This window comes from Lepisma saccharinum, chromosome 14 (genome assembly GCF_977018435.1).
Source record: "Lepisma saccharinum chromosome 14, izLepSacc3.1, whole genome shotgun sequence".
Classification (NCBI taxonomy): Eukaryota; Metazoa; Arthropoda; class Insecta; order Zygentoma; family Lepismatidae; genus Lepisma; species Lepisma saccharinum.
Genome location: NC_139242.1, coordinates 34,213,983 through 34,349,430, shown reverse-complemented (window position 1 = coordinate 34,349,430; position 135,448 = coordinate 34,213,983). Strand labels below are relative to the sequence as shown.

General features: G+C 39.8%; 1 protein-coding gene across 1 annotated transcript; it reads left to right on the top strand.

The window, feature by feature from the left end:
- The first annotated feature begins 31,858 nt into the window (after nt 1-31,858).
- On the top strand, nt 31,859-134,364 carry LOC145998471 (prostatic acid phosphatase-like). The gene is made up of 7 exons (XM_083134883.1): nt 31,859-32,095; nt 68,059-68,157; nt 86,471-86,713; nt 90,268-90,444; nt 94,220-94,343; nt 98,698-98,909; nt 133,848-134,364. Exons 1-7 carry the CDS (start codon nt 31,925-31,927, stop codon nt 134,028-134,030), a joined length of 1,209 nt encoding a protein of 402 aa, XP_082991009.1. The 5' UTR covers nt 31,859-31,924; the 3' UTR covers nt 134,031-134,364.
- The last annotated feature ends 1,084 nt before the right edge of the window (nt 134,365-135,448 follow it).

The window sequence follows — 135,448 nt, the reverse complement described above, 5'->3', positions numbered from 1 at the left end:
CCTCCATGAATACGTGTGAATTGTCACCTGACCAGTGTCGCGTGTTGTGGGGGTTTATGTAGCCTGACAGATGGAACAATGCTTCATCGGAAATGAACAAGTAACCATCCTGCAGCACCCCCGGAGCAATATTGGACAGAAACCACTCACAAAACTGCACGCGAGATGCCTTGTCCACATCCCGCACCTGATGCATCACGGTAACTTTGAATGCGTGCAAGTTTAAGTCCTGCTTCAGGATCCGCATAGCGGTTGACTGGGACACCTGCAACTGTTGTGCCAAACGCCGAGATGATTTTCGTGGACTGCGTATCATTAGCTGCGCTGCGTCGCCCTCCTATACCTCAGTGCGGACAGTCTTTGGACGCACTTTTGGCCTATTCAGCACGGATCCGGTTTCCCGCCATTTTGCAATCAGTTTTTGCATTACTCATTTGGTTGGGGGACTTCGCTGGAACCCCATTCACCGCGAACTCCGTCGTAAACAAATCTGCACACTGTTTCCAAGAACCGAGGCGTGCATACGTCTCGACAACAAAGATACGCTGCTGCACCCTTAACACCATGCTGACCCACCGAACCACACTCACAACTTTCCTCGCCGCTCAACTGCACTCAACTGACCTGCACGCCGCCTGCCTCAAGGTCACTACTCATGGACACTTTCTTTTCAATCCCCCTCTATGTCATGTAAAACCTCGCTAATCCAGACTAATGGTGGGGATAAGTTGGCCGGTTTAACGAAAGTCCGGATTAACTGAAATAACCTAAAAGAACAGTAGAAAGTGCATTAAAACTCCGTTTATAGCAACAAAACACGTTTAGTATGGTGTATTTAAAGGACATAGGCCTAAATACACTATACAGTACAGTAAAATGTAATGCAATACGACAATGCAGTACGTACGAGTTACGTTCTCCCACATAAGTTCTCCCATGGACGTTGGAGGTACGTATTCTTAGCCGTTACGGAGAAATATGACGAATGATATTGTTGACTTGTAGCCACATTTAAAACCTTGCATTCTGCCTTTTGCCTGTCCGGATAAAGCGAAGTCCGGCTCATCGGGGTCAGGATTAACGAGGTTTTACTGTATTTCAGTATAACAATATAACACAAAGTATTTCTTAAACAAGATATCAATCGGTGTAATTATTACGTTCTTTGTGCTATTAGCAAACAATAAAACATTCTTGATTTAAAAAGAACTAAGCATTATCGATTTTTACTATCGAAGAACTTGACAGAATTCTGGTTTGGTTAAGACAAACGTTAACAAGAAAAGAAAAGTATTGTACATATTTATTCTTCAGCTACTTGCTTAATTTTCATGACTATTACGAAGCTCAAAGTTAAAAAACAATATGGTGTTGTTTATGCCCTGCGACGCCATCTCATGTGGAACGCAAATTTGAGATCATGGTATGGTACCACTTTAGTCATGAACCATTACGTACTTGGTTAGGTACAAGCAACTGTTTTTTATGTCTGTGAAATACTTACATGTGGAAATATCTATACATGATGTGAAAGTTTCCTCTATGTATTTTCTTTCATAATATTTTTAAACTTAAATGTACATGTTTACATTACTTTCAGCACAAATATGCCTACTGCTCGTTGACAATGTATGCATGATGGGGGAAAATACACTTACAAATATTGTAAAAAAAGTCCTCCACTTCGTCTACTTTATTATCATTCTTATGTTCCCTGTTTTATAATGCACTATTTCTACCAAGTTGTAATGTCGAGTATATATTGGTATTAAATGGCCGTTGGTTCAAGTTGGTTTCAGCATGTTATTAATGTGGTGCAAATAGGTCTTTGTTGAAGTGCCTAGCCCCACAGAAAACTAACCAGCTAGCCAATTATGAGGTTTTACACAAACTCACATAAATATATATATATATATATATATATATATATGTGTGTGTGTGTGTGTGTGTGTGTGTGTGTGTGTGTGTGTGTGTGTGTGTGTGTGTGATTGTGTGTGTGTGTGTGTGTGTGTGTGTGTGAGAGAGAGAGAGAGAGAGAGAGAGAGTTTGTGGATGTGTGTGTGTGTGTATGGGACATTCCATTATCACGGGTTGGACACGCAGACTACTTTTATTTATATTAAAGTAAGCCGGACCGTGTGGCCGAGTGGTCGACCCCCATGGCGAAGTGGTACAGGGGTTCCGGGTTCGAGTCCCGGGTAAGGCATGGGTATTTGTGTTTGTCCAGATGATAAGAAACTGAGAAACTGTAACAATTGAAAAGTGTAAAAGTGAGAAAAAGTGTGAATGGTGAGGGATACCTCCGTGTAGGGGGTATTTCCTTTAAAAAAAAAAAAGTGGTTAGCAGAGCGCGCTACAACGCCAGGGGTTCTGTGTTCGAGTCCCGGGTAAGGCATGGGTATTTGTGTTCGTCCAGTTGATAAGAAACAAAGAAAATGTAAGAATTGAAAAGAGAGAAAAAGAGTGAATGGTGGGGGATGCCTCCGTGTAGGGAGTATTTCCTTTTAATAATAATAATAAAAAAAAGTGGTTAACTCATCGCGCTGCAACGCTAGGGGTCCCGGGTTCGAATCCCGCTCGGGCTTGGATGTTTGTGTTTGTCCGAATAATCAGAACCAATGTGAATACAGTGAAAAAATTGACATGTGTGAAAGATTGTAAAAATTTGTGAATGACGGGGGATACTACCGAATAGGGGTACCCCTCTATTTAAAAAAAAATTAAATTTAAAAAAGTGGTTAGCACATCGCGCTGCAACGCCAAGGGTCCCGGGTTCGAATCCCGCACAGACTTGGTTGTTTGTGGATGTTCATCATTTCATCACTCATCCCCATCTTCGCAAATTAGCCAAGAGGCACAAAACTCGAAGTAAAATAAACTAAATCAATCAATCAATCAATTTATATTAAAGTAACACGTTCTACTGATAGTTAAGCAACATTTTTCTTACAGTTTCTGTGCAAGGAAATATGAAACTTAACACTGTTGATTCAACATAATTACCCTCAGAATACTTTCCCAGGAACTTTTCTACAAGTGAACAATTTTGTGTCAAGGGTGGGAAAGGCGAAAACCTGCCTCTTTACTTAATAAGGAATTTATTTTAATTTCTGTAAGTTGTCCAAGAATGAAAATTAAATTACTTAAGACAAAGAGAGAAGGTTATTGACCTTCGAATATTCTAGTGGAGTTGAGGGGGGAAATGTAACAGTCAATGTAAAAATTAATTGTAAATCAAGAAGTTTAAATAAATGAACAATATGTAAAATAATCCCATAATGTTCACATGTGACTCTTAGGTAGTTTCCAGACCGAAGTAACACGCGACAGGAGACGCTTGCGTTTCCCTCGAACTGGTCCGTTTCTTAATAGGTGTGTTTCAGCTACGTCACAAATTGTTGCATTCTGGCTTCAAGCAGCCATGATTGAGGTCAGTTCTTACAAGCATAAAGGATTGAAACGGGCGGGCGGGAGAATACTAACACAGCACCAGAATGTCCGACTTTCCGACTGGTGGCATGCGTTTTCGTTAAGTAACGTTGATGGCTTGTGGAAGTTATTTCTCGTTTACAAAATATTTGCCCGTGACAAAGGTACAGAGCTGCCCTGTCGTCTCACGGTTCAATCAAGGTCTTATATTCAGTTGCCAGTGAATTGTCCATGTATGTGTTCAGATTGCCATCACGGTTCCCGTTTCAGTACGTAAGTTTAAGGCATATTCATTCAGAGTTTTTATTTTCACTTGAAGGTAGAGTCACATTACATTCAGAACTTCTCCAGCTGACTGAGCGTGTCTAGCCAGTGAGCATACCCACGGAGCATTAAGTCAAGAAGAGGGTTAGATATAGGTTCTGCATTTGTATGACAACAGCGGCTCGCTTGCTGATAGGATGCTCCTGTAGTTGTGACTCGCACCAAAACTGACAATGCTTAACGACCATGTATTTTATGAAAATAATCTTACCTTAAGAATCTCCCCTTAAAAATCAGGTTTTTAAATGTCCAGGAGCATATAAATTCTAATGGGTTGTATTTGGTTCCGCAACAGGGCCGGAACCTTTTTTTCTCGCACAATTTAAATTCGGTCCAAATTGCATATTATTTCATTCCAATACCAAACTTGAACCGGATTTCAATTGATCCGGAAAAAAATTCCTGGACCGTATTTAAATTGATCCGGACGCAAGGTTCCTGGACCCGATTTAAACTGATCCGAAAAAAAAAAAGGTTCCTGGACAGAATTAAAATATTTTACACATAAAAAGGTTCTTTATGATTGCTGATTTTCTCCCTTGGACCGGAATTAAATTTATTTAAAATTCCTGGGCCTTTAACAACCCTGTTACAAACTCTTATGGATTAGACCGAGGCTGTCCTAGATTTTCACTTTTTCATTACAATAATAGGTCAAATAATAAATATCATCCGATTCGGGAGTTTTGAAAAGTTTGAAAATAAGATTTTCTCAACATTAATTGTGCTTTGTCTACAGAAGATGGAACTAGCGAAGTTTGTGAGATATTAATTTTAACTTATCATGTGGGGTGTAAGGGGTGCTCCTTCCACGTAGTGCACGCAATAGTCAACCTCACTTCCACGTAGTATACCCTGGACTGCAGACTAACGAGGCTCTGGCGACTGGCCCCATGGCCAGTATAATTTTGTGTGTGATGTCCTGTGTTTTGTCCTTATTTGTGCTGAGTGCTCCTTTACAGCCTCAGCTTTTAACGAAAGTCAGAAGATTTTAATATTTTATGATTTTAGTTATGCAACGTTAGAGTTGTTATGTGTAACGATAAGGGGCTGGACCCCGTATAATGTGACGGGTGCAAAATAGCCTTAGTGCTGACGCACCCAAAATGTTAAATTCAAATTCAAATTAACTTATCATGTTTTTAACAAGTAATATGTACGCGCCTCCCCGATGGTGCAGTGGTAGCGTCGTCGCTTTGTAATCAAGGGGTCCCGGGTTCGATACCCGGTGGAGGCACATAGTGGTTTGGATCCCACTTTAAACGTTAGGTCCAATCCCGATTAGCCTTGCCGTCCATAAAGTGGACTTAAAACACTAAATCAATCAAAAACAAGTAATGTGAAGACAGTTTTGTGATGAAGAAAATTCAATCGTACGTTTTAAACTATTTTGTTCATAATAAAATTTTTAAACACTAAACTATTGAAATATCTAAAATTATTTAAGATAATTGTAAAATACTATTCAGATTATATTACCAATTCCGTTATTCAGATTAATTTAATTTCATCTCCGTCATGGATTTCACAACCTCTAGTTTTGAAGAATCTTGTACGGAACTATAAAAACTGTGGGACACAAAAATGCGAGCCTCAAAGTCAACCGTCTTCCTGCTCCCCTCTTCGCCCGGCCGCGTTGTCACATTTGTAGCTTCGTCTCAACACGAACGGGTGCACCGAACGTCCGTGGGGAAGTGGTTAGCACAGCGCGCTACGACGCCAGGGTTCCCGGGTTCGAATTCTGTCCTTTGCATGGGTGTTCTTCGTGACTGTCTCTTCATCATATCATCACTCATTCTCATCTTCGCGATTAGCCAAAAGTGGCAGACAAGCGATATAAAATAATCAAAATCAATCAAAAACGAACGGGTACACTTTTTTGATATCAGTGATTTACCGTGATTGACACTAATGGTATTGATGACAATGAAAATATCCCTCGTACAAGGTAGCAATGAGGGAAATGATTCGGCATACACGACCCCAATACACCAAGTAAGAGTATTATTGCACATGTATACAGCTTGCCCCAGCTGTCAGCTACCATCTCGACAAACTTCAAAGAGTCCAGAAAAGAGACCTCCATATTGTTTATGAAGCAGACAGATACACACGAACAGGCCAGATTCATGAAGACCTAGATCAGGAGATTTCAGTGGCGGCGATTGGTTTACAAAACTGGATGGGCAAGGTGCCGAGACTGTGGGAGGGGGGGGGGGGCAAGGGCAGTTTACTTTATCTTTTTACATAAGGTTTAGCATAGTCCGGGGGCAAAACCGGCATGAGCCTAATGGACTTAGGAAAACACAATGTCTAATAAATTTTAAAATAATAAAAATTTGCAGTTTAAATTCAACGCTTCCAAATGGACATTTTCTTCATGAAAACATCATGTGCTGCACTAATAGGCCTGCTCGACAAAAGGTACATTATCTCTAAATGCTAACGCCCCGAAAGTACGCAAAACACAACTAATTAACCACCCCAAGCAATAATAGTTCAATGCTAATAATTCACATTTTTCCATAATGTTTAATTTTCTTCTTTAATTTTCTGTGAAAGGCTCGCAGAGAAGTGCGGATTTCATTGAAAGCCTGAAGCTATTGAAGAGAGGGTGTACGCTCGTAATGTATATATTATTTTTCATATCATCCCTTTTGTTCAGTTCTTGTGCGCTCGTTTCTTTCCTCCTTTGTTTCGTGCTTGCGTTGTTCATTTTCAACCCTTCTACGTCAGCCCGGTAACTGAGTTTGCATCTATAATTTCGGAGATGAAAGTTTTCCTTATTCTCATATTGAAATTGTTTCCAAAGGCGAAATTCAAGGCCGACTCGGTACAGTGTATGGCTTAGAAAAGTAGGAACCAAGTTCATCAAAGCTGGGTGATTGCAAAACTTTTGTGTCACTTCCAATACTATTGTAGGCTGAAATTTAGAACCTTGCGTATATGATTTGCTCTATGCAAGAGCGCAAGGGTGCAGCCTATGCAAGATCAAAAAGCGAAGAAATTATTGAATTCCAAATTAAAATACCTTCTGGTTTCTTTCTTTCTTTTTCAGTCCCTGTATGTCGTTTTCTAGCTCTTGGATTTATTGTAATAAGGATTAATGATGATCGAACAAACACATGCGTTACCGAGGATTAGAACTTGGGATTATGACAAATCGTCATAAGTATCAACTTGTTTGTGGTTCATTCTTTACAATGGCTAAATACTACTTTCATGGGAATTATTGTGCATAAACAGTACTAACCGTGTTTTGCTTTGTGTGTTTCCTGCCAGGTTTGTTTATATTTGTAATGTCTTGCTGCATCAATTACAGAATCGAGACGATCATGATGTATCAATTACAAACCTGCTGGCAGCATACCAAAATAAGTAAAAGTGACAAAAATGTATAAAAATTAGTTTTGCGAGGAAGCAATCTTGCTGTACAAATTAGAACTTGGTAAGATGTATGAGAAATAATATGTCAAAAATGTTGCACAATGAAAGGTTTTCATTAAGAAAGCACATTCATTCGGGTGAAGGAGTATTTGTAAGTTGGTTAGATGCATGTTGTGCACCTTTCTTTTCATGATTGATTGATTGAGTTTAAGTCCACTTTATGCACAGAAAAGATAATCGGGACTCCTACACTCCTAATCGCTCACACGGACACGTGCACAAAAAATTTAGAACTTGAAACGATTAATTATTCTGACTAATTGACAAAGCTTATGAACAGATATTTTTGCTCATACACATTTTCTTTATTCATAAAATAAGGGTTATGGATTCATTGTATAAACATCTAAATTTCATATTCTGATGGATACCTTAAAATGCGTGTAATTTGCATTTCTCGTCATTATTATAAAACAGTTTTTGTATTAACGTTACAATCAGTTATGAAGATATGATTGTGTATTCTCTTGGGTGCAAGAATACTTAAAATTGACGTCTAAAGTTTTATACATGGAAAGAAGTTTATTTTCTTATTACTAAAAATTAAAAATTATCACCGGTTCAGTGGTTACGAAAAAATAAACATCTTGTACAGTCAGAAACTTTGTAATCTAGCATTCTAACTAGGTACGAGTCAACTAGTAAGTTCCTGTGTTCTTCCTACAGATGCTGCTTGCATCGTTCCAAGATTTCGAAACCTTGGAATATAAATGCATCTGACTGTACGCCCTAAAATAAATTGAGCTTACCAGATAGCCCCTCACTCCGCCTAATCAATATAGAATTCAGAATCTTAGGAATCATCTAACCAGTTCGGAAAATGAAAATAGCCTGGAGAAGAATTTATTGAATGAATTTGTAAAAGAATATTAAACATTGTGTGGTCTTTGTAACAAGTTTCTTGTGCGTGGTTTTTTTTTGTCTTGAAAGTCGCATATTCCTTTCAAAGTTGTTTTATGCAATAAAATATAATTATTTATGTGTGCATTTTGTTATGTTCACGCCTAGAGCTTGTGTTTGTATGAAGATGTGACTTATTTGTTCTTCACTTTACATGTTCAAGAAACGGTTGAAAACTCTGCATGATCGGTGGAAAATGTTTACAACAACTTCGTTGTTCAAAAAATAAACAAAATAATTACAATATACAATATTAATAACCTTTTCATAATTTCACACTTTCTCAGCATTGGTCATACATTTCAACTTTAATCGCAACACTAAGAATGTTAAGGCTACTTGATGAAATAAATGATTAAACAAACATATAGTAATACATCCATGTTACTGGCTTCGTAATACGTACTTTCGCCTTTCAAATAATCTTCGTTTGCTAACTATTTTTGAGAACGTCTCTGCTTGAACCTATCTTAATTTTGTTCGATTTCTGAAACCTTTGAAATTCTGAGCAGTGAACTTTATGAAGCCATAAATATGGAAATTTAAGCACGGACGTTTTGATTTTCGAATTAATCAAAATCCAAATTAACGTCGGGAAACAAGATTTAGGTAAAAATACGACATTGGCCTGCAAGTTCAGCTTTATGTTACTGACGACCAGCACGTGGAACAATACAATGAAAAAATACTATCTTGAACATACTCAATGCTAAAGTAGTTCGATGTACACGCTGCCTTGCCGTCATTTAAAGAATTGCACTAAATAAATTTTGTAATCTTTTAATGGGTGCCATTTACCAATATGGCGATCGTGACAACTATATTTTTCGGGGATTTTATTGTGTTTGTCGGAAGATATAGACTTACCAAATCACTCGCTTGTAAGAGTGTCTTTACCGAATATTCACAAAATGACTGCACTAACTATAAGTGTGCTTCAATTTGAAGATGTATACTAAAACAGGGGGAGGGGGGGGCGTCGGAGGTTTCTCACACAAGACAAAATATCCTTTCCACTAAAACAAGGCTAATATTCATCCTTGCTGGACAAATTTTATTTTAGACTTGGAAATTTAGCCTATTCCGAAGATGCGATGGAAACCTTGGGGGGCGGCTTTGCTGTGGGCGGTCAAATGCACATCACCTCCACAAATGGTTGAGATTGTGTATGTGCGGAGCTCTACTTCCACATACCGCCCCATGTCCCTTCATGTACAGAGGGTTCCTTTTCCATTTCTAAACTTTTATTCCAGAAGCACTAACTCATCTTTTTACATTCCCATCAGTACAAATATTGGCAAAATTACCGGTGTATTGTATTAGGCGCATCTAGAAAGTAAGTTTCCCTGGAGTCGTACACAAAAGAAACATTATTTCATTCAATGATTTATTGCCACAGATACAGCACTTGTCCAGTTACTTGTCAACATAATTCCCGCCGGAATTGAGGCACTTGTCATAGCGTGGGACCAACTTCTGTGTACCTGCGTCGTAGAAGTCCGCCGCCTGGGCGCCGAACTACTGTGTGACAGCCGTCTGTACCTCTTCGTCGCTGTGAAAATGTTGACCGGACAGGAACTTTTTCAGGTGTAAGAACAGGTAGTAATCACTGGGAGCGAGATCCGGCCTGTACGATGGATGATCGAACACCTCCCAACCGAACCTGTCCAGAAGGGCTACGGTGCGCCTAGCCATATGCGGCTTTGCATTGTCGTGCAGCAAGATCACCCCGGCACTGAGCATACCGCGTCGCTTATTCTGAATGGCTCGTCGCAGTATCCCCGGTGCTTCACAGTAACGGTTAGCGTTCACAGTCTCACCTCTGGGCAGAAACTCGATGAGCAGAATGCCTTGTCTGTCCCAGAACACCGTGCATGTCACTTTTCGCGCCGACACAGTCTGTTTGAACTTCGTCCTCCGTGGAGATCCACTGTGACGCCAATGCATGGACTGCTGCTTGCTTTTTGGGGTGCTGTATGCAACCCACGTTTCATCCCCTGTGATGATAATCCGGTTGAGAAAATCGTCATCATTATGGTAACGCTGCAGAAATGTCAGCGCCGTGCCCATGCGTTTTCCTTTGTGTTCGGACGTCAGTTGTTTCGGTACTCACCGGGTACACAATTTCCGGCACAAGAGGCGTTTGGTAACAATGTCGTGCAACAACGACCGAGAAATCTGCGGTAAATGACTGCTAAGTTCCGTGACCGTGACGCGACGATCCTCCAATATGCTCTGCTGCACCTGCTCCACAAGCTCGTCCATAACGGCCGATGGCCGCCCACTGCGCTCGTCGTCATGCACATTTTGCCGGCCTTCAGTACATGTCCTGCACCAACGACGCACCATCTGCTTGCTCATGACGTCTGACCCATACACCTGGCACAGCTGACGATGAATTTCGATCGGCTGTATGTTTTGTGCGTTCAAGAACTTGATCACCGAACGAACCTCGCACGCGGCGGGAGATGGAATAAGAGCCGCCATGTTTCATCGCTGCCGCGACACAACTCAGGGGGTGCTCGTTCGGCGGCGCAGATCGTATCCGCAGTTGTCCGTGGATGCATGACGTCATCGTCGAAACACTCGGCACGGAAAAGGTTGGTTCCTTATGCAAATATCGAGATATTTGACAAAGAATATCTTCTAAAATATGTAGCAGGGGAAAAGTTACAACTTTCACTGTTAAGATTCATCCTTTCTAATCAATTTATCACAAAGTTGATTCAAATATGTAAAATGGTTTTCAAGAAATCGTGTTACGAAGGAAACCCTGTTTCATTCTCTCCAGGCTTCCAATGTTAGGGAGTTTTAACTTAAGCGCGTTGGATTTCTTTTTGCTGTATGTTTTCAAATAAGATAATTTTGTTCTTGTCAACTGAAATCATGCGTAAATGCTATGGAAAGCTGTGAAAACTATTATCAGAAAACTAACGGAAGAAATCTAAAATATCACAGCTTGATTGATATAAAAAATGCGGGATTGCCCAATTTTGTGAAAAAGGCATTGTGCGAGATCTAAAAGCAGAACATTTTAATATTGTATGTAAATGTAAGGGTGTAATAAACGTGACTGCTTCCCGTAAAATATCACTGCACTCTCCACGTTTCTCTTCTGTCTTTTCTTTGGCGCCGTCAATAGCTTCAACACGTTGTTTTTTTTATATACATTTGTCACATATTTGTTTTAATTAGTATTCTGCTCGCTCCGCCACCTGAACGCAGCAGCTAGGGCTCAAAGTGCAGTGCAGTTACACGGAAAGAAGGCTCGGATATGGCAGGCTTCAGAAGTTAACTCACCCAAATTAAATTAAACAGGTATGTGCTCTCTCTAAATTTAAATCATAGTTCACAAATAATTTGATTAAAAGTTTTAAAAGTATCTGTTTTATTTAATAGCGTATTGATTGGTGCATTCTTCTCCAGCATAGCTATAGGCAGTGACCACACTACAGGGGGTGGAGGGGGCAGGAACGCCCCCTTATTCTCGTTCGACAATTTATCACTATCTTATCTGCCCCCAGTAAAACGACAAAAATAAATAAATGAATTAATGCTCTTTTAGCCAAAATATTCATTTTTGTGTCGTATGTAACGGAATAATAAACATGATTGCCCCGGGAAAATATGACTTACCCCTCCATCTTTTTTTCTATTGCGCCGTCGCTAGCGACAACATATTTTGATTTCTATTGTTCCCACATATTTATTTTAATTTTAGTATTGTGAATCATATTCCACTGTGTTACCTCACGTAGCCAAACCCTCCCCCCCCCCCCCACACACACACGTACGATTTCAGTTGTAAGTTTTAGACTAAGCTTGTCAAATGTCCACTTATATCTTTGTATTCTTGAGCCATTTAAAAAAAAACGTTTCGTCCCTTCTTCTGGACTATTTCCTAGCGATGTTTTTCCACTGGAAGCCCCTTTGCAGATCGAGATCCGGGGCTATAGCCTTCCCAAGCCACCCTCCCCTCCAAATACTCTCTTGGCCTCATGAAAGAAAAATATATGTATTTCTACGAAATATTAATTTGACTTGGCAGTTTCTTTTTTCGAACATGAATAAGTTTTAAATTTTAATAGCTTATAAATTTACACTAGCAATTTTGAGTAAAGGTTTTGCGTAACTCTAAAAGTACATTTAAAGACTGCAAGGTTAACTCTCGATATTTCAGATATATTAATAATTTTCATCACAACGTCTTGTAATAATTATTTGTTACTTCAATAATCTCCTCGCAAATTTTTCTCGCATATTAAAACATAGATGCCATTTTCTGTATATGTCCTTGTAATGCTGACCTCCGTGGCGAAGTGGTTAGCACAACGCTTTACGATGCCAAGGGCCCTCAGGTTCGAATCCGCGCCCGGGCATGGGTCTACTCTCCTTTCTTCAATTTCATCATATCATCACGCATCCTCATCTTTGCGATTAGCCATATGTGACAGATAAGCGAAGTAAAATAAACTAAGTCTATTAATCAATTATTTTTTTAAACTCTTTAATTCTTCTTTAGCATGCCACGTTTTTGTTAAAATTATATTACAATTTTTAAAATGACGAAATTCTAAAGGAGAACACGTAACTTTCTTTGTAGCCTATCGGTCAGAAAGTTTCAGGAATATGGATTTTCCATATACATTTTTTCACATGTACTTTGCCCCCTTTTAAAAGTAGCGCGTTTTCAATTATGTTACTAATCATTAAAAGGATGCCTCCATATCATCTTGGAGGATGACAATTATTATTTTCCCCCTCCTAGAAGTAATAATATACTTTCGCTCTCTGAATCTCCCATATAAATGCTAGGGGCCGAGCTCACTGCTTCTCCGGTGACGTCACGCGTTCGTGCAAGATCGGCAATCTTCGGATGGCTTTACCTAATCTCTATCTACCTTGACACAACTGAGGACTTTCGGGAGGCGTCCTCTAGGACATTCACTATCAAGGGTAAGTGCCTCTCACGCATGCGCAAAACCGGTTTCAATACGCATGGCCTGCCACCTGTGGGCGAGTGGGAAACTTACTTTCTGGATGCGCCTAATACTTACTGCAATTATCCCAGCGCTTCACGAGGTTCATGATGCCTGTCTCATAGAACTCGGGGTCCTGTTGTCGGAGCCCAACCCTTGCTTCGTGTTTGACATCATCATCCGATTGAAACCGGCGTCATTGCTGCGCCTACGAGCGCCTCTCTGCTCCTTTCAAGAAGCATCTCAGAGGAGGCCGGTTTCACTCGGATGATGTTGTCAAGAACGATTACCTCAACCGGGGGAATGGGGGGGGGGGGGGCTATGTTGAGAAGAAGTGTCCTTTCATAAGAGTCTGTTTGTACTCGTCTAATAAATAGAGGAGAGTCGTACAGTACCGGCCGTCCTACAGTATCGGCCAATTGCTAGTTCGGACATTTGACGCTCCATAGCAACAGTTCACGGGAGTAGGAGGGAAGGGTATGTATTCGTGTGCGCTATAGTTCAGGGTCACTCGCTTTCACGCAGTATTTTGAGAGCTGTGCCTGTGTTACTGTGAAGAATCAAGTGGCTGCGTGAGAGAAGTTAGCTCTAGGGCCCTGGTATTCATGTTCGAGGTAAGTGTTTGATTTTATTGTCAGATTCAGTTTATCGGTATTCAATAAATAAAGATACGAAAATCTGTAAATAGTTTAGCAAATTGATTATAAACAACGTGTAATCGGAACTTTAGTTACCACCTAATGATCGTACAGTACCGGCCAGCGAGGTGTCGTCCAGTATCGGCCACACAGAATTTTGTACGCGCCTACTGCAGTCCTATTTGTTTATGTTTTCAGAGTAATATGGCAGACGAAGAGGGCAACAAAAGAGGTAAATGGACTGATAAGGCCATGAAAGCGGCGGTAAATGAGGTAATGACAAACAAAATGACAGCAAGACAAGCAGCTAGTATATATTGTTTACCAAGAAGCACGTTAGGAGATAGATTGAGAGCAATTCAACGTGGTATGGATGTGGACCTGACACCTCAGATGGGCTGATTTAAGAAGACGTTTGATGACGAAATGGTAAAACAATTACTTTCGTATATGAAATACTTGGACAATAAGTTTATGCCCCTCAGTAAATAAGAAGACAAAGAAGACACACCAGGTGGCGCCAACAACATTCAAGAAGCTGCAAGACTCGTCGGAGGACACGACCGCAGGACCAGAATAATACAGATCCATGAAGATCCACCTGAACCTGGAGATGCTGCAAACCCAAACAGGTATAACCACGCACACCTTCTGGCGCAAATTAGCGAACCACCAGAATGTAGCTGTACGCAGCATAGGAACAACACCAATCCTGCGATGGAAACATCGAACACCCAGACCGCACGATCCCACGAATGAAGCTAGACTTCTATAACCCGAACCCATAACCCGAACCCAAAGCCAACACACAAGGAACCTAGTGTGCTAAACCTTTTACTTCTTCCATTCCCATGTTTATTGTTTATTCCCATGTTATTACTATGTATTCAGTCCTCCAAGGAGGAACCACACAATAGATAGGCTAAACAAAAAACAGCCTCCCGGAGAGGACAAAAATCCCCTCCAAACCCCATCCGCCCCAGCCAAATGAAGGGGCAAAACCATTTCCCACACCCTGTCGCAATTACAGGGAGTGCCACCAGAACAGAATTCATTCAAACACTCATATACTCACAAATATCTATTACACAAGAAATGGCAGGTCCCAAGGGACGAAACTTGAAACACCAAAACCCAATGAATGATTATGATGATGACTGTAGAAACTGCACAATGCATAATTTGTCTAGAATCCTTTAAGGAAGATTGGGTTCAGTGTACCGAATGTGAAGTTTAGCACATGTTGAATAAGTAGACCAAGAAAATATTTTGTATTTTTGTGACTATTGTAAAAATGTGATTTCAAATCCGCTTTAACGGACTTTATTTCCACATTTGCTAACTGCCACACCTTTGTACACATAGTTTACAGTTTCTTCATAAAACTGAAGCATTTATCAATAGTTACCACCACTCGTTTTTTGTATATATCTTGTAGTTCTGAAAACATTTCAGATAAATTAAACCGGTGTTCCTTAAAGTATGCATTAAGGTATCATATTACTATGTTCAATCCGACTATCTCCTACTCCTTTATCAGTTATAATCAATAAGCTTAAGGTGGCCGGTACTGTACGACTCTCCCATACCTACTGGAATTTGCAGGCTTTGTATTCTCTTTTTACGGTCATCCCTCGTATATATCTATGCATGCATATATGCATTTCAGTACACTAACTGCATGAAATGAAAAAATAATGAAAAACAATTGTGCTTGGGTTGAGTGGAGTTGGTGTTTAAAGTCCACTTTATGCACATTAAGTCTAATCGGGACTGGACCTACAGTTTAACGTGGGATCCAAACACTTGTGCCTCCGGCGGGTGTCGAACCCCGAGGCCCCTCGATTACAAGGCGACGACGCTAACACTGCGCCATCGGGGAGGCCCTAGTTGTGCTTGGTTTTGATCGATTGATTTGCTTTATTTTACTTCGCTTTTGCGCCACTTTTTGGCTAATTTGCGATGATGGGGATGAATGATGATGTGATGAAATTGGTGAATGGACAGTCACAAACATCAATGCCCAGGCCTGGATTCGAACCCGGGACACCTGGCGTCGTAGCGCGATGTGCTAACCACTCCGCCACGGAGGCCGAGCTGTGCTTGGTATTCACTCATTTTGTGGATTTAGTGAAAGTCTCCCCAAGGATATAATAATAAATGGGGAATAAAATGGTTTATTCTCTTTAGTTTACAATAGTTATTAGTGTGTAATAATAACAACAATAATTGTTATATCTATTCAAGTTCTTTGATTGAGTGATTGATTTGATGTTTTAAGTCCACTTTATGCACAGTAAGGCTAATCGGGACTGGACCTACAGTTTAAAGTGGGATCCTAACCACTATGTGGCTCCACCGGGTATCGAACCCGGGACCCCTTGATGACAAGGCGATGACGTTACCACTACGAAATCTGGGAGGCCCTAGATGAAGTTGATGAAGCGGCACTGACACAGAACGGGACTCGAACCCGGAAATTTGGATGACGAGATAGAAGCAAGGTTGTTATAGGTCCAGGAACACATAAATTCGAATCGGTTCTAATTGGGTTCCGATGCAGGACCGGAATCTTTTTCTCACACAATTTAAATTCGGTCCAAGTTGCGTAGTGTTTAATTGAAAAAAGGCTCCTTAACCGTATTTAAATTGATCCTGAGAAAAGGTTCCTGGACCGTATTTAAATTGATCTGGAAAGAAGGTTCCTGGACCGAATAGAAATACTTTATAAATAAGAAGGTTTCTTTACGGTCCAGAACCCATTTACGCTTGCTCGTTTTCTCTCCTGGACCGGAATTGAATTTATTTAAAATTCCTCGACCTTTAACAACCCTGATCGAAAGCCGGTCACTTAACGCTCGCGGCCAACAGTTTCACCATATCATTCTCATTTTATGAGTTTATTTACAATGTAAGAAAGACAACGTTAACAAGCATAATACAATGGAACTACACACATAATCGTAAGATTTCGGAATTGTCGTCACGTTCTCCAAAATAAGATTTTTTTTGTACATTAATGTCTAAGTCCACTTCATATTCAGATGGGGTAACCAGGCGTGGGCCTATGGTTTAATGTGGCATTTGAACTGCTGTGACCACGGAGAATCGAACCCTCGACCATGTAATTACGAGGCGATAACGTTACCAATGCGATAGCAGTGAGATCCTAATACGGATGGGTAGAAGATCGTCTCTTTTAACCTTTTCTAATTAATAAAAACTGGCATTGTCTGGGAAAAATTACCTTTTGCCCACTGGTCGTGTGTCATTCCTACAGCTATTGTCAATCCTGCGTAATTTATAGTTGATAGAAAACACCAAATTAATAAATGGTCTTATAAACACCCTGTTAATACAGCATAAAAAACGCAGGTGTAAGCGAGCGAATGAGCTGAGTAATTGGGTTAATATAACGATCAGGCGGAACGAACTGGAGAATTATAAAACCTCGATATAGAGCGAACGAGTTTGTGGCTCATCTAACGACATTATTTCGCCATCGAGTCGCAGAAGGGGACCTTAATTTCCTCTTGTGCGTCCGGGCGAAAATTGCATCTCCTGTTTTTTAATGCTTTCTAATGAAGATGAATAAATTGGCAAGGGACACATGACCGTGCCAATAACGATGATTGGTTTAGCCATATTTTTGTCATTCGGTCGAGCATCACGCGGGCAGAGAGAGAGAGAAAGAGAGGATATTTAGCAAAGTTCTTTTTTTCGATAGAAGTGACGTTAAAAACAGTTACTTCACGGCACTTAAATTGTTAACTTGAAAATTTGTAACGTAAGGGAAAAGCTAGATTTGGTAACTGTTTCCAACTATGTGTTTTCTCTGGATGCTACGGTGAAAGGATTATCGTCATTTCTAACTTCAGCGTTTCAACCCATGCAAATGCAGTCATGCAAATCATGCTTCCCCCACAGAGCCTTGGTAAAGGTACCATTTTGTGTATGCACACAAGCCATGAAGTAAGGCATATGGGGTATGTGGAGCAGGCACGTATCTAGGAATATGTTTCGTGGGGGGGAGTCCGAACCAAGTGTCTCAGGAATAATGATAATAATGTTTAAATTAAAATAATTATATTAAATCAAATTAATGCTAATTACAATACATAAATTAATATTATTACACGATTAGGTAAAAATACTATAAGAATAGAAATATAACAGCGCATATTCATTACGTAGCTTACCTGTAGTTAAGATCAGAATAATTTACATAAAAACAAGTGACCTGGCAATGAAATTAATGTCAAATTGATTAATAATTGAATATTTATCGAATTACAAGAAGGATGTTAAATATAGTAGAAGAAAAGTAAGTTTATGATTAAAATTTTATGCACATTATTTTGAGTAGTGGTGTACATAAATCTTCTTTGTAATGTCATTCAAAGCTGTATGATCCCAATATAATCCTTGCCTTCTAAAACGTTCAGAGGAAATTAATAACCATCGATTATGCAACAAATGCTAATATTTTCATTACTTAATTTTAGTACTTGGTAAGTCTTTGGGGGGTCCTTCGTGTCCTTCAAACCCCTTTAATCCCAATATAATCCTTGTCCTCCAATAAGTTCAGAGGCAATTAAACAACAAGTGCTAAACGAGTATATTTTGATTATTTCATTTAAGTACTTGATAAATTTTTCGTGGGGTCCGGACCCCCTGGACCCCCCCCTAAATACGTACTTGATGTGGAGATATAGAGATCCACATATTCTTGATCTCGGTCATAGTTGAGCCCTGTCAAGGTGCCCCCCCCCCCCCACACCACATGGTACAAACGATTGAAAATATGTCAAAATTCTCCTTCGTTTGTGCCGGATTGTACCACTTGTACTTTCGTTTGTACCATTACGGTTCTCGAGTAATCGCAAATTAAGATTTTGTTGGGGTCAACTTGACGCGGTCCCCCCACAGTTTTGTACCGTCACAAAAATAATGCCACTGGAATATTTGACGTTTGTGTGGTTTAGCACCAATTCTTATTTCGTTTGTACCGTAATGGTTTTCGAGAAAATCAAATTCTAAGTTGGAGAGCTGCCCCCCCCTTAAAGCTGGATGACAAAAAACATATGAAATAGATCGTGTTTCGTTTGTAACCCCCCCCCCCCCAAGTTGAGCTTCAATTTACCAAAAACACACCACACAAAGTTTGGGATCCGAGCGACATTTTCCTGTCGTGCCCCACGCGTTTTTATTTTTCCCATAAGGATAACATGCCTAGAATGTAGTTCTGTTCTGAATCTGTTCTACGACTCTCAAAGGATATAGGATGTCTCGTGAGTGTATATACATAACCTCAATTTTCATCATGCGAATGGGCATTCATACATGTCCATACATTCAATCAGTGCAAGTACACACGATGTACAGGGCAAGTGAAAAGTCACAGTTTTATTTATATTAATTATTTTATTTCAGAAACGGAATGGAAAATGAGAAAGTGTTTCCTTCCATTGTGACTGAAGATGGCAGTTTCCCCTTTTATTTCCAACATGATGGGGTTCCACCACCACACTACAGAGGAAATGTTCGTCAATGGCTCGATATGCAATTACCAGCGACTTGGATTTTAATCAAGTCATATCTTTCTCTCAGTTCACAGGGCAGTGCGTTTACAAAATATGCAATTCAACCTACATTTCATATTTCCTGTTCCTCTCCAGTTATTTGTCTTGCATTGTTCTTCCTGAAGGCGAGCTAATCAAGTTTACAAAGCGACAAAATAAAATGAGGCAATGTTATGCAGCATAGATGGCACGCGCACCTGTTTGTTCGCATGGGGCATTGTGATTGAAGGTTGGAACTGATTTACTGCTGTCAGCATTGAATTGAAACTAGCGCAGTTCTGACAGGCAGCTTTCAAAATGTCAAAAAATGTGAAGTGAAGTTGATACGCATATTGTTTTCATCCACTCGTCTGCCGCTTCAGTCCCAGTGCCATCAAGCCTATTCTGCCATCGAATATCTCCCCCCAACCTCAGCACCCACTACACAATCATAGGTTTTCTCAGAAGAATTGTGGGTTTTGGGGAATTTATTTTTTGCTGCCTGATATCTTGATGTCTGTTGGATCGCGTACCCACTTCAAGTAGTTCATGTACCCCTTGGAGTATGCGTACCACAGTTTTGAGAACAACCGGTGTAGAGTCTATGGATATCATGGGAAAGCGAATGATGATGAAAAAAATACTTGAAATGTTCACCACCAGGTGGAAATGTGGCGCTGGTGTAATGTGAACATCATATTGAAAAAAGGTATTGTGCGAACAATGACGACGCTCTCTTACGCTTCCAAACTGTCATGCACTTTGACGGCGAGCATATTGAACACTGTTGTATTGACGCAAACTAAAAATAAACTTTTCAATGTTCGACTTCTGGTGGCTGTTATTCCCGGTAAAGAGTGTAGTTCCCCAATTGTCCTCACCATGCTGAATCAACACGGAACGTTTGCAGTCTCCCATGGAATCGAACCCGGGACCGCTCGCACCAAAGGTAAGACCGATACCCATTTAGCCACGCGGGAGCCCGAACTGGGATAATGGCTATGCATAATTCTTCTGAAGCGTCAATACTTCCTGAGTTGGTTTCATTGCGAAAAGCACCGTTTATTCAGACATGCAATGCAGATACGAATAAGAATAAAATGGAAATTATACATATTTACTTTCATTGATAATGCCTGACCTTCATTTACGCAGAAAGGAAATAATTTCGGACAACACGTTGCTGTAAACACTTTATAATTATAACTAAATACAACCCACTCCCACTGGAAACTAATTATTTCTTGCTACAAGCTTTACATTGTAGGGTAATTATTATGCGGCGTGATTGTGTTTCTACATATTTGTTTCACCTACGTCACAAACTGTTGCGTTGTGGCTTCGAGCAGCCATGATTGAGGTCAGTTCTTATAAGCGTACGGAATTCAAGTGGGCGGACGGGAGATACTCATACTAACACAGCCATTCGTGATTTAAAACAAACATGCAGTTGGTGCAGATGTAACGAACGCTACGTGGTGGACATTTGCTTGCAAACGAAAAATAAAATTGGCTGCAAACATGGCGGCTGACGTCAAATGAAACCCACCTATACGCACAGCGTGTTTGCAAGTTGGAGACTTTTTGTGCTACAGGTTATAAGTCACGCAGGTAAATTACAGTAATTGTCAGCCTGGCCGTACCGGTGATCATTTCAAAATATCGACGAAGTTACCTGCCTCAAAGGCTTATTTTAACGGATGCTCTGTTCCCAGCGGCGTCATTTATCAGAGAATATCAGGAACCGTTCCATGCACAAAAATAAAGCACCTAGAGCTTCCAAATTGGCCTGCCTAACTTACTCGTGCAAGTATACAATAGCAGGACAACAATGAGAAGTAACTTCTGCACGAAGTAGTGTTGTGTTTCTGTAACAAGATACATCAAGGCATGAATCTTGACGAGGCCTTGACCGCTGTGCCGGATCCATAAATTTTGGACCCTCCTACAAAATACTACCGAAGACCCCTTCTATATAAAAGACACGTACTTGTGAAAGGACATGTCAAAGCTTTTGCTGTTATTCAGTTTCTTCAGTGTATGTGTGCGTTTGTGTGATTTGATTTCTGTGAACGTCGCTTTTCTACCACTCGTGACTTATCGCGACGGTGAGGATGATGACAGCATGAAAGTGAGGAAGGAATACTCACAGAACACCCATACCAAGGCCGGATTCGAACCCGGCACCCCCGTCCCAGCACACTGTGCTACTACGCCACAGAGGTCGGCGTACCTCTGGAGATCTAGGTAGAATGTTATTGTACAGTGGGATCCATGAGTATTACCGTGCAAATTGTCCATGACTATTTTCATTAATTTTTCTCTTATATCCTATGTATTTTAAGCGATGGATTTTTATGTATGCAGGTGCAGAAGTTGTCAATAGCTTGTTTTGAGTTATATTTTAATTCTTGAAGCTCTTATTGGGTCAAATATAGTACACGAACATGGTGATGGACAATTTGCACGGTAATACTCATGGATTCCACTGTACTTTTCATACAGAAGTTTTGGAAATTATTGTGCATATGAAACTTTTTGATAAATCACTTTTCAGAGCTGTCTAAAGAGAGGACAATTCAGCTGGACCATTATCTGTTTCATAATATTTCTGTAATTGGTCTGCTTTTGGTATCCGTTCGTAATTCCTTGGGTAGGGTATGCAGTGGTGTTTAGGTAAGAAAATCAGGTTTGAGGGTCCCCAAAGTAAGAAGTAATTTCGTTATATCCACGGGATTTTCGTCCCTTGCTCCGCCATGTTGTAGTAAGACCCGTCTCACCTCTTAACTCATATGTACGTACAGTAGAATCTGTACTCCTAGTTCCACACCACAGATCTAGGGAAGAGAAACTTGTAGTTAGAAAGAAAATATTAACAGAAAAGTACTCCTTAGCCAACTTAAAATGAACAACAAATCCTTTCACCTTACAATATTTCGGTAGTTTTTCTTATTTGCTCTGCGGTGCTGGACAAATTACTACGTTTATTGTTTTACATATACATACGTATTTGAGTTTAGCAAGCCCCCCTGAAGGATTGCTCATCCCTCCCCCCCCCCGCACCAGTGGCGGATCCAGAAGTTACAGTTGGGAGGGGTGATTTTCACTCACGTACCTCACCTCACCAAAAAACCATTCTAACCTACACGCAATGTTTTATGTAAACATTATATGGTACTGTGAACAGGGAGCAATAACTTCCATATCCTAGAGATTATTGCTTTGCAAATATAGGGAGGCAGGGTTCTGGAATAGATGGTTATTGTTGTATGTTATTACCTTATTATCATAATTCCTTCCACTGTTACAGTAAACTGAACGATCTGGAGAAAAGTCAATAACAAAGAAAACAAAATCTATTATCAAGGTTCTCGGGCTCGATCACCTTTGGAGAAATATTGCACAGTGGTTCGGATCCAAATTTAAACTGTAGGTCCATTTCCGATTAGCCTATCAATCGCATAAAGTGGAATTATATCAAACATTAAAAAATATTCTAAAGCCTGTTAAACAAAAGACAGAGGATTTGAGACTTCAAAAATATTAGGCGTAATAATATGCCCTAACACCTGACAGTTGGGAGGGGCGTTCGCCCCTATCGCCCCCCCCCCCTCGTGAATCCGCGCCAGCCCCGCACTGCGGGGTTTCGCGGTTTATAGATCCCGCACTGCCTTGACCTAAAGGGAGGGCTTGGGGGGCTACAGCCCCGAGGCCTCCAAAATACTACGGGTCTCAATCTGCGATGCTAACAGAGCTAATGACGTCAAAAGATTAGTCCTGTATATTGGAGACAAGTATTGGAATGAGCAAGTTGTTCCAAAAAGAGTTCCTGTGAATGTATTTATTTCAGAGTAAGAATAATAATAATTATCGCAAATTAAACATGGTTATGTCATGATCAGTTGCAATAAAATTTGTTTAATGGTAACACTATTAAGTCCTGTTTCCATGTTTAATAAAACACCCAATGTGCTGACCAAGGCGGAATTTATTGTAAAATCACACACGTAACTTTTCCACCGTCTAACAGAGTTTTCATCACACAAAAACTCACTTTGTTCTTAGTGTTAATATTTGTCTGATGAAGACCCTGTTAGAGGGTGGAAACGTTACGTGTGTGATTTCACAATAAATTCTGCCTAGGTCAGCATTTTTAATGTTATTAAATGTGTGCGTTTGTATGCAATAAAACATTCAATTGCATGTTAATTAGCAATAATGTCTAATTTCAACCAGTGCAAAGTACGACATTTACGAATTGAACCTAGCTGAATGGTAATATTGATTACATGAATGCCAAACTTGTTACAGTAAACCCTCGTTAACACGAATCCAAAGGGACCGAAAAATCAAGAGTTCGTGTTAAAAAAATTCGTGCTAACTGGGGATTTTCAGTTTTGTTTGCAGATGTATGAGTGTATGCTTCCTCTTGTCCATGACTCCCGTCTTACTGCTTGCAACTTGATGTTACTCGTACTGGCTATGTTTTAAAGAATATAAAAACACATTTGAACACATTGTTGATCTGAATCTGTTGGTTACAATACTGTATAAGTTGATTGTTGACAAGATGTTGAGCGATTTCTCAAAGGAACGACAGAGGAACAACAGAAAAAAATTATGAAAAACTTTGAAAGTTCGTGTTAAATGAGATCTGATGATGCAACGGACTAAGAAACAGTTCGTAATTCGTTGTAACCGAAATTCGCGTTAACCGATAAAACTTTCTATAAGATATAATACATCCCTGCCGGAAGCAACATTTTGTTCATGTTAACCGAGTGTTCGTCTTAAGCGAGTTTGTGTTAACGAGGGTTTACTGTAATTACTAAAATCCTTTAGTTGAAATGAAAAAATGTTGATTGTTATTTATATGTCCGTATACGTGCATACGTTGTCTGAAATTAATTTTGCAGTTCGAAGTGTAAAAGTCACGCCTTTAACATCTTATTTACTTTCTATCCGCTGTAGAGGATATTCAATTACCTCTTCACAAGAATTATGTGCACGATGGTATACAAGACGTGAAATAAATAAAATGTACTTCAATAGAATTTTAGGACTTCGTTCAATCCCGCTTGAATAAAATGAACCTACAGAAAGCGGTTGCCGTCGACCATGCATAAAAGGCCTCGAAAACTTATTTTCAGAATAAGATTCCCCAATTAATATCTAGTGGCCAGTGTGAGCAGAAATAACATGTGGCATTTATTTACAAAACTATCTAACAACACCTTCCTTTTACAGGTTAGCGTGGAGTGGCTTTGAAAAACGTTCATTGCTTTCAAAGCCTGAAAACAAATATATCCTCTTCCAGTGGCGTGCCAAAGAGGGGATTGGTGGGGGTCATAACCACCCCTTTGGCTCAGTAGTCCAAAAAAAGAAAAAAGAACGTCAAAGGCAGGAAACGATGGCAAAATGATGACTGTACTACTAAAAAAAAGTGTAGGTAAATCCTAGGCCTGGCACTACCTTCTCCACTTACTATGAGATGAGACTATGAGAAGACCCCCATATCTTCTTGCACCATTCTTAGGCAAGCAACAGCACCAAATGTAGCTGGCCAGCCAGCATCTGGCAGATATATTGTCGTAGTTCATCAGTTCGCCGCAAGATGGAAGAAAGGTCTTGCTAGCAATAACTGCCTTGAAGAGTGGATAACGAAAAGTTCAGATTGCAGAGGCATAATTATCTGCATTACATTTTCTATCACGAAAACTTCGCGAGGTTAGTGTTCACGTCATCGTCTTGTAATCAAGGGATTCCGGGGTCGAAATCTGGTGAAGGTACTAGTGGAACAGATTCATCCCACTTGAAACTGTAGGTTTAGTTTCGATTAGCGTAACTGTGCATAGAGTTGACTTATATCGTTGTCGTGTTTCATATCACCAGAATAGAACTTAATATCAACAATTTTGTAAATTTAAAGGTAAAAGGAAATTGAGGAAAAAAATTCAATACAGGCTTTTCTTGTATCACCACTGGGGAAAAGCCCCACCCCCCACCCCCCTTATTGAGATTGCAACTGTAGGTAACATTTGTGCGGTCGAAGTCTACAAAGTGACCAAAGACTGCATGACAACTATTTTAAGTAAGGAAACACTAGCCTTCAAAATGAACCTACAAGACTCATATTGTGGACCGAGAAGCCGCACGCCAAGACCAATCCGATCACAGATCGTTGAAAGCGTGTGTGGCTTCAATGTCCATACATTGGTCGAGCTTGGAAAAGTCAATAGGAGCTGACGAGTTCCTTCCCATGAAATGGCGATGTTCAATCCCAGAGCGGGGTACCGAAGCTTGACCTTAGCTCCTGGAAAAACCGATTCATCAATGTTTCATCAAAACAATGATAGTGGTTGGATCGAGGCTAACTCGTTATGTCTAACTCCTGTGTGTAGTCTAACTACTTGGGCTCGAGCTGAAAAGGTTTGACTTGATTTGATTGTGTTATTTAACGTCGCCTTTCTGACCCTTTTGGGCTAATCACGACGATGAGGATGATATAGGTGAAGGGACAATCACATGTCCAGGCTGGGATTCCAACCTAAGACCCCTTGCGTTGTAGCGCGCTGTGCTAACCATTCCGTCGCGAAGGTTGGCTAGCTGAAAATCTATTCTTTCACGATTTATGCATGTTCCTTTTATGCTTTTCCAAGGATAGTGACTCCCTATGTACATACTGGTGTCCATTTTTACTTATGATGAAAACATTAAGTTCTAACTTAATGTACAAAATAATACTAATTCAGAAAATGTTTTCCGTATGTGCAAGAACTATATACACTCTGTCTCGGGAATCTGTGGAGCAAGGACGCGCATAACGGTAGAGAAGGGGAGAAAGCGAGTTGGCGGAGCAAGGAATGCGTGCTGCTGCAAACGACCGATAGCTGCAGCCGCGTTTTCCCCTTACGTGTTCATTGGTCGAGCCCTCACGAGTCACTACTCTTGCTCCAGAGATTCCCGGGATAGAGTGTGGTATTTTCGCAAGGGAAAATTATATATGATGAAATTGATGAAGCAAAGAACATCCATACTCAGGCTGAGATTCGAACCCGGGACACGTGTCGTCGTAGCACGCTGTGCTAAACACTCTGCCACGGAGGACGGCACACAGGTTAGCCTAAACTGCCATCCAATAGGCTAAGCAGGAAATTTTTCGGAGGTGGGAGGAATGCGTTCTGGGGGAGGGGGTAAGGATACACTATAAAATACGTATTTCGTAATTTTACCATTTTTAACACACCTTTCAAAAGATGTTCAAAAAGATGCAAAAATGATAATCGGGAGTCATTTTAAGGGTTTTTTGAAATTATCAAGTTGGTTTCCCTTGTTCTTTACTATTCTCGCTCGAAAATTTTGATTTTCTCAAAATTTCGGGAGGAGCTGTACAACTCCCTGCGTACGCCAGTGTTGCCATTGAATGCCTCCCCTCCTCAGAAACGACCTGCGAAGATTTTACCCTGAAACACTCCCTTAGCATTTTGATCATACGTAGTAGCTATGAACACAATACATGTAGTTTTATTTGTAAAAAAAAGTACCACTTGACATTTCAAACGAGGAAGCAAGTAGGAAACCACGCTGTTGCGCTGTCGCTTCGACTTGATCTGATAATCATGATTTCCTGCGACGCCCATGTATTTTTTTTTCAGGAACCGAAAGTAATTTTCTTTGTGTGCGTATTCAGTTGTGTTAAACATCCTCTCGCGGCCGCATTGCATTGTGGTCGGTTGATGATTCGTAACAATACATATCCTCCCCTTCAGCGACAGACACTCTTTCCGTCCTCCATGCCCACAAAACCGTAGGCTCTAGGCAGTGTTATATAGAATGGGTAAGTGGTGCCCACGTCGGTATATGGGGCAGTTGCGTCACATGATTTGGGGTGGGTGGTCAGCAATTCCGAAGTGTATATGGTTCTACATTAGCGTGCAAGGTTAATTGGGCATTATTCATTGTCTAGTGTTTTATTGTTTTCATTGATTTGATGTTTTAAGTCCACTTTATGCACAGTAAGGCTAATCGGGACTGGACCTACAGTTTAAAGTGGGATCAGAACCACTATGTGCCTCCACCGGGTATCGAACCCGGGACTCTAGTGTTTTAGCTATACTTATTCCAACACTGAGTTTCGAGAGAAGGCTTCTCTCGTTTTCAGGTGAACAAATTTATTTTTGCCGGTGATGAGATAGAACCTAGGAAATACCCGTGATTTTATTACAAACGAGTGCGCTAACCCAAGCAATCAAGTACCTCTCCCAGGAATTCTGTACTATATTTTGCTCCACTTATAGCTGCCATTTCATACATGGAATAAACAGGCAATCGGGCATATTTTAAAATGTCTCAGTGGATGAGGGTTTGTAATGCAAAATACCTGATGCAAATAATGTTTTTTAATAATGTTATAGACGATTAAAATATGATAGTTAGTATATGGTTACACGGCTTTTGAAACATTCTGCATAATATTGATTGATTTGTTTAATTTTACTTCGTTTTCTGCAGATTTTGGGTAATTGCGACGATCAGAACGAGTGATGACCAAAAAAGAAAAGTAAGGTTCCCCGTGCATATAGCACCGTGCCATGAAGGCAAATTCTAGGGATGTTTGAGTAGGGTCCCACACATTCTCGATCTCAGCCATTTTGGAGATGATGTGATCAGCATCACCTTTACCACCCAGGGTTGCCCCCGGGTACCCTTTGATTTCAGGCTGGGTGTGCCCCAGAGCTGATTTATGCGGGGATAACCCTGCCGACTAGACCCGCGGCGGAAGAGTAACGATACGATAAAATTACCCGCTCGCACCTCTATGAAATTTTTTGACACACAATTAAGTGAATAAAATAAATTATCGTCACTTTCGATTACAATCGTACCTTATAAAAAGGCATAATGCTGATCATACGTCTGTACTTCCTAGAATTTATTGATTCATTTAGCATAGACGAAGCTCAGTAATGATCACTTACTGCCCTGAGCGAAAATACAATTGGTTTCATTGGGTGATAAGCACATCTGTTTCCGTGGTTGCTTCATCGATTCTATATGTGAGTCCTCTAGAGAATTATAAAAATGAATTATATTATGGGATCAGGGGCGAATGTAAACTTGTAGTGCTCGAGTGATACCCGAAATAATGTATGATTATTATCAGGGCTCGAAAAATCCCGGTCGCCAGGTTGCCATGGCGACTAAAAATTTCAGCCTGGCGACTGTGATCTCTTGCTGTAATATGTATGAAATTTTGATGATTCTAAGTTCAAATTGCAGTTAGCAAATTATTATTTTTTTATCAACGTTGTGAACATTCCATAGAGTCAGTAACAATTTCTTATCCTTTGTCCCCCAATACCCCATTTCCTGCATTCTCAAATAATTTAGCGATGTTTTGAATACCGTGATGCTCAGCATCTTATACAGAGTGTTTCAAAAGTCGCACAACACAAACTTTGGAAATGTATATCATGAAAACCGTAAGAGATATTTACACCGGGTTTTCTGCATTATAAAACCTCATCTATTGAGATGTTTCTTAATGCTTAAAATTATCAGTTCACTCCGTACAGAAAAGTATATAAATTAATAACTGACGGAAAGCAGCATTCAATTTTTGCCAGAAATGAACTTCTGAGTAAGAAAAATATGTAAGAAATTATCGAAGGGTCATAATTAGACATTTGATGACTGATGCCATGTCAGTCTGCCATTTGCGACTAATATTGGTCATGTGCAACATTTGATGAATTTTTGACTGGCGATTTTATGGGTTGAGTGATATGGGACATATCTCCGTATATGGCAACACTAGCAGGTCGAAATATTACCAACTTTCGCATGATACATGTGTCTAAGTATTGGCTATATTTACGTGAAAAATCGTAAATCAAGATTGTGTGCCGAAATTGGACTCTTGAAAGAATCCTAGGCTACCCCTGGTTACATTGAATTCTCTTCACTCACTTTCGCCGCTACTGTGTGCCTGTTTTATTAATTGATTCAGCATGGCATATTCATTGGAGCAGTGCGTGTCAATTGCTGAAGAGCAGCCCTTGGCAGAACCTAGCCTGCTGAATAAAGAAAATGTATTATTATTATTATTATTATTATTATTATTATTATTATTATTATTATTATTATTATTACTCATTCTTACACTCATGTGCAAGAGGTTTTCCAAAAGAAATGCCCTGCTTCTGCTGTACCTCACAAAGCAACTGTTTTGCAACCAGTCAAACACAAACAAATGATCCCCTCAAATTCTTTAAGAGTTGGTATTTATTGTTGAAAATCAGTTCTCAGATGTTTCCAGCAAATTAACAATGTTTTTTTTTTTAAATAATGTAATTGCTTTTATTTATATAAATGCTAAAATAAATTTATGAACCCAGTGATAGCCTACAGGATTAGTTTAGAGCAGAAAACCAGGTGTAAATATCTCTTAACGATTTCGTGATATAGATTTTCAAAGTTTGGATTGCGCGACTTTTGAAACATACTGTAGTATGCACAATTGCTAGTAGATGGTTTCCTGGCGCCTGATTTTCAGAGCTGGCGCCTAGCTTTGAGGTAAATTTTTCGAGCACTGGTTATTATACTGTGACGAATAAAGATTAACAAAGTTCACAGATACGTCAGGTCTTAGAAGGTTTTGTCAGAGTCGAAATTAGGCCGGATTAAAAAACCAAACTGAATCTACATCATTTATATGCTCGCCTGATGCAAGGTGCCCGACATTATTCGCTGCCATCTTGAATTCTTTTGAAATAGGACGCCATCTTGAATTATTTGCATCGATCTCCTTAAAGCTCATATGTCGAGAACCAGTGAACAGATTTCAACGGTTTCTGGTTTGAAGTCAAGATAAAAGAAGCAAAGATTTCTATAAATACAGTACAGTTCAGTGTGTTAGCAAATATAAAGGATTTATATATTTATTCTCTTTTATTGAAATCCAAAGGGCAAAATTAGAAATATTAATTGCATTTACCTAAAATTGCAAGGTTTTATCTGAAAACATGTTCGATGACTTTTCAAAGAGTGTTATTTTAGCTTTGATTGGTTAATTGACTAAACATGCATTCGGATCCACTTTAAATTATATCTCCAGTTCAAAGTAGCCTATATGAGCTTGTAAAGAAGAAACTTGTAAAACAGAATTTTGGGGGGACAGAGACTGCAAATCCTCCTAAAATTCATTGTACTAAAGTAGTTCCTAAATATGGGATGGCTGAAAGTAAATGGGTAATTACTGTTGCTCCCCAAAATTATATTTGACCCTCATAGTAGCACATAACCAACAAATGCTGTTGCTATTGTTGTTTTTATAATTATAACTCCAATTGATCATGTATTAGTATATAAATATGATCCGTAGTATATTTTCGGTGAGGGGTAGTCACATTTAGTATGCACCTAAATGTACAATAATGCATATTTGGGACAAAAGATCACATTAAGTTTAGCGGGAGATAAGTTTGTGGTTGGTGGTTGCATACCAGTCCACCGTGGGAACGTTCGCCCCCTGCTCCCCCCCCCCCTCCTCCTTTCTGATCCATTGATATAAAGTGGGCATAAAACATTTTTTTTTTCATTAATGAATGTGTCCTTCTATTTCCGAACAGTCCCGATTGCGAACACTTGTTACCTGGACACGAATAACACAATATTACCTGGAAGGACTGTGTCCTAATTTCGAGCACGGTTTTTTGGGACCTACAACTTTCTCTCACAGTTCCTGAGTCTTTTTAACAAACGTTTTTAATGGACTCGGTCCAAATTTGACACTCGTCAGTGACATATTGGTCACTCACTGGTTTAAAAGTTACAGTTCACATTGAAGCATGTCAGAACATACAGGAAATCCGACATGATAAAAATCGTTGTCGAGGTATGAACCAGCACCAACCGTAGTCAACCTGATTGACAAATGATGGCCTTTAACTCTTTTAAATCTCTCCAAGTTCAATTCTAAATGTTATTGATTTTAATTTCGTATATTTTAGAACTGGACTGAGTAAAGTTAATAATTGCATTATTAATTGAGGAAGCTCTTTCCAGTTAAGAATTCTGCAGTATGTAATAGTAGACCCCGAGACACTGCTCTTATTTGTTTTTTTGAAAACAGGCGTTTTAGCAGCATGTGCTCGCAATTAGGACATGTAATTTTTTTCATGTGTTCGCAATTACGACCATTTAGGCATTGCTCGTAATTAGGACTGTTCGCAATCAATAGATCAAATAACATAACTCAGAAATAACATACTAATTTCATTTGGCGTGCAGCTCACTTTTGACTGTGGCTGTACCAGGAAACGTCTTGACAACTTTCTACCAACCCATTCTCTGAGCAAAATCAATAGAAACTCGAGCTCTTATGAAGTGAAGTGGACAACATCGCGCTTCAAGTTCACGCTCGAGCGAAAATAAGTGCAGTTGTGCACTTGTTCCCCAACCGGTGCGATTTCCCCTCCGCATCGTCGGAAAAACCGTTTTGCAAGAGCCGCGTAAGAGCCAATACCAACCGGCCAGAGGCATGACGTAAAAATTACACACATACAGTGCCGCCTGTCCTCAAGGTCCCTTCGGCTCAGCATAGCAAAAGCGAGAGAATCTGTGGCGTGAAGAGTAGTCGGCCAACATGCTTTCCGGTGAACAGATTCTCGGTGTCTTGCTGCAGATCTCGCTTGTTTTTCAGCATCTAGTGAAATCCGAGACGGAGACAACGACGGATTATTTCACTACAGCTCCACCCGGAACGACTACGACTCCCTTTCAGGACAATACGACGACAGTACGACTCGTGCACGCGGTAAGTACTACTGTAAAATCTTTGCTTACACGATGTGAATTGTTGACATGTTCATTTCGCCTCTGGATTTAGCCCGATCTCTTTACACAGAGACCTTGCTCTTTGGATTTCAACAGTAACTCCAAGGTCTCACAAGGCTATACTGCTTCTATCTTGGTTTTACTACAGGGTGCGAGATCCTGGTGGGACAGGGGGATTCCCCCCTGACAACAACATAGAAAATCCTTCCACCAAAACTTTCATGGGGTGAGTTCTTTGTTACAACAACAAAGATTAACAATTGGTTATATACTTTACCTAATATTGAACACACACACACTAAGATTGATTGGTTGATTGACTTGGGTGCTTTAAGTCCACTTTATGCACAGTAAGGCTAATTGGGACTGGGCCTACAGTCTAAAGTGGGATCCGAACCACTATGTGCCTCCACCGGGTATCGAACCCAGGACCCCTTGATTATAAGGATACGACGACAACGAACTAAAAATAATGTCTGTCTCTGTGTGTGATTATGAGTGTTGCATGCTTTCTCTCTCGAGAGAGATCATTAACAGATCAGCACCAGAAATAATAATGTGCAAAATAAAAGTGTAACAAGAACGCAAGACAAACATAAGTATGAAATCTATTTTATCTATATTAATACAAAGCAAAAACGAAACTAAAACAAACATAATACAAAAATAATATATTTTGCAATTTATTGACATTTTAACGAGTTAGTAAAAATAAATAGTTTGCTACTTTATAATTATATGATATACCGGTATATAAAAGTAGCAAATGAATTCCAACACACCACACACGCGTACGCGTATATATCTGTATCTGTATATATGCGTGTGTGTCAATAAGATCTTCCTCCACCCAACGATTTTGCACCCTGCTTTTACATGCATGGCTTCCGTTTACAGTAGAAACAGGAGGGTACAGGGATACAGCATCACCCTAAACTGATCCGAACTGTACCCTTTGTACCCCCTCAAACTTTATATTATGGGCCTATCAGCACACAGGCTATTTTTGCCAGTCACACAATACAGGGATAAGTAAAACAAAATTGAGAGCAGGCCCCTAACAAGAAAAATAAAAAATGTGTATTAAAAGCTTCCTCACTCAATTCTTAAAAACTAATTCATTCATTGTTTAATAAGAACTAAAACTATGCAGAGGATTATCCTGGCCGTGGGTTCAGGCGCCAGAGCCTCGTTAACCTGCAAGAAGCGGTTACTACAGGGAAGTGAGGTTGACTTTTCGGTGCCTTAACAGAAGATCACCACTTACACCTTCTCCCCTCAAATATAATTTGACAAACACAGAGGCTGCCGTTAAAATGCTCACTGCAGTAAGCACAAAATTGTTCTTATCTCCAGGACTTCTCCGATGGCGTAACGTGATCGTCTGGTAATCAATGTTCCGGGTTCGATAACCGTGGAGGTGCATAGTGCTTCGGATCCCACTTCAATCCGTAGTCCCGATTAGTCTATCTGTACATAAAATTGACTTGTAACAAAAACTTTACTTTTTAAAAAGTATTGAATCTCCATTACGTTGTGCAACGTGTCTCCACATGGAGGATAAGCGAATTATTGTTTTGGGGAGAGGGTATTTGGATAAAAAAATCTGTATATTCGTGGTTAGTGTTTTGTACGATTTCATAAATTTATACACATAACGTAGTTATTAGAAACTCAATAATTTGAAACAGAAAACAAATTTCTACAGCAACAATATGAAGGAAAATAACGAGAATAAAATAACAATAGCAACAATTTATATAATCTTAATAAATCCTGATCACGATTAACCGATGACAATAGAAGTGATATCAATAATTGATAGCATTTCGAGACTGAGATGCTACACATGTAAAAGTATGGAATGAGGTCGTTTACATCCTATTTCATGAGTCATGTTCCCATCGCGCAATATGAAAGTCGTCGAGCGGTTATGATCTGTCATTAGGGTTTTCCTACTTTTTGTTCATGTTAGACTGATTCGGCGCTGACGTGTGCTATTACGTCGATGTAGCAGTTACCATCCACAATATTTATGACTAGAATGGGAAGCTTGCTTATTTTCCACATTATTTTTTCGAGGGTATTTCTAAGAGTTTGAAAGCCTAATACTCTTTCACTGCACGCCCTTGCTCTGGTAACAGATTGGTGTTGAAACAGAAACTAATCTTGATTTCGTCTGTGTTATCCCGAGACAAGGCCAAGAACGAGTACATATAACAGGCTACAGTTCTAATAGTATTTTTGTGGTTCTTATATTAAATTTTTGCTATGCTCGAAATAAGAAAGACACACTTCAAGATCGAGAGCGAAAAGGGGGTTATGTGTAGAAGTAAGACTGGAACAGAAAACGAGATTATATGAAGCAAGGCAGAGTCCGAAAAACAGATTTATTGTCAAACCGAGATACTATCTAAAAAAAAGTAGATTCAATGTCAAAAGAAGATATAGTTTGAAAAGTAGTTTCAATGTCAAAACGAGACAAAGTTTGAAAAGCAGATTCAATGTCAAAAGAAGATATAGTTTGAAAAGTAGTTTCAATGTCAAAACGAGACAAAGTTTGAAAAGCAGATTCAATGTCAAAAGAAGACACGGTTCGAAAAGTAGATTCAATGTTAAAACGAGACAAAGTTCGAAAAGCAGATTCAATGTCAAAAGAAGATATAGTTTGAAAAGTAGATTCAATGTCAAAACGAGACAAAGTTTGAAAAGCAGATTCAATGTCAAAAGAAGACACGGTTCGAAAAGTAGATTCAATGTTAAAACGAGACAAAGTTCGAAAAGCAGATTCAATGTCAAAAGAAGATATAGTTTGAAAAGTAGTTTCAATGTCAAAACGAGACAAAGTTCGAAAAGCAGATTCAATGTCAAAAGAAGACACGGTTCGAAAAGTAGATTCAATGTTAAAACGAGACAAAGTTCGAAAAGCAGATTCAATGTCAAAACGAGACAAGTTCGAAAAGCAGATTGAATGTCGAAACAAGATAGATTCCGAAAACCGGATTGAATGTCAAAACATGACAGTGTACGAAAAGCAAATTGAATGTCAAAACGAGACAGTGCCCAAAAGGCAGATTGAATTTCAAAATGAGACAATAGCCCAAAAGGAGATAGAACGTCAAAACAAGACAGTTCGAAAAAGAGTTTCTGCATCAAAACGAGACCGAGTCCAAATAGATCAGATATCGACACGAGCTGATGAGATAATACATTCTTAGGACGCAAAACGAGACGAGAACGAGACTGCATTTTCTCGTTCCGATACCACGTCTGAATTTTACAATTCGAAACTGTTCATTAAATTTTAAGCAATTCCCTTATTGATGTTATATATTTAATGCTAATGCGCACGTGCTTACTAATGTATTTGCTTCTTCTTCTTCTTGTAAAAACCAGTTAGAAGCTGTTCAAAAACTCGTTCTAGTTACGATCAAAGCCAAGATCACCAACATTTAATATTAACCTTGAACGCCGTTCTAGGAGAACAAGATATTCAAACAATTTATGGGTAGTAACGTGAAAGACTTACTGGTACTGTAAAGAGCAAATCGTGGAGGAGTACATTTGTCGTGTACAGAGTAAAATCATTACTCGCGCGGAAACAAACCCATATTTTTCTCATTTGCAACAATTTTTATCAATTAATAAACAGTACACATATAAGCTCAAATATTAAATTATTTGATTGGATTGGGCTTGTCTCATAATGATAACGTTATGGCCTATAGGCACTATAGGCACTGACTTAGAGCAGTGATTTGTACAATCGGAAGTAAATTGCCAATAATACAGAGTTACTGAAAATATGCCATATTTTCTACAACTTACACCCTACCCTAAGAAACAACCTGGCATCCTGAATTTATCTTGGTTTTACCATTAGGCTACCTACTTAGCCCAATAAAAAGTAATATAAATTAGACGAATTTGAGGGTGTGTGGGTTCACAACTGATTTTTTTCGCTTGTACAGTGGGATCCATAAGTATTGCTCAGCAAATTGTCCACGACTATATTCGTTGGTTTTTATCTTCATCCTACGTATTTTTAAGAACTGTATTTTTACGTATACTGGCTCTGAGGTTGAAAACAGATTGTTTGATGTTTTGTTATTGAAGCTCTCATTGCGTAAAACAAAGGGAGTAAACGTGGTGATGGACAATTTGCTTCGTAATACTTATGGATTCCACTGTACTTAACAGGCATGGGAATATATTATATTTGCTTGTCATGGGCAGTTTACAGGGTTACCGGTATTAGAGGTTAAGTATAGAGGTTGGGCAGATGGATTGTTTTCTTCGTGATGACGTATCGACAGTTAAGGCGAGGAGGGACAATTTCTTTCTCGCTGAGGCAGCTGCCGATCACTGTTGCCAACTTCGCTCTTTTGGAGCCAGATCTGGCTCTTTCGTGCACTCTTTTGACTGTGAACTGTGGCACACGCCCTCTGGCCCACCATGATGCCACCACTGACTCCGGCCAATAAAGACCAACCTTTGCCATGAGTGTACATTTTGCACGTGACGTGATATTCATATATAGGCTGCGTCACCCACCCCCTCTTTCCTCCCCAGGTATTTTTATATATAGTGCTGTGGCTAACGTGAAGATGACAATATTATTATCCGGGAATCCTTTATTTTCGATTTCATATGAACATCATTGGATTATTGAGATGGGTGATGGCGCCAAATCTAAGCGGTGAAAACTAAGAATAAATTGCCATCACTTTAAAGCTAACGGTTATAGCAGCGCCCCCACCCCTCTGACACCTAAAATTACCGTAGGAGGCACTTTATGCAGTTTTCGTTAATCTAGCTCCTTGAAAGTCATCTTTAGCTCTATTAATGGCAAAATGTAGCTCTTTTATGCACATCAGGTTTGGCAACACTGCCAGGATGGCCGTATGAGGCAAGGAGAAATGCATTAGGTTTATAGGACCATTATTTCATTCGTTCTTTCGGGAATATCAAACATCCATCCAATGACGTAGAAAAGTACATGGACGGAAAAAGGACACGTACTATGTCATAGTAGTAGGAAGTGTCGAAACTCCCATTTGATTAGCCGAAACTTGAAGTTGAAGTCGATTTCCCATAAGGAATACATGGCAGTGCCCAATCCGACGTTATTGACATAAATGCACAACTAGTGCGTAATTGTCCCTCCTCGCCTCAAAGGTGAATTTACTCATGAAATGAATACAAAATCTAGTGTTCCATTACGCAGACAGGAAAATATGTCAGAAACTGAACACAGGAAATCAAGTGTACATTTACTGACGTAAGATGCTTTCTTCTTTATGAACACTAAAACCCATTTACAGTTTCTGGCCTCATAAATTGAATATACTGGCGGGAACTTATACGATGAAATAAAAACTATTGTCCGATGTCTGAAACGAGCAAATAATGTAATACAATGTAATTTGATGAAATTTAGTGAATCACTTTTTGAGTTTCATGTCGGCCTCGAACTAATCGCAAAGTCTGTTACTTGTCCATGGTGTTGTAACTTCCAGTTGCACACTCCCCGTTTAATGGCGCTAGTGACTTCTACGTTCGCTTTCCCACAAGCTATGGTAAACATCCTTATCTAGATTGCTCTTGTTCAGGTGTTTAAAATGAGCATATTGCAAGACTGTCGTTGCATTGTTTCACATTCTAGTGATACATTAACCTGGCCGCCAGTCCGTCAATTGCGGACAAAAGACTTAAACTATCCCTTTTGACACAGTCCGGGATTGAGCAGTTTATTACGACAGGGTCCAAAAATAAAGGAAAGAATGAATGAATTATTACGATAGGGTAAATTTGTTTGGTTGTCTCAAGAAATAAATTTCCTTCAACCCTGCATCGTTTGGGAATGAAGGGCTCATACCAAAAACTTATCATTAATGAATGCTAAACCCAATGAACAAGATAGTGGAAATGTTGTTTCATGAGGTCTCCTTATATTCCAACCACAGTACTTGAAACGATTGTCCACGAAAGTTCTCCAGTCGTGGACCAATCGGTCACAGCAGTGCAAATTTAATGTGAGTACAGTCATTACAATGTCACTACTTTCATTCATTTTTCTATGGAATTATGTAGCACACAAATTACAATTACGTCGATGGGCCTTGAACTTTAATTGTTCTAAATCGTTAGAGTTTATCGCTAGAGATATAAACTTTTCGATTAATGTCAGACAATTTATCGAGCAAAACCTAGTTACAGATATGACGCAGAGGAGAGTTCCTCAAAGCTCTCCAAAGTAATTTGACATTGTGAAGTTGTTGATTTAAGTCCACTTTATCCACAGATAGGTTCATCTGAAGTGAACCTACAATTTAAAGTGGGATCCAAACCACTATTTCCCTCCACCGGGTATGGAACTCGGGATGCCTTGATTACAATGCGACGACGATACCACTACGCCACCGGGGAGGCCAATTTGACATTGTACTTATCACAACAGAGATCATTGTGCTATAAGGAAATGTAATACCTACCAGGGAAATATTAGATATTAAAAATAATTTATAAATTGAATAAGATGTGCGAACTCATACATATGGAAAAATGAACAGATACAGTGGATTAGTATTTGTTAAGGATCTTTCGGTGGCTCGAAATTGCCTTGTTCGTATTTCAAATTTCTAGTGACGTGTTCAACTTGTCATGCGGCCTTGTGCTGCTAGATTTTTCAGAATTCCTTGGACCTAAGGAGTACATATGTCTCCTAACATTATTGTATATGGGTTTTAATATAAATTTAAGAAGATATTCCTGAAAAGATTCCTCCGTTTTGCAAGTAAGCTCAAAATTCACCCGGAAATTCGCGGTGGACCACATAAGCAGCAAGGAATCTCTCGCTTGTGGAGTTTGAAGTGAAATATTAATGCCAACATCTCGATGTCACGCAAATTGTCTGTTTCAATTTGTCTTTCCTTGAAACCACAAACGTCTTCCAGGCTCAGGAGTGCGGTTTTATGGTACGTCACGGACGTTGCTTCAAAGCAGTTTAGTACAAGACGAAGATTGTTTCCTTAGATACCATGAATACCAACAGAAAATAATTTTCTGGATCTTCCATATTTATGATGAACTTACATTTTTGTGATGGAGTTCTGGAATTGATGATGAAAACCCAAAGATTTTACTTCACCTCCCAGAATAATACTATTTTTGACAGTTTTAAATTTCAAATTTTAATTTTTTTCCATATTACAAAAAGATCATCATGATATCAAATCATTACATGCCCATCTTCAGTTAAATGAAAGTATATTGTGATGAATGATGATCTTAAAAATCATAATTTTTTCAAGTTTTAATATAATTTTAGTAGTAAAGAACTTACTTGATATTTTGGTAACTGTAATCTTTATTTACGTGTATATAAAATGAGACGACTGTAGTTGATATTAGTTGAAAACAAATATGAACAAATCAAGGAATGACAATTATTCAGAATAACATTTAACTAACAAAAACTTTTCTGTTACGGTGTTTATAACTAAACCTCTTGCGTCGCATTAATAATAGATATACGCTAGATGGCACAGGAACGCAACGTTGCAAGAGGAATACTCGAAATGTTTTGACTACAGTTGTGCACAGAAGCCTCAGTATAATTCTAGATCTACTGTAACTACTTGTAAGTCTGATCATATCATTAAATCTTTTTTAACACAACTATGAACGGTACATTATTTGTGTAGAGTCTGAAGAGTTTAAAAGACATTTGAATAAAAAAGGAAGTTGTATCAGTACAACACATAGTTGATTTCTAGTGTCTGAAGTGACGAGTTACTGTTTTCGAGTAACTTTAACTAGTTACTTTTTGTAAGTAACTGGTAGTCAGCTATTTTTTAAGTAAGGAAATTAATAGCTACTTTTTAAGTAAGAAAATTAATAGTTCCTTTTTAAAAGTAATAAAATAAATGAAATTATGTTTCAAAGAAAAAAAAGATATAATTTTAATCTTTGTATACATGCATTTATTACGCGTAAATTTTCCGTCTCAAGTACAAGGGTTTACATGAATTTTCTAACCTCTATATTTTCATATTTAATCATATAAGGTTTATTATAATTTATGGGAAATTGATGATAGTTTTAGACGATCCTTAGAAAAACAGCTCGCTTACTGATATATCGTGCAATACGTTCTAATATAAACAACGTTTTTAAGCAAAGTAATCTTGCAGAGAAAGTTGCTTTAAGACAAAACAGAAAAACCTGACAAAATTCTGAACGAAACGAAGTTATTTTCTCTTCAATGTTATATTTTGATATTCAGTTCCATCATATTGTTCGTGTATGTTCGTTGACAGGGTCATAACCTTTAGGAATATGTAAATACCACCTTGAAAATATTTCTCTCAGAGGGTGTCTCTTGGTGACGGTCATATGTCACATTGTGTTGTTTAGAACCACGCGACCTCGTTGTCTGGCATCGGCGAAGTGGGTAGTATGCACGTTCGTCCTTTGATGAGAAGAATAGGTTTCGATTAAAATAGGTCATATAATTCCTCTGAAAGGATGAACAAACCTGCTGTGCATAAGCCAATTATGCGTGTGCACGCGGTCGTTTGTATGCTGCATCGAGTACACGCCTCGGCTGGCTGTGATAGCAAGGTAAGCGAGCAAGTACATACTCGTGTTTCCAACCGGTGTTATGAATAAAACATGGCGGCCTTTTAAAGACAATGCTATTGTCCTTCTGTCGTTATTCCAAATCGGATGTACATCATTGAGCGCCCATCTAGCTGTAACACAATAGCGCTTACCCTTCACGTTACGCGGGAATCGCAGACTAAATTAGTTATCGTCACTGGCTGAAGTTCAAGTTCGCAAAGTTTGTTTCCAGACATTTTTGTGCACAATAAGGACTAGGAGTACACTTTAGAGTGCAATGTTAAAGACTGGAATATGGTTTCACCAGTAGTCGAATGCGGACCACTTGTACAGTCACGGACACTTCTGTGTTCTAGTGATTGTATTTAAAGTTAATAGAGCTGTTACAATCCAGATGTGTCCGGGACTGTACAATTTAATATTGATTGACTGATCTGGTTTATTTTATTTCGCTTTCTGCCACTTTTTGCTAATCGTGCCACCCACGCACAGGCCTGGACCCGTACAATTGAGTAAGCCCATAAAGTACATTTTGTTGTCTAAATGTAATTGAGAAATTCTGTTCTTTGAAAAAATATTGCAAGTAGTAGTTTTCGTTTAACTAATCGTTTATTGTTTATTTATTTCCTTTATTTTACTTCGCTATGCCACTCTTGCCTAATTTGCGAAGATGAGGATGAGTGATGGTATGATAAAATTGATGAATGGACACTCACAAACATCCATGCCCAGGTCGGGGTTCGAACCCTGGTGTCGTAGCGTAATGTGCTAATCACTCCTCCACGGGGGCCGGCTATATTTAACTCAACTTTAGCTTTAACTAAAAATTAAATTAGCAATACCAATTTGCCCCTCCCCTATTTGTATTTTTGTTATTCTGCATAGCTTTTCTGATACTTTTGGCTAATCGCGATGATGATTCAATGAATGGAATGAAAATTTTGCATGCGTCAGCACTTAGGCTATATGCACTCGTCACTAACTAAACTCAATGTGTCTGTGAGGACCAAAATCTTCTTACATGGGTTAAAAGCTGAGATTGTAAAAGGGCGCTCGGCACATATAAGAACAAAACGCAAGACAACACACAGCCCTACAGATGCCAGATGCCAGAGCCTCGTTGCCTCTCCGATGGCGAAGTGATAACGTAGTCGCCTTAAAATCAGGGGGTCCCGGGTTCGTTACCCGGCGGAGGCACAGTGATTCGGATCCCATAAACTGTAGATCCGGTGCCGATAGCCTTTCTGTTCATAAAGTGGACTTAAAATAATCAAAAAAAGAACACTAAAGGCTTGATCCTCATTGGATTGCAGTTATTACATGGAAGTAAAGGTTGACTTAATTTGGATGTCTTCTGCGAAAGTCATCTCACTCATTGCGACGATGGATGATGATTAGACAAAATTGATGAAAGAAGACTCACTAAGAACATCCATTCTCAAGCCGAGATTCGAACACGGGGCTCCTGGCGTAGCGCGCTATGTTATCCACTCCACCACACAGGTCGGCTTGTTTTTTTTAAAAGTTTTGTGAATGATAAAATGCGTGTGTGTGATGCTCAAATTGGTTCTTGTTTTTCATTAACGATGGTAATTTTTGTATAATTTTCATATAACTCAAAGGAAGCAGTGAAATAAGTTTCTTGTACGGCACGGTAAGTTATGGTTAATCTAGACTGAACAAAATTTGTTTTCCTTGCAGATTCATGTTCACACCTTGGACAGCCTCGTCGATATTTTCTGATCCCCTCCCCCTTTCTTAAAAAGTGTCCAGTGGAGCAAACACGTGATAAATCTCATAAAGCCAAGCCGGTGAATGGTGAGAGACGCTTTATGTTCCACGTCAATTTCCGTTGAGATCCCATTATCAAAGTGGTGGTGTGTGAAAGAACCAGGGTGGATTTCTTTTCTCGGTATTGAGCGAAGCCAGACTTCAGTTCTTCAGCCGGGAGATGTTGAAAAATGGCAAACATTAGAGCTCCAGCCTTGTCTCCGGAAATTATCCGTGTTTCAAATTTATCACGAGTCACAAAGAACTTTTTGGTCTTCGAGCGTGGTGTTCAACATGGACTTGGAAAAACTTTTTCGTGGCGCACCTGATCTCCAAAACTGAGACTGAAATGGATTAGATTTTAAATTATTGTTTCACTAACATGTTTCCGGAGAATTATCATTCTTCTTCACTTTTAATGCGCCCGTACATAGAGAGGTTATGTTTCACGATGTTTCCATTCTCCCTAACGACCTCCTCTTTCTTATCTCTCTCATTATCCTGCTCTCTGTTTCTTATCTCTATATCCTCTTTTACCCATTCCCTTCTCTCTATCTTTCTCTCCCTCTCTCACTCTAACTTTCTCTTTCTCAATATCTTACTCTCTTTTTCATATGCCTGTTCTCTCTCTCTCTCTCCGTCTTACTCTATTTCTCTCTTTCCCTTACACCTCTCTCTTCCTATCTTACTCTATTCCCTTCTCTCTCATACTCTTACTCTCTTTTTCTCATCTCTTTCCTTTCTCTATTTCTTTGTCCTCGCTTTCGCTTTCTTTAGTCCCTTTTTCTCATGTTCTTTCTGTCTATGTGTGTCTATCTTTCATGTTTACACCTCTTACTATCTATCTTTCCTTCTCCCTTCATTTCTCTCTCTATCACTATTACTTTGTTTATTTCTTCTCCTTCATTCGTTCCAGCTTCTTTCTAGCTCTGTCGAAAACGATCCTGGAAATTTCTCCTGCAAGATATTAACTCGCGATTTCTGATTTCTAAATCTCCTTACTTCCTCGTAAATCTCTTGTTACTTAGCGTCGTCTTTATGCCACTGTTAGGCTAATCGCGACGATGAGGATGAAGATGAGTGATGATTAGATGAGACGAATGAAAAGACATTCACAAAGACCACCCATGCCTAGGCTGGGATTCGAATCCGGTCATATCCCAACAATCACCACTTTCTGATATCCGAATTCATGACCTCATCGTCAGCAACTCGGGAACCCAAAACTGATGAAAGCTCTTACACAACAATGTTTCACGAAATCATTGAAATGTCTGCAAAAAGCAATGGTGGATTGATCTGAGTTGGGCAACTCCTACTGTAGTAGAAGGGCCACGATCGGTGACGACATTAGAAAGTGTTTTCTGGAAACCTTGGAGTTCCTGGAATTATAACTTAAGAGCACTAATAAAGAGTTGCGGATCTTCCTTCCTGGAAATGCTACTGCGGGACACCAAGGGAATGAATGGCAATGATTTTCTTCTGTTTATAGGAAAGCGGTGTTGCAGAACGGTTCACAAGTGGGTGATAGCAATGGTTGACGAATGCGCTCTGACCTTGGCCGACCTTTGGATGGGAGAAAGTTGCGAAGCGATTATTTTGGAGGGCGCCGACCTCAAGGCTCTGCCGTTAACTAGAGCACGTTGTGTACGGCATCTGTTCTTACAGCATCCCCAAATTAGTTTTGACGATATTCTTTACGATGGTCTTGACTACAAAGGAGAAAGTTATTACTGTTGGTCTATAGTTGACTGATATAACTAATGTCGATTATCTGTTCATATGGTCCGGGTTCGAATCACGTACTATGCATGGGTGTTCTTTGTGTGTGTTCCTTCATATCATTTATCTTCATCTTCTCGATTAGCCAAAAGTGGGAAAAAGCAAAGGGAAAAAAGTCAATAATTGTACCATAAGACAACCGCAACAAATTGATACTTTGATTTATAGGGAGTTATTTGAAAATGTTAAGTTAGTGTTTTAAGTTCACTTTATGCACAATAAGTGGACCTACAGTTTAAAGTGGGATCCGAACCACTATGTTCCTCCACCGGGTATCGAACACAGGACCATTTGATTACAAGGCGACGACGCTACCACTGTGCCATCGGGAGACCCTATTTGAAAAGTTAGCAAAAACATATGCCTCTTGGAATACGATCATCCCATATCTCCCAGTTCCAATTGTCTACGATCGCAATTGCCTGTGGTCTCAATTGTCTACGATCGCAATTGCCCGTGGTCGCAATTGTCCGGATACCCGTTTCATGAAGGATGATCCTGAATCGCTTTCTAGTGCTGACAAATTTTCAATGTCTCCTCTCTCACCTTAAACTGATACATTCAGTTTTGGTTAGTCCATCTGTGCATAAAGTGGATTTAAAATAACTTTGGTAAGCTCTTTAAGTGAACTTTATACCCTGATAAGTTAATCGGGATTGAACCTGCTGTGTAAAGTGGGATCCGAGTCACTATGTATGCCCGCACCAGGAATTGAAACGAGGACCCCTTTTTGCAACCAACATGATTGGTTCTTGTGATTTTCATCCTCGTGTGAACAAGAGAGTAAAGGACACACCACACGTGCGAGCACAAGGTCATCTGTAGGACATGTAACACACCTTCAGTGCAGAAGCCGAAATTTACTGACAGTTCCACGAGGCAGATGGGCATATGTATCCCCATCCCATATCATAATACATTTATCAGTTTCATCCGACGCCCCTTTCTGGCGGTTTCAGGTCACAACTCTTGAGTTGTTTAGGTAATATTCAGCATTCTCTCCTTCTCTCTCTCTCTCTCTCTCTCTCTCTCTCTCTCATATATATATATATATATATATATATATATATATATATATATATATATATATATATATATATATATATATATATATATGAGATAAAGAAAAAATAAAAAGAGAGAGGGCGGGAAAACACTCGACAGAAAGAGAGAGAAGAAAGGGAAAGGAAAAGAATACTAGACTCCTAGTGTTAACGTCGTCGCCTTGTAAACAGATGGCTCCGGGTTCGATACCCTGTGCAGGTATATAGTGGTTCGGATCCCACTTTAAACTATAGGTACAGTCCTGATTAGCATACAACAACAGGTCGTTTCCGTCAGTCGGTGTGTGTCAAATACGGATACATGCAGACACTAACACAATGTTGAAAGAAGTGACGGCGCCAGAGGGGGGACAGAGAGGCCTCCTCCCCTAGAAAGCAAGAAACACTACACAAATAACTGCTGTTTTAGTTGAATTGACTTTTGGTATTTAGTGTCGCTTTTCTCCACTTTTGGCTAATCGCGACGATGAGCATGAGTTAAGATATGATGAAATTGATGAAGAGACACTCACAAGGAACAAACATGCCCAGACAGGGATTCAAATCCGGGACCCCTAGTGGCGTAGCGCTGTGATAACCACTCCGTCACGAATCATTCTTTTAGATCAAGTATGTATTTATGCATTTAGTTAATAGTAGGCTATATTAAATGTGAGTATCCTCCCGAAAATATTCCCGTTTACGTGAAACCTTTTCGGATTGACAAGTCATAACATCCTAACGTCCAATTAAGCAACGTACAGTTTGACCAAGATAAGAATGCCCCCAGAACACTCGCGAACTAAAGTTCACAGTCATTTGTTTTCTCCTCTCGTTTCCCCTTCGCTCGTGCCTTTTGACAGTGCTGCACAATTTATTAACGCAGGAACACGGGAACAATGCAAGCAGCTGATTGTATCGCCCACATTTCCTAAGCTCGCATACGGTTGAAACTTCGACTACAGCGCCACGGGGACATTCTTATCTTGGTCAATCTGCGGAGTGAGATAATTTTCTTAACATGTCTGGCCGTTATGTATTTGCAGCTTGGGAGCAAGTCGCGACTCTCGAATCATCCAATCAGCACGCGAGCCGTTGACGTCATCTCGAGACAGCACCATTCGTTAAGTATCTCGCTGACGTTCTTCTAGACTGTTGATAGACTCGCTAACTAGACTCACAGAGTCAGCTGGAGATATTCCGGCTACTAAGTGTAACGACAACTCTGTCCCGGGAATCTCTGGAGCAAGCGAACGAAAACTAGTCTCCTGCGCAAGTAGGATTCGACCAATGAACGCGTGACGGGGAAGGAGTGCATGGAGGAAAAGGCGCATCTGCAGCTAGCCGTTTGAACTACTTTGCTCCTCCCACCAGCTTTCTCTACCGTTATGCGCGGCTTTGCTCCACAGATTCCCGAGACAAAGTGTAGCTTTACCATTTTTTCTTAACCTTTGCATTCTTCAACGTCAGGTTCTGGCGTCCGAAAAAAATAGCTACACCTGTTGGTTGTGACGTTCCTTTCTGTTGTTCGCCACTCGATCACTACGTCACGGTAACTACCCAATCTCCTTGTGCGGCGTAGTTATGAGACTCTCCTTAATGTTATGCTACACAGCATTCTCAGGACGAAACGAATTCAACAAAAAAATAGCTTCTTGTTATTTTTCAAATTTAATAACCCATTTTACCTTCAAACAATCACTGCAAAATAACAACAATATTCACAAACGCAATCACATTTGAATTAAGTTGCGGCTTTTCCTTTAAAACAGTGTTTTTCACAAAATAAACATCATCTCACGCAACTCAACTTACTTTTTCCTTTTCACGCACTGTTGTCCCGGCAACGGAATCAATAAAAGATTTGACAGTTCTACAAATGTTTATAAACCGGAAATGACTTCCGCTTCCGATATTGCGTGTAACAAATATACAGCAAAAACTACAAATTTAAATCAACACAAACAACAGTATTGAAACTAACAAATAAATCAAACAGATTTCTGTGAAATTAACAGAAAACAAATAAAATATTTCATATGGCCAAAATAAACAAGGCGTATCAAGTTCTCCTCCCATACAAACAAAGAAAATTGAGGTAATGTTTATGTACGAAATTTTCTTTGCTACGAAAATTAGTCCTTTTTGATCTGGTGATGCCATCTTTGCAATAATTCCTGTGTTCTTTCTGGTGAACAATTAATTTTCTTCAGGTTGGAAAAATTTTTCCTTCCTATTAATTTTTCCTTCCAAGGATCCAGCAAGTTAGCTGTGTTGTGCTTAACATCCTCGACTACATACGGGCCCAGAGGGGGCCACTCCGCGACTTGCACGTTATTGGCTAGAGCTTGTGACGTCACCAAGAGGACACGAGCGGAAGAAAGCTATGCGTAGAATGTAGCAGATGGCCCATGAAACGCTGTGTTTTCATGCACCTTTTGATATTATACACCAAAGCAGTTGATTTAATTTGACAACAAGAGATCAAATACGCGATAGAAGAATACACTTATTCCGAAACAATGCATAGTTTATTTTTCAGACATTATTTGCGTGATATCTTGTCCCTGTAGGCTGTAGTCCACTGCCGGCTTTCTTATAAGCTAACCTATTGCATTTATTTTAAATATCTAATTCTAAGGAAAGTTCTTGTCCGGGCATATTCTGATATGAATCTTTACTGAATGTCCTGGAATTTCCCTTTAATAATTTTACGCTACTTTTGATCGCCACGATGAGGATAAATTTGTTTTTGTTATTTAGCGTCTTCTTTCACTTTTGGCTAATCGCGACGAACAGGATGAGTGATGTTTAGTTTAAATTCATGAAGGGACATTCGCAGCAGGCACGTATCCAAGGGGGAGCTTAGGGGGGTCGAGCCCCCCCGAAAGTTTGCGGTTTACAATAGATAAAATGAGTTTTTTTTTGTTTCTTGTGGTGTGAAATTAAATAATGTGACGATAATTTAAGGAGAGAAATAATTATCGAGTAAAGCACGTATCCAAGGTGGAAATCAGGGAGCTCCAGCACCCCCTTCAGCAAATGTCGCTACATAAAATTAGGTTCATGGCTTCTTGAATAATGTGATGATAATTTGAGAGAAATAATTATCGAGGCAAGACAGAATGTTCTATAACACTGTTATTGTTAATAGCGCGTATCCAAGGTGGGATCAGGGGGCTGGGGTCCACCCTTAAAATTTTTCAGTTTACACTATATAAAATTAGGTTTTTGTTTTCTTGGATGGTGTGCCGATAATATTAGGAGAGAAATACTTACCAAGGCAACACGGAGAATGTTCTATAACCCTGTTGTTGATAATATTGCATTAAAACTTTTCTTGCGCTTTCGGTGTTTTCGCAGCACTATGCAAAGACTTGTTAGCATTTGGAAGCTGCAAACTTAGCGCCACACGTAGGGCGAATCATTGTAATTTTTTAATCTCTGGAAAGCGCGTGAGGCAATAAGAGAAGAAGTCGAACTACTGGCAACATTAACGAATCGTTTTATCTGCGGAACGTTCTAGAATATAATGAGGTTAAAATACGCGGCTTCAATTTCCAGGTGGATCTGTACAACAGAATCGGTTAATGAGAATTCAAAAGTAAGTGTGACAGTTCATACAATCAATTAGTGATCAGTCAGTGTCCATTGGTGGCTTTATAAGATCTAGTGATTCGAAGATGAAAAGGACTAAATACCGTAAAGTAACGAAGTCTACTACTAGTTCCAGTTGGGGTCCAAAGCTGAAGACATTAACGACAGCGGAAATTCCGGAGCCTCAGTGTAATGCTAATTCGGGTCGAGGGCCGAAAAGATCAAAGGTCACTCTCTAAAGTGAATATTTGAGCAGTAACGGGTATTGGAGCGGTTAATTAAAAAAGAAATAAGCTGCACAGATCAACTGAAAATCAAAGTTTTGAGTAATGAGTTAGTTGTGCCCGGACCAAATTTTTCCAGGATTTTAGAAGAGGAGGGTTATGCATACTATTTTTGGTGGTCAGTCCTCATTTTGCCATCTTTTCCTCTCTTTGACGTTCTTTTTTTTTTAAGGAATACTTGGTCAAATTGGGTTATGACCTCACCAACTCTCCCTTGGGCACGTCACTGGAGATAAATGAGTAAGCATTTAATCATATTGGGAGAAGAAACACTAGATGTGTTGGGATCGGAAGGGTTTTCATTGTGAATTAATTGTTTGGAACTGTATTCGAGAAGACTCCCTTTGTTTCGTGCCGATATATGACAAGACTGTCGAAGCTGTAACAGACAATTGTGAACACTTGCGAGTGCTTAGGTCTCAATATGAATAATTTGGTAGGTTTCGGCTTTTATAAGAACTGTAAACATGGGAGGACAAGACACAGTAGTGGTATTCAGGCTCGAATCAGAGAGAAATATTCGACAACTTTCTGCGTCCAGTTCGCATCCCACAGTTTGAGTCGCGCGTTGTCGAGTGGATTGTCCATCCCGTGCGTGTGTAACAGCTTCGTAAAAACACTCAAAGACGCCATAGATGTTTTGATGCCTGATGAGAAGAAATGGACAAACACACATACTGAGATGGTTCCGGCACACACTGTTAATGCATGGAAACAGAGGAGTTGAGTGGTTAAAAATGTTTCGATTTCACGTTCTGAATAATTTGGCAGCCTTGAACAGTGGCGAAGATTTTGGGGATAGTTGCTCCCCATTTTTTGCCTTCACACTATGACCTCTTTATGCTAACCCCCAAAATACTATTTTTTTTATACCCCTGGTGAACCTCAAAGCAGTTTTCATGCAAGGACGTTGCTGAGAAAATCCCCCTCGAGATCAACCACCCTGGGAACAGAATCCTCGTCTTCAGGGTGACAGTCAGATTATTTACCGACTGAACCAACGAGGCTTTTTAAAGCACATATAAAATAATAAAGCCAGCAAAATAGTATTATATTTGTACGGTATCTTTAAATTAGAATATAATAGACGTGTATACAGCATATTATATTAATAATACAAAAATCATTGATAAAATTTTCCTTGCTTTGATAAGTATGCTTTACACTGAATAGCTTCTTTGGGCATTATTCACATGACAGCTCTTATCATTGGTTGACGAGAAGATTGAAAGGATATGCAGGGGAGAAACGTCTGCCCTGTAAGTCGTACATTATATTTTCAGCACAATTTCTCAACAAACGCACATAAAGTAAAGTAACACAGTGCAATTGTTAATTAGTGTTGGCTACCTTCGAGATGTTCAAAGCATTATTCTCGCGGGCGATGTTTCAACTTCAAAGCTAATAAATCTTATCTTGCACTCAATATTCAATGAAGCAATACTTAGAAACTGAGTTCCGATTGTGTAATGGTTTTTGAAAGCTGCGTACGTGATGATACGGAAGGCGAGTGTGGAAGTAAGGCCAGAGGCGCAACCACGATTTTTTGTCTGGAGGTGGCAAGTACCAGGATAAACGTACCAATAGTAATAATAATAGTAATAATAACATTAATAATGACATTATTATTACTAGTGGTAGTAGTAGTAGTAGTATCAAAGACGTAATTATCCTCATAAATTACGCAAAAGGGAGGTAGTGGTCTGTGCTAAAGCATTTATTTGGAACAAACTATTTGAAATATTTTTCAACACCAGAAATTTTACATTAGCTAATAATTGAAAACAAGCACACAAACTGTATTTTTGAATGGCAGAAAATGAATGATAAATGCATGCCGAAGATATTTTTTGTACATATAACATGTATAACTTTCATATGTTTTACACATATGCGACATAAAATAAGAAAATACATATGCAAGATGCTAACACTAAATTATGTACGTATTCAAAGTTCATTCATTACATATATACAAAACATATTATTTAAATACATCACATTACAGAAAACAATTATATTGCGAGCGAAGCGCGAAAGAAAATTTTTAGATCCAATTTTTGCAATTTGAAACAATATTGATTTAATAGGGAACAAATAATATCACATGGCGCCAAGGCATTCTCTCTTTCACAACTTTCTTTTTTTAATTTAGATTATTTGGCGCCCATGGCCGACTCCCGCCGCCCCCTATCTACGGCTCTGAACTTGACGAGACTGAGAAATGCAAGCACTGCAAGCGAAGCGAGCAAGAAAATTTTACGAAATGTATTTTTATTTGTATAAAATTTGAAATAACGGGGCAATTGTTCCTCTGTGCCCCCTGCAGGTGCCTTTGGCTATCAATGTTTGCCCCTCCTAGAATTGACTTCCGTCGAAGGTTGGGGGACAATGTCCGTGCCTCCACCTGTGGTTGCACCACTGAGTAAGTCCGAAATTTGGAGGAACAAATTGAATCAATCCTGCTACAGCAACTTGTTTTTTGGGAAGCAATGATCACTTTATTCCAGGCGATTTTCTTCTATTATTATTGCACGTGGCAAGAGCACAAACAGGCTGATTTGTTCTCATTCTACCGGCATTCAAGAAAAGATGTGTATAAGTAAATAATTGACCCATTTATCTCAAGCTTCCGTATACGCTAACGAAGTAAGTTCCATTCTGTCCTCTTAATGACGTCATAGCGCGCACAGAATCATGGGAAAAAATCTCGGAACCTCGGGAATGGCATACCTAATAAAGGTACCTTGATACGGGCCAACGAAGTATTTAAAGAACTTTGATATTTCTTTATCTTTAGCTGAACTTAACCGGTGGTTCCTTTTTAAAACCATGTCTCCTTCTTTTAGTGTGAACGGATGGGGATTGATCCGTACGTTCTTTTTGTTCTTCTGTCGGTTGTTTCGACTTTCTGCGATGAATAATTTGGTTTCCCAGGCTAGAGTCTTCCACTCACTGTCTTCAGGCCAGTCTAATTCCTGCAGTAAGTTAGCTGCTACAGGTCGATTATAAAATAACTCCACTGGGGCATAACCGGTAGCCTCGGATATAAAATTATTGATGAGCCAACAGACAGTCCCCACTTGTTTGCACCAGGAGTCGTGTTTCCGATTGCAAAACGTCCTTAGAAGTCTTACAATCTCCTGATTGCTTCTCTCAATCGGATTGCTTGCTGGGTGATAAGGAGTGGTCCTAATGGGTCTAACAGAATGGTTTTCCATAAATTGTAGCCATTGCTTGGACAGAAATTGGCTTCCTCTGTCGGACAGCACATACTTAGGTTTCGGATAATGGGTGAAGTATCCCTGCTCTAACTTCCTAATAATTTCACAAGTAGTGGCTGTTCGTAACGGATAGGCTGTTAAGTATCGGGTTCCTACATCAATCAAGGTCAGAATATAGTAAAATGATGAAGACTTAGGTAGTTTGCCAATGATGTCTATTGACAGAACTTCGTGTGGTTTCTTTTGGGTCGTGGTCAATCTCTCTCTACATATCCCAAGCTTATCGGGCTTGTTCTTTGAACATATTAAACACTCTCGAATATATCGTGAAATGTCCGACTTCATATTATTCCAGAAGTACCTTTTTCTTACTCTCTGATAAGTTTTTGTAAACCCAAAATGGCCAGTGTTATCATGTTCAGCCTCCAACACTTTATCCTTTAAAATTTGCGGAACCACTATACAATGGAATTTCTTTTTAACTCTAGAATTCTTAAATAAGAGGTCTTCCCTCATAAGAAAATATTTAGCCTCTTCATCTCCATTATATAACTTGTCTGATATATCTTTACACATTGGATCTTGACTTTGGGACTCCTTCCACAGTTGGATCTCCTGGTTAGGTACGAGAGTTTTCTTAGCTGACCACACCTTTAGAATGGTAGGAGTGTTGCCTTCTGTCTCCAGAATCCCTTCAACCACAGGGTAACGGCTTAGTACGTCAGCGATCTTATTACTCTTTCCTTCCACATGAATGATCTCATATTTATATTGTTGAAGTTTCAGAGCCCATCGCGTGAATCTGCCATTCCAGTTACGACTATTTTCTAACCATATTAGATTTTTATGATCAGAATAGATGAAAAATTTCTGACCATACAGATAAACTTTAAAATGATCTATCGCAAATAACACAGCTAGACACTCTAGTTCTTGCACTGTATAATGCTTCTCATGGGGCTTTAATTTTCTGCTGGCATACTGAATAATGTGAATTTCGGTCAGTTTTATTGGAGTTTCTTGGTTTCCTTGAAATAGAACCGATCCAAGTCCTAACGAAGAAGCATCACACATTACGCAAAACGTCTTAGAAAAATCGGGTTGCGCTTACGCCGGCAGTTGCACTAGTTCCTGTTTCAATCTTCTGAAACAGTTTTCTCTTGCGTTGGTCCATTCCCATTTAACGTTCTTTGACAACAATTGTTCTAAAGGACAAGATTTTTTTGCCAAATTCTCTACAAAACGACGTCTCCAGTTAATCAACCCGAGAAATTGTTGCAAATCCTTCTTGTTCCTGGGACGTGGAAATTTCAAAATGGCTTCGTTCTTAGGATCAACCCTGATGTATGTTCCGGATATAATATGTCCTAGATATTTAATTTCTTCCTTTCCGAATTCACACTTCTTAAGTTTCACTGTAAACCCTTCCTTCTGAAGAGTATCCAGGACGAATGACAAGTGCTGAAAATGTGTGTGAATAGTTTAATCAAATATCAAAAGATCATCTATATAAGCTGTCAAGAATTTCTCAGTAGATGGATTAAACAAATTGTGCATGGAATACATAAATACAGCTACAGCATTGGTCAAACCGAAAGGCATTCTCGTAAAACACCAAGCTCTTCCGTTGTATGTAAAGGCTGTGTATATTTGATGCTTCTTACTAATTGGAATTTGTAAATATCCTGAAGCAAGATCCAAACAGGAGAAATACTTCTTCCCTCTAAATTTCTGTAAAGCTTCCTGAATTTGAGGTACTGTACTCCTGGGAGCTACAATTTGTTTATTTAGTTTTCTAAAATCAATGCAGGGTCTAACTGACCCGTCCGGTTTATCCACTACCAATAAGGGATTTAAATATGGTGAGTTGCAGGGTATAATTACTCCCCACTCTTGCCACTTCAATAATTCTTCTTCTAACTTTTTCCTCTTGGACAGGATTGGAGAAAACAGGTTCTTCACTGGTCAGATTTATTTCGCAGATAGAATTCCTAGATAATCCTGGTTTGTCGGCGAATATTCTTCTATATTTCAACAATAAATTAAATAGCTGCTCCTTTTCCTCAACTCTCAAAACATCTGAAGCAAAGGCTTTATCTCTTATGTCTGATTCTGTTGCAGTCCACTCATCAGCGTAAGCTTCTTCCTCCGCTTTCGTCAACTGTATTAAGGCTGTCTTCTCCCGCGACTTGCCCTTCTCTGAATCTTCAGCGTTAGGAAGTAAATATTGCTCTACTGTGTGTCCGCCATTGATCAGATACAATTTTTCTGCACCTGCATCCAGAGTGGCTTTGTATCTTCTAAGGAAAGGATAACCAAATAATAGATCAGCTTCCAAACACTTGACCACATATACCAAGTCTTCAAATATAAAACCTCCAATTTCAAAATGTATTCGCCTACAACCAACTATCCGCGATCTTTCTTTTCCAGCAAAATCCTTTAATATTACACCTGGACACTTCTGCAATTTAAGACCAGGTAATCGCTCTCGTACTTGAAGCCAAATATTATTATTCATAAGGGTGCATTCGCTACCCGTGTCCAGAGTGCACTTTATCTGGAATCCTAATACCTCAACTAAAATTTCTGGTTTCTTCACATTATCCCTATCTTCTTCCATTATCGTCTTTCTAATTTTTAAATAATTTAGAGGAGTGGCTTCAATATTCAAGTACAATACTTCTAACGGATCTTCTGTTAGGAATGGGTCTTCACTCTCGTCGCTTTCTTGTTCTTGCATGCCCTTCATTGCAAGCGTAAGAGTACCGCTTACAACGGGCGCTGGGCTAAACCCAGAACTTCATTGCAGTTAATTTCCCATGGCGACGCTGTAACTCTAAGATTACTGGAAGGTAGCTCTTCCGTCTGTATTGCACACTCTTTTCGTTCTGGAGCTCTTTGATCCCTTCTCCAACTATTTGTGTACGGCGTAGTCCTTCTATAAAGCCTGTTACTTGTCCAGTTTCTATTCTTCCACCGTCCACCCGGGAATCGCTGTCCTTCTCTGGTGACTGGTTCCTTCTCATTTCCGCTCTCTGCTGTGAGTGATCCTCCAGGATTCCTAGTAGTAGTCGTGATCTGTACTCTGCAAACCCGAGGTTGGTTAGGTCTCCTTTCTTCTGCTTTATTTACGTCGCCTCTCCACCCATCTATCTGTTCTGAGGCTTCATACTTCCCCAAGAATTTGGTCAACTGGTCAATGTTTCGAGGATCCCTTGTTAATACTAGCTGCCGTGTTCTGTATGGGAGCTGATGAATAATTAAACTTAACACTTCTGTTTGGTCCACACGTTCGACCAAGTTACAGTATGACCCGTAGATGTCCCAACAATAATCCTCCATAGAAAGACCTGAGGATTTGAAATATCTTCTGTTTCTTAAAATCTGGATCTCTCTCTGCTTCGCTTCTGCAGAGGCATACTGTTTTTTAAACGCGGCACAAAACTGTTCAAAAGACTTCCACCTTCTCTCGTTGGCAATAAACCAGGCTTTAGCTTTCACTCTCATTACAGAAAGAAGCACCTTTAATCTGTAATGCATAGGCATTCTCATTATGTCCATGGACGTTTTCAGTTCTTCCAAATATCGCTCCGCTGATACGGAATTTATTTCTCCGGTAAATTTGCTCAGAGAGTTAATATCCGACATTCTAAAAAAATGTTCAGTGTGAGATGGACTGTGAGAAACATCAGGAGATTTATCAATATCTTCTCTGGATATCCCTTTTGTACTTTGGATACGTCTCCTCCTCTTACGGTTCCTTTTAGTCAACAATTCAGCAGAAGATACAGATTCTGTTGAGGATATACCGGAAAACAAAGGGCCATTATCATCTCTCACCCATCGAATATTTTCCACAGATCTGTCAGTATTTCCAGCAGTCATTCCTGGATTTCTTTGCACAGATTCTAAATGTAATCTCTCCAACTTCCCTAAAAGGAATTCCTCCATAAAATAGAACTTTTGGTTAATTTCTTTATTCATCTTCTCACTGTCCTGCATACACAAATTCCTTAAAGTACTTTGCTGATCCCCGACGGATTCTATCCTTGCCTTCACGGTGTCCAATTCATTCATTACTTTTTGTCTGTCTACTTCCCTGACTTCTTCTATCTTATTTAGTGCATCTCTCCCTTCATCAATTTGTTTTAACAAATCACATCGCACAACTTCCAATTCTTCTTTGTTTTCTTGTAGTCTGTCTTCTATTACTTTCATCATTTCATTTTTATCATCTTTCCGCTCATCCTCAATCTTCTTCATCAATTCTTCTCGGTCTGCTTTCATTCTCGTCATCATTTCCTCCTTATCATTCCTAAATACCTCCTCTAAGTTTCTGAAAGCTACTTTACTTTCGTTTCTTCCGTCTTCAATAATCTTCATCAATTCCTTCTTATCCTCTTTCCTTCCTTCTTCAATGATCTTCCTTAATTCATTCTTATCTTCTAGCCTTCCTTCTTCCATTTTCTCAAACCTCTTTATCATTTCATTCTGATCTTCTTTCCTTCCTTCTTCAATGATCTTCCTTAATTCATTCTTATCGTTTAGCCTTCCTTCTTCCATTTTCTCAACCTCTTTATCATTTCATTCTGATCTTCTTTCCTTCCTTCTTCAATGATCTTCCTTAATTCATTACAAAGTACCTCCATATTTAATGTAGCACTATCCGATTTGCAATTTTTACAAACTAAGTCACCATCAGGAAGAGATTCTCTGGATATTGGCAAATTTGCACACCCTAAATGGAAATACGCCTCGCATTTCCTGCACTGAAATATTTCGTCCACGGGCTTATCTTTATCATTACAACAACTCAATTTATCCATTTTCTTCTTGCTCTGGCTTCTCAAAATTCTCCTGCTCATACCTTGATATCTCTGCAAAAACAATCACATGAATTACATCTATGTGTTATCAGACTTGGTAATGATCGACAATTTCCTCATGACTTCACACTGCACAAAACACACGTTTTTCACACGATATTACAGTTACATTTATCCTTTTACATCATCGGTGCCTTCACGTTGGTCGCCAATGTACCTGTGACGTTCCTTTCTGTTGTTCGCCACTCGATCACTACGTCACGGTAACTACCCAATCTCCTTGTGCGGCGTAGTTATGAGACTCTCCTTAATGTTATGCTACACAGCATTCTCAGGACGAAACGAATTCAACAAAAAAATAGCTTCTTGTTATTTTTCAAATTTAATAACCCATTTTACCTTCAAACAATCACTGCAAAATAACAACAATATTCACAAACGCAATCACATTTGAATTAAGTTGCGGCTTTTCCTTTAAAACAGTGTTTTTCACAAAATAAACATCATCTCACGCAACTCAACTTACTTTTTCCTTTTCACGCACTGTTGTCCCGGCAACGGAATCAATAAAAGATTGGACAGTTCTACAAATGTTTATAAACCGGAAATGACTTCCGCTTCCGATATTGCGTGTAACAAATATACAGCAAAAACTACAAATTTAAATCAACACAAACAACAGTATTGAAACTAACAAATAAATCAAACAGATTTCTGTGAAATTAACAGAAAACAAATAAAATATTTCATATGGCCAAAATAAACAAGGCGTATCATGGTAATGTTTGGTAAAGTGCACGTGTGCAACATATTCATATTTTCATCGATTCTTCTTCGTGTTCTAAGAAGTACACAGTGACTAGTCTACCTTTCTTCGCAATCTCCTTTCATGGTGAATTCAAATGGCATTCAGCACGTGTCATGTAGCTACAATTATCATTTCCTGAGAAACATGCGTGTTCAGTTACATCTGGACAAAGCAACATAATGATAACGAACAGTGAAAGCCCTAACAATGTCCTTGTATTTCTGTTTGACTCATAACTCACTGTTATATATACCAGGGGTTTCCAACTGGCGGCCCGCGATGTTTGCGACCCGCGAAGCCAGTTTGCAAAATACATTAATTTTATGTATTTTTATTAAAATACGTTCTATTTATGGACTTCTTTAAACAACTGGCGTTTCTAACAGACATCACAGGTCATCTAAACGAACTAAACTTGCAACTGCAGGGAAGAAACCAGCTGGTGTCAGATTTAATGGGAAACATAAATGGGTTTCGTAATGAACGGAAGATTTTCAACGTTACTTTGGAGAGGAATAACCTGATCCATTTTCCAAGCTGTCGGCGGCTAGCAGAAGATGAAGAAACACTGGACTTTTCTGAATTCAGTGCAAATATTAAAGAAATAATGGATGAGTTTGACTCCAGACTTAAAGATTTTGAAGAACTTAAAAGCAGCATCCAGCTATTTAGCAATCCTCTTGGTGTTAATATCGAGGAATAAGAAGCTTCTCTCCAACTTGAATTGTGTGATTTGCAAACTAGCAACTTCAAACTAGCCAATAAAAGGGGTCAGAGTTTTTCAAATAACTTTTAAAGGAACCCTTTCCAAATCTTCGTAGTTTTGGGCAAAGAATGATATCGATATTCGGCAGCACATACACGTGTGAAATTGTTTTTCTTCAATGAAGTTCATCAAGAACCGCTACAGAAGCCGACTGGGGGATTCTTCGCTGCTTCACCTTCTGAGACTTGCAAATACAGAAATTCACGTGGACATTCCAACTTTAATAAAAGAAGCAGATCGGCCTCAATTTTCAAATTGAACACTTACTATGAAGGACTCTTATTTGTATGGTGTGTTTTTCATTTCTTTGAATTCATCCATACGTATTGGGTTCTTGTGAAATAAATTCTAATTATACAATTTTGATTTGTGATTCCATTGTTTTTATTGCCTCATTTTAGAAATTTAGGTCATGCGTAAGTACTACATTTTCAGTTCAGTACTTACAATTTTTGTAATTTTTAATCCCCCCCCCCGAAAAAAATGCGGCCCGTCAATCAACTGCTGGATATAATTTTGACCCTCGGACCTTTTGAAGTTGGAAACCACTGATATATACTTTGTGTGTAAACAGTGTTTAGTTTGTATTTCTACACTTCGTGTTGTAATCTATTGGTGCTCCCTAGTTAAGAGTGCAGTATGGGGCTTATGGCGACAGTGTTGCCTCATTAGAGCACTGCATGAACAACTTTCGCTCGCTCGCTCGTACTCCTTCAGTGGCGCAACCACAGGAGGGGGCAGGGGGCACGGGGCATTGCCTCTTCCCCACAACCTTGGACGAAAATTAGTTCTGGGGGGGGTAAAGGGAGCAAACATTGATGGCCATGGTTACCTGCAGAGGTCAATTGTCGCCCCAAATTTCAGATTTTATGAAAATAAAATAGTTTTCGTAAAATTTTCTTGCGCTCGCAATACCTGCATTTCTTAGTCTTACCAAGTTCAGAGCCATAGTTAATCGGCCTTGGGCGCCGAACGGTCTATGTGAAAAAAGTTGTGAAAGAGAGAATGCCATGGTACTCTCTAAAATTATTTGTACCCTATATAATCAATATTGATTTCAGTCTGCAAGAAAATCGAATCTAAAAATGTTCTTGCTCGCTTCGCTCGAAATATTTTGTTCTTGCCAGAGAGAGAAGTAAACTTCTCTTAATTGATTTTGTCTTAAATGCATGATCAATTGTTTTGAGGAAAGGGAGCGTGCACATCTGAGAGACAATTTATGTAATTTTTGCTGTTGGTTTATTATGAGTTGGATGAATTGATTGTGTAATGTATTTAAATAATACACGTTGTATATACGAGTATATCTATTAAAGAAACTTTGAATACGTACACAATTTAGTGTTGACATGTTGCATATGATTTCTTTTTAATTTTACGTCGCTCCATGTTGAATGTGTGAAACATACGTATATCGCGCATGAAAGTTATGCATGCTAATGTAAAAAATATGTATATATATATATTCGGAATGCATTTATGAAGAATTTCCTGTCTTTCACAAATAGTTTGTGTGCTTGTTTTCCATTATAGTGAAATTGAACCTGTTGAAAAAATAATTCAAATCGTTTGTTCTAACATAAATGTTTCAGAACCGACTTCTACCCTTTTTCGGTGTAATTCACGAAGCGAGGAAAATAACATTTGATATTACTACTATTACTACTACTGATAATAATAATAATATAACATTATTATTATTATTATTATTATTATTAGTAGTAGTAGTAGTAGTAGTAGCTGTAGTATTGGTGTGTTTATCCTGGTACTCCCCCCCCCCCGACAAAAATTCGTGGTTGCGCCTCTGTACTCCTTCGAGTTTCCCACGCTCGAGAGTTTACAATTGAATATTATATTAATGTGGCATTAATATCGTAGACACATACGTGTAAAATATCCGCCTAGGCAGTTTCAGCCCACAACCTTGGACGGAAAGAGTTGATGACTATGTTCACTGAAGTTTCAATTTATTTCACGATCCATATTTGAGTGCTCACTACCACAGACAAATTACGATTATACGTGTACAACTTGGCTTCGAGCTTATACCGCTCGTTTTGCCTGTTCGAGCGTTATTCGATCGAGCGAAGGAGCTTTCGATTCCGTACGCTATCTAGCGTCGTTGGTGCGAACTATTTGGCATTCGAGCGAAATCTTCTCTGGCAGCACCCCATGCCTCATGATGAGCAGCGGAAAACTTTTCCACCGCTCAAAACAAGCTAGTGAGCCACCGTTAGTATTTAATACGAGTGCGAAATTTCCAAGGCAAATCAATGGCGCCAAGAAACATTGATTCTAAAACAAAATAAGAGGAAATAGTACTACAAAGCAATATAAAGAAAGGCGCATAAAACCTCGGACTCTATGCAGCTATAACTACAACCGTATGTGTGTGTGTGCAAACCAAGGTTGATGCAATTTTATGCATTGATTGACACAGTAAATGTATAATTTTGGATTCTTCTTTGGTCTGATCTTCTCAATTGATGCATTTGCAGTGCAGCATCAGTGCAACAGAAGCTGAAAACATACCTTTTGATGCATTTCTCTGTATAATTTCTCCCCGTACAAACTTATTTTGATGCATCAAAAATACATAAGCAGCAGTTTATGAACTTCAATATGTTACTGGAGTCAAAACAATTATGCATTTTTGTGTCGATTGATACCTTTTCGGTTGTGTGTGTGCAATGGAGATTTAACGAAAATTAATTTGCTTTGTAAATCACCGAATTATCTTACTTTTGTACACGTAAAGCAGCCAATTCCCCTCTTAAGCTATTTACATATCAGTTAACTACCTCTGTAATTGGAGGGAAACTTACCTGTCTAGGTACGTGAGGATAGTAGTTCTCATTGTTGTCGATAATTGGCTTTTCGGTTGGTTAAATTTCGTTGTAAGTCATTGCATGACATCGGTGTTATCAGCTGATTTTCCCCTCACATATGTTGCCTTGCTTACTAATATAGTCACTGTTGTCAGCTAGAAAGAATGGCGACCAGCTACATGGATATGTTTAACATGTCTGCTTTGATCTACTAGAACAAAGCGGATGAGGTAAACATTCTATTGTTTCTATATAAATATTAGAAAATATATGGTGTGAGCGAGGGAGAAAGGTACAATAAGGAAGAGAAGGTATTAAAGAGGGAGGTAATAGAGAGGGGAATGAAAGATAAAAAGGAAAGAGACAGGTGGACAGAAAGAAGGGAATAGTGTGCATGTGTGTGAAACGTAATGTACATCTACATTCACACCTGACATCCTCATTCATTTAACCCTACTCAACTGTTCTTCTACTCAGAGTTATAATCTCCTACCCTACACATACTCACCGTTATCATCTCCTACTCTCCATATACTCAGAATTATCATCCCCTTACTGTCAGCCTATTCAGCGTAATCATCCCCTACTGTCAGCTTACTCAGCGTTATCATCCCCTATTGACCACCTACGTAGAGTTATCATCACCTAGTGTCAATCTACTTAAAGTTATCATCCCCTACTGTCAGCCTATTCAGGGTTATCATCTCCTACTCTCCACCTACGCAGAGTTATTATCCCTTATGTCCACCCACGCAGAGTTATAATTACCTACTGTCAACCTACTTAGAGTTATCATCCCCTACTATCAGCCTATTCAGGGTTATTATCTCCTACTCTCCACCCACGCAGAGTTATCATCCCCTACTGTCCACCTATACAGAGTTATCATCCTCTACTGTCAACCTACTTAGAGTTATCATCCCCTACTATCAGCCTATTCCTACTCTCCACCTACGCAGAGTTACCACCCCTACTCTACATCTACTCAGCGTTATCATCTCCTACTCTCCACCTACTCAGAGTTATCATCCACCTACTGTCAGCCTATCTTGCGTCATCATCCCCTACTGTCCATCTACGCATAGTTATCATCCGCTACTGGCAACCTACTTAGATTTATATCCATTACTGTCAGGCTATTCAGAGTTAAATCATCTACTCTCCACACACTCAGAGTTATCATCACCTACTATCCACCTAATCAGAGTTATCATTCCCTACTCCCTACGTGCTCAGAGTTATCATTCCCCTATTATCACCTTATTCAGCGTTATCATCCCCTACTGTCAGCCTACGCAGAGTTTTCATCCCCTACTGTCCACCTACGCAGAGTTATCATCCCCTACTGTCAATCTACGTAGAGTTATCATCCCTTACAGTCAAACTACTCAGAGTTACCACCCCCCTGCTATACATCTACTCATCGTTATCATCCCCTACTCTCCACCTGCTCAGAGTTATCATTCCCCTACTATCAGACTATTCAGCGTTATCATACCCTATTTTCAGGCTACTCAGCGCTATCATCCCCTACTGTCCACCTACGCAGAGTTATCATCCGCTACTGTCAATCTACTTAAAGTTATCATCCCCTACTATCAGCCTACTCGGCGTTATAATCTCCTACACTTTACTACGCAGATTTATCGTCCCCTACTGTCAACCTACGCAGTTACCATCCCCTACTGTCAATCTACTTAAAGTTATTGTCTCCTACTTTCCATCTACGCAGAGTTATCATCCCCTACTGTCCAGCTACGTAGAGTTGTCATCCCTTACAGTCAACCTACTCAGAGTTACCACCCATTCCCTACTCCACACCTGCTCAGAGTTATCATCCCCTACTATCAACCTATTCAACGTTATCATCTCCTACTCTCCACCTACGCAGAGTTATCATCCCCTACTCTCCACCTCCGCAGAGTTAACATCCCCTACTGTCAACCTACTTAGAGTTATCATCCCTTACAGTCAACCTACTCAGATTTATCACCATCTACTCATCGGTATCATCTCCTACTCTCCACCTACTCAGAGTTATCATCCCCCTACTATCAGCCTATTTTGCGTTTCATCCCCCTACTATCAGCCTATTTTGCGTTATCATCCCCTACTGTCCATCTACGCAGAGTTATCATCCGCTACTATCAACCTACTCAGTGTTATATTCCCTACTGTTCATCTACGCAGAGATATCATCCGCTACTGTCAACATACTCAGTGTTATATCCCCTACTGTCAGCCTATACAGAGTTACATCTTCTACTCTCCATGCATTCAGACTTATCATCCCCTACTGTCTACCTAATCAGAGTTACCATTCCTCACTCTCCACCTCTTCAGAGTTATCATTACCCTACTATCAGCCTATTCAGCGTTATCAACCTCTATTGTCAGCCTATTCAGCGTTATCATTTTCTACTCTCCCCTACGCAGAGTTTTCATGCCCTACTGTCCACCTACGCAGAGTTATCATCCCCTACTGTCAACCTATGCAGAGTTATCATCCCCTAGTATCAGCCAATTCAACGTTATCATCTCCTACTCTCCACCTACGCTGAGTTTTTCATCCCCTACTCTCCACCTACGCAGAGTTACCATCCCCTACTGTCAATCTACTTAGAGTTATCAATCCCTAGTATCAGCCTATTCAGCGTTATCATCTTCTACTCTCCACCTACGCAGAGTTATCATCCCCTACTGGCAACCTACTTATAGTTATCATTCCTTGATGTCAGCCTACTCAGCGTTATCATCCCCTACTGTCCACCTACGCAGAGTTATCATCCCTACTGTCAATATAGTTAGATTTATCATCCCCTACTATCAGCCTACTCAGAATTGTTCCTACATAGAACCGAAAGGTTTTAATCCAGGAGACTCTGGAAGTCTTGCGAGCTCTCAACCTCGTACCAAATGAGCCCAAGCATTTAAATGTAAAAGTGGCTGCAGTGCAACATACTGCACACTGTCACAAACCGGCCTCTCAAAATACAAAATCGTTACCATTCTAGGAATAGGAGAGCTCTGTTCTATCTGGGCGAATGACGTAAGCTTTCGCTTTAATTGCTCTTTAAAACAAAACAATGGGTATTGTCATACGTTGGAGAGCTTTTCATTAACACAGTGTAGCGACGTGAGGATTTTCGTTTCCTCGTTATAATGAATGGAGCCGTTTCATGTGTTTTCGCATTTCGGGATCTGTGATTGGAGATAGTGACAGATATCTCCGTTGTGGTGAATTTCAAAAGGTAATCACAATCAAAAAAAACCCTTCAATAGAATTTTAATGTGCTTTCCATTTTATGCTCTGATTCATGCCATCAAAGCAGGCTCACCTGCTCGGACTGCTAGACAGGGTGGAACTTCTGCAATCGGCAAATAATCCTCCCTGGCGTTGACTTCATTTATATCGATTGCTTTATCCAAACACATCATAAGTTCTGGGACTATATACAGTCACCGGCACAAAAAATGGCACAAGTGGATTTTAATAGCAAATTTTCAATGGCAGCTTCTAACACCGCCGTAGAGTTATGCAACAAACATAACGCCTTGCAGGGAAGCAAGCATTTCAGGATCTAGGTGCCCCATTTTTATTGCCGCTGATTGTACATGTTATCACATAACACAATACGTTATCCCGGTAAGCTCGAAGCCTCAAAAATGTAAATATTAAGAACAAAACAGCATAATTTGAAAATATAAAGTTTAATTTCAGAGTATTATAAACCTTATTGATTTCCAATTCCTTGAAAGCTACAACAACACATTCAATTTTTTTCCTTCATCAACAAAAATTATAAATGATATTATTCCAACAGACTATAACTTTACAGTATTTGATTTGATTTGTTGTTTTAAGCCGCGGTAGCTCAGTCGTTAGGGCGTCTGACTACCATGCAAGAGAATTGGGTTCGATCACCGGCGGGAGAGAACCGGGATTTTTTCCACCAGTTCAAGCTGCTCCGGCGCCCACCCAGCGTCGTATAAAATAGATACCTGGAGGAAACTCTGGGGAGTAAAGGCGGCCAGGGGCGTGGTGCCGATCACATCACCCCCACGTTTGGCCGTGATCAAGAAAGTGTGGGGCCCTAACTCCACACCCCCTATACGCCTTCATGGCACAGGGGAGCACTTTACATTTTTTACCTTTATTGTTGTTTTAAGTCCAAATCATGCACAGAAAAGCTAATCGGGACTGGGCCTACAGTTTAAAGTGGAATCCGAACCACTGTTGCATGTGCCTCCACCGAGTATCGAAGCCAGAACCAATTTTAGAGCATTGTTTTAGGAAGGTAATATTTGCGGTTCTTTAGAAGGAATATGTTTTGGCTTAATACGAATTATATTCATTATTTAACAAAACATGAGTGTTTCTCTTCTGATGAGCCATAAAATTTGTTATTTCTTCCATAGAACCCATTCAAGGGTCTGTTGGCTTAGCGCCGGAAAAGAGATTATCAATTCTGTTGACGAAGTCCCGAAAAAAATTTTGAAACTCGGCAAGAAACAGCCGGATGTCCTAGCTTCCAACAAAGGGATGTTTGCTCAGCCGAGACCATTGTGACACGGACACGATCCGGCAAGGGCCGTGAAAAGGGGATGTAAAATGGAGTGGATCCGTAACGCATTTTAGACTTCTAACGTAGATTGAAGTGTTTGGTTTTCTTGTCTTGAACTGAACGAACATGTCCACAGGGTGCTCTCCTGTTAGAGATATCGTCGTTATCTGGGAGAGATACTCCCTGCGGTTCTGGTTTCTGACATTTTGTTTATGTGTGTGTGTGTGTGTTTGTGTGTGTGTGTGTGTGTACTATATGTATATGTGTGTGGGGGGTGTAAGCAATGGTAAGCCGCATGCAGTCTTCCGACCTTCGTACACGACAGACGCGTCGAGGTTTGTCGAAACGAGACAGGCCTCTCTAATATCGAGACGAAACGGAGACTTAGAAATTATTTTGATTTGATATTTGTTATTTAGTGTCTGTCTCCTGCCACTTCTGGCTAATCGCGACGATGAGGATGAGTAATGATATTGATAAATTGATGAAGGATACTGACAAAGAACACCCATGCCCGGACCGAGACTCAAACCCAGGTCCCTGGCGTCGTAGCTCAATGTTCTAACTATAATCAGCATGGACTTAGAAATAAAATAAAACGAAATTTAATTTGCTATGCAACTTCTTTGGACGTACCAAGCGATTTTTTTTTGTTTTCTTTTACTTTTTAAGTCTACTTTAAGAACAGGTAGGCTCTAATTGGAACTAGGCCTACAGTGGAATCCGAACCTCTATCTGCTTTCACTGGACAGAGACATTGACATATTGTTTATAGATAAACAATGGTGATTTCAAAAGTAAAAGCCCAAAAGGCACCACACTGAACTCTCTAAGTTGGGATCGCCTTTAACAGCGTTTCTCAACCGCCGAGCCGCAGCCGCGAAAGGTTCTCCTGAAGTTTGCAACTTTCAGCGCGATCTGGTCACCATGTGGAAAGATGGCCTTTCCTTGGGGTTTCCAGTGCGATAAGAGAAAATGTTTTCGCGACAGCCGCGGTGAAGGATCAAACGATCTAACAGGATGGTGCGTTGCTTCCGGCTTCCAAATTTGTAGTTTGAGGGATGGCCACCACGGTCAATTTAGTTTGCGTAGCAATTTTCATTAACAAATATACTGATGTGGAAATATTCTGATTAATTGGAATATTTAGGTGTCTGAAATGGAACGTGCCAATGAAAATCACCAATTACTAAATTAATTTAATGATTTGGTCGAGTAGAAACTAAAACATTCTATTAGATACAGTCGTTGTCAACTCATTCAAACCAAATGTTATATTTGACAACCAGCCTAGACATAATCGAACTAATACACTCTATAATTATGCGATAATTTATTCATTAATATTAAATTCAAGGATATTAATTAATGTATGATGTTTAAAAAGTTATAAAGCTATTTACAAGTAAAATTGTTGGGATCGGGGCATCGAATTTTTTTTTAAAAAAACTAATTTAGCGGCCCGCGGGCTGAGGAAGGTTGAGAACCACTGGCCAATGGAGTGGCAGAATAACAAGAGAGGACGAGTGCAAATACTGGTGCGTGCAGTCGCTTACGATTGTGAATCACCCAGGTTCAGGAAACGTCTTGAGATCAGCTTCCGTCGTCAAGAAAAAGAAGAGCGAGGGTTCTCCTTGCTTCTAGAACGATGAGTACATGCGACAGGTCTCCGTAACAATCCACAAGGTCAACCTGCTGACGGGTTTTGTATTTATATATATAAAAAAAAGTCATCCGATGTTCTTGGCTTTCTTTTCCCGTGTTAGTTACCGTGTTTCTTCTGAAAGCGACACTCAAGGACATTTCTCTCTCTTTTTTGCAGGTGTTTCGTCATGGAGAGAGGACGCCAGCAGACACCTATCCGAACGACCCTTACGTCAACGAAACGTTTCATCCCGTTGGATGGGGACAGCTTACGAATGTAAGTATCTTTATTCTTTTTTTGTTAAGTTGATGTCTTCTCAGGTGTCAATGATTGAGCGGATGTAGAGGCGAGTTGTATTCAGGGTTGCCAGGTTGTCTCGATCAAAATACGGGACAATATCGCAATGGCAAGTTGAAAATAAGGGACAGAATTGGAAGAACACGATGTGTATATATAGCCTTAATATTCATTTCTACTCCGCTTTTCATTTTCATAATAGTTATTCCTTCTGTACAGGTTCGCTGAAATCCAAAACCAATCATCCATTAGCATATTTTAAAAGTCCTTTCTCTTCCCTATTCTTTCCAACCTCCGTAGCGGAGTGGTTAACAGAGCGCGCTACAATGCCAGGAGTCCAGGGTTCGAATCCCGACGTGCGCATTCTTTGTGAGTATCTCTTCATCAATTCCATCACATAACCACTGATCTTCATCGTCGCGATTAGCCAAAGTGTAAGAAAAGTGATGCTAATATCTAGGGCTCCGAAGTTGAGGAAAAATCCTTTTTTTTCCTAGTGTCCGAAGACGAGGACCAACATAATATATGTTCATTTTCGGTCATTGTAGGCCAGAAAAAGATGGGTTTTATTTGTCCTTTTTCCCCTTTTTCGGCGTTTTTTTGGCTTATTGGTCCTTTTTTAGCACTTTTTTAGGTCTTAACGTCTCTTTTTTTTTGCAACTTCACCTTCTTTCAACTACGTTTTTACTGGCAATTCTCAATTCTAATCATCATCAGTTAGTTCATCACCTCTTAAAAATACTTTCTGTAGTAAAGAAATAAAAAAAAGAAAGAAAGAAATATATTTGAACCATCCCTAAAAAGAGAAAAACATTTTTGGACTGAAAGAAGATGCATTTCATGATTGATTGATTGAATTGATGTTTTAAGTCCACTTTATGCACAGTAAGGCTAATTGGGACTGGACCTACAGTTTAAAGTGGGATCCGAACCACTATGTGCCTCCACCGGGTATCGAACCCGGGACCCTTTGATTACAAGGCGACGACGCTTCCACTGCGCCATCGGAGAGGCCCAAGATGCATTTCATTTATATAGTTTTCTCGGACTGTGTGTTCCATACCACCAGAATTTTGTATTTTTTTATTCATTAAATATGTAATTAAAACTGGTTATTAATTAATTTGGATCACATTTATACGTCCTTTTTTCCGTTTTAGGTCCTTTTCTTGATAATTTATAGGTCTTTAACTTCCAATCCCTACTAATATCACATCAAATCTTCCCTGTTCTTGAATTCTGCTCCCCTATCTGAACCGTGTAATAAAACTAATCTCTCCAGGATTGATTCAGCCATCGCGAGGTGGCTATGTGCAAAATGTCAACTGTCATAGCTTAGTTGCCTCCCTCTAAAAAATCAACATTAGCATTGAAAAAAGGGGGGAGGAAACGTAATGATCTATTTGGGAGATTTTTTTCAATATGACGTAATAGTTGGAAACAGGACAGTTGCAAAAGACGATGGACTGCTCTAAGTTTGAAAAACATTAAAGGTGAATACTGCGTACCTTTAAGCTAACAATAAACCATGCCTGATTCTGCATGAAATTGCAAGTGCTCGAGAAGTCGTAACTCGCAATCACACCTGTCAGTAGGTGTGTGAGAAGAAAAGCTCTTGACGTCACTTTGACGTTACACGAATGGTGTGATCACAAATATTTGCGTCAGAATTCGACTAAACAGCTGAGCAGCTCACGCGACAAGTTCGTACGCTGTTGTGAATTTCACACGGATTCTTCCCAGTGCAGTCAGTCCTTAATTGTCCCACATAAACCACTACTTCTACGCAATTAACTCTGGCATTGTCAAATGAAGTTACTCTCAACTTGTACAGTCACGGACAGTTTAGCACGGACCGTGCTAAAATGGGTTACCAGGTATTCGGGGTAGAAGGAAAATTTTCGTGTTGGCTCTGTTCAATGATTCTTTCTCTTTTCTCTAGTTTTCATCTCTCCTCTCTCCTTATTGCTCTGTTTGTCTCTTTGTTGCTTTGTTTCTCTCCCATTCTCTCTTCAATGTTCTTCCTGTGTTCTCCTATTTCTTATGTTTATGTAATCTTTTTGGTCAGTTCATCTATCTCTTTCTTTCCATGATTCTTTCCTTCTTTATCACAGATTCTCTATAACTTTCCTTCTATCTCTTCTTCCTCCGATTCTAAACCTTTCTCACCCTCTGATTCTCATATCTTTCTCTCTGTTTCTCCATCTCTTTCTGCCACCCTGTCTCCACCTCATTGTCTCGATCTATTTCTCGTTTCCTTATCTGTTTCCTTATATATTTCTGTTTCTCTCTGATTCTCATCTTTTTCAGTCTCTCTCTCTCTCTCTCTCTCTCTCTCTCTCTCTCTCTCTCTCTCTCTCTCTCTCTCTCTCTCTCTCTCTCTCTCTGTCTGTCTGTCTGTCTGTGTCTCTCGTTTGTTTCTCGTTTTGTTCTTCCTCTGTCGCTTCTCTCTCTTCCTTTCTCTCTCTTGTTTCTTTCTTACTCTTCCTATTCCTCCACATCTCTCTCTTTTTCTTTATTCAGTCCCTTCCACTTTCTCTTTGTCAGTCTGCATCTAGATTTTTCTTTTTCTTCATGTCTTCATTGCATCTTCTGTCTACTATAAAAGTTTTATTTTCAATTTTAACCTCTCCCCACTTACATTTTCTGCGGGTGTCCATGAGTAAAATTAATATTAAAATCCGAGTAAAACTTGCCTTTCTTACCAGTTCGGTGGCCGACCACGTTAAGTAGCCGACTTTCGATCTCGCCACCGAAGTTTTCGGGTTCGAGACCGGGCCTGTGCATGGATGTTCTTTGCGAGTATCTCTTCATCAATGTTATCTAATCATCACTCATCACAATTAGCCAAAAACTTCAGACAAGTAATGCGAGATAACATAAATGCAAATACATTTGCCTTTCAGTGAATTTTGTTACAGTTAGCATATAACGCTCACAAACGTTTCGTAACAATTGGTGCTTTAAGTCCACTTTATGCACAATAAGGCTAATCGGGACTGGACCTACAGTTTAAAGTGGGATCCGAACCACTATGTGCCCCATCTGTTATGGAACCCGGGAACCCTTGGTTACAAGGCGATGACGCTACCATTCCGCCATCGGGGAGGTCTGTTTCGTAATAATAATGTGATACCGCATCTGCATTAGAATTTTTATGTGAATATAGAAGTTGCAACTGATCCTTTTGAATAGCTTTCACATGGACTCGTGTTTCGTAACAGTGTCCCTGATTCCTAGGGGGATGGACAAAAATATGGAAACACCTCGACATCGAAGCGGGTGATATCGACACAATTTTTTCCCTTGAAATCGGACGAGGTGCGACATTCTTTTGTTTTTGCGGCGTGAGATAGACTTTGTCGAACTGGTGGGGGTCGACAGTTGCGCTGTAGATAGCGTGCAGTGCAGTTGATACTGAATCACGTCCGAGCTGACAGTGTTTCAAACAGGGCAAATTATTGTTGCCCGCCTTGCAGGCGTCTCTGTTACCTAAGTAGCCATGTTATTTGGCTTATCGAGAGGGACTCTATCCAAGATCATGATGACATAATAATGTGTCCGGAAAGACATCATCACATAAACACCTGCGTGGATGAAAATATACAGTGAGTGACAGAGAGAAGGACACTGAGGACGATTATGACCATGCTTTGCCTGACGAATGGTGCAAGATCCCATTATCTACCATCCAGGACATGTATTTGTCCATTCCTCGGAGACTGCAGGCAGTTTTGGAAGCTAAAGGCGGTCCTGCACCTTATTAGCTACAGCATTCCGGTTTTTCTTTGCAGATGTATCCATATTTTTGTCCATCTCCTGTATGTATATTTAAGTGGAAGGTCATCTAACTCACTGCATAAGAATTTCCGGAAAGTATTAAAAAATGCCTCCGTCTTTATGATTTTTATAAATAAGATAAATTGACCTTATTTTTTTACAGTTTGTAATGCACATGTCAACATCACGTGCGATTTCTTGTTATTTCTTGTTAATGTTTGCCTTTGGAAGACGTGAATGAATTCTTATCAAAGATTAGTTTGTGTCAATACGCAAATTATGCCGGGAAGGTCATGTTTTGCAAAGAATGTTAACCTTATGAACCTCTTGTTCCCTCGGACCTTTCCGAAGATAACTCTTGTAACTTTCACGAGACGTGAATTACGTAATCCGTGACGTCCGCTAATTGGCGTAACTTAAAATGCCATAGTAATAAAACAGATGCCTGTAAATGATAAGTTAATATTGTGGAATAGTGAGAGTGGTGTGATGGAGGAGTTTTGCTATTTAATACAGTGCCTTTCATGGACGAGTCGTCCGTGGGCCGGCGGCTAGCGCGGCGGGAAGTGGGATCGCGTCTGCCGACAAACTGGATGCAACATCCGCCAAACTGGACCCGTTCGCCATGTAACGAATGAAGCTCGTGCAATTACATTGACAGTTACAATTAAAATGAGCACGTACCTTGTTACAAGAGGTGTTGGAAATTGATTTATTTTAGTTTATTTTACTTCGCGTTTTGTGCCTCTTTGCTAATGTGCGAAGGTGGGGATGAGTGATGAAATTGATGAATGGACATTCACAAACAACCAAGCCCGAGCGGGATTCGAACCCGGGAGCCTTGGCGTTCGCAGCGCGATGTGCTAACCACTCGGCCACAGGGTCCGGCTGTTGGAAATAATGTCCTCCTGTATCCACACATTTACGGCATATTTATAGGAAATTTTCACTAACACGTATCAGTTCCTCTTTCGAATTGCTTCAATTTCTCTCCTGATGTTTTCTTTCAATTCTTCTAGTGTATGGCTTCAGGTTTAAAGGCTTGGTAGCTCGCCACGCAGACGTCATGAAAATGTACGAGGGTCATCCAGAAAATAAAGACCGTTTGGTTATACAAAATGAAAGACACGATATTTATTGGAAAAAACAATTCTGTTATATACCTGAAGCTTCCTTCACTTCTCTACATAATCACCTCCTACATTTAAACATTTGTCGTATCTGGGCACGAGCTTCAGAATTCCCATGTTATACTCTTCTGCCGCCAGTTCATTAAGCCAGGTGGTTACTGCATTCTCCAACGCTTCATCACTTCCAAATCGTTTACTGTTACTCTTTCAGCTTAAGGAAAAGGTGGAAATCGCTAGGAGCAAGGTCCGGACTATAGGGTGGATGATCAAAAAAATTTCCATCCGAATTGATTCAGCAATTCTTGAGTTGCACCAGCAGTGTGAGGACGGGCATTGTCGTGCAGAAGCACAATTCCTCCAGAAAGCATTCCTCGCCTCCTGTTTTGGATGGCTCGCAGTAGTTTTCTTAGTCTCTCACAATAACGATTTGCATTGATCGTAGTGACTTTTGGCATGAACACCCACCAAAAGAACACCTTTACGATCCCAAAAGACGGTTGCCATGACCTTAATGAACTGGCGGCAGAAGAGTATAACATGGGAATTCTGAAGCTCGTGCCCAGATACGACAAATGTTTAAATGTAGGAGGTGATTATGTAGAGAAGTGAAGGAAGCTTCAGGTATGTAACAGAATTGTTTTTTTCCAATAAATATTGTGTTTTTCATTTTGTATAACCAAACGATCTTCATTTTCTTGATGACCCTCGTATGTTTCTTCAGCAAGGTGCCGGAGGGATTTTTGATCATACTTCAACGTCGTCTAGTTTATCCTCATTAAGCACACGCCGTTTTACTCTTCCCTTCTTATCAAGAGCAGACCCTGATTACCTAAATTTGTTCCGAACACTGTCTCTGTGTGAAATAGGAACATCTGGGAATTCTGCTGCAAAACGTATTCTAACTTCCTTACAGGAATTCATAATGACGTAAGAGTCGTACATAAAAATGCGTTGTTTCAAATTGTACGGATAGCGTGGCATTATTAGACTGCAGACTAGCACCAGTAATACGTAAACTAAAACAAAACAATCTAAAACACTTGATAACACCTTAACACTTCACAAACACGTGCAAACTGGACACCAGTTATCTGAAGAATACTGAAACACTGACACGTCCAGTGCCAAGGTCAGCGTACAGCTGTGGGATTAAATGCCGGCAGACGCGATCGCACTTCCCGCTGCGCTAGCCGCCGCTCCACGGACGCTCTGTATTAAATCTACATCACCCTTGATGGCGAAAAAGGGTAGACTCAAGAGCTAAAATGATATCTCTGCATGTTGACATAATTCATCTAAGGGACATGGTTAAGATTCTCAGGGAAGTCAGTTTTTCGAATTCGCCTTTTATGTGATTCGATATTTTGCGGGTAGAGCGCGTAGGATGATAAATGTTTAGGTCGTGAGCAGACCCCTTTCTTGAGAAATGAATGGCTATCCGGGACAGACTAATTAGCAACACGTAGTAAAAAAATAAATGAAGTAATTTGTGATTTTAGGAATACCTCCGCCCTACACGCACACAGAGTAGCATTTGAAAAATGTCCTAAGTTTAATTTTTGATTTAAGTTCACTTTATGTGCACATAGACTAATCTGGACTAGACCTGGAGTTTAAAGTGGAGCCTGAACCACTGTGTGACCGCTTGATTGAAGTGCAGTGCATATAGTGTTGCTCACGGGACGGGACAAGCCTTTAGAAATTCGAGACGGGACGAGACGGAATGCCTTTCTCGTCTCGTTTTCGAGACGAGACACGAGACGGGACGGGACGGCTTTTGAAAAGTCTCGTCTCGTCTCGAATGTCTCGAAAAAATAAAAGCAAAATTTTTAATCAGTTGCAAATACTTGTTTGCTTGGAATAAAGTATTTCAATTAGAAACGTTGATAAGCGTGTATTAAGTCAAAATAAGAAGACTATTCTAGAGAGAGGCATGAATGAATACCTAAACTTATTTCCTATACTCTTTGGAAACACAGCTTTACTCCCCATTTTTTAAAAAAAATATTCCAGGTTAATAACTTTATGTTACGATAGTACTCTAGATACTAATACAATTCTGAATAACATCAAGTAAAACGGCAGGTAGAGAAGGTGGAAGGAGGGGCCAACACATCGTGGAATGTCTGCGTCCGAGGTTTATCTTGTAAAAATAGTCTCAGCTCTATAGGTTGGAAAGATAAACGGACCGACGGATATGGTTTATTTTTATTATTTAATTTTTACATCAAAGGATGTAGAGAAGTAATTTTTATTAAGAAGTAGGAAAAGCATTGTAGGAAACATGGCAGTACAAATTGATAAGGAGTTGTTGGGAAAGTTATTAAGGAGTCCAAGTTATAAGCAAGACTAAGAGAAGGAGATAATTAGGGACAAATAATCTTGCATTATCCCACTCCGAACAGCTGAGAGCTAAAGAGGAGGAGAAAATACGGGAAATATGGAAAGAAGTAATTTGGTGATTTTAGCGTTTACAGGGACCCACGACAAGATTTTACCACATGATTATTTGCACGGGTTGCGAAATTATTAGAATGTTATGGAAATTTCGGATATGTCTTTGTTGAGAAAATTCTTGTTGTTTCCCTCAGGCATTCTGCAGGTGGTTGGATTCGATTTTTTTTATGTCCGTTTGAAGATTATTTCATATGTTTTTTTTATTTCTTTATTTCTTATTTAAGGAGAAAACTATTCCTTGGATTGTAATAACGAAATACTGAGACTGATATAGAATAGATTTCAAATGAAGGAAGTGCACTAAGTTCTGTATAATCGTCGTAGAAGGAAACTTTGTTCTATGAGGGGACTCCCCGATGGTACAGTGGTAGCATCGTCGCCTTGTAATCAAGGGGTCCCGGGTTCGATACCCGGTGAAGGCGCATTGTGATTTGAACCCCACTTTAAACTGTGGGTCTAGTCCCGATTAGCCTTTCTGTAAATCAGATGAAGGAATGTTGTAGCTGTTCTTTTTATTCTGTAAATTTAGCCTTCGAGTTTATGAGAAAAATACATGTAGTATCTACTGTCTACATTTTCACTCGTTATTAAACACATTTCATAAAGCAGTTTTATCGAACTTCAGAGGGAAGCTGACAGCAATGTCAGGGTGGCGGCAGCTTGTTTACGACCAGGGTGTATTCCGAGACTATTTTTCGCCGTTCCCCACTGACAAAGGTTTCGCTTTGAACAATGGACACCGTTGCTTCAGGGGGCAAACACCAAACATAGGGCGAGGTTGACCTGCTGTACGTGCGGGTACGTGCCATAAATCCAGGCCTAAAGTAGGAATGAAAGTTGATGCAAGGGAGGGGCAATAAAAATTGTGTAATTTGGTTTGCTTGCTGACAGGAAGTTTTGCAGGAAAAGCTGAAAAGGAAAACGGCAGACTTTGAATGAAAGAGGGACAGTGAAGACAAGTTCTTTGTATTATTCGCCGACACACAAGCTTCCATTTCGAAGGTGAGGCTATCAGCAGCGAAGTTATTAGAGGGTTGGAAGCAGTGACGATGCCAAAGGAGGCAAGGGGACGCCCCATGTCAGACACTTCGCCCCCCCCCCCGGGCCCTCCAACTGAAGTTAATTAAATATCGAATAATAAGACAGTTCATTTATAAGAGTATGACGATTTTCACCTTTTCAAAGTGGTGTATTCTGCATGATATCACTTTCCTGCTTATAATACCAACTTGATTAACAAATATTAATTTTTTTAGTATATATATAGCTATGTGTGTGTGACTTTCGTCCAAGATTCGAGCGCCGACCTGGGCATAGGTGATTTCTCATTCATTTATGTCCTGTAATAACCGAGATTAACCTAAGTTTTAACCAGTCTTAAGAACTGGGAAAAAGTGTTGAATGTGGATGGTTTTAAAACATCACGAAAATTTTCAGGACCACAAGACATCATCTGTAGTACGCGCAAATTATTCTAATCGTGGTCGTTAGTGACAACGCTAATTATTAAAAGACATTCAACGTTGATTCAAGATTTGGTTGGTTGGTTGATTTGGTGTTTTAAGTCCACTTTATGCACAGAAAGGCCAATCGGGACTGGGCTTATAGTTTAAAGTGCCTCCACTGGGTATCGAACCCAGGACCAAAGGTGATCGAAGAAAACCCGACACTCCATGTCAGTTGTTGTGGATTCATCGCGGTTTCTTACTATTCAGGGATTTGAATTTCGAGATGATGAGTCTGAGGAAACCTTAACAAAGGGAATTTCTTCGATACTCTTGAAGTTAATGAGGGGATAGATATTATTTGGAAATGTATTGAACGTGAACCTTAAAATGCAAATTACACTTAAAATTCGTTTCAAAACATATCGCGGGCAGGTAAAAGAACGCTTATTAGGATTTGCCACTCTTCAACCATTAGATGCAGGTTCGCTCTTTCTCGTACATATCAAAATCGAAGAACTTCTTCCCACGAACTCCATAGGTGCCTGTAATTGGGTAGCACAGACGTACGTTGGAGTGGTAGAGTAAGAGTAATTATTGCCAGGATCAGAATATTTCTTGAATTATGAGATAACTGTAACCTTTGTCTGATTTTTTATCCTGTGATAACGTTTCCCTGAAACACAAATTTTGCCCAAAAACTCTTCAGCGTTACGAAGATGGTTGTCCTTAAAATCTTTGAAAAGGCTTGCTCGAAACAGGATGCTGGATGCAAACTGCCTCATTTGGCTGTCTTGTTATTGAGAAGAAATGTCAAGTCCTGGACGTACCAAAGGTGCGCAATGTGTTCTCCAAAGCACATAGAGAAGAATCTTCCTACAGGAGGAGTGCCTCACATTGTTTCTAATACTTAAGAAGATTAATTTCTTCCAACGTCACGTTTATTTTGCAAGAAAATTAAACTCTTAGAAGCATTATTTTCATCATTTATATTATTATCTTATAACTTAAATATTTATATCAGTACTTTCATCTCAAGAAAGACGATGAATTATAAAATTATGAATGTCTTTCAATACTGAAAAAGGCCACTAGAGTCAACGCAACTTACCAATACAAAAGAATTAATGTCTTCATTAAAACGAATCATGTGGAGATAAACTCGTAATCAAGAAGTAAATTTAGGCAGTAAACGTCCACTCTAAATAAAAGACACACACAAAACACCATACATGAATATAATAATAATTATTATTATAATTATTATTATATAAGTATATATATGTGTAGTGTTTTCGGATGTTTTAATTTGACTGCCCCCTTACAATATTTTGTTGCCAGCCTTCCGCCCTCGCCCCCAGTCACATTTCCCTGGCGCCGTCTCTGGTTGGAAGTAAATTGATTAGGACGAGGAAAGTAACATTAGCTGTTGACAGTGTTGCACCAAAGGACGTGATATGTGCTACTGTTTGTATAAATGATAGGAAATTTAAGCAAAAATTTATGATTGTTGAGACTTGAGAGTTGTTTCCTTCATTTGATCGTAGGAAGAGGTTTTCTGAGACAGAGTGGGATTATTTTACACATACATGAGAAAGGGTGGTTGTTTAAAGATAGAGACGTTATTTGCACATTTTTTAAAAGTTCAGACAAAACGAGAATTTAGCCTTACTGTTATGAAAAGAAATAACGCAGTACGGGGAAATAATAACTTCACATTTTTCGCACCTGGTGGGATGCAACACAAGAGTATTGTAGGGAGTCTATGAACGAGGATGAAGAAGGATATTTGAAATTTGACTTACCTGCGGGTGAATTAGTTTATTCTAATATTCTTAAGGTTGATATCGTTTCTTTTTGTTTTTTTAAGTCCACTTGATTCGCAAATAGGATAAATCGCGAACCGACCTACAGTTTAAAGTGCGGTCCGATCCACTTTGTGCCTCCATTAAGTATCGACGCGAGGACCCTTCATAACAAGACATCGACGTTATTACTACGCCATCGGGGAGGCATCCAATTTACACAAATATGTTGATTCCAATAACACGTTATATGCATAATCTGATAATGATGCACTTTGGGTGCATCTAAACATATTTTTTTTAACTATAGCATGTCTAAAAGAATTATTGAAGTTGGGGATTTTTATAACTTCAGGAGGCACGGCTCTGTAAACGTGCGATATAAAATTAATGCTGGTTTGCCTTCCATACGTGGTGGTTTTGTCACGTTTCTTCGCTTCGTAAAACATACACTTTTGCAGGAAAGGCTTCTTGCATCCTCCTGGGGCCTTGCTCTAGCTAAACAAAAAATATATTTGTTTAGCATAATCGAGGGTTACATATTCCTGCCGAACTTACTAGAAAACAAGAATTCTATTGGGATCATACTGCTTTGAATGACAGTATCAATGAAGTTTTATGTACGCTACTACTTATAATAATGAGCATAAAATATTAATCAGGAACTTTATTTTTCGTCAACTGGATGTAACATATTTTTTTGTTATTCCGCAAATATTCAATTCATCACCTTTTTTGACATTAATTTTCTTGCCAGGACAGCTGTTTTTATGCAGATTTTGACGATCTTAACTACACGTAAGCTAGATATTAGCTAATATTTGCGCTGTTATATTACTATTCTTCTACCATCTTTGTAACATGTAATGCAATAACAATAATAGAATTGATTAATTTACATATTCAAGTGAATAGACCTATGAAGTATATTAATGCATTAATTTAAACATTTGCTTAATTGTTGTCGTTAATGTTATTATCATTTTTTCTGAAACACTTGGCTCGGACACCCTCCCCCGACATATATTTCTAGATGCGTGCCTGCCGAAGGATAAATTAGATCAAGCGGTGGTTGTACCGGACTTAGAGGCTAAAGGGAAAACAAAGAAGTATGTGCGTCATAAGCTGAGCATAAGAAACAGCACAATATCACAAAGAAACACTTTTTGAAACTTATGTCATAGAATATGTTTAACAATATTAAGAACAATAAATGCTTTCTATTTGTAATATACTAAATATTGAAATTTTAAATAGTCTTTTGTGTTCGTACTACACATTTAAAAACTTTTTTGTTGCTCCCCAGCGCCAAGCTTAGAATTTAAAGAAAAAATGTACATTTTCATAGTGCACGGAAGTTCGACATTCAGAAAGAAAGAAGGTCTATTGGAAAACATTTCAAGACTTCCAAAAGGTATAGCAGTAATGAAAAAGAGCACTCACTTATACCGTGTTTGTTACAACCTGTCCGGCTTCCCGCGGTAGCTGATCGCTGGCTTTTCTAGCATAAACCAAGCGGTGTTGCTGCTGAAGACCGCCTGAACTCAATGTTGGGGAAAGCCAAAGCCAGGCAGCAAATTAAAATACGCAACGTGGCAACAACGTCTACGTAAGCTCCTCTCTTCTGGCTTCCATTCGCTCCTCGCTGCCCAGCAGACGACTTTTTTCTCGTTTCTCATTGGCACCAAAACTGTCGAGCGATCGCTAGCGAGGGAAACGGGACAGGTTCTAACAAACTTGGTATAAATGTACGATGGATAGACAGTTGTATGTAGTGAGAAAAACCACAAGGTAGATTTCATAAGATACCTAGCAATCAGTGACCAACAAACTGCATTTTTAATATTAATGTCCTCATGATTAACAAACCTTATTTATTCTCACCACGCAGTGGGTAAAATATTTGGAGCTTTATCCCACTTTCCGGAAAAATATTTCGTGTTTCTGCTACTTTTGACTTTTTTTGGCATGATATCCCGGATCACTTTTACGAGACGAGACGGGACGAGACGAGACGAGACAGAAACCTTCGAGACGGGACACGAGACGGGACAAACGAATATTTTCGAGACGAGACACGAGACGAGACAGCATTTTCACGAGACGGGACGGGACAGACCAAAGTCTCGTCTCGTCTCGTCTCGTGGGCAACACTAAGTGCATATCACCAAATTATGTAATGTACGCTATTTAGGCTTATTTTTCAAACACAAACATTTATAACGAAACAGTTTTTATATTCGAATGTGTAAATTTTGCCATCCTGTTTTGGCCCCTTTTTTTCAGGAAAATATTAAAAATGTCCCGTTTTGTTGTTTTACAAAACTGGTCACCTGTGAAAAGCGACGCAGAATAGCAAAAACGCCATCCAAAATAGAAGTGAAGATTGGGCCAACGATCTCCACAACAACAGGAGATGACTCTTTTTGGCGCTGCAGTCATAATGCGGCAAACAAGCATTAGGTAACATTACGGCGACGTAAATGCTCCGAATGGATTAACAGATTAACTGTTAATTTCTTTCCGGAATTTGTTTCCTTCGCAAAAACCGGCTCTCGCCTGATTTGGTGGCATTGGCTAAGCGTCCAGTGAACATCAAGCAAAGTTCACGGATATTAGACCAGCATTTCACAAGTCAGAGCTTTCGTTTATGCACGTGAAGATGTTATAGCAGATTTATTTCTTAACATTCCTGCGCTGTTTTGACTGTTACGTTTTTCATGTGTTATCGATTGCATCAAGTGTTACCAGATGGTGCTGTATTGAAGTTTGAACCAAGATATAATACAAGAACGGTGAATAGGGAGCGGCACGAGAAAACTATTGCACTATTTAAATATTAGGTCGCCTTTCTGCCTCGGTAGGTTAATCGAGACGATAACGAGATGAAACCGTATTTATCACGTAGCAATAGTATGCTTCCACAGCTTATTATTGGTAGATCTTTTACGAATTACTTATGAGGGAAAAGTATGGCAGTTGGGATTCTGAACCTAACACATCGATTGTTTACCAAGCGACCAGCAAAGAGAAGAGGAAAATGCAGAGAACTGTTTACGACCAACGCCGAGCAGGCAAAGCTGCCGGGAGCCGATCAAACAAGAAGACAACGAAAGCTGAGAGAGACGCACGCCAACTCTGGAAGGAAGGAAAGAAGCAGGAGTGGCTTCAAAAGAAGGAGAAGGAGAGGACACAGCAACAACCATGCCCATCTTCCAGGGAGATGGATAGCAACACTATCACCAAACCACAGCCCGGAGAAGAACCTCAAAATCCAGATGCTCCAATGGAGAACTTGAACAGGAAAAGGGAATACCCCTGCGACTCTTCAGATGAAGAAAATATGACTGACAAACCCCACATTTACCCAAAGAAGCCAATACGTGCCCCACCATCACAGACAGCTAAACCTATAGACATATCAAATACCTACCAAGTATTCTCAGACAGTGACGAAAACACTATAACCCAACTGACAAATAAGCCGCCAGCTGTATACATCTGCAATGTGACCAGAAGCCACCAACTCATAACATCAGTGACAAAGACGCCTGGCGACCAAACAGCCAAAATCAGACTTCTCCGTGATGGAATGAAGATTCAAGTTCATACCAGACTAGCTTACGACAAACTCATCAAACACTGCAAAGAACAGGCACTAAGCTATGCCACAGACAAACCACGACGAGAGCGACCTGTCAAAGTCGTTCTAAGACAACTTCCAATAGACATGTCAACAGATGAAATCAAGACAGAACTTGACCAGCACTACCGAGTTATGCAAGTACATCAAATGAAGAAAAGGGACCCCAAAACTCACGTCAAGAACCCAATGCCAATATACATGGTAGTGTTACACAGAGGGGAGACAATATCAGAAATCTACAACCAGGAATACCAGATGAACTACAAGATCCGAGTGGTGCCCTACCGGGTCACCAGGAATGCCACAGATGTCAGAGGATTGGGGACTCCCAGAGCTAATGCATGGCCCAGCCAAGATGTGTGAAGTGTACTGCCAATCACCTCACCTCTGATTGCCAGAAAAAATACCGGAACCTCGCTGCCAAATGCTGCAACTGTGGAGAAGATCATCCCGCCAATTACAGAAGCTGTAAAATGTTCCTGTCAGTTCAGCAGACAAAGTCAAAACCTAATGAAAAAACAGATGAAGAGAAACAAGACGACAAACAGCCACCAGCTCAACCATAATAAGAGAAGATACCTGAAAGGACTAACCCACAGACACAGAACTACACTAAAATACTTCAGGCACCAATCAAGGAACGAGAAGAGACAAACGAAACCATCAAATGACTTTTGACAAAACTTCAAGACAAAAGACTTATGACTCTCGTCAAAGACAAGCTCCAACAGACAAAAAACAACACAGACAAAGTAACAACCATCCTACAATCTCTAATAGAGTTCATCACTGAAGAAGAATTCTAAACAGACACCCATAAGACAACTCAGACATAAAATAACGAATTGACATAGCAAAAATGGCCCTACCAAGGACCAAGAAAAACTCAAGTCGGCCCTTCTAAGGACCATAACTTTGGTTCCTAGTGAACCACCAACACAGACAGAACCTCAAGCGACAGTTGCAGGGGTAACCAGAGAGAGCCAATCATAGCAGTACGCTAATACCCAATCAACAAATCAGAAGAAGTAAAAGGAAACGTCACTTCCCAACACGAAAAATAAAGAAAATTCATTCATTCAGTATGGCATATTTAATTAGTTCATAAGGCATAGTTTTTAGTATGACTAGCATTTAGTTTTGGCGTTTAGTGGAAGCTGTGTGTGCATCGCACCATAACCTGTCCCAAATACAGTTCCTAAATATAAATTGCAGTCATTTGGAGCATCTCTGAATGCATATTTACACGATTCAATTATTGTTTTTATATTATTGTATATTTAAAATGTTGAACGCATCAACAAAATGTGCAATTATGCAGATCTGTTCCATATCAAACACATCATATGCTATTTGTTTCTCACTTAAAGCTGTCGTGAGTAACTCGCTAACACATCACCGTTCTTTGTTTTAAAATGATTTACTGTTACCTATAATGAAGTAACTGTAAAAGTAATGTGCCGTTTTATTTTAAGGTAACAGTAATTGTGACTCAGTTAATTTTTTTTTTTAAAAAAAGAATAACTGTGACTGGGTTTGACTTCAAAAACAGTCACTGGCTGACTTACTTCTCAAAAAAGAGCAACTGACTGCGTTCCATCTCAAAACGAGTAATTGTGACAGAGTTACATTTCAAAACAGTAATTGTGACTCAGTTGCATTTAAAAAGTAGTAACTGTGGCGGAATTAAATATAAAAAAAGAATAACTGTGACTAAGTTACATTTCAAGAACAGTGTCCGTGATTGAATTACATTTCAAAAAGTTTCCCTGACTGAGTTACATTTCAAAAACAGTAACTGTGACTGAGTTTCATTTCGAAAACAGTATTTGAGACTGGGGTTACATTTCAAAACAGTAATTGTAACAGTTACATTTAAAAAATTGTAACTGTAACTGAATTATATTTCAAAAAGTATCTGTGTCTGAGTTAATATTAAAAAATAATAACTGTGACTGAGTTATATTTTAAGAAAAGTGACTGTCCCCAAAAAAGGAAAACTATTATAGAGTTACGTTGCAATAATCCAGAAACAGTAACTGTGACTGAGTTACATTTCAAAAACAGTAACTGTGATTGAGTTACATGTCAATAACAATAACTGTGACTGAGTTACATTTAAAAAACACAGTGTCTGTGACTGAGTAGCACTTTCAAAAACAACAATAAATGAGACTGTGTTACATTTCAAAAACAGTGTATGTGACTGAGTTACATTTAAAAAACAGTATCTCTGACTGAGTTACATTTCAAAAACAGTAAATGTGACTTAGTTACATTAAAAAAAAAGAAGAAGTAACTGTGACTGAGCACGCATTTGTATTGTAATTTTATGAATTTGTTTCTTGTAAATAAAAACAGGCCTGCTTTCTATCATACACTATTGTTGCTATATTTCAGAGGCGAAGATATAGTACAAGCAATGCAAGCACTGCTTGCATAATTGGAATATCATTTAATGTACTTAATGTTCTAACCGTATTTAGTTTCCATCGCACTCGATTTGCGGCCGCAAACTCCCCCAGCAGGTCTGTAGCAAGCACCAGCCTCAATGCTTGCAGCCGTTCTGCGGGAAAATAAGGCCTCCGAAGGAGTCACATGGCGAAGCGTGAATTCTGGTGGAACCCGTCCACAAAGCTTCTACAAAAAGCTGTGCTTTCCGAGCTTGCGTGATTCCCGAAAATAGCCGAGTTCAACCGAAAGCAGAAGGATTCATCTATGGGTACGTTGCCAGCAAAGACTAGTAACGAATATTTGTCTTCATGAACACGTAAACAAGATCGCAAATATAATAATAATTGTTAGTCATAAAATAACTAAAAGAAGTTATTATCACTGTTCTAAATTCCATATATATCATATTATATTACAAATTATTTTAGATTTCGCGAAATGTAAAACGCGTAAAAAAAGTTGACATTGGGAGTTGGGGCAGTGGAATTTCTGCACCCCCGTGAAGAGTTTTCTCAGGGAGGGAGGGAAGATTGGACGGACCTTGGTCCTGCACCCTGCTTCCTTGTCGGTCCAGCTCAAATTACGCCAGAAGTGTTGACCGCTACCAGTGTTTGCAACTGCCAAATTATTTACGCAGTAATTCAAGTGAGCTCTTTCACAAATTTTACAATCAATAAATTGACTGCTTTTGAATAAAACTTGGGGTGAAAATAAAGCTATCTGAGAAAGAACTATCTACTGACATTTGTACATGGCATAGAAGTAAATCGTATACATTCTGCATATTATGAGCACAAGAATATATTTTAATGATTGATTGATTGATTTGTTGTTTTAAGTCCACTTTATGCACAGTAAGGCTAATCGGGACTGGACCTACAGTTTAAAATGGGATCTGAAACACTTGTGGCTCCACCGGGTATCGAACCCGGAACCCCTTGATTACAAGGCGACGACACTACCACTGCGCCATCGGGGAGGCCCGAATATGTTTTAAGTTCTATTATTATGACGCAAGTGGTGTTCCCAGGGTCTTTTTACGGTCCCCATTTTGTCATCTTTTCCTTCCTTTGACGTTTTTTCTTAGATATACTGGGCCAAAAGGGGGTTATGTCTACCATCCACCCCCCCCCCCTTCGCCCCGGGCACGCCATTGAATGACACTTTATTACTTAAATATTAATGTACATACTCGTTCTGCTGAAATGATTCTGATTCCTCCGCGTAATTTTTATCTCCAAACTGATATATCTTTCCTTTGTGACGGATAAAATTAATGAAATAGGTTGGTATCACTTTCTGTTGTTTCAGAGATTTTCAAAGTGATCTTGTGTAGATGCTTGCATTTGCAGTTGTGGAAAGCGCGTGGGATAGTGTGAGTGTTTGTTGCTTCGTGTTTTGTGCTGTGAATTTATCGGAATGAACGCGTATTTAGTTGTACTGAAACATGCTTTGTTGTACTGAAACATTGCTTGCCTCCTTCGTAAGACTACGCTTCGCTACTGCTATATTTATTCTCTCGGGCTGCTTTTTATGGCGTAACATTATCATTAAATGACTATTCAATTATTTCAGAAAGGCAAGATGAGCCAGTTTCTGCAAGGAAAGTTCCTGCGAAAGAGGTACGACAGCCTCCTGAGCCCGATCTACCTCCCGAGCGAGATCCACGCCATGAGCACCGACGTCGACAGAACGATCATGAGCGCCATGCTGGAAACCGCCGGTCTTTACGATCCCACGCCGCCGATCCAGCAGTGGAATCCAAACATCACGTGGCAGCCGATACCGGTCCACACGCTGCCGCTAAACGACGATAAGGTAAGCAAATTAGGAGAGAAACGTGCATTTCGAATACCCGTGCACTTGTGTGCACTGTTTGAGTTGGTGTCTTAAGTCCACCTTATGCACAGTAAGGCTTATGCACACTGGGCCTACGGTTTAAGGTGGGATTCACCATTTCCTTCCACCGGGTATCATACCCGGGACTCGCTTAATACAAGGTGACAAGTGTACGCCACCGGGGGCAACTTATACCGCGTTTGTTGGAACCTGTCCCGTTTCCCGCGCTAGCAATCGCTCGACAGTTTCGGTGCCAATGAGAAACGAGGAAAAAATCGTCTGCTGGACAGCGAGGAGCGAATGGAAGCCAGAAGAGAGGCACTTACGTAGACGCTGTTGCGACGTTGCGTATTTTAATTGGCTGCCTGGCTTTGACTTTCCCCAGCACGGAGAAAAGCCAGCGATCAGCTAGCGCGGGAACGGGGACAGGTTGTAACAAACGCGGTATAAGTGGTCGCCTCTCAATCTCGCCAGCTAAGTTCCCGGGTTCGAGTCTCGGCCTGAAAATGAGTTGTCTTTGCGACTGTCACTTCATCAATTTCTAATCATCACTCATCTTCATCGTCGTGATTAGCCAAAAGTTGCAGAACAGCGACGCCAAATAATATAAATACACACATAACAAGCACATGCAAAAGGATAAAGAGAAAACCGATAAAGAACGAGAGAGAGAAAGAGAATTACAGGAAGAAAGGAAGAAACAGAGAGATGGAAAGATAGAGAGAGGAAAATAGAAACAAAATTAAAGAGAGAGAGGAAGATTAATCATTGATTGAATTAAGTTATTTTACGTTGCTTTTCTGATACTTTTGGCTCATCTTGACATTGAGGATGAGTGATGGTAGGACGAAGGGACACTGTTCAAACGAACACCCATGCCCAGGCCGGGATTCGAACCCGGGATTCCGTAGCGCGTTGTGCTAACCACAGCGCTACGGAGATTGGAGAGAGAGAGAGAAAGCGTGGAAAGGAAGAGAATAATAAAGAAACGGAGAAATATAAGAGAGTAACAAAGAAACATGTATTGTCGAACAAGATTCCTTCTCTGTCTCTCTCTCTTCTCTTTTACAGATACTTTTATGTTTTGGTTCGTAGAAAATCCAATAGAAAAGAGAAGTTAAATTTACAATTTGAGTTCCCTGTTTCCATTATCCTCATTGCCGCTATAAGGGAATCCCTCCATGGAAGAGAGATATCTAATGCATACCTGTAGTTCCTGCCTTCTCTTATCATAGTGCAGCATTATCATCGTAGACTCTTTCTTTAATGACTTTTAGACGTTATAACGTATAAGCGGTTGTTGTGCCAGTTAGAAAGATATTACGCAAGACTTGCAATTTTGCAAGACTTGCAATTTTACAATGCAGACGCACCTTGTTACCCACAAAGCTCCTGTCATACTGAGGGAGCAAACTGGTGCTTCATCCACATACATCTTACATGGTACACGTTGCAAACTTGCGTTACGCAGTCTACATGGGCATGCTGCTTTTTAAACTGGTATTATCCTCGTTCCTTTCTAATATGAAAACTTTAAAAAGAACTGATGTGTTTCATTTCGGTTAATGTCACTGACGTACGCAAAGGGGGAGCTACAGCCGCTCCGAAATTTTGAGAAAATCAAAATTACGAAAGCAGAAAAGAACGTGGAAAAAACCAAAGTGGTAAATGACACCCGATTTCAATTTTGGCCTTTGAACAACTTTTGAAACAAAGGAAAAATGGTATTTTAAAATTATTTTGTGTATCCTGCCCTTCCTCACTATAATGCAGTTATATAATGTTCATTACAATTTCAGCCCCCTCCCAAAGAAATTCTAGAACTTATTAATACAATTAAAATAAAGCACTTCATTCACAAATGCGATTATTAAAATCCAAATCATTTGGGCGAGCCACTATCACAGTTTATAAATGAATTTGTTTACGAGTAAACATGAGTGGTAAAGTCGCCGCTTTTCCCTGGTTCGATACCCAGTGGAGGCAAATAGTGGTTCGCATCCCACTTCAAACTGTAGATCCAGTCCCGATTAGTCTTTCTGTGCATAAAGTGGACTTAAAAATAAACTCAAACAAGTAAGCATGACTTATTGTGCTTCATAGTGCCAATTTTCTTTGAGTAGTGTTTTGCTCCTAGATCGTAGATGGTATATATTAGTAGATGGTAATGGTAGATGATAGAGAATAATACTTCAGTCTAGGAGCAAGATAAGTCCAACAAGTTAGAAAGATACGTCGCAATAACTTAAAATTAGTCCCAAAAAAACTCCTCGTAACAGGCAACAGAGTATTGTCGAAATTAATCGGATTATTATTATTTATAATCGTGATTAAAGTGTATCTAACGTGAGGAATGAAGGGTACAATGCTCTCCCTAGCAGTGTGTAATCCACATAGAACAATTGCTGTTAGTAGTTTCAGTACGAATGAGGAACGAAATAAAATTTCTTACCTTCATCAAAATCACTCCGGAATATGTATGTATGTTCAGTCGCGGACACTTCTGGGTTGTAATGATCCCATTTAAAGTCAATAGGTTCGTTACAACCCAGAACTGTCCGTGACTGTACAAATTCATGATAGTAACATTACAACCGTACCATTACAACAAAAGAAGCAGACCAGGTGCCGAAAATAGGGTCAGGGGAGTAGCCATCGCCTGGGCGATTGGGCTCTAGCCCACCCTAAATAGTTTTAGCATATCTCCCTACCCACTAAAATTGCCTCCATGAGAAATTTTCAATATGGTTTATAGCAGAACGAGAAGAATATGGAAAGAGAGAGAGGGGAAGATGGAGGAGGTGAATGAAGGATACAAATAAAGAAATGACCAAAGGAAGAAAGAAGCATGAATGGAAAAAGAAAGAGAAAGTAAAATGTATTGAGAAACAGAAGAAGAAAGACGGAGATAAAACAGGAAAAAGAGATAAGAATAAACAGGGATAGAGAAAGAAAAACAGGGATATAAAAAGACAAAGAGGGAGAAATGGATAAAGAAGCAAAGATAGATGGAGATAGAGGAAGAAAAACAGAAGGAGATAGAGAAAGAATGATAGGAATAGGGAATCAGAAAGAAAGGGATAAAGAAACAAAGTTAGAAAGAGGTTAAAAAATAATGATGAGTAACAGAGAAAGAAAAAGATGAAACAGGAAGAAAGGAATAAAGCAAGAAATATAGGGATAGAGAAACAGAGGATTTTAGAGAGTAAGAAACAGGGAAATAGAAAGAAGGCCCGTGCAATAAAGCTTCGTAAAGAAATAGTTTAAAACTTAGACTACGACTACATGATGTAGCGAGTAAGGTTTGTTGTCTGTAGAAGTAGTCTATCCCCCTCCCCCAAAATGTAGAAATTAAGCAAGAAATACAAACTCGACCAGATCGAGATCTAGTCAAGTTTGCATTGTTCGCTTGAATTTCCACACATGGTGTCAAATGGTAAAACAAACAAACGTTAACATGTTCGCTATAAAATGAATAGCAACTACATATTGTTCATATGTTAATTGCAAACATTTTTGTGATTTTGTTCCAGCTTCTACTCGTGAGGGTCTTCTGTCCGAAATACGAACTTGAGCTTCTGAAAACGAAGAATTCGACTCTGATTCAAGAAATGAACGGAGACCTTCTAAACTACCTCACGGAGAACTCAGGAATGAACATCTCGGATCCAGATGACGTCCAGTCATTGTACAACACTCTAAAAGCAGAGGTAAGCCTAGATCTTTCTCCGTAGTTTGATCTTTTCTATACTTTTGCAGTCAATACATTAAGTACAGGGTTTCTTAAAAGTTTTATTGTGTAAAAGCACTTGTTTTATAACTTTTATAAATATGTTTAGAATATCATCGTGCTTATTGTAAGTAGAAAGTAAGAAAGTGCCACCACAAGCCTGTGGCTATCACGGAGATTATACGAGGATGTATCTAAAAATAACGGGACTAATAGCATTATTTTAAGACTATTGGCTCTCATTATTGAATTTAAATAACAAACTTTCAAAATAGTCTCCTACGCTGACTCCAACGTTCAATTCATTTTTGAAAGCAATCATTGAAGTCTGTTTTGACAGTCTGTTTAGCTCACTCCCTGATTGAAAATGGCGTCCACGAAGCTGTTTCTTAAACATGCCTCTTCAGTGGTATAAAAGCAGTATAGTAGAGCGACGAACGAACCACATGAACATACACAATTCTAATTTTATCAAGCCAAATATGATTACCACGCGCTGCTGTAGCTTCAAATCCCAGCTTAGGAAATAATAGCATTAACAACTAATACCATCCTGAGTGCACCATTCACCTTGGACGCTATTTTATGTTGAGTGTAAAGTTCTCTGCAAATTTGTAGGGGACATCAGCTCGACGATTTGTAAGAACAAGCTAAAAACGACGGAAGGCCTTGAAGTAAATTGCAGGAAAATTATGTGCTTTGTCGCTGAGGCAGACAAGAGAAATGAAAGCCTTCAATATACAGTTTCAATTAGAGATGTTGAAACAAAGAAGCCAGCAAATTGGGGGCTTTTTTGTGGGTGTGTCAATTTCGAATTTAATAGCACGTGTTTTCCTTCCCGATTGTCTATTTTGCATTCTTCTTGGGGATCAAGTGTGACCTGATGATTAATACTGCAACCTTTGGTTTCAGTTCACCTGAATATGACCGTCTAGAGGAATTCAGTTTTCTCTGTTGGTCCAGCAACGTCGTTCCTCTATCTATTAAGTTAATCGCGACGATGAACATGAGGTTATGTTGATGGTACAAACACCAGTGACATATTCATCCCTTAATCAGAGCTCGAACGTTACAACTGCACAAATATGAATGCCCGACTTAGTGAATAGACACCCTTCTTTAAGGAAAGTGTGTTGACTCATGCCAACTTCTATTCGTAAGCATTCCCGTCCCAGTACGGAAGTTCCTACAATCGAATTTCCCCACTGGACAGGCAGTTACGTCATACGGAATTGCACGTGTGTTTTCTGAAAAGCAGCGAATCTTTGCAACGTTTGTGTCGCCAACCCCAACGACCTTCCGAAGGAAGTTGAACGGTACGAAACAAGAATTGCAACTCTTCTATTGTTTGAAAAGGTTGCTTGAAGTGCATTTTACCACAAAATTCCCTTCCAGGTCGGTCGCGCATCGTGTTTCATGAAGACATCTGAACATACAAGGGTTTTTTTTTTCCTTTTTTTATGCGACTCATAAATTGGCATGCAAAAGGAAAATTACCTTAATGCGAATCCGGTAACGAAGATTTCCAAAGACACGCATATAGTAAAGGAAGCCTGTGGAAAATGATAGGCCAAAAAAGGTGCAACCTGATACATGAAGGAATAATTGAAGAAAGAACAGAAGGGGAAAATTTGGTAGAATAAAGATGGAATCTATGTTTGTAAATTGGAGAATACACAGAGAAGTGAAAACCTTAGCAGAAGAGTACAAACCAGTGTTTTATTTTATTTTTCCTTGCGTAGCCGAAAATAAATGTATGTAATGCATATGAGTGTTCGAACCGGTTCGTTGACCAGCTCCTAGAAGTTGCCATCTTTCGTTTCAAGTTACAAAAAACAGAAAGTATGTTATTTTTATTGTTAATAATAATAACAGAAATACATTTCAGTTAGATATTATTCCAACCATGGGCGTTGCCAGAATTTTTTGCAGGAGCTCGGGAAATGATAAAACTTGAATAGTAGAAATAATAACAATAATAATAATTGATATAAAAATAACATGGTTATTTTACAATTATAAATATTATAGACTAATAAAAATGAACCATTTTTTTATTATTATATAAACTTTACTACTAGATTCAACAGATGAGTGAATATCTAGTACAAATGTTATATCATATATTTTTTTGTTCACATTTCACTCAGTGTACTGAAATTCAGTTACTATTTCATAAGGTTTATGTTGTGACCTCTCCCCTAAAACCATTTTTGTACTGTTGCTATTCTGTTCGAATACTAACTAAATGAACTTTTTAATCCTGTTCTTTACAATAAAAATAACAAGCTTTCTGCATTTTTGTAACTTGAAATGAACGATACCAATTTTCAAGGGAGGCAACGTACGTACCCGTTTATCCCCACCCCTTTCCTTTAGACGCCCATGATTTCAACAGCAAAATCAAAGTAAAAAATGCGCGAGATCGAAAAAGTTTGGTGTAAAATATAGGAACCATATTTTACCATTTAATCAAAAGAATAAATGGTTCTACAGTTTTCAAAATTCCAAGAATTAGATTTTCTTATGTGAGAGGTCGCACAACATAAACTTCATGACCAAAATTTACCCCTAACTTAAATTATCTTCTTGAAAAAGGCGTTTGAATGTAAATAATAAAATATAGTACTATACATTTCAGTACACTAACTGTATTTGAAATGTAAAAAAAACAAAATAGTTGAGCTGCATATTCGCTCATCTGGTGGACCGAATAGAACAGCTTCTCCAAGGAAGGATATAACAAAATTATTATAGGAATAAGACTTTTTATTAGTTTATAATAGTTGTCATTTCTACTGTTTTGACTTTTATCAGAGCCTGAACCCCCTCCCCCACACTAAAATTTCTGGGTACGCCCATGGTAATGCACAACAATGTAATCAAATATCACAATGTCTTTAGTAACTTGTACTTTTACATAGCTTCCACAGACCAATTTCATTGTTCTTATAGCCTATCATTAATGTAGCTTCGCCATGCAAATCACACTCAGGTAAGTCGTATTGTTTTCATTCGTGGGTATATTGAGAAATATCTTATTGGGGCATCTGGTACAAGTACTTGTGCATAATGGTGAAATCTTTACTTTCCATTGTGATATCAACATCACTGACCAACTAAAAAATTCGGGCTGCTGTGCTCTTTAACTCACTAGATGAAAACGTGTTGTTTCGGCTCAAGGCAACAGTAAAATCTTACTTGTAATGTTAACTCGGCAGAGAAAACTGTGGTAAAGCGCTTACAGAATATTATTTTCTTCGTGGTAACGTAACAACCATTTCCTATTTTAGTAGTTACGTATCTTTTCCAATCTATTAACTCATAGCGAACACAGATACGTCCCAAATGCAGCCAACGGAAAGTGCAGACGACAGGACAAGCCGAACTACGACGTCACATGACGCAGGTGTGCTTTGCTCGCAACGCTCGGCTAAAAAATTAGAAACTCAATTTTCTACCTAAAAATGAACGCACATGAACGTGGGAAATTGCAGGGGTTATTTGTCGATGGTAAAGATTTTTTTAAAAATAGTGGATATTCCATTGTGACTCGCTCTCAAGCTGGAAATGCAGAATAGCCAGAGTTATTATGGAAATAACCTCACTATAATTTAGAAATGGTAGCGTAGTGTGTCAGACGGTATTTGGAATCAAGATGCTGCGAAAACCAAATAAAAAGTTCCAAAAAGAACTTGTAAAGTCGCAATTGCAATGATAATACAGTGTATTAAATTGATTTCATTTCCTTACAGGAACTCTTCAACTTGAGTCTGCCAGAGTGGACGCGGTCAGTGTATCCAGACATGATGACGCAGTTGACGATATTCAGCTTCGTACGAAACGCTTACAATAAGGAAATGCAGAGGTTGAAAGGAGGTAAGAAATGCTACATTTCGCTACAAAGTCGGTGTACAAATTAAATGTTTTGGTCTTGAAAGAGAATTGTACGTAATATATCATTCACAGCACTCTCATCTTTGGGGCGAGAGGTTCCGGGTTCGACCAACAGTCAACACTAAATAGGTGTTGCCAAAACATCGTGAGAACAACTGAAGAACTACTTCATTCTGGTCTCGAAAGTCAGAAAACTGTGGCGATGGGACACTATGCACTTACACTACGTCGCCTGATAAAGAGCCGCTTGGCAGTAGAGGGTTGTTGCACCACAAACTTTGGTTTGATCTTTCTCGAGCGAACAATATGTTATCGTGGCATTTCATCAACTTATAAGCAATTTCAGGCAAGAGTTAACATATTTCGATATTATCGTGAGCCGCTCTCCGTGGCGAAGTGGTTAGCACAGCGCGCTACAACGCCAGGGACCTCGGTTTCGAATTCTAGCCTGGGTATGGTTGTTCTTTATGAACGTCCCTTCATCAATTTCATCATATCATCACTTATCCTCATCTTCGCGATTAGCGAAAAGTGGAAGAAATGTGACGCTAAATAATAAAAATCAATCAACGATATTATCGGGGTTTGGTAAGTAACAAAACATACACTTGCCGGTGGTTTCAGTCATGGGTTTATAATTTTTCATCTGGGATGTAAGTTCGTAGTTTGCTAAGCAAAAGTGTATAGCCAAAATTACCAAAATTGGGGTCTTTGTGAAAATTTTTAAGGGATGTTGAGGAAATTTGGGAGGGGGAGTGTTCGAGAGTGTGGATAAGTTAATTATTTTGGTTGCATTCCCTTTCACAACATGAAACAAACAAGAGAAAATCAACAACAACAAGGGATCTCAGGTTCGAATCACGGCCTGGGCATGGGTGGTGTTCTTTATGAGTGTTCCTTCATAAATTTCATCATAACATAACTCATCATCTTCTTCGCGATTAGCCAAATGTGGAAGAAAAGCGACGCTAAATAACGAAAAGTCAAGTTAAATCATACCACTCGACAGTTAATATAATTTTCGAATTCAGCACCCTATATCCTGTAAGAAAAAATTATGAGTTTTGTTTCTGTAAAAATTGCATTGTAGAGTAGTATAATTTGACAAAATTTCGAGAGGCCAGAGCCCGGTAAACCCACGTCTGGCTGCGCCTATATGTCCATAAAACATCTGTAAATGTAATTGCGGAAAAGCGTGAGGTGGCTGCTTTTACGTTGACATGACGTTTATAGAGAGGACAGCTAATGCTACACAGACATCACGAATATGATGTTGCGTGCGTTCGCTTGCCTAGAAGCACCTACGTCATGCGTTTGACAGTGCAGTGAATCAGCCGAGGTTGTAGATACGACACTCGAGAGCTGCCTTGACGTCACAATAAACAGGTTTTCACATGAGTGCCCCCAGTAGTAGGAACGCAGTTAATGAAGTTCTCGGAAATGTCAAGTTGAAAAAACGCTCCCAGAAAAGAAAGAAAAAAAACGAAGGTTTGTTCAGTTAACGTTTCAGTTGTACTTGTCTGGATATCGTGTTGAATTTTCTGCGCACAATTGCCAAGTAGTTATACCGTTTGTGCATAACTGGCATATTAATTTCCACTGGTTGGTGGACACGACACAACCAGTGACAGTCATTACTGGAACACGCAAGCTACTGGTATGCGACAACATACATTTTACAGTCCGGTTTTTGTTCTGCCTATACTTTCGTACAAAGCACAAGGTGCAGTTGGTTCAGGGGTGCCCATCCCCCCAAAGGTAGAACATTCCCCCCGCCCCCCTTTATGCCGAATTATATACTTCAATTATTTTGGTCAGATAAAATTTGCTGAACGATACAATACAGACATATTTAAACAATATATGGTTACTTTAGGTACTGTTTACAATATGGACAATCACATGTATATTTGACATTGATTGAAATAACACTTTACGTAAATGATAACTTCTGACATTCGAAAGGTGTTGCAGCAAACTGTTAATTCCGTCATTTTGCACCACTTTCAAAATATCGGAATCACGATGAATAATGTTTCCCCAGTAAGTCATCCCCCTCCCCTTCCAAACTGATTCTAAAGGCATAATAGGTGGTGTCTCATTTCAACCCCGTCGCTGCGATCACCCACAGGTAGGTAGAAAAACTGTACATAATGGCCATAACTAAAAATCAATAACAAGTCAATCAAAACTATAAAATTATGTCCCCGTATGAATGCCCCCTGTGGGCACCCCTGAATTGGTTAATGGAATTATGGTAAAACTTATTATTATCTTAGGTAGGTGAACCAAAGGTGGCCAGTTAACCTTCTAGGGCAATTTACAAACCTCTCATGAGAGACATATTTCTGAAATTAAAAGAAATAACTCCTGTAACTAATTAATAACGTGTACGAAATGTATGTATTTTTAAATTTCTTGTAACTATTTTATGTTTTTTAATTACAAAACCGTTACATGTTCCCAAAGTGGCCCACGGCTTATACGTAGTTGGCTTAGAGAATGATGCTTGTGCTCAAGAAAACATATCTATTCATGTTTCTACATCTTATTAGAGAAAATTGTTGGTGTCAAACTTTTGATTGTTGACATGCATTGTTTACAGTGACGACGAATAGCCGACCTCCGTGGAGGAGTGGTTGGCACAGTCCCTACGACGCCAGAGAGTCCTGGGTTCGAATCCCAGCCTGGGTATGGGTGTTCTTTGTGAGTGTCCCTTCATCATATGATCACTCATTCTCAACTTCACGATTAACCAAAAGTGCCAGAAAAGTGAAGTTAAATAAACGAAATCAGCCTGGGCCACCTTACGAACTCGCTTCTGGACCAGGTTCTTAAACAAAAATAGGTTTCGTTGCTTTGACACAAAAAAAATTACAATGTAACTACATGATCAAGAAGATAATTAAATGAGCTTCAAAATATGTTTAATATGTCACCATTCATTAATGTCAAGGATGTACACATCTTACTTACCTGAAAATAACTAATCTGCTCGCTAATGATTTTCGTAAAGTGGGCCACCTTGGGAACACGGGCTACCTTTTGCTCACCTACCTTATGAGAAGGGTTTAATGTATTCAAACCCCCACCACTTGGTTTAGCAACCATTGTACATTAATCGTACAATCAACTAAACGAGAAGTACAAGTTTGTAAGGATTTTGAAAATGTAAATGTCAGGCTAAGTTTTCGTTGATAGGCTAAATGCGGTGCATTCATGCTAGGAGATTTAAAACTAACAAACAACCTAACCACGAAAGCATTCCGCGCTTACACCAGAGGATGAAATACGGCGCATGACCAAGAAAGTGTTTGAGTTTGGTGCCATGAGTGAGACACTTGGAGAAACAGCCCATGTAATCTCCTGGCTATCACAGTTCACAGCTGTTACGAGTTCCTGCACTAACTCCTGACTGGCTACGGCAGAATACAACCTTCGAGTAATGACGCCTTTTACTTTTATTTATGCAAAAGGGCGCTAGCGCAGGGAAATTGCATAAATGTTGAATACGTGTAAGAGTACCGTGGGGACATAATAAAACATTAAGGAAATGAAAATGCGATAATTTCATACCTCAGAAGGGCCGGCCAACTTTCAAATTCTACCAAGTAATGATACCAAGCCCATATCGTATTTTGGTGAGAAATTGTCCACTTTTCTTTCTTCCGCTGGGAAGGAATTTAGAAATGTAGAAGCGGTAAGAGTTGGGGAGGGGGGGGGGAGATGGATTCACATGAGAAGTAGTTTCCTCACTTTCCCCTTCCCCACTGCCCTCTGCTTAAGAAATGTCTATGCATCAAGGACGTGCCGAGGGGAGGGTTTTGGGGGTTAATCCCCCGAAATACTTTCGAAAATTCATATTATCAATAAACTATTTGTCTGCTTTTTTATATAGGAATAAGCGTAGTACATACAGACGAACACACAAACACCAGTGGCGTGGCCAGGATTTAAGAAAGGGTTGGGGGGTTACGTATCCTTTTTTTAGTAGTCAGTCCTCATTTTGGCATACTGCGTTTGATGTTCCTTTTTTATGAATACTGGACCAAAGTGGAGGGGTGTTATGGCCCTCACCAACCCCACTTGGGTACGCCACACTACGAAACCCCTTCCACTTTTTTTCTGAGAACACTGATTATAAACAAAGTAACTAAGTGTAAACAATTGTCCAATTCATCAAAAATTAAAGTTTTGATCTATCGAAGTTAAAATAATTACATTTTATATACTTACTTATAAATTCTGATGAATCAATCATGTTTTGTCAACATCTGCAGTAGCCTTAGAACTAATATTTTCTTTAGCCCTAATTGTTCTTTTGCATTATTTATAGGTCCACTTGTGAAGCAAATTGTGGAGCATATACACGACAAAGTGAACAAAACTCTATCTCCGGACAGAAAAATGTTCTTGTATGGCGTTCACGATTCCACGATAGCAAATCTCCTTCTTGCGCTGGACGTCTTCGACCTACAGATCCCTGAATACAATATACTAGTCCTAATAGAACTGCATGAAGACAGCAGAGGAGATTTCGGAGTGCAGGTATGTATTTCAGATATAATTGTTTTGACATTTAACGACATCTGTGAATCTGTTCGTAAAGTTACATAATCAAATGATCTTGTCTGCATATAATGTGAAGCATGTAAGTTGCCTTAACATACTTGCTCGGCTTTAATATACACTCATAGTCTGTCCTAGTTCACTTTATAGTCAGATAGGATAATCTGGACTGGACCTACAGTTTAATACAGCAACTTAACTTGGGCCCCAACTTTTTGGGGGTAGAATATGAACTTCAGGTTCCAGGACGTTTTAAAAAAAAATACCCCTAACATGTACATGAAAACCTGGATATTTTGTGCGGACAGTGCCCCATTACCCCCCGGCAAGTTACGCCTATGAGAAGCAGTAGAGAAGATGGACAAATGCACATCCATAGGATTCGGACTGTTGTTGATTTGATTAATAGATTGATTTGCTTTATTTTACTTCGCTTTTTGTGCCACTTTTGGCTAATTAGCGAAGATGGGGATGAGTGATGAAATTGATGAATAGACACTCGAAAACATCCATGCCCAGGCCAGGGTTCGAATCCGGGACCCCTGGCGTCGTAACGCGATGTGCTAACCACTCCGCCACGGGGGCGGCGATTCGGACTCTGGCTTCGTGGTGGTCTATGTTTACCTCCTCCACAGAGGGCAGAAAGTTATTCCCATTTTGTTCCTGAAAGACTTTTTTGTATTATTCTTATTTTAAACTTCTCAAAAGCCCCCCCGCCCCCTTTATTTTGACAACTTTCCACGCAGCTTGCACAGCCGAGCGTGTTGAATTCTTAACTCACCATCTCGACACTGAAGATTTCTTGTTCGACTAACGGCATGCACATGTTTTCTCCTTGTAGTACTTTGTTCATCTAATACAAGGTAGATAGAGATTAGGTAAAGCCATCCGAAGATTGCCGATCTTGCACGAACGCTTGACGTCACCAGAGAGGGAGTGAGCTCGGCTCAAGCAGACGGCCCCTAGCATTTATATGGGAGATTCAGAGAGCGAAAGTATATTATTACTTTTAGGAGGGGAAAATTATTAATTGTCATCCTCCAAGATGGTATTGAGGCATCCTTTTAATGATTAGTAACATAATTGAAAACGCGCTACTTTTAAAAGGGGACAAATTACATGTGAAAAAATGTATTTTGAAAATCCATATTCCTGAAACTTTATGACCGATGCGCTACAAAGAAAGTTGCGTGTTCTCCTTTAGAATTTTCATTTTACAAATCGTAATATAATTTTAACAAAAACGTGACATGCTAAAGAAGAATGAAAGAGTTTTAAAAAATAATTGATTAATTGACTTAGTTTATTTTACTTCGCTTATCTGTCACATATGGCTAATCGCAAAGATGAGGATGCGTGATGATATGATGAAATTGAAGAAAGGAAAGTAGACCCATGCCCGGGCGGGGATTCAAACCTGGGGTCCCTTGGCATCGTAAAGTGTTGTGCTAACCACTTCGCCACGGAGGTCAGCATTACAAGGAAATAAACAGAAAATGACAATCATATGGCATCTACGTTTTAATATGCGAGAAACATTTGCGAGGAGGTTATTGAAGTAACAAATAATTATTACTAGACGTTGTGATGAAAATTATTAATATATCTGAAATATCGAGAGTTGACCTTGCAGTCTCTAAATGTACTTTTAGGGTTACGTAAAACCTTTACTCAAAATTGCTAGTGTAAATTTATAAGCTATTAAAATTTAAAACTTATTCCTGTTCGAAAAAAGAAACTGCCAAGTCAAATTAATATTTCGTATCAATACATATATTTTTCTTTCATGAGGCCAGGACAGTATTTGGAGGAGACTGTGGCTTGGGAAGGCTATAGCCCCGGATCTCGAACTGCAAAGGGGCTTCCAGTGGGAAAACATCGTCCAGAAGAAGGGCCGAAATGATTCTTTTTAAATGGCTCAAGAATACAAAGATATAAGTGGACATTTGACAAGCTTAGTCTAAAACTTACAACTGAAATCGTACATACGCGCGTGTGTGTGTGGGGGGGGGGGGAGTGGCTACGTGAGGTAACACAGTGGAATATGATTCACAATACTAAAATTAAAATAAATATGTGGGAACAATAGAAATCAAAATATGTTGTAGCTAGTGACTGCGCAATAGAAAAGATGGAGGGGTAAATCATATTTTCCCGGGGCAATCATGTTTATTATTCCGTTACATACGACACAAAAATGAATATTTTGGCTAAAAGAGCATTCATTCATTTATTTATTTTTGTCGTTATACTGGGGGCAGATAAGAGAGAGAGAGAGAGAGAGAGAGAAATTCTCCTGCCCCCCCCCCCCCTTGTAGTGTGGTCACTGTCTATAGCTATGCTGGAGAAGATTGCACCAATTAATACCTTATTAAATAAAACAGATACTTTTAAAACTTTTGATCAAATTATTTGTGAACTATGTTTAAATTTAGAGAGAGCACATACCTATTTAATTTAATTTGGATGAGTTAACTTCTGAAGCCTGCCATTTCCGAGCCTTCTTCCGGTGTAACTGCACTGCCCTTTGAGCCCTAGCTGCTGCGTTCAGGTGGCGGAACGAGCAGAATACTAATTAAAACAAATATGTGACAAATATATATAAAAAAAAAACAACGTGTTGAAGCTATTGACGGCGCCAAAGAAAAGACAGAAGAGAAACGTGGAGAGTGCAGTGATATTTTACGGGAAGTAGTCACGTTTATTACACCCTTACATTTACATACAATATTAAAATGTTCTGCTTTTAGATCTCGCACAATGCCTTTTTCACAAAAATGGGCAATCCCGCATTTTTTATAACAATCTTGTCTTTTCGTTTACTTACGCAATTACCGACTGGAAAGGCTGTGATATTTTAGATTTCTTCCGTTAGTTTTCTGATAATAGTTTTCACAACTTTCCATAGCATTTAGGCATGAATTCAGTTGACAAGAACAAAATAATCTTATTTCAAAACATAGAGCAAAAAGAAATCCAACGCGCTTAAGTTAAAACTCCCTTATATTGGAAGCCTGGAGAGAACAAAACAGGGGTTCCTTCGTAACACGATTTCTTGAAAACCATTTTACACATTTGAATCAACTTTGTGATAAATTGATTAGAAAGGATGAATCTTAACAGTAAAAGTTGTAACTTTTCCCCTGTTACTATATTTTAGAAGATATTCGTTGTCAAATATCTCAATATTTGCATAAGGAACCAGCCTTTTCCGCGCCGAGCTTCTCGATGATGACGTCATGTATCCACGGACAACTGCGCATACGATCTGCGCCGCCGAACGGGCACCCCCTGCATCTAATAATCATCAAACAACCCCAGGCCCGCAGCGAGGGGTAGGCCTGAGGGCCTAAAACCTAGGGCGCCATTTAAAGCTTTTTTTCCCCTTAAGACAACAAAGTTAGAATATGCGACTGAGAAATTTACACTTGGCAGAGGTAAGGGGAGAAGGGTGGTTGGTGCCACGACATGAAAATATATGTCACCATTCAACTTGATACATGACGTTCCTTGTTCGACCACGCCACGAAAAGATTTCTACCATAAATCATTTTCGATTACGAGTTGATTTTACATTATGCTTACTTACTGACAGTCTCAACATGTTTTCCTCCGTGATCCCTTTTCGAAAAATAAAATCCTGGCTTCGCCGCGCTGCGGTTATTGTTATTACTTTATGAATCAGTTCCCATTCGTTTACTATAACGAATCTAATACCTAATAATCTAGTATACCACTCGCTTTATTTAATTTAATGTTGGTTATATAGCGTCTCTTTTCTGGCACTTTCGGCTAATCGCGACGATATGAAGGGACCCTCACCATGGCATCGTAGCGCGTTGTGCTAACCACTCCGCCACCAAGGTCGGATATATTATTGTTTTTTACTGATTTATTTGCTTCATTTCAAAATTTGTACGATGTAGGCTTAAATATCATAAACCATGGCGTAAGAAGAAAATATTGAAGGACGTACATCAAATGTCAGTGCTGGGGAGGGAGGGGTAAATCACAATCCTGCTCAGCGTGCCAAAATATCTAGCTACGGGGCTGAACAACCCTGACCATTGCGATTAGCCTAAGATACAGAAAACCGAAAAAAGAAGTACAAAAACTTGCACATATTGTAAACATTTGATCGTCTTAAAATATAAACTCACGACCAATATTTGTGCATCGCCCGCAAAAGGCGATGTAAGGTTTCTTACCATCCCTCTGCTAGCAACAGCTGTTGTGTATTGCCATATATGTTTGCGTCTCACTTGAATGAACAGTATATAATTTATGTTGTGTAATAACCGGAAGTTTATTGTTTTGGAGACTCGTATGCAAGAGGAACAACAAAGCCTTTGACCTTGGAGCACTGTAAAGTCGTGGAACTTAGAAGCCTTAGTGTGACACGCTCACTTTCAGGCACGAGAGGAACACAGCACTTTGCTGTTTTGCCAAGGTTCAAAGCCATCCGTAGATGGCGTAATGGTGCACGTGCACGAGGGGATTACTTGGAAAGTAGGGCGTAGCAAACTGCAAGCAAAGCATCCCCTCCGCCCTCCCCCTCCCCCCCCCAAAAAAAGAAAAACACTGCTTCAGTTTGAAGTTAACGTTTTCCTGCAAGAACCAGCACGAGTCTCACCTGCAATTACGTTAGTGCACTCCGTTTATTAATAAATATACGTATGTTAAGGAATCCAGGCGTTTCTTCAAGAGAGCATACACGCCTGTGCAAGAATTCTCTGGCCTAGAAACGCTTATTGTTAACTTAAACGTTCTTATTTTACGTAATTTTTCTGCTGGTTCTGGCAAATGAGCGATTTAGATAAATGATGAATGAATGAAGGGACACTCACAAAGGAAAGCACACGCACAGGCTTGACTCGAATCTGCAAAATGACAGTCAGTATACATTTCGAATTATCTATACCATATTCATATTCAAAAGGGAGCTAAAGGAAAGTGAAAATCATATTTTTTTGTTCCTAAGGCGGCAGGAATAGTGCCATGGGAGGCATTTTTGCAAGGTAACGAGGCTCAGGCGAGTAATCCTATTGGGGGTTTGTTTTGTGCTGCCCTTAATTGCCTTCATCCATCTAATCTTGTTTTCACCATTCATCCCCCATTGTCGCGATGAGCCAAAAGTGGCGGACGCAAAACAAACAACATAACATGAATCGATAATTATGAAAATCTGGTATGCAACTGTCCTGTGTTGACGTTTTAATCACTTTTTTGAAGGCGGATTGTAAAAAGCTCGCATTCTGTATAAAGAGGGCTCTGTATTTATATGGTTACGTAAGTTTCAATATGTTCGATAAAGCAATTCTTGCAACAAACAACTTTGAAAAAAATGACGAGCTTTAACTTTCGCGCATCACTAGCACTACCGAAGTAAACTTTATCTTTGGATGGAGACTGTACATAACTGCTTAGCTAATTTAACAATAACCAAAATCGCAACTGATACCAAAACGCAAGTACGAAATTACATAATCAACCAAAAAATCCGCTGTGATGAAGACGTGCCCATAAATTTATATTAGTATTTTAAATTACAAAAAAGCAATAAACTTATTATGATGATTGTCAAAGACATAAATAAAGTTCAGTTAATTAGCATTCTAGCAGAACCCCCCCCCCAAAAAAAAGTACTTGAAACAATTGAGTGCAAACTGCATAAGGCCAGATAGGAAGTCCATATTTTCGTATTCTACTAATTAATCAGAAGAATAAATGGTTCTATTAGTTTATAAAATTACAGAAACGAGATTTTTATGTACAAACATGCACTTCCATACATTAACGATTTGAAGTGTAAAAAAATGAAGAAAAACAGCCCACTGGATACACGGTGTATCGAGCAGAACTTCATGGTTAAAATAGCATTAATAGTAGTTCGGCATCTAAATTAGAATTATATTGTTACTTTATAATAAATGTTGGTTATTTTTAATTTGAATAATAATAAAAATGAATTTTATATCAACGGCGCGATCTTGCCTACAAAAATGTCTGGCGAGGTCCATGCTTCGGTGCGAGATCCCTTGCCATCTCGGTCTTAGCACCTTGCCAGAGAAATGCAGGTATGTGTTTGGTGTCAAATAATCCCACACAACACGCAAGGGCAAGCTTGTGGCATGCTTACCATAGCTTGCCTAGAGCTCCATACGAGCTTGTTCTTGTCATATTCCTCGTGAAGTGAGATTTTAGCTTGCTGTCAAGTGTAACGCATAACTATGTAGTTCGCTTGGTTGAAGGTTGCTACGACCTTATAGCATAGACACAAGTTTCTTCCCTTGGCATGACAAGACATTTCATTCAACCTTGAAGCTAGCTTAACGTGTTGCATAGAACATAGCTATGTCCCTTCCCCCCTTGGTGTTAAAATTTAACGATAATCCACTTCGACGCCTACACGACAGCCCCTTCCCTTTCATGTCTAAAAATGCGATCCTTCTCATTTGATGTTCACAATATCTAAAATTAAGCAATCATTTCCCAACTGAGAAGTAATAACTGTCCATTAACATAAAACTAATGTCACCCCCACCCCCCCACGTTACATCTAAGGCAGTGTATTTAGCTATCGCCTCTAGAGACGACGTTTAGAACTAACAACGAACCTAGCTGGCGACAGCTAAAGTAAAGGCTTTCTACACACAAAATCGGCCATTGTTAAAATCACTATCCTGATCAAAATTCCTTCCCCACCCCTTTTCCGTATACATCGGTAAGTTTTCAACAAGCAATCTTTATAGTAAATCGGTCGTGACGTAAACCACGTAAAAGTGTATATATTACGAATAATAAATACCATATAATAGTGGAAGAACACTATTGCAGACAAGTGAAACAGAATGATACAATGTCAAATCCTAATCTGTAGGTTACATTTTATCTTACCTGCAATCCGGACCTCGGCTGCTTGCACGGTTCTGTGGTAAGAATCTTCCCTCTGCTGAATTGGTTCGAGTATCTTCATGACACAACTAGAATATAAAGTCTTCAAGATTTGACATTCCACAATGCCATTATCACCTTTATACCAACTACATCAGAATTTTCTAAATTTCGTCACAAGCTCCACACGGTCAAATTTCCGCCGAATCGAAGTTTGAAAAGAAATGCAGATCGTCGCTACCTCTATCGATAAATTGTAAAATCACTGATGAGCGCCAGTGCTACCAATTGCTTCATTTCACTAGAAAGTCGAAAAATATTACGTTAACCGCAGCGACGAGTAAGAAAGATAAAACGACAATGATGCAATCATGCCTTAGCCAAGATTTGAACAAGCCCAAGTAGCACAGACAGCTTGCTGCAAGCATGAAGCATGTGCCATGGCATACTTGCATCAAGCTTTTCATAACTAGCTGTAAGCTTACAGAATGCAATGCTCTAAGTAAGTGATAATAAGTTAAATTTTATATATGTATGTATGTATAAATATGGCTGTAATGTACATTGTATATACTTATATTCATAATAGCAAAACTTGAAACAATTGGGGCTAATTAACAACAAACACCCAGTTTGTAAGGTCACAGTTTCTCTTTGCAACTTATAGAAACTTTTCATGCTCCCCCAAAATATGCAATAGTTAGGATTAAGAGTTCAATGAACTAATCAATAAACAAACAATCTCTAACTATACACTGGCATTCAATCTTTCATTGCAATTTTTTTTTTTTTTTTGCGAGTGTTAATCCGTTGAGAGGGTTATGCCCTCACTTCGGTAAGTGATTTCATTGCAAGTGATGTGTCTTTCATCATTTTGGAGGGTCTAAGTGCTTTTTATATTGCAGGGTCCTTTTCCTATTAAGATTGGTGATTCGTATGTGTTAACTTACTTTTGGGCTTGGTTGAGAAGAATGTAAATATGGATTTCGATATTTGGAGTCGGAGTATTGTTGGTTCTGCTTAGGCTGTAGGGGTGGGATAAATATGGCGTGATAACTGCGATGGATGATATATATCGTACTCGTGTTTCTGTGGGTCTAGATCATCTAGATAACATGAGTACATGGTGAGCAGGTGTTGTAATGGCGTATACATATGTGTAGGTGCTGCATCATGTCGGATATCAAGATGAATGGAATTCCAGAATACCGGGTTTTCGGATATCATGGCTTTGTTTATGTATCGTTGACGAAGGCTCTCGATGTGATACAAAATAGTCGGGAAGGAAATTCTGTCATACAGTAATACTGTGAGATAAGGTAATTTAATCCGGAAAGCCAATCTAATTGCGTGCCGTTCAAAGATTTCTAGTTGGTCGTAGAAGGAGGCAGAAGCGTCCATCCAAGCAATATGTCAGTGAGTGATGGCTGGGCGCAAGAACATTTTGTAGGTGGTTAGGACTGTCGTCGGGTGTAATCCCCAAGATGTACCCACAAGTTTCCATAATAGATTTAGACGGTTCTTAACCTTCTTCTTTATCCTTTCTAAGTGTGGACGCCAGGTCACTTTTTCATCTATGGTAACACCAAGGTATGTTACGTGATTTGAAGGTAAAATGCGTTTCCCCTCTATTTTAATCTCCAAGAGTTTGGGGTTTCGGTGTACTTTGGAGCGACAGTGGGGAGGTAGGAAAACTACTGCCGGAGTTTTTGTAGAGTTTATTGATAGTTTCCATTGATTGCACCAGCGAATAAAGGAGTCTACGGCATTTTGGATTGTTTTATTAATTGATTGAACTGTTTTTCCAAGAGTTAGAAAAGCAGTGTCATCTGCAAATTGGAATACGTGTGTGTTGTTATCCATGGTCGGCATATCTGTTACATACATTAAATATAACAGCGGCGACAAAACAGACCCCTGCGGGACTCCTGTGTGCAAGAAGATTGGATTGGATGTTGCCGAGTTCAGAGAGATGTATGCCAGGAACGAATGGATAAGGCGAATGTAGCATTGTGGAAGTTGGAATTTGTGTAGTTTATATATTAATCCCGAATGCCATACTTTGTCAAACGCCTTTTCCAGATCGAATAAAACAAGACACGATGGCAAGGACTTGTTATAGTGGTTTGTTATAGTTGTTATCAATTTCAGAAGTTGGTCGTTGAGGCTAATGGATGGTCGGAAGCCTGCTTGATGTGCAGGAAGGAGCTTCTCGAATGAAAGGTATTGGTGCAATCTGCGTACAAGTACTTTTTCAAAGATTTTGCTGAGGGTCGATGTGAGCTGTATTGGTCTGTAAGAGGATACTTCGTGAACAGGTTTCCCGGGTTTGGCGAAGAGCAGCATTTTGGAAACTTTCCATTCTGTCGGGAAGTAGCCTGTTCGTAGTATATAGGTATATATGGTGGCTAGGATTAGTAGAAAGGTCCTTGGGGCCTCTTTGACGAGTCGGTAGGTTACCGAGTCGAAGCCTGGAGCAGTGTATCTTTTCCGAGATATGGCGCATGCGATATCTTCTGGTGTTATAGGGGAAGTTAGAGGTTCGCTTTCATCCATAATATGGTCATTGTTAGGTTTGAGAGCTCGGTTATGTGGGTTTGAGACACGTTTTACTGTACGTGATTGGGTTGTTTTGTGTAATGGTTCAGTTTGTGGTGTGAAGATACCTTGGAAGTGGTATGCAAAGGCGTTGGCTTTCTCTTGGTCGTCGTCTACGGATTTCCCATCTACTATAATGGGATATGTAGTTCTTGACCTTTTCCCTGTGAGTTTGTTAAATTGCTGCCAGTATTTGGATGGATGGGATGTTTCAGCCAATGTATTGCACGTTTTTATCCAATTCCTTCTTTTATATGCAATGATATAGTTTTGTACCGTGCGGAGAAGTTGTTTATGATGCCGTAACGCTTCAGGATTTCTTGTTACAACATACTCTCGGAAGGCACGCCTGGAGACTGAAATCAGTTTCAGATAGTTCGGCGGTAATTTTGGTTTATATAGATTGATGGTTTGAAGTGGGATGGTACTTTTCGCAGCTTCAGTTAAGGCAGAAGTGAGTAATGCGACTACATCATCCAGATCCCTATCGTTTGTTGGCGTATCTGCGTTTTGTACAGCGTGTTCGATTGCATTACGATATTTTTCCCAGTCTGCTTGATCGTAGGAGTACCTCGTTATGAGAAAGGGTTTGTGAGGAGTTGGTGCAGGTGCGTCAACTGTAAAGATTATAGGTGCGTGATCGCTACCAATGGGTTCAAGTACATCCACGTTGCTATTTGTAAGGAGGGAAGTCGATGTAAGTACAACATCTGGAGAAGTACTGCTGATTGGTCTGGATGGTTTCGGAAGTTGGTGGAAATGGCAATTTTGGCAGTTGACTATAGTTTGGTGAAATTGTCGCTTTTCGGCTTGTGGTCGACTATGGAGATTTATGTCGGCCATGATTATGTAATGCTTGTATCTGTTTTCAATGTAATTGATAAAGTTGTATGGTATAAGATGTCCAGGCCGAACATAGATGGTTGCTAGGGTAATGCTCCTGTGCCTCAGATATATTGTTGCTATGCTGTATTCCGGCAGGTTAAAATGCGGTGGTAATGTGTGTTCTCTATGAGGATATGATTTTCGAAAGCCAATTGCAGTCCCTCCATTTGCACGTTGAGCTTCCGTTGGCCCATCATGTCGAATCATAGTATATCTGCTGATCTTGGGTTTGAGTTTTGGCGTTAAGAATGCTTCGTTGAGAGCGAAAGCTGATATTTGAAACTGTCTTGCAGGAAAAGAACATAAGCTTTTGTGTTTTGTTAATGAGCGAATATTTAAAAAGAGAAAAGAATAACCCATGATTGTTATGAAGAGTCTGAAAGCTGCTTTAGAATGTAGTTGTGAATTCAAGAGGGTTGATATTGAAATGGACATGTGGTCCCGTATACGTAGCATGTAACTGTAGTTTGAAAAGTGTTTTTGCAGCGAGTATGACTTGGTCCAGAATATGTGAGCACAGAAATGACTGGATGTTTTGAGTTGTAATAGTAAAGAATCGTAGCAGATCCTCAACGGTGATTGGGTCCATTAGTGAATTTGTCGGTTTGGTTGAGCTATCTATAGTTCGGATGGGAACAACCAGCTCGGGGTGATTTGGTTCTGGGTTAGGTCTGGCTTGTCATTTATAGCTGTAAGTAGGATGTCCTTCAGAGCATGTGTTGCATTTAGGCGGGTTCTGGATGTTTGTACAAGTGTTGGTAAAATGTGGCCCAGAACAGTATCCACAAATGGCTGAATTCGGACAGTTGGTTGTAGTGTGCCGATTGTATGTTTGACAACGTTCACAGCGCACTGGCAGTGATGTTGACGTCCTGGAAGGTTCGACTCTGTGCTTTCGACAATATATATAGGCTCCATTGTGCAATAATTCGTCCACGGTATCTTTATCTACTGTCAGTATGCGAACCATACAGGTTGGTCCGTTGTCATTTCGAATTCTCATGCACTTGTGGATGGTGTGTCCTTCAGCTTGAATTTCTTCAGCGATTTCTGCGTCGGTGTATTTAGGGGGCACACCCCGAATCACCACTGATAGCATTGGTGCTCGTTTAGGCGGAGGAGGTTGCTTTGGACATGTAGAGGTTAGTGGCTTCATATTGGAATTTGTACCAAAAATTTGGTAGGAGGCCTTGTCTCTGATAATGGTGGAGAAGTGTGGATCGGTAGATTTAATAATTATTCCGTTTCTGGTGAAGACTATTTCATTAACTGAAGCTCTTGGCACATATTTTAGGATTTGATTTAGGATATGTTTTGGCGTCTTGTATTTGGCATCAAAGTTGGTGAGCAGGAAGTTATATAAGCTGGTATCCTGCTGTTTGGATTTTAGTTGGTCTGCATGTGCTGTACTTGCTGCATCTCGTTTTATTGGTGATCGAGATCGTTGTCGTTGAGGTAATCCTTCATAGGAATTGCGACGTCGGTGTTTGGTGGAATAGCTGGACGTTTGCATTGGATCATTGGTACTTCGTAAATCGAGCATCGTCTCGGAGTTTGGACCGTCCGTCCGTTTGGTACCTCCGGTGAAGGTTTTCACCCCTTCTCGCTGTCGTAGCAGCGTTGCAGGAAGACCATGATGCATCAGAAGACTACAACCGATAGTTGTTATATGATCCAATGGAACAAACGCAAATCCTATGGGGAAAAAGGCACAAACTCAAACCAACTGAGAACTCAATCCAATGAAGCAATTCCAAACTAATTGTAGAGCCCAAGACAACCACGAAGAGGAAGGATGAAGGTAATAAGGGAAAACAGTTTCAAGAAAATAGTGTAAGTCGTATGTCTGCTCCACTCAACGTGTTCAACCAAAAGGTTCCTCGCAATCACCTAACCACCGTATAGGCTCAATTGGTACCGTTTGTCCGTTCCAGACTTACGGCTTCCACCTGGAATAATTGGCCCACGATGCGTGACACAAGAGAGACCGACTTACGAATACCTATGTCATTGCATTCGATAATAAACCTTTTCCGAGCAAGGACTCATCTCCAGGAAGCTATCAACTCGCGGCAAGCCACGGCACCTAGCGACCTGTTGAGTGAGATGAGTCAAGGCAAAATGGATAATAAACATTTTCCTGCTCCCACAAAAATAGGCAATAATTAGGCTGGAGAGTTCAATGAACTAACCGATCTCTAACTACGCACTGGTAATGATCAGGCTGGAAAGGTCATACGAACTAACCGATCCCTGATCATGTTGTTAATCGTAGATGCTTTATTATTTATTTATTTTTATTATTTTTTATTTTTTCTTGTCCTCGTTTTCCATTTTGAAGGGTACACCTTCTCTTTCGTAAGTGAATTGTTTTCATAAATGTTTTCCCTTGCAAGGTGATCGTCTAAGTGTTTTCAGTATTGAAGTGGTACATATTTACTTATTCTGAGGGTAGTTCACTTAGATCATATTTATTCAGTAGTAGGAAAATTACTTCAGTTAGGAAAGTAATAATTTGCTATGGTGCGGCATGTGTTGGATATATCACGTGCCGTAGTTCCGGAGGATGATGGATATTATACAGCTGATAGTCTGGATGCTGTGGATATATCAGGAAGGTATACATGGTTAAGAGATGCTGTAATGGTGTGCAGTGGTATGTAGGAAGGCAGTCGTGAAGAGCATCTTCGTACATTGTGCTAAGAAGTTGTGGATGGTGCGAGTTCATTCGACTAGTTATATATTTGTGACGGACGGCTTCGATATGAGTTGTGATTTCGGGAAAGGTTATTCGTTCATACAGTAGTCCTGTAGGACTTGGTAGGACTACTCTGAAGGCCAAACGAAGAGCATGTCTTTCCAGAACTTGTAGTTTATGATAAAATGAATCTGGTGCTGATATCCATGCAGTGTGGCCGTAAGTAATTGCTGGTCGAAAGAAAGCCTTGTAGGTATGTAAGACGACCTGGGAGTTGAGTCCCCAGGAGGTTCCAATTAGACGTTTGAGTAACCTTAGCCGATTTGTAGCTTTCTTGACAATGTTGAGTAAGTGAGGTTTCCAGGTTAGCTTGGAGTCGAATATGACTCCCAGGAATTTGGAGTGGTGGCAGGCAGAATAGGAGTTCCCCGTATTTTAATGTTTAACAATGTTGGGTTCCTTTGGATCTTCGAGCGACAGCCTGTCTGTAGAAACACCAATGCTTATGTTTTGAGAGCATTAATCGTGAGACGCCATGTGTCACACTATCTTTGGAAGGAGTTTATAGCTGGTTGGAGAGCTTTGTTGATAGCTTGGATGGTTGAAAAACATGCGAGGAATGCGGTGTCGTCGGCGAATTGGTAGATAGCAACTTGTGGGTTTCTTGGCACATCGGCAACGTATAGTATGTAGAGTAATGGTGATAGAGCAGCACCCTGTGGAACGCCAGAGTAAGGGAAAATGGGGTATGACATCGCTCCATTTACATTGACATAAGCGACCCTATTTGTTAGAAAGCTGTGTACTAATCTGACATAGGAAAGCGGTAGGTTGAATTTATGGAGCTTGTAGATGAGTCCAGTATGCCATACTTTGTCAAATGCTTTCTCCAAGTCGAATAGTACTAGACAGGATGGTTTGGAAGTGTTGAAGTGATTTGTGATGCGAGTCGTTAGTTTTAACAAATTATCAAGGACACTGTGTTGAGGTCTAAAGCCTGCTTCGTGCGACGGAAGTAAACTGTGTGCTTGTAAGTGCATGTGTATGCGTCGAACAATGATGCGTTCGAATATTTTGCTAAAGGTTGATGTGAACTGAATAGGTCGATAGTTTGTGGGGTTGGTACTATCTTTGTTTGGCTTTGGGAACATTAGAACCTTCGAAATCTTCCAGTCTGCCGAGTAGTGTCCTGTGCGGAGGATAAAATTGTAGATAATAGCCAGAAAGGACAGCAATGCAAGCGGGGCCTGTTTGATCAATACGTATGTGATATTGTCCAATCCGGGAGCAGTGTTTCTCTTCCTACGCACAGTATTGATAATATCGTCTGTTGTGATAGGAACAGTTAGAGCATTAGTAGGATCAATAGTGTGCGTATTACTGGGTCGCAGTTGCCTGTTATTAGGGTTGGTGACTCTGTCAATTTTGGTCTGGAGGCGGAGATTTGGAGCTAGTTGTGGTTTTGGATTGAAAGTGTCTTGCAAGACATTTGCGAGGGCATAAGCTTTTTCAGTGTCGGTGTTTAGAGCTGCGTCCTTGATTGTTATCAGATAAGGAGTACTACTGGATTGTCCAGTGAGCACCTTGAAACGTTTCCAGTATTTTGTGGGATGGCTTTCATCACTCTATTGGTTGCACGTTTTAATCCATCGACGTTGTTTATAAGCTTTTATATAGTTTTTAACTGTACGCAGCCATTGACGGTGTAAGTTAAGGGATTCAGGATTTCTGGTCTGGAGGTAGTCCCTGTATGCTCGTCGTGATGCTGTGATTAGGTGAAGATTTTGGGAGGTAGCTTTGGTTTGTAACTATTGAGAGTGGTCGTAGGTATGTTAGTGGTTGCCGCACTGGTAATCTGTGCCGTAAGATGTTCCACCGCCGTATCGAGTTCCTCTGAATTGTTTGGTGGTGGAAGTGGGTCAGAAAATGCTTGCTGTAGCTTTGCACTATATGCCTCCCAGTTCGCTTTGTTGTAACACCAGATTTTTCGAGGTTGTATTGTACTGCTCGTATTGCGGTTACCAAGATTTAAGGTGATTTTCACTGGGTCATGGTCACTGCCGATGGAATCCAGCAAAAATATGTTCAAACAGGCACTAAGAGATGTTGATGTTATAACAACGTCAGGGGTAGTGTTACTTATGGGACGTGTGGCTCTGGGCAGTACATGGAATTCTGCTGTAGTGTTTTGGTCCAGAAATTGTAAAAGTTTGTTTTGTCTTGCATGCTACGACTATGATAATTGATGTCCGCTGCTATGATATAATGTTTGCTAAGGGTTTTGATATGTTGAAAGAATTGGTATGGAATAGTCTCTCCTGGTCTTACATAGATGGTAGCAAATGTAACGACCCGGGATGGAAAGTAGATGGTACTAGCAGTATGTTCTGGCAAGTGGAAGTTTGGTGGGAAGGTAACTGTTCGATATGGTAATTTTCTATCTACTCCAATTGCTGTGCCGCCGTTTACTCTTAAGCCCGGCGGACCATCGTGGCGTGGCATAAGATGTTGTATGGTGGAATATGACAGATCATTTTTGGAGCCAGATAGGTTTCGTTTAGCGCAAAGCAGGTATTGCAATAAAGCTTTTCGTTTAGAAACGGATCGGATATTTTAAAATAGAAAATTATACATATTCCGTACTGCCATATTCAAAACCTTAAACCGCAGTTTCCAAGTGGGATAAGTGGAAATGCACATGAGGACCAGAGTATGTTGCATGGAGTTGCAAGTTGAAAATGGTTTTTGCAGATGCTGTTACTTGGGTTAATATGTGCGTTCTTAAAAATGGGTGCACATTTTGGAGAGTCAGTGTGAAGAAACGTATTAGATCTTCCACTGTTACTGGATGTCGTAGTGAGTTGTCAGGTTCTGTAGCAGTGTCATTGGTGCGCAGGGGAACTCTTAGGTCAGGGTGTTCAGGTATTGCATCTGGCTTGGCTTGGCTTGGCTTTGCATTTGTAACTGTATGTAGGATGGTTTTCCGTACATGTGACACATTTTGGTGGAGCAGTTTGGTTTTAACATTCTTTGGTTGAATGGGGTCCTGAACAGTATCCGCATTTATCTCGGTTTGGACATGCAGCAGTAGTGTGCTTGTTATACTGTTGGCATTTTTCGCACCGCAATGGAAGAGGTTGTTGAGAACGGGATGGTTCAACTTTGTACCTGCGTCTGTATATGTATGCTCCACTGTGTAGTAGGGTGTCTACAGCATTTTGTGAGTCTGTTAGGACCCGCACCATGTATGTGGGTCCATTGTTATTGCGAATACGGATACATTTGCTGATTTGTAGACCTTCGCATTCCAGTTCCTCAAAGATCTCTTCGTCTGTTAGGCTAGGTTCTACACCCCTAATGACAACTGATAGTAGTGGGGATTTATGTGGTGGTGGTTTTTGTTTTTGAGTGGAAGCATTCAGTGTTTGGATGTTTGCTTTTGCTCCATAAATTTCAAAAGAAGCTTTCTTTCTAATTAGTTTTGCAAAGTCTGGATCTGGTGATTTCAATATGATGCCATTACGGGTGAACAGTATCTGTGAAATTTGTGCCCTTGGCACATATTAAGATGTTTGTTGGAACACATGTTTTGCTGTATTGTATTTGGTGTCGTAGTTCGAAAGAAGGAAGTTGTATAGCACTGGTGTCTGTGGGTTTACTTCGGTCTTGTTCTGTCTGGAGTCTGTTCGCTCTGGAAGTTTCTGCTTTTTGTTGGTAATTGGTGACCTAGATCGATCGCGGGAATCCATGGAAGAGCTTCGGGAATTTGGGTTTTCAAGCTTGTTCCGGCCTCTGGCTCTGACATCTCTAGGGACAGTTGGGGGAGCCCTTTATGCATCACTTCCCTTGCACTACTTTGCAATCGGCGAGTGAGTGTGGAAGCTGCACTTTGCACGTGAAGGAGAGTCAAAGCCTCAAAACAGACACTTACCAAACAAGATTTTGGAACCAAACAGCCAGTGAGAAACGAGAACAGAAACCAGAGCCAACGAAAGAAAGAAAGAAAGGATTGATTGCTATTTAGCAGCAATCACCAAAAAATGAGAAAGAGCTGAATCTCCTCCAGTGCCGTCATGACAACTGTCTGCCCCTGAATGCCTATGAACGTGCGGTGCAAACCTGTGCGTATGCTACACAGTTCGTCGCGTTGCAGATCGAATCGGCCAAGCAAGGTTAGAGATTCAGTGAAAACTCGAGATGATGCTTTATGATGTGCGGATCGGTGCGGTAATATATCATAATCGATATGGAGTGTCATGCTTATATTTGACTCCAATCTGTTATATTCCATTGACAACATCTTTAACAATTAACTTCATATACATAATAACAAGAACAAGCTTCGGCAACTGTCGCTCGAAGTTTAAAATATTGTGTTCCCAAAGTGAACGAAACAATTACAATCACCACATACATAACACAACAATCAAAAATTTACTCCAATCTCGGGAGTTTAATGCGGAAATGACGAGGCCTCTCCGACCCCAGCTTGCTAATTAGTGGATTTGTGTGTCCTCTTATTTTATTCCAAAAGGATAGTTTGACTTGTCGTAATGCTACATCAAGAAGCTCCAGTTCAGATCTTCGTGTATCTGGATTATGCGAGTAAGAGGAGGATGCCTTCCAATTGCTCTGGCAGCTCGATTTTGGACTCTTTGCAGTTTAATTAAATGAGTCTTCGCTGCATGCTGATAGGCGGCACTGGCGTATAGTAATATCGGCCGCACCATCATTTTATATAAATGCAGGCGTGTCTCGAGTGTGAGTGCCATGGACCGGAACATTGGGTGTATATATATCCTATCCTCTGTTTGGCCTTCTTAGTCTGGGCATATATGTGTGGTCCGAAGGTAAGGCGTTTATCAATCAGCACCCCCAAGTATCTAACTTGTTCAGCGCTGGGTACATCTCGCTGAAATAGTTGCAAGCTGGCCCCTTCTTTGGCATTGGATAGACTAAAAACGACTGAAGTACTCTTTTCTGGATTTATCTTGATTTTCCACCGTTGAGACCAGCGTTCAAAGATCGGCAGGAAAGTTTGCATCTGTTTCTGACACTGATGCACACGTTTGGCGGTAGTGAATAGTGCAGTGTCGTCTGCGTATGTGGCAATTATCCCTTTGTCTGGGGTGGGTGCATCTGCAGTATACAAAGAGTAAAGTATCGGAGAAATCACCGATCCTTGAGGTACCCCTGCACGGACCAGTCTTAGCGTCGATTTCTGCCCATTTATGGACGTAATGAAACTTCGGTTAGATAGAAAGCTGGCTATGACCTTTATATAGCTGAGTGGAAACCTCATTCGTCGCAGTTTATACAGGGGTCCAGCATGCCAAACTCGATCGAACGCCTTTTGTACATCTAAAAATAATCCTAATGCTCGGCGCTTCCAATCAAGACGAATCGCTACATAGTCAACGACGCGAACAAGTTGTTCGTTATTCCCATGGGAACGGCGAAAACCAAATTGGTGATCTGGAAGCAGATGGTTAGCTTTTATGATCTCATGAAGTCGTCGTAGCATAACTCGTTCAAATAGCTTGCTAACATGAGAAACAAACTGATGGGACGGTAATTGCTGGCATTTTGTGGATCCTTTCCAGGCTTTGGTAGTACGATGAGTTTTGCCAATTTCCACTGAAGTGGGAAGTAACCAAGCTTCAGGATGTTTGTAAATAACTTCGCCAAAAAGACGTAGCCCTTACGGGACAGATCCTTCAGTGCAGCTGGCGGTATCCCGTCTAAGCCGGCAGCAGAGTTGTTTTTCAATTTCCGCGTTGCATTTGCCACCTCGCGAGGCGAGACAGGTGGAACATCCAATGACGAAGGCTGGCGTTGAAGACGTTGGAAAGCAGCATCGACGATCTGTTCTGTAACAGCGTCATGGAGATCATTGTTTGGTTGAAACTGATCGTAAAAATGATCGGCTAGAAGCTCAGCCTGCCTCTGGGGATCCATAATTGGACCTGCAGGGCTATTAATGGCCGTCATAGTAGGCTGTTGACGTTGATTTAAGTTACGAGCAATCTTCCAAAATGTAGGATCAAGCTCTGTCAGTTGGCCAAGTTTGCGATCCCATTGGTGGATTCGTTCACGGTGTAAGTATTGTGAAGGTGACGCTGAAGGAGCATCCAGTCTCCCCGGTGGATGGGCGATCTGGAGCGATGCCATCGTCGGCGCGCCCAACGCACAAGTCGTGTTAATATGTACAAAACTGGAGTAGCCTGAGTAGAGAGTGGATCTCTGGTGAATGTCGTGGATTGGCGCCAGGAATCTGCGATGACGTTGGTGAAGATAGTAACACCCCTGTCGATGTCTGCAGATGATGACAACGGAATAGTTAGGTCAACGGAATTGTGGACACGAGCGGTAAAGAGAGTCCAATCAGTGATAGCTTCTCGTAAGGTGCGGAACTGATGTCGATATAAACCGTATCCGATGGAAGCAGCGACAGGGAGATGATCGGAATCGAGGTCCCAAGTTACAAATGGCATAGTGCTGAGGCCGACATCTTTGGTCAGGATGACATCTAGCACATCGGGGCGACTTCCATTGCGTGGATAATGCGTCGGTTCGTGAGGAGCAGACATGGAAAAAGCCAGCTGATCCATTAAACCAGCCAAAGCGTTCCCGGCTGTGTTGGAGGTGATAGAATGCCAGTCACCGTGTTTGGCGTTCAAATCGCCCCCCCCCCCAGTACAATTCTATCGCCAAGTGTTTCAAGTACAAGGAAATCGTTGGTGGCCAGAACTTCTTGTGGAGGCTTATATGCTGAAATGACAACTAGGTCTTCATTTGGTGCATGGAGCTTCACCGCCAAGGCTTCCAACGAAGCTAAAGGTGGAACTGGTATCTTGATAGCAGTGAGGCCACGTTTAACAAGTATTAGCAGACCTCCCTTGCGACGACCAATACGATCTTCTCGGAATATTTTGTAATTGGGAACTGTCCATGTGATATGAGGTTTAAGATAAGACTCATAGATAAGATCGACATCTATATTCCGTGAGTATAAATAATGTTGAAGCAATAAGATCTGTTTTTCGATGCCATTTGCATTAAAAACAAGCAGATTTATCTGACATAGAAGTCCGTTGCGATTAAAAGCACCCATCACTTTGCATTTGAATGAGTGTTTGCAGAACGATCGTGACATAGTTCATGCTGGTTGTAGCGCGTGACATTCGCTGGAGTCCTCTATTAATGTGCTTCAATATCTTCTCGAAGTGCATTTTATTAACCATGTCCAGTAGAGATTTTAGTATGGAACCCACATCTTCTTCGTTTTCTTCATTAGCCTTAGGACGTTGTCGTCGTCTGTTTTCTGCAACACTACTCACGATATTTGCATAGCTGGTGCCATCCTGAGAGGTGGTTACGGCTGGAGTGGTCAAGGACTCTGTATTCGCATTCGACGCGCGTGTAGACTGCGTCGGTTGTACTGTTTGCCGTTTCGCCATGGCGGTGAAGTATTGGCAACCACGCTAATTCGCCGGGTGATTTTCCTTACAATTACAGCAGACTGCAGGTGTTTCTCTGTCCTTCTTTGGACAATCTGCGGTAAGGTGGCCACTTCCACATTTCACACAACGTGGTCGAGCTGCACAGGTACTTTGGTTGTGGCCCAGGCGCTGACATCGGTGGCATTGTAGGATGCTGGGTGGTCGATATGCCAGAATCTTGATCCGATAATACGAAAGGTACTCTTCTGTATAGATGTCAGCAGACTTTTCGTTCCTGCGAAGCGTGACCAGATACAGAGGTATTTGCTTCCGGACGTGAGTTTTTTGGTCCCTCTGCGTCATGCGTTGTACATTTTGTACATCGTAGCCTTTCTTTGCCAACTCCGCAAAGAAAGTATCATAGGGCACGTCGATAGGTAATTGCCTGATTACGACCTTCAGGGGACGATTTTGTCGAACCGGTGCACTTGCAAATTCAATCTTCTTGGTGGTGAGGTTGCGTTCGAGAGATTCGAAGTCAGCAGTTGTTTGACAGTGAACTCGGATACAGCTAGCTGTATATTGAATTCGCGGTTCGGATTTCAGAATATTGTACAGCGTAGCCACAAATGTGTGCGGGGATGATACATTGTAAATAAATATCGGAGGTATCTTGCGATTGGACGAAGTTGTTTCACCCGCGAATTCAATTCCATCTTGATGTCCGTTGGTGGCAGATGTTCCTGCCATAGAATCAGAGTCCTTGGTATAAATCTGAAGAAGCTGATATTCGTTGGACACTGGCACTGAGGCAGCATGCGGCACAGGTTGACTAGGCTTCGCAGCTTTCATTGGATTCACTAACTGAAAACCATCGAAGTTGGTATCTTGGTCTGCACTGGAAATCGACTGTTGACGTTCTCTCTTGCGAGATTCTTCAAAATCTAGCCTACTCACTGGTCTGGGGTTCAGGCCACCACTAAAACCACCTCTTGGGTAGGGATGATGCCGAGGGATGGCGCCGATATTTCTGGATTTCAGATCTTGGAAATGTGGAGTCATCTGGGCTTCTAGCGTGCCATAATGGTTGGCAGTCTCTGTTGATAAGTTCTCTTCCATCTCGACCTCGTCTGACCAGTCGCGTCTTCCTTCGGTACCCATGGCTGAAGAGATGAACAACACACCGGAAGGAATGCGGTCGTCTAATGAAATCTTCTGCTTGTCCGACATCTAGGCACAGGTTCCACAACTAGGCGACGTCTTCTGTAATCCCCTGGCGTGGCTTGGTATCCACCACACCAGGGACTCCCTCCTTGGATCGTTTTTGTGTGCTTTATGATTTTCCTTTTTTTTCTTTTTTTCCCCCGGTCATCCGTTTAGAGGGTTCTGTCCCTCTCTTCGGTACGTGCTAGATACTTATAAATATATAATAATAATAATAGATAGGCTAAGTGCACTTTTTTCTATTTTTGGGATTATGAAATGAACATTAACCTAGTCTTGAAATGACCTTGGATTTTTATTGCTATATTATATTACACCCTACTTTCATTCTTATGTTAGTAAATAAATACCCTTTCTTGTAGTTTGATTATTAGTTGCAATATGAAGGGTATAAATGTGGTCGTAATTGTGGTGGATGATGAATGGTGTATAGTTCATAATCAGGATGTTTGGGCCCGATGGTCAGAGTATACAGAGTTAAAAGATGTTGTAATGGAGTATACAATCTGTATGGGTAACAGTCGTGTATTGCATCTTCACGGATTGTGTGAACCAGCGGTGGGTGTTCTTTGTCCATCCTGTTATTTATATATTCTTTTCGCAATGCCTCTAGGTGAAGTGTTATATGTGGAAAACTTATTCGTGTGTATAAGAGTCGAGTTGGACTTGGTAGTTTGATTCTGTATGCCAGTCGACATGCATGTCTCTCTATGATTTGTAGTCGTTCATAGAACGAGTCCTCTGCTGAGAGCCATGCTGTATGTCCATACGTAAGTACGGGCCGAAGAAAGGCCATATAGGTATTTAGGAGGATGTTTGCTCGAAGTCCCCAATTCGTGCCGACAAGTCTCTTCATCAGCTGTAGTCTGTTTTTGGCTTTCTTTTTGATGTTCTGCAAGTGTGGTGTCCATGTTAGTTTTGTGTCAAATATGACACCAAGATATTTGACGCTGTTGGTAGGAATTATGCGTGTGCCACGGATCTTAAGATCTAACATACGTGGATTTCTTTGTACCCTTGAACGACATCCAGTAGGAAGAAATATTATGGCTTGAGTTTTTGCACTATTGATGGTGAGTCTCCAAGTGTCGCACCATCGTTGAAATACATTAATAGCTGGTTGCATAATGCGATTTATTGCTTGAATTGTAGAACCACAAGCCAGTAGAGCTGTATCATCAGCGTATTGGTATGTTGACACCTGAGAGAATGTTGGCATATCTGCGACATAAAGTAAGTAGAGCAATGGAGATAATACCGATCCTTGCGGTACTCCGGCGTTCAGGAAGATAGGGTGAGACAGATTGTTATTTATTGTTACATATGCCATTCGGTTGATAAGAAAGTTGAAAATTAATCGAATGTAACAGAAAGGAAGGCGAAACGTATGCAGTTTATATATGAGGCCGGTGTGCCACACTTTATCGAATGCCTTTTCAAGATCGAATAGTATTAAACAAGAGGGTTTAGATGTATTGTACTGGTTGTAGATTCGATTTGAGAGTCTTAGTAGGTTATCCAAGACGCTAAAGTGTGGCCTAAATCCGACTTGGTGTATCGGGAGATAATTATTTGACAATAAGTGAGAATGTAATCGGCGGACTAAATTTTTTTCAAGGATTTTGCTGAGTGTTGACGTTAGTTGTATAGGTCTATAGCATTTTGGGTCTGTACGATCTTTATCAGGCTTCGGAAACATGAGTACCTTCGACACTTTCCATTCGACAGGGTAATATCCAGTGCGAAGGATTAAGTTGTATATCAAGGCGAGAAATGACAACATTGCTAGTGGAGCTTTCTTTATCAAGACATATGTGATGGAATCAAACCCTGGGGCAGTGTTTCTTTTGTTGCGGACTGCGTTTGTTATATCATCTGTGGTGATTAAAGTAGTAAGAGGGTGATTTGCGTTGATAGTATGATGAGGACTGGGTTGCAGTTGTCTATTTTCAGGATGTACCTTCCTTGTTATTTGAGATTCTAATCTGCTATTAGGGGCAAGCGGAAGTGGAGGAGTAAATGTGTCTTGGAGAATCTGTGCAAATTCATTTGCCTTTTCGTAATCATTTGTAAGAGCTTGTTGTTGTGAAAGAAGAGGATACGTAGTACTTGTATGTTTTCCTGTAAGCATATGAAATCGTTTCCAGAATTTACTAGGATGGCTTTCAGCATCAAGGTGATTGCAAGTGTCGATCCACTGACGCTGTTTGTGTGCCTTTATGTAGTTATGGACAGTTCTTATCCATTGGCGGTGAACTCGCAGACATTCAGGATTCCTTGTTTGTACGTATTCCCGATAGGCACGACGTGATGCAGTTACTAGATGAAGGTATTTAGGTGGTAGTTTAGGTTTAAAACTGTTCACAGTTATCTGTGGTATATGTGTGCTTGCTGCTTGTTTGACTTCTGACGTGATGTTTTCTACAGCCTTATCTAATTCGTCAGAGTTCGTTGGAGGGGTGAGATTTTGAAAGATAGTGGAGAGATCTTCTCGATAACCTTCCCAATTTGCTCTGTTATAATTGTAGATCCGCTTTGGAGGAACCTGTTTGTGTTGAGTATAGTGGTGCACTGGTAGAGTTATTTTAATTGGTGCATGATCACTTCCTATCGGTGCAAGGACTTCTATGTTAATTTTGTCAGCTAAGGAAGGTGACACAAAAACTACATCGGGGGTTGTGTTACTCTCTGGACGAGTTGCAGATGGTAAATCTTGAAATATACCTGTAGTATTGTTATCGATGGTAGTGTGGAAAGTTGTTCGTTCTGCATTTGTTCGACTATGTATATTAATATCAGCTAGTATGAAGTAGTGACGGTATGTAGAAGCGATATAAAGAAAGAAGTCTGTATGTAGAGGGCTAGTGGGTCGTATATATACAGTAGCCAATGTCACATTTATATTTTTGAGATAAAGTGTGGCAATAGAATATTCTTGGTATGGAAATTGAGGTGGTAATATATTTGTTCTATAGGGAAATTTTGGCTTGATCCCTAGGGCTACTCCACCACATAATCGTTGCGCCGTTGTAGGACCAGGTGTATGTAGCAAGGAATACCTGGGTATGTAAAGGGGTGTGGCTTTGGGGATACGGGTTTCATTCAGTGCAAAGAAATGAATGTCTTCTTCCAGGAGAAGTTCCTGGAATATAGCTTTATGTTTCGGTAGAGAACGGATGTTCATAAATAGGAAATTATATTGTATATAGCCCGCCATAATTATATAAATAACAGTTAGGTTTCTAAACTTCAGTTTCCAGTGGTACAATTTGAAAATGTACATGTGGACCAGAATATGTAGCGAACAGGTGGACACGAAAAAGAGTCTTAGCTGTCTGTACTATCTGTTGTAATATATGTTGGCGTAGAAATGGGTGGATATTTTGTAGGGTTAATGTTTGAAATCTAAGTAGATCTTCAACAGTCACTGGTTGTTTCAGAGAGTTCTGTGGTGGAGTTGTAGAGTCCATAGTTCTTAATGGTACAGTTATAGCTCGACCACAAGGAAAAAAACCTTCCGTCCAAAGCGTTCGCGCAACTTCCCTGCCGTTATCGGTGTTCGGGGCAGTGTTGCCAGGTCAGATTTGTAAAATTCGGGAGATTGTTCCTTGGAAACCAGAAGTTCTGCTACAAAATCCGATGATCTAATAGAAGAGGATGAACGACGTTCTTGGGGGGGGGGGAGGGCGGCATAGTTGTGCGCACTGGGGGGGGCAAGGGGAGTGGCGCGCATTGTTTACGGTGTAAACGTCACAGATACTTTTGTAACAATGGTGCTAAACCCAGCACCCTGTGTTTGGCGAAAATATACCGAAGATCTCCATTTCAGGAGTGGACATGTTTCAAACAAAAGAAAGTAAACCGCCCGAAGGAACCGACCAACATCTTTCATCTCTTCCGCATTTTCCGGTTAGAGGGTGCGTGGAAAACACCCTCAAATTTGCCCTTTCTCAGCATCGACACAAGGGGTTGGGATGCCTCTATTATCGCGAGGAATTTTTATGACAGGAAATGGTAGAAAGTTGTGTTCACAGATGAAGCTAACGTGCCGCCTTTCGTTGTCGGCGATTTTCCACAATCTTTCAAGTCGAATGCTAACAATAACAAATCAATTTGCCTTCTGATGGTGTTCGTGTGCAGCTATCGATAGGGGTGGGCACGCGTCCTGCACCATAATGAAAAAATGCATTACGTATGTGAAATATATTTGGTGAATTAGACAGCATGTCTTCCTCAATAATTCAAGATAGCAACGCTTATGCTAGGGTGCCACCCATCCTCCCCATCTGCTAGAAATACACACACACACCCACAAACACATACATGTATAACATAATTTGCCCACGCTACGAAGTCAGTGTTTCTACCTCGTAACGCAAGGATGTTTCACGGTGTTTGTGTCACTTCATCCATTTCATCAGTTTTTCATTCATCCATATTGTCGTACTTACCCGTAGAGGCACAAAAGCGACGTAAAATAACTAAAATAAAAATAGAGTTTAGGGTGGGATAAAATACAGCCATCTAAAAATAGTAATGTAGTAAAAGTAATAAAATAATGTCCTAGCACAATTGAGTAGCGTTTGACATAATTTCACAGTTCAAACAGCACTTTTCAGGGCTGAGTGGAGTTCCACTCCACATCTCCCCTCCATGTTCAAGTGAAGATGAGCAGGAAACGTGTTTTTGAGCTGGCCGTCGGAGGTGCCATAGCAATAGTTTATTATGGAATCCTACCGAGAAATCAATAGTTCTGGCAACACTGACGTTGGCGACTCTGAAGGCTTCTTCCTCCTGTCTTTTTCCCCCACCCGCCAGCGCGATGGGGTCTGCGCAGGTTTCTTTCCTTGTGGTTCCACTATAGGTCAGGGCGTGAGGCTTCGGGGTTTGGACGTGCAGCACAACGGTAACTATATGAGGGATGAGCCTGTTTGCACGTGTTACATTTGGGTGGTGCATTCAGATTTGTGCACTCTTTAGTCGTGTGTTGGCCAGAACAATAGCCACAGATAGGTGTTTCGGGGCAATTTGCCGTAGTGTGGACGTTGTATTTCTGGCAGCGTTCACATCGTAACGGAAGAGGTGCCCTTGAATGTGATGGTTCAACCCTGTGTCATTGGCGATATATATAAGCCCCTTCATGAAGTAAGCGATCGATTGTGCTGGAACAATCTGTTATTACTCGCATCAGGTAAGTTGGTCCGTTGTTGTTTTTGATTCGAACGCATTTTATAACTTCATGCCCTTCCAAACGTAGTTCTTCTAATACTTCTTGGTCAGCGAGTTCTGGATCTACGCCTTTAATAACGACTGACATGTGAGGTGGTTTGTTTGGGGGTGGTGATTGTTTGGCAGTTTTGGGTGTCAGTTGGGATAGAGCAGCCTGTGGTCCAAAAATTTCGAACGAAACTTTGTTTCTCAAAGTGGATAGAAATTGCGGATCTCTGGATTTTATAATGATGCCATTTCTGGTGAATATAATTTGTTCTACTTGTGCTCGGGGGAGGTATTTTTGTAACTGTTGAAGGAGCAACTTAGGAGTTCTGTACTTGGGGTCGTAATTTTGTAGTAGGAAGTTGTAGACAGTGGAATTTTCTTCAGTTCGGCCATCAATTTGTGTGGTATCTCTGGGATTTAACTTTGGATTGCGTGTTTGTTTGTGGTATTTTTGCTTCTTTTGTTGTTGGAGAGGGGATCGAGAGCGATCCCTAGCTGTCTTTGAATCAGCTGAGGTGCTTCTTGAATTTCCTCGGTTTTGTTTTTGTAAGTTCCTGTCTCGAGCGTGTGCACCCCCAACTTGTTGGGGGAGCCCTTTATGCATGGTGAACAAAGGGAGGAGACCTACCAATACTTATCTTAAAATCAACAAGGCGGAAACAACAATGAGAAACAGAGTTACAAGTGTTGCAAACGAGAATTGCAAACACTGTTTGCTTCAAAATAAGCTGATTATAATGTGCTGCAAACGAGGATTGTAGCACAGTTTGCTTCAAAATAAACTAAGTGCAAAATAAGTAAAGAACAAAGAGCTGCAAACGAGAATTGTAGAACAATTTGCTTCAAAATAAACAGAGTGCAAAATAAGTGTAGAACAAAGTGCTGCAAACGAGGATTGTAGCACAGTTTGCTTCTAATTAAGCAGAGTACAAAGTGCTGCAAACGAGAATTGCGTGCACAGTTTGCTCCAGATATAACCGGGTGGCAAACACAGGTTGCTCCTGTACAAGCACGTGTTGCAAAACACGGTTTGCTTCAAAATAAGCAGTATTGATACCTCTAAGTACTGTGACCAGAGCTCCACCGTTGAAAGTTTGGGGCTACAACCTAGTTGTTGCCACCTGAAAAGTGTCGTTCGAGCTAGATATCCCTTCGCAGCAAGGCGTTCAACAATGTACCTCGGAAACACCAAACCACTGTGTAGACTGCAATTACCTCCAGTCGTCCGTTTCAAACGTACTGAAATTACAGTCACAGCGAATGTTCCAAGGGGGTTTTCTCTCGACGCACTGACGTGGCTTTATGATTTTTTTTTTTTTTTTTTTTTTTTTTTCCGTTCATCCGTTTAGAGGGTTATGTCCCTCTCTTCGGTACGTGCTGATACTTTTAAATATATAATAATAATAATAGATAGGCTAAGTGCACTTTTTCTATTTTTGGGATTATGAAATGAACACTAACCTGGTCTTGAAATGACCTTGGATTTTCATTGTTATATTATATAACACCCTACTTTCATTCTTATGTTAGTAAATAAATACCCTTTCTTGTAGTTTGATTATTAGTTGCAATATGAAGGGTATAAATGTGGTCGTAATTGTGGTGGATGATGAATGGTGTATAGTTCATAATCAGGATGTCTGGGCCCGATGGTCAGAGTATACAGATTTAAAAGATGTTGTAGTGGAGTATACAATCTGTACGGGTAACAGTCGTGTATTGCATCTTCACGGATTGTGTGAACCAACGGTGGGTGTTCTTTGTTCATCCTGTTATTTATATATTCTTTTCGCAATGCCTCTAGGTGAAGTGTTATATGTGGAAAACTTATTCGTGTGTATAAGAGTCGAGTTGGACTTGGTAGTTTGATTCTGTATGCCAGTCGACATGCATGTCTCTCTATGATTTGTAGTCGTTCATAGAACGAGTCCTCTGCTGAGAGCCATGCTGTATGTCCATACGTAAGTACGGGCCGAAGAAAGGCCAAATAGGTATTTAGGAGGATGTTTGCTCGAAGTCCCCAATTCGTGCCGACAAGTCTCTTCATCAGCTGTAGTCTGTTTTTGGCTTTCTTTTTGATGTTCTGCAGGTGTGGTGTCCATGTTAGTTTTGTGTCAAATATGACACCAAGATATTTAACACTGTTGGTAGGAATTATGCGTGTGCCACGGATCTTAAGATCTAACATACTTGGATTTCTTTGTATCCGTGAGCGACATCCTGTAGGAAGAAATATTATGGCTTGAGTTTTTGCGCTATTGATGGTGAGTCTCCAAGTGTCGCACCATCGTTGAAATACATTAATAGCTGGTTGCATAATGCGATTTATTGCTTGAATTGTAGAACCACAAGCCAGTAGAGCTGTATCATCAGCGTATTGGTATGTTGATACCTGAGAGAATGTAGGCATATCTGCGACATAAAGTAAGTAGAGCAGTGGAGATAAAACCGATCCTTGCGGTACTCCGGCGTTCAAGAAGATAGGGTGAGACATATTGTTATTTATTGTTACTTATGCCATTCGGTTGGTAAGAAAGTTGAAAATTAAACGAATGTAACAGAGAGGAAGGCGAAACTTATGCAGTTTATATATGAGGCCGGTGTGCCACACTTTATCGAATGCCTTTTCAAGATCGAATAGTATTAAACAAGAGGGTTTAGATGTATTGTACTGGTTGTAGATTCGATTTGAGAGTCTTAGTAGGTTATCCAAGACGCTAAAGTGTGGCCTAAATCCGGCTTGGTGTATCGGGAGAAAATTATTTGACAATAAGTGAGAATGTAATCGGCGGACTAAAATTTTTTCAAGGATTTTGCTGAGTATTGATGTTAGTTGTATAGGTCTATAGCATTTTGGATCTGTACGATCTTTATCAGGTTTCGGAAACATGAGTACTTTCGAGACTTTCCATTCGACAGGGTAATATCCAGTGCGAAGGATTAAGTTGTATATCAAGGCGAGAAATGACAACATTGCTAGTGGAGCTTTCTTTATCAAAACATATGTTATGGAGTCAAACCCTGGGGCAGTGTTTCTTTTGTTTCGGACTGCGTTTGTTATATCATCTGTGGTAATTAAAGTAGTAAGAGGGTGATTTGCGTTGATAGCATGATGAGAACTGGGTTGCAGTTGTCTATTTTCAGGATGTACCTTACTTGTTATTTGAGATTCTAATCTGCTATTAGGAGCAAGCGGAAGCGGAGGAGTAAATGTGTCTTGGAGAATTTGTGCAAATTCATTTGCCTTTTCATAATCATTTGTAAGAGCTTGTTGTTGTGAGAGAAGAGGATACGTAGTACTTGTATGTTTTCCTGTAAGCATATGAAATCGTTTCCAGAATTTGCTAGGATGGCTTTCAGCATCAAGGTGATTGCAAGTGTCGATCCACTGACGTTGTTTGTGTGCCTTTATGTAGTTATGGACAGTTCTTATCCATTGACGGTGAACTCGCAGACATTCAGGATTCCTTGTTTGTACGTATTCCCGATAGGCACGACGTGATGCAGTCACTAGATGAAGGTATTTAGGTGGTAGTTTAGGTTTAAAACTGTTCACAGTTATCTGTGGTATATGTGTACTTGCTGCTTGTTTGACTTCTGACGTGATGTTTTCTACAGCCTTATCTAGCTCGTTAGAGTTCGTTGGAGGGGTGAAATTTTGAAAGACAGTGGAGAGATCTTCTCGATAACCTTCCCAGTTTGCTCTATTATAATCATAGATCCGCTTTGGAGGAACCTGTTTGTGTTGAGTATAGTGGTGCACTGGTAGAGTTATTTTAATTGGTGCATGATCACTTCCTATCGGTGCTAGGACTTCTATGTTCATTTTGTCAGCTAAGGAAGGTGATACAAAAACTACATCGGGGGTTGTGTTACTCTCTGGACGAGTTGCAGATGGTAAATCTTGAAATATACCTGTAGTATTGTTATCGATGGTAGTGTGGAAAGCTGTTCGTTCTGCATTTGTTCGACTATGTATATTAATATCAGCTAGTATGAAGTAGTGACGGTATGTAGAAGCGATATAAAGAAAGAAGTCCGTAGGTAGAGGGCTAGTGGGTCGTATATATACAGTAGCCAATGTCACATTTATACTTTTGAGATAAAGTGTGGCAATAGAATATTCTTGGTATGGAAATTGAGGTGGTAATATATTTGTTCTATAGGGAAATTTTGGCTTGATCCCTAGGGCTACTCCACCACATAATCGTTGCGCCGTTGTAGGACCAGGTGTATGTAGTAAGGAATACCTGGGTATGTAAAGGGGTGTGGCTTTGGGGATACGGGTTTCATTCAGTGCAAAGAAATGAATGTCTTCTTCCAGGAGTAGTTCCTGGAATATAGCTTTATGTTTCGGTAGAGAACGGATGTTCATAAATAGGAAATTATATTGTATATATCCCGCCATAATTGTATGAATAACAGTTAGGTTTCTAAACTTCAGTTTCCAGTGGTACAATTTGAAAATGTACATGTGGACCAGAATATGTAGCGAACAGGTGGACACGAAAAAGAGTCTTAGCTGTCTGTACTATCTGTTGTAATATATGTTGGCGTAGAAATGGGTGGATATTTTGTAGGGTTAATGTTTGAAATCTAAGTAGGTCTTCAACAGTCACTGGTTGTTTCAGAGAGTTCTGTGGTGGAGTTGTAGAGTCCATAGTTCTTAATGGTACAGTTAGGTCAGGGCGTGAGGCTTCGGGGTTTGGGCGTGTAGCACAGCGGTAACTATATGAGGGATGAGCCTGTTCGCACGTGTTACATTTGGGTGGTGCATTCAGATTTGTGCACTCTTTAGTCGTGTGTTGGCCAGAACAATAGCCACAGATAGGTGTTTCGGGGCAATTTGCCGTAGTGTGGGCGTTGTATTTCTGGCAGCGTTCACATCGTAACGGAAGAGGTGCCCTTGAATGCGATGGTTCAACCCTGTGTCGTTGGCGATATATATAAGCCCCTTCATGAAGTAAGCGATCGATTGTGCTGGAACAATCTGTTATTACTCGCATCAGGTAAGTTGGTCCGTTGTTGTTTTGGATTCGAACGCATTTTATAACTTCATGCCCTTCCAAACGTAGTTCTTCTAGTACTTCTTGGTCAGCAAGTTCTGGATCTACGCCTTTAATAACGACTGACATGTGAGGTGGTTTGTTTGGGGGTGGTGTTTGTTTGGCAGTTTTGGGTGTCAGTTGGGATAGAGCAGCCTGTGGTCCAAAGATTTCGAACGAAACTTTGTTTCTCAAAGTGGATAGAAATTGCGGATCTCTGGATTTTATAATGATGCCATTTCTGGTGAATATAATTTGTTCTACTTGTGCTCGGGGGAGGTATTTTTGTAATTGTTGAAGGAGCAACTTAGGAGTTCTGTACTTGGGGTCGTAATTTTGTAGTAGGAAGTTGTAGACAGTGGAATTTTCTTCAGTTTGGCCATCAATTTGTGTGGTATCTCTGGGATTTAACTTTGGATTGCGTGTTTGTTCGTGGTATTTTTGCTTCTTTTGTTGTTGAAGAGGGGATCGAGAGCGATCCCTAGCTGTCTTTGAATCAGCTGAAGTGCTTCTTGATTTTCCTCGGTCTTGTTTTTGTATGTTCCTGTCTCGAGCGTGTGCACCCCCAACTTGTTGGGGGAGCCCTTTATGCATGGTGAACACAGGGAGGAGACCTACCGATACTTAAAATCAACAAGGCGGAAACAACAATGAGAAACAGAGTTACAAGTGCTGCAAACGGGAATTGCGTGCACAGTTTGCTCCAGATATTACTGGGTGGCAAACACAGGTTGCTCCTGTACAAGCACGTGTTGCAAGCGTGGGTTGCAAAACACGGTTTGCTTCAAAATAAGCAGTATTGATACCTCTAAGTACTGTGCCCTGGAGGATTAGTTACTGGTGACCAGAGCTCCACCGTTGAAAGTTTGGGGCTACAACCTAGTTGCGGCCACCTGAAAAGTGTTGTTCGAGCTAGATATCCCTTCGCAGCAAGGCGTTCAACAATGTACCTCGGAAACACCAAACCACTGTATAGACTGCAATTACCTCCAGTCGTCCGTTCCAAACGTACTGAAATTACAGTCACAGCGAATGTTCCAAGGGGGTTTTCTCTCGACGCACTGACGTGGCTTTATGATCTTTAGCTCCTGATTATATAGTCTGGGATAAAAATATTTATCATGGGAGTTTCACTTTTATTCACCACATTTTATTTTCTGATCTTCGTTGCAACTTCAATATTCACACACCTTTCGAAGGATAATAAAACACATTTTTTCACCAATTACAATCAACATTATCCTTACTGATGTTACCAAAACTTATGTTTGTTTAACATTTGAGTCGCACTGCCATCTACGTATGCCGCATGGAATAAAAGCTTTGGTGCTTTATTCGCACTGGAATTTATTCCACTGTATTTCGGTTTTATTTCATTTTGTCATTACTGTTTATGTTTAATAAGTATCTCTATTGTTATATTAAATGGGTGTCTCTATTGTTAAAAAATTCATCCTATCAAGCTAGTTATCACATGCATCAGGCTTATGTCGAGCTTGCCATGTCAAGCTTGCTTTGACAAGCTAAAAGGAAGCTATCGCAAGCTTGCCACAAGCTTATGTGCTATCTGGGAGGATCCCTCAACTTGCAGATCGTTCTGATAATTAATAAACCACTAGGAATGAAAAGCATCTTAACATCCTGTTATTTACACAGGGGTCGAAAATAGTCAAAGGGTAAAAATAACTGACCAAATACTGGATTACTGACATGACTGATTAATGGACTTACAGCCTATTGGTAAATTAGCATTATACAACTGTAAAAAAGAAAAATAGTTGCACATGCTATCTGGTTTTTATTGAACACAAATAGTGTTATGAATATTAACACAGGTTATTATTTAGTAAAAAATAAGGTAAATATTTTCACTTCTAAAAATATTAAATATGAGAACAAATATAAATTCTGTAACATAAAGTTTGTCTTCACTTTTACTTTGTTTCTCTCTCATTTTTCGCAAAGCTTTTACATGCATTCTCTTCTACCATTGGTTTCTCCACTCCTTGCAGCAGGAGTTCATATTCATACACTGGAGTAATTTAAATAAAGACTTTACTGACCATTTCCTACATAAAAAGTGACAAACTACAGACTAAAATGAAAAACCTGACTATTTTTTCACCCGTTCACAAAACATGCACACAAATAGAAGCAATTTCAACAAACAGGCCTTAGCTTCCTTTAGCTACTAGGTATGGGCATAATTTGTTACACTTACAAGTAGTTATGAGGGATTCCATTGTCACGGGTGGGACACACAGACTATACATTCTCGACATTAAAGTCACTATTTAACAGTGTGTGAAGCAAAATTTTTCTAACAGTTTCTGTGCAATGAATTATGAAACTAAATACTGTTGATTCAACATAAATGCCCTTAGAATAATTTCCCAGATTTATAGCTATAAGTGAACAATTGTGTCGCGGGTGGGACAGATGGAGCACTGCCTCTTGACTTAATAAGAAATTTATTTTAATTTCTCTGAATATTCAAATCATGAAAATAAATTATTTAAGACAAAGAGAGAAGGCAATTGACGTTTGAATATTCTAGAATTGAGGGGGAAATTTTGTAAGTTAAATGAAAAATTAATGGCTCTTTGGTGTCATGGGTCGGACACAATTATAAACCGAAAGTAAATTAAAAAGTTAAAATGAACGAACAATATGTAAAATAACTTCTACTTTCTAACTTATGTATAATACTTGATTTTTTTTTTAATCCAAATGGCAATTTTAGATTGTTGACTCACAAAATAGAATAAAGTTACAGCATTTCATTTAATTATAAAAAAATTAGATTCAGGTGCACTTTTGACATGGAATGCCCCTTATAAATTTAGTCTCTCTTCTCCCATTTTATGGAACTTTGTCCAAAGTAAGTTTCAACGTTCATCTCATTTCTTTCCAGATATTCTTACGGAATGATACAACTCGAGATCCATATCCACTGACGATGCCTGGATGTGACCATCATTGCCCCCTCGACAAGTTTTTGCAGCTCATAGATCACATTATTCCAATTGACTGGGATGAAGAATGCAAAATAGATGATCCGTCCATTCTGCCAACGAGACCTCCACCACCTCCATAATATTTATGACAATTTTACATATGCCATTATCTGAACCATGGGTGTGGAATGATGGATGATTCATTCAAAATTCACGCTCGGTCCATATCAGAATCACGAGGAACTTTACATGACATCTATATTATACATAATATATATATATATATATATTTAGTGTACAACAAATGTTTTATGAAATAGTGTTAATGTTGCTGTTTTTATGCTGTAAAAGTTTACGTTGCAGGTGCAACTATCATGTGTGAATGCGAGTGAGCATGTATGTATATATGTACAACTCAGAAGGCCAATACATTTTTCATTGTATTTACTATTGTAAAATTGTAAATTATAAATCTTTTTATACAGATTGTCTGCTTATTTCAGTTTATCAGAATAGTGGAATGATGCACAAAAAGTAATTTACCACCAAATTTGAATTTCAAGTGTTGCTGCCCTTCTCAGACTATTTTATGTAAATGTGGAAAACTAAAATAATTAGTTTAGTGGTTAATTGACGTAGCTAATTTGCACCATTACTTGAGCAAGTATGGGGAAATGAGACAACCTTTAGCATGAAAGGAAAGGAACAATAAGTGTACGAGCCCTCGCTAAAATTTCCATAGTAGCAATTACCTGGAAACACTGAACAAAACAATGGAAAAATTCCCCTGGAATAGATTGATAAATTAGTAAAGCTCATCTCTGGACATGGGCTTTACATAGCTCAGGATTGTTGTAAGATTTCAAACCAAAAGCATTTTTTCAGTTGTGAAACCCCCTAAAAAGCATTTTGTTTTGGGTCTCCAAAATAAAAATAAGGGAAGACAGTTCTAAAGTTCATAGTTCTGTACTTTAAAATTGTTACTGGAAAAGCACAAGAGGGGTTTTTCAACCAGAACTGAAATGTTTATTATGAAATATCACTTCCTCAAAACTGATTTTGAGTATACACTTAGCAATCAAGTATTAAATGAAATAAAACCATATTCACTGATGTTCGCGACTTGAACCATTTCATTTCCACATGAAATATGACAAAATGCACTACTTGTCTATTCTATGCACAGCATGGCTCATCAGGACTGGGCCTACAGTTTAAAGTGTTATCCGAACCACTATGTGCCTCCACCGGGTATTGAAGTACAATAATTATTATTCATGAAACTAGCTTAAAGCAAATGAAAAGCAATTTTACCACCCCAAAGTCGTGCACCCATAGGTGGTATAGGCCTTACCGACCCACACATGAATACTGGTTAGACTACCTTATTAGTCACATTTGTGAATATAATCGGTTTACTTTGGAAAAAGAATATTGGAAACTATTGTCCCAGTCTTCTGTCTATTACCAAAATATCCTCCTCCAGTTTCTAACCTATGGGTGAGTCAGTATAGAAATCAAATCTTCATACTCTGATATTCCACCAATCCCATTATTC

Excerpts from the sequence above, each read along its gene's own strand:
- LOC145998471 (XM_083134883.1), top strand. The coding sequence starts at position 31,925 with ATGCTTTCCGGTGAACAGATTCTCGGTGTCTTGCTGCAGATCTCGCTT. Across the intron at positions 90,445-94,219 it reads ACAACACTCTAAAAGCAGAG|GAACTCTTCAACTTGAGTCT; the intron begins GTAAGCCTAGAT and ends ATTTCCTTACAG. Across the intron at positions 94,344-98,697 it reads AATGCAGAGGTTGAAAGGAG|GTCCACTTGTGAAGCAAATT; the intron begins GTAAGAAATGCT and ends CATTATTTATAG.